This window comes from Haematobia irritans, chromosome 5 (assembly GCF_050003625.1).
Source record: "Haematobia irritans isolate KBUSLIRL chromosome 5, ASM5000362v1, whole genome shotgun sequence".
NCBI lineage: Eukaryota > Metazoa > Arthropoda > Insecta > Diptera > Muscidae > Haematobia > Haematobia irritans.
Genome location: NC_134401.1, coordinates 43,720,223 through 43,864,401, shown reverse-complemented (window position 1 = coordinate 43,864,401; position 144,179 = coordinate 43,720,223). Strand labels below are relative to the sequence as shown.

Genomic DNA, 144,179 nt, shown 5'->3' with positions numbered 1-144,179 from the left:
GCATACCAATCAATTATTGTTGATTTCCCTGGGACAGAGTCCGGAAACTCATCACCAAGCCAAGTTTTTGCTTCCACCGTATTTTTCCCCTTCAGAAAACAGTATTTTATCAAAACACGAAATTCCTTTTTTTTCCATTTTTTTCACAATAACAAAAGTTGTTTCACAAAAGACGCTCTATCTCACAAACTAATTGACTTACAGACGTCAAATTTTGACACGAATCATTTGAAGGTTAGTACTATATAAAAATAATATGCATTTAATACTAGCGATGCCATCTATGTGTCAGACCGGGGACTTATCAGCCAACCTGTTATATTTATGTCATAGAAACAACAATAATAATAACTCTTATAGCTCATTACCATCTGGATTTAGAATTTAAAAATCTACCAGAATCGCAACATACTTCCAAAACAAACCGCTTTAAATATAGATTTTCAAAATACAAATCTTTTTCATTTTTTGCAAATAATTTATCGTAATCATACGCACCCTGGGCCTTTGGCAATTATTATTCATACGTACCCTAGGCCCACTCGAAATGCGATCCGTTTTTCTAAGTCCATAAATTCATATTAATTATATTTCTTTCTAAATTTTGTTAGAATTTATATTTTTATAGCATAGAAATACCGTTAATAATAGCTCCAATTTTCGAAATTCAATATTCGAAACCTACAGTTTCACTGTAGGATAATACGTTCACACTATGCCCGAAATATTCCTTATTCTACGTTCCCACTTAGCACGTAATCTTCTTCAAGAGGATTTTAGTCGAAATTCACATAGATTTCAATACATTTTCAATAGAAGTAGTAGAATTGTTCCAATTAATTGTTTAATTGAAATTACATCAATCACAAAAATGATGAGCATTGATCACATAAGTTATTAGAAATATCAAAAATACACACAAAAAATTTTTTTTTCTGATTCAATCATAAAATTAATTGATCCAATTATTTTTATACCCTCCACCATAGGATGGGGGTATATTAATTTTGTCATTCCGTTTGTAACACATCGAAATATTGCTCCAAGACCCCATAAAGTATATATATTCTGGGTTCTGATGAAATTCTGAGTCGATCTGAGCATGTCCGTCCGTCCGTCTGTTGAAATCACGCTAACTTCCGAACGAAACAAGCTATCGACTTGAAACTTGGCACAAGTAGTTGTTATTGGTGTAGGTCGGATGGTATTAAAAATGGGCCATATAGGTCCACTTTTACGTATAGCCCCCATATAAACGGACCCCCAAATTTGGCTTGCGATTGCTCTAAGAGAAGCAAATTTCAAATTGGTCCACATCGGTCCATAATTATATATAGCCCCCATATAAACCGATCCCCCGATTTGGCTGGCGGAGCCTCTAAGGGAAACAAATTTCATCCGATCCGGCTGAAATTTGGTACATGGTGTTGGTATATGTTCTCTAATGACCATGCAAAAATTGGTCCACATCGACCCATAATTATATATAGACCCCATATAAGCCGATCCCCAGATTTGACCTCCGGAGCCTCTTAGAGGAGCAAAATTCATCCGATCCGGTTGAAATTTAGTACGTGGTGTTAGTATATGGTATCTAACAACCATGCAAGAATTGGTTCATATCGGTCCATAATTATATATAGCTCCCATAAAAATCGATCCCCAGATTTGTCCTCCGGAGCCTCTTGGAGGAGCAAAATCCGATCCGGTTGAAATTTGGAACATGGTGTTAGAATGTGGTCTCTAACAAACACGCAAGAATTGGTCCATATCGGTCCATAATTATATATAGCCCCCATATAAACCGTTCCCCATATTTGATCTCCGAAACTTCTTGGAGTAGCAAAATTCATCCGATCCGGTTGAAATTTGCAACGTGGTGTTAGTATAAGGCCGCTAATAACCATGCCAAAATTGGTCCTTTTCGGTCTATAGTTATATATAGCCGATCCCCAATAACACAAAAATTGGTCCATATCGGTTCATAATCATTGTTGCCACTCGAGCCAAAAATAATCTACCAAAATTTTATTTTTATAGAAAACATTGTCGAAATTTCATTTCTATAGAAAAAATTTGTCAAAATTTTAATTCTATAGAAAATTTTGTCAAAATTTTATTTCTATAGAAAATTTTGTCAAAATTTTATTTCTATAGAAAATGTCAAAATTTTATTTCTATAGAAACTTTAAACTTAATTATATACGTATTTAATCGGCCTTTTTTAGTTTAATATATACCACGTATATTACGGTGTTAGGAAGTTTTAAGATACCTTGCCATCGGCTTCAGTAGAAGTTTCTACGCAATCCATAGTGGAGGGTACATAATCTTCGGCCTGGCCGAACTTACGGCCGTATATACTTGTTTTTAATTGAAATGTCTTGAATCACAGAAGTGATAGTATCAATTCGAAAATGAATTGAAAGTCACTCAAAAAATTAATTGATCATATAATCAAATAATTTGTGATTAATTTTCGTTTCAATTAAAAAAATTGTTGAATCAATTAAATTTTTAATTGAATATGTTTTAAAACTCAATTACGATTTTAATTTTCGTGAACATTTTTTCTGTGTATACTTGCTTAAAAATTAATTGATTTCTTCGAGATTTTCAATTAATTCTTGCAATTTATTTAGTTAAAAATTTAATTGATTTAGACTGATATTTTTAATTATTTCACCTTTTGTTTATTTAATTTTTTTGTAATTTTATAGTAAACATATTTTAATAAAAATTTAATGAACCAGTGAATAGCATATCTATATAAAAAATAATTATTTTCGAGCAAATTTTTTATACTTTTAATTTTAAATATTTTTTTATTTAATTAAAATTTAAATTGATACAATTAATATTAAAATTAAAAACATTAAAACTTTCAATCAATTTCTTAAATGAATTAAATTTTTAATTTGCTTATTACAATGCATTGTATCAGTTATTTTCTTAATACATTTTCAGTTTCAATTTAAGTTGAAAATATTTAATAATATTTTTGATTATAATAAAATTTTATATTTTTTATTTAAATAAAATATATAAAAAAAAATATTATAATAAAATCAAAAAATAGTAAAAATTTTAATCAGTTTTCTTTTTTGGCCATGGATAAAATAATTAATGAAGTAGAGTGTATTCGTTATAAACGATTCTAAAGAAACAATCTTTTACCAAAAAATTTAATCCATATTTGTTATTGTTTAAATAGCAAAATGCAAATTACTATCTTCTAAATATAAATTTGTATCTTCAAAGATAAACTTCTTGCTATCGTTCTTATAAATATTCCAAAAATACCAAAATTTTAATTTAGACAAATTTTGGTAACATTCGCAATAACACTACATCAGTTTCCATTCAGACAAAGATATGTCAAGATTAAGTATTATACTAGTTAGCCTAGTATTTCTAGTTATCATCGATTATGGATCCTCAACATCTGTCTCCGATACGGAATGGCTGAAGTATGTAGTAAGTAATTGATAAAATGGTATTTATTTTTAAAAGGAAACAAAATTTATTTAAGCTATTCAAGTATTTTCTATGAGTGTAAACAAATCGTTATAGACAAATGAGACTATGGCTGCTATAAACCTGGTTTTATATGTCCATAAAGGATTTTATTAAAAAAAAAAAACAACAACAAACTAATTTTTTTATAAATATTTCAATTTTATGTTTAAGGTGTTTTAGGATAAATAAAATCAAATTTATATCCACCAGAATCATGTTTGTCCTTAACGAGTTTACAAGTATCCAAAGAAAATTCCTTAAAAATTCGTTATACGCTGAATGAAGAGTTTTCTTTTCTGAAGAACCAAATTTTAGACAAACGATGGTTTCTTTCGACCCTCAAAATTTTTAAAAGCTAATAAAAAATTTAATTTACAATTCGAGTTTATATTCTCTTAAAGAAACTATTTTATTGAGAAAAAAAGATTTTCATTTGTCTAAAATTTCTTCTTCCATCTAATGGTATATGTTAACATTAGTCTCGTTATAAGAACGACAACATCAGTTGGGGCCACAAAAAATTTCGATACAATTATGACAAGAATTAATGAGAAAACATTTTTCAAAATTCCCTATAGACAAAGAATTGGGCAAATTCGCTATAGACAAAGAGTTTTGACAAAATTTCCGATAGCTAAAAAATTTTGAAAAAATTTCCTATAGACAAGAAATTGTCACAAAATTTCTTATAGACAAGAATTAATGACAAAATTTCCTGTACGAAAGAACTTTTCACAGAATTTCCTATAGTCAAGAAATTTTGACACAATTCCATATAGAAAAAAAGTTTGAAAAAATCCCTATAGACAAGGAATTTTGACAAATATATATAATACATTTTGAGAAAATTTCCTATAGACAAGAATTAATGACAAAATTTCCTGTACTAAAGAAATTTTCACAGATTTTTCTATAGACAAGGAATTTTGAAAAAATTCCCTATGGTCAAGAAACTGCCACAAAATTTCTTAAATTTCTTTTTTTTTAAGTTTTTCTTTTTTTTTAAGTTTTTGTCTACTCCAAGGAGTTGTCAATTTTATTTTTAAATGTTCTCTTTTACATAATGTCTATAAAGATAAAATCTCTAAGCATCAATGTTGTGATTTTCACAGAATTTCCTATCGTCAAGAAATTTTAACAAAACTCCCTATAGACAAGAAATCTTGACACGATTCCTCCCTATAGTCAAGGAATATTGACAAAATTTCCCATAGATAAAAAATTTTGAGAAAATTTCCTATATATAAGAATTAATGACAAAATTTCCTGTACGAAAGAACTTTTCACAGAATTCCCTATAGACAATGAATTTTGAAAAATTTTTCTATAAACAAGAAATTGTCACAAAATTTCTTATAGACAAGAATTAATGACAAAATTTTCGGTACGAAGGAAATTTTCTCAGAATTTCCTATAGTCAAGAAATTTTGATACAATTCCCTATAGACAAAAAATTTTGACAAAATCCCTATAGGCCAGGAATTTTGACAAAATTTCCTATACATAATAAATTTTCAGAAATTTTCCTATAGACAATAATTAATGACAAAATTTCCTGTACGAAAGAAATTTTCACAGAATTCCCTATAGACAAGGAATCTTGAAAAAATTTTCTATAGACAAGAAATTGTCACAAAATTTCTTATAGACAAGAATTAATGACAAAATTTCCGGTACGAAGGAAATTTTCTCAGAATTTCCTATAGTCAAGAAATTTTAACAAAACTCCCTATAGACAAAAAATTTTGACAAAATCCCTATAGACCAGGAATTTTGACAAAATTTCCTATACATAATAAACTTTGGGAAATTTTCCTATAGACAAGAATTAATGACAAAATTTCCTGTACGAAAGAAATTTTTCAGAATTTCCTATAGTCAAGAAATTTTGACAAAACTCCCTATAGACAAAAAAATTTTGACAAAATCCCCTATATTTTGTCATTAATTCTTGTCTATAGGAAAATTTCCCAAAATTTATTATGTATAGGAAATTTTGTCAAAATTCCCTGTAGACAAGAAATTGTCACAAAATTTCCTAAACGAAGGACATTTTCACAGAATTTCCTATAGTCAAGAAATTTTGACAAAACTCCCTGTAGACAAGAAATCTTGACACAATTTCTCCCTATATACAAGAAATTTTGACAAAATTTCCTATAGATAAAAAATGTTGAGAAAATTTCCTTTAGACAAGACTTAATGACAAAATTTCCTGTACGAAAGAACTTTTCACAGAATTTCCTATAGTCAAGAAATTTTGACAAAACTCCCTATAAACAAAAAATTTTGACAAAATCCCTATAGACCAGGAATTTGACAAAATTTCCTATACATAATAAATTTTGGGAAATTTTCCTATAGACAAGAATTAATGACAAAATTTCCTGTACAAAAGAAATTTTCACGGAATTTCCTATAAGCAAATAATTTTGAAGAAATTCTCTATGGACAAGAAATTGTTACAAAATTTCTTATAGATAAGAATTAATGACAAAATTTCCTGTACGAAAGAACTTTTCACAGAATTTCCTATAGACAAGAAATTTTGAAAAAATTCCCTGTAGACAAGAAATTGTCACAAAATTTCCTGTACGAAAGAAATTTTCACAGAATTTCCTATAGTCAAGAAATTTTGACAATACTCCCTATAGACAAGAAATTTGGACACAAAATTTACTTTAAAACAATATTTAAAAGTAGATTTTTAGAAAATTTCCTATAGATAAGAATTAATGACAAAATTTCCTGTACGAAAGAACTTTTCACAGAATTCCCTACACACAAAAAAAAATTTTCTGATTCAATGACGAAATTAGTTGATCCAATTAATTTTTAATTGAAATGTCTTCAATCACAGAAATCATAGTATCAATTAAAAAATTAATTGAAGGTCAATCAAAAAGTTAATTGATCCAATTAAAAAATTAATTGATACTATTATTTTTGTGATTGATTTTTGTTTCAATTAAAAAATTTGTTGAATCAATTAAATTTTTAATTGGATATTTTTTAAAACTCAATTAAAGTTTTAATTGGAAAAATTTTCGTGAAATTTTTTTGTGTGTATAGACAAGGAATCTTGAAAAAATTTTCTATAGACAAGAAATTGTGATAAAATTTTTTATAGACAAGAATTAATGATAAAAATTCAAGATAATGAGTTTTGACAAAAATCCCTATACTGAAAAAAAAATTCTTTTCTACGGAACGAAATTTTTAGACAAACGCAGTTTGCATTTGACTCTAAAAATGTTTGAAAACTTATAAAAAAATGTTAGTGACAATCATTTCAAGGCTTACCAATAATTCGGTTTTATTCGCTCTTAAAGAAAATATTTTATTGAGAAGAAAATTTTCATTTGTCTAAAAGTTTGTTCCAGAGGAAAGATTTCTTTTTTCACGAAATTAATTTAAACTTGAAGAACACACAAAAAAAAATGTTTCTCCGTAAAGAAAATTTGGCTAAAAGAAATATCCATTTGTCATATTTTTTTTTAGTCAGGGTCAACTAATACCAAATTTATGGCTATCAAAGCATAGTCTTTAAATATATTTTATTTGCTCTTAATGAAAATAACTGTGTGGAAATTTTAATTTCTCTCTTTTACATAATGTCTATAAAGATAAAATCTCTAAGCATCAATGTTGTGATTTTCACAGAATTTCCTATCGTCAAGAAATTTTAACAAAACTCCCTATAGACAAGAAATCTTGACACGATTCCTCCCTATAGTCAAGGAATATTGACAAAATTTCCCATAGATAAAAAATTTTGAGAAAATTTCCTATATATAAGAATTAATGACAAAATTTCCTGTACGAAAGAACTTTTCACAGAATTCCCTATAGACAAGGAATTTTGAAAAATTTTTCTATAAACAAGAAATTGTCACAAAATTTCTTATAGACAAGAATTAATGACAAAATTTTCGGTACGAAGGAAATTTTCTCAGAATTTCCTATAGTCAAGAAATTTTGATACAATTCCCTATAGACAAAAAATTTTGACAAAATCCCTATAGGCCAGGAATTTTGACAAAATTTCCTATACATAATAAATTTTCAGAAATTTTCCTATAGACAATAATTAATGACAAAATTTCCTGTACGAAAGAAATTTTCACAGAATTCCCTATAGACAAGGAATCTTGAAAAAATTTTCTATAGACAAGAAATTGTCACAAAATTTCTTATAGACAAGAATTAATGACAAAATTTCCGGTACGAAGGAAATTTTCTCAGAATTTCCTATAGTCAAGAAATTTTAACAAAACTCCCTATAGACAAAAAATTTTGACAAAATCCCTATAGACCAGGAATTTTGACAAAATTTCCTATACATAATAAACTTTGGGAAATTTTCCTATAGACAAGAATTAATGACAAAATTTCCTGTACGAAAGAAATTTTTCAGAATTTCCTATAGTCAAGAAATTTTGACAAAACTCCCTATAGACAAAAAAATTTTGACAAAATCCCCTATATTTTGTCATTAATTCTTGTCTATAGGAAAATTTCCCAAAATTTATTATGTATAGGAAATTTTGTCAAAATTCCCTGTAGACAAGAAATTGTCACAAAATTTCCTAAACGAAGGACATTTTCACAGAATTTCCTATAGTCAAGAAATTTTGACAAAACTCCCTGTAGACAAGAAATCTTGACACAATTTCTCCCTATATACAAGAAATTTTGACAAAATTTCCTATAGATAAAAAATGTTGAGAAAATTTCCTTTAGACAAGACTTAATGACAAAATTTCCTGTACGAAAGAACTTTTCACAGAATTTCCTATAGTCAAGAAATTTTGACAAAACTCCCTATAAACAAAAAATTTTGACAAAATCCCTATAGACCAGGAATTTGACAAAATTTCCTATACATAATAAATTTTGGGAAATTTTCCTATAGACAAGAATTAATGACAAAATTTCCTGTACAAAAGAAATTTTCACGGAATTTCCTATAAGCAAATAATTTTGAAGAAATTCTCTATGGACAAGAAATTGTTACAAAATTTCTTATAGATAAGAATTAATGACAAAATTTCCTGTACGAAAGAACTTTTCACAGAATTTCCTATAGACAAGAAATTTTGAAAAAATTCCCTGTAGACAAGAAATTGTCACAAAATTTCCTGTACGAAAGAAATTTTCACAGAATTTCCTATAGTCAAGAAATTTTGACAATACTCCCTATAGACAAGAAATTTGGACACAAAATTTACTTTAAAACAATATTTAAAAGTAGATTTTTAGAAAATTTCCTATAGATAAGAATTAATGACAAAATTTCCTGTACGAAAGAACTTTTCACAGAATTCCCTACACACAAAAAAAAATTTTCTGATTCAATGACGAAATTAGTTGATCCAATTAATTTTTAATTGAAATGTCTTCAATCACAGAAATCATAGTATCAATTAAAAAATTAATTGAAGGTCAATCAAAAAGTTAATTGATCCAATTAAAAAATTAATTGATACTATTATTTTTGTGATTGATTTTTGTTTCAATTAAAAAATTTGTTGAATCAATTAAATTTTTAATTGGATATTTTTTAAAACTCAATTAAAGTTTTAATTGGAAAAATTTTCGTGAAATTTTTTTGTGTGTATAGACAAGGAATCTTGAAAAAATTTTCTATAGACAAGAAATTGTGATAAAATTTTTTATAGACAAGAATTAATGATAAAAATTCAAGATAATGAGTTTTGACAAAAATCCCTATACTGAAAAAAAAATTCTTTTCTACGGAACGAAATTTTTAGACAAACGCAGTTTGCATTTGACTCTAAAAATGTTTGAAAACTTATAAAAAAATGTTAGTGACAATCATTTCAAGGCTTACCAATAATTCGGTTTTATTCGCTCTTAAAGAAAATATTTTATTGAGAAGAAAATTTTCATTTGTCTAAAAGTTTGTTCCAGAGGAAAGATTTCTTTTTTCACGAAATTAATTTAAACTTGAAGAACACACAAAAAAAAATGTTTCTCCGTAAAGAAAATTTGGCTAAAAGAAATATCCATTTGTCATATTTTTTTTTAGTCAGGGTCAACTAATACCAAATTTATGGCTATCAAAGCATAGTCTTTAAATATATTTTATTTGCTCTTAATGAAAATAACTGTGTGGAAATTTTAATTTCTCTCTTTTACATAATGTCTATAAAGATAAAATCTCTAAGCATCAATGTTGTGATTTTCACAGAATTTCCTATCGTCAAGAAATTTTAACAAAACTCCCTATAGACAAGAAATCTTGACACGATTCCTCCCTATAGTCAAGGAATATTGACAAAATTTCCCATAGATAAAAAATTTTGAGAAAATTTCCTATATATAAGAATTAATGACAAAATTTCCTGTACGAAAGAACTTTTCACAGAATTCCCTATAGACAAGGAATTTTGAAAAATTTTTCTATAAACAAGAAATTGTCACAAAATTTCTTATAGACAAGAATTAATGACAAAATTTTCGGTACGAAGGAAATTTTCTCAGAATTTCCTATAGTCAAGAAATTTTGATACAATTCCCTATAGACAAAAAATTTTGACAAAATCCCTATAGGCCAGGAATTTTGACAAAATTTCCTATACATAATAAATTTTCAGAAATTTTCCTATAGACAATAATTAATGACAAAATTTCCTGTACGAAAGAAATTTTCACAGAATTCCCTATAGACAAGGAATCTTTGAAAAAATTTTCTATAGACAAGAAATTGTCACAAAATTTCTTATAGACAAGAATTAATGACAAAATTTCCGGTACGAAGGAAATTTTCTCAGAATTTCCTATAGTCAAGAAATTTTGACAAAACTCCCTATAGACAAAAAATTTTTACAAAATCCCTATAGACCAGGAATTTTGACAAAATTTCCTATACATAATAAACTTTGGGAAATTTTCCTATAGACAAGAATTAATGACAAAATTTTCTGTACGAAAGAAATTGTTCAGAATTTCCTATAGTCAAGAAATTTTGACAAAACTCCCTATAGACAAAAAATTTTGACAAAATCTCCTATATTTTGTCATTAATTCTTGTCTATAGGAAAATTTCCCAAAATTTATTATGTATAGGAAATTTTGTCAAAATTCCCTGTAGACAAGAAATTGTCACAAAATTTCCTAAACGAAGGACATTTTCACAGAATTTCCTATAGTCAAGAAATTTTGACAAAACTCCCTGTAGACAAGAAATCTTGACACAATTTCTCACTATATACAAGAAATTTTGACAAAATTTCCTATAGATAAAAAATGTTGAGAAAATTTCCTTTAGACAAGACTTAATGACAAAATTTCCTGTACGAAAGAACTTTTCACAGAATTTCCTATAGTCGAGAAATTTTGACAAAACTCCCTATAGACAAGAAATCTTGACAAAATCCCTATAGACCAGGAATTTTGACAAAATTTCCTGTATATAATAAATTTTGAGAAATTTTCCTATAGACAAGAATTAATGACAAAATTTCCTGTACAAAAGAAATTTTCACGGAATTTCCTATAAGCAAATAATTTTGAAGAAATTCTCTATGGACAAGAAATTGTTACAAAATTTCTTATAGATAAGAATTAATGACAAAATTTCCTGTTCGAAAGAACTTTTCACAGAATTTCCTATAGACAAGAAATTTTGAAAAAATTCCCTGTAGACAAGAAATTGTCACAAAATTTCCTGTGCGAAAGAAATTTTCACAGAATTTCCTATAGTCAAGAAATTTTGACAATACTCCCTATAGACAAGAAATTTGGACACAAAATTTACTTTAAAACAATATTTAAAAGTAGATTTTTAGAAAATTTCCTATAGATAAGAATTAATGACAAAATTTCCTGTACGAAAGAACTTTTCACAGAATTCCCTACACACAAAAAAAAAATTTCTGATTCAATCACGAAATTAGTTGATCCAATTAATTTTTAATTGAAATGTCTTCAATCACAGAAATGATAGTATCAATTAAAAAATTAATTGAAGGTCAATAAAAAAGTTAATTGATCCAATTAAAAAATTAATTGATACTATTATTTTTGTGATTGATTTTTGTTTCAATTAAAAAATTTGTTGAATCAATTAAATTTTTAATTGAATATTTTTTAAAACTCAATTAAAATTTTAATTGGAAAAATTTTCGTGAAATTTTTTTGTGTATATAGACAAGGAATCTTGTAAAAATTTTCTATAGACAAGAAATTGTGATAAAATTTTTTATAGACAAGAATTAATGATAAAAATTCAAGATAATGAGTTTTGACAAAAATCCCTATACTGAAAAAAAAATTCTTTTCTGCGGAACGAAATTTTTAGACAAACGCGGTTTGCATTTGACTCTAAAAATGTTTGAAAACTTATAAAAAAATGTTAGTGACAATCATTTCAAGGCTTACCAATAATACGGTTTTATTCGCTTTTAAAGAAAATATTTTATTGAGAAGAAAATTTTCATTTGTCTAAAAGTTTGTTCCAGAGTAAAGATTTCTTTTTTCACGAAATTAATTTAAACTTGAAGAACACACAAAAAAAATGTTTCTCCGTAAAGAAAATTTGGCTAAAAGAAATATCCATTTGTCATATTTTTTTTTAGTCAGGGTCAACTAATACCAAATTTATGGCTATCAAAGCAGAGTCTTTAAATATATTTTATTTGCTCTTAATGAAAATAACTGTGTGGAAATTTTAATTTCGAAGAGCAATTAAAATTTTCAAAATAAAATTAAATTTATTGTTTATCTTTCTTTTTTCTTTAAAATAGGATTTATACAAAAAGACTTACCCTGACAAAACTGCCGAAAATAATGCTCGCTACTATTATGCCTATAATAAAAATATGATTGATACTCATAATGTCAAATATGAAAAGGGTCAAAAGACATTTAAATTGGCAGTTAATCAATTCACCGATATGCGTTTGATACACTTCAATGCCCTATTTCCAGTAACTACACCTCTGCCGGTGTCGCATGCCTCTATTCCACCAACAGTTGCACCAGGAAGTACTCGTTATAATCCCATGATAGATATGGGTTATAAATACAATATAGAAGATCAAGGTACCAAATGCAATAGCGGTTGGGCTTATGCTGCCGTTAAGGCAATTGAAATTTTAAAAGCTAAAGATACAGGGATTTCGAATCCTGCTACACTATCTGCACAAAATATGATCGATTGTGCTGGAAGTTCCAGAGCTTGTATTGATCAGGTACCACAAACCGCCTATGACTACTTAACCCAATATCAAATGAATGTCCATGAAGTTGGTGATTATCCGAATAATAAGGAGTCAATTGAACCGTTTATGTGTTTAGCTCGTGGTACCCTCACCACGAAATTAGTTCACTATTCGGTTTTGAACGATGATGAAATATTGAAAAATTATGTATATGCCGGATTTCCGGTTGTGATTGAAGTTAATCCTGCCTCCTTTGAATTTATGCATTATTCCGAGGGTATATATCAGCCACCAAGCACCACTACCAAAGGATCCCATTACATGACAGTGATTGGCTATGAAGCAGACTATTGGATTGTACAAAATTCCTTTGGTCCACATTGGGGAGAAAATGGTCTGATGCGAATTCAAAAATCGTCAACTATAAAAATAGCCAATAATGCTATATTCCCAACAGAATGGGCCTAATTGGTATTTGTATTTTTGTAAAATTAAAGAAATACATACATACAAAAAAAATGATAACCAAAAAAAAAAAAAAATAGCTTAGTATTATTTTTATACCCTCCATCATAGGATGGGGGTATATTAACTTTGTCATTCCGTTTGTAACACATCGAAATATTGCTCTAAGACCCCATAAAGTATATATATTCTGGGTCGTGGTGAAATTCTGAGTCGATCTAAGCATGTCCGTCCGTCCGTCCGTCTGTTGAAATCACGCTAACTTCCGAACGAAACAAGCTATCGACTTGAAACTTGGCACAAGTAGTTGTTATCGATGTAGGTCGGATGGTATTGAAAATGGGCCATATCGGTCCACTTTTACGTATAGCCCCCATATAAAGGGACCCTCAGATTTGGCTTGTGGAGCCTCTAACAGAAGCATATTTCATCCGATCCGCCTGAAATTTGGTATATGATGTTGGTATATGGTCTCTAACAACCATGCAAAAATTGGTTCACATCGGTCCATAATTATATATAGCCCCTATATAAACCGATCCCCAGATTTGGCTTGCGAAGCCTAAAAGAGAAGCAAATTTCATCCGATCCAGCTGAAATTTGGTACATGGTGTTGGTATATGGTCTCTAACAACCATGCAAAAATTGGTTCACATCGGTCCATAATTATATATAGCCCCCATATAAACCGATCCCCAGATTTGGCTTGCGAAGCCCAAAAGAGAAGCAAATTTCATCCGATCCAGCTGAAATTTGGTACATGGTGTTGGTATATGGTCTCTAACAACCATGCAAAAATTGGTCCATATCGGTCCTTAATTATATATAGCCCCCATATAAACCGATCCCCACATTTGGCTTGTGGAGCCTCTATCAGAAGCATATTTCATCCGATCCGGCTGAAATTTGGTACATGGTGTTGGTATATGGTCTCTCACAATCATGCAAAAATTGGTCCACATCGGTCTATAATTATATATAGCCCCCATATAAACCGATCCCCAGATTTGGCTTGAGGAGCCTCAAAGAGAAGCAAATTTCATCCGATCCGGCTGAAATTTGGTACATGATGTTGGGGTACGGTCTCTAACAACCATGCAAAAATTGGTCCACATCGGTCCATAATTATATATAGCGCCCATATAAACCGATCCCCAGATTTTGGTTGCGGAGCCTCAAAGAGAAGCAAATTTCATTCGATCCGCCTGAAATTTGGTACATGATATTGGTATATGGTCTCTAACAACCATGCAAAAATTGGTCCACATCGGTTCATAATTATATATAGCCCCATATAAACCGATCCCCAGATTTGGCTTGCGAAGTCTCCAAGAGAAGCAAATTTCATCCAATCCGGTTGTAATTTGGAACATGGTGTTAGTATATGATCTTTAACAACCGTGCCAGAATTGGTCCATATCGGTTCATAATTATATATAGCCCCCATATAAAACATTCTCCAGATTTGACCTCCGGAGCCTCTTGGAGGAGCAAAATTCATCCGATCCGGTTGGAATTTTGAACATGATGTTAGAATGTGGTCTCTAACAAACACGCAAGAATTGGTCCATAATTATATATTGCCCCCATATAAAACATTCTCCAGATTTGACCTCCGGAGCCTCTTGGAGGAGCAAAATTCATCCGATCCGGTTCAAATTAGGAACGTGGTGTTAGTATATGGTCGCTAACAACCATACCAAAATTGGTCCAATCACACAAAAATTGGTCCATATCGGTCCAACCATGATGCCACTAGAGCCAAAAATAATCTACCAACATTTTATTTCTATAGAAATTTTATTTCTATAGAAAATTTTGTCAAAATTTTATTTCTATAGAAAATTTTGTTTAAAATTTTATTCGGTTCATAATAAAATTTTCATCATTGTCAAAATTTTATTTCCATAGAAAATTTTGTCAAAATTTTATTTCTATAGAAAATTTTGTCAAAATTTTATTTCTATAGAAAATTTTGTTCAAATTTTATTCGGTTCATAATCATGGTTGCCACTCGAGCCAAAAATAATCTACCAAGATTTTATTTCTAAAGAAAATTTTGTCAAAAGTTTATTTCTATAGAAAATTTTGTTAAAATTTTATTTCTGTAGAAATTTTTGTCAAAATTTTCTTTGTATAGAAAATTTCGTCAAAATTTTTATTTCTACAGAAAATTGTGTGAAAATTTTATTTCTATAGAAAATTTTGTTAAAATTTTATTTCTGTAGAAAATTTTGTCAAAATTTTATGTCTACTTTGTCAAACTGAATTATATACGTATTGGATCGATCTTTTTTGATTTAATATATACCACGTATGGACTTACATACAATTTAGAAGATGGTGTTAGGAGGTTTTAAGATACCTTGCCATCGGCAAGCGTTACCGCAACTTAAGTAATTCGATTGTGGATGGCAGTGTTTAGATGAAGTTTCTACGCAATCCATGATGGAGGGTACATAAGCTTCGGCCTGGCCGAACTTACGGCCGTATATACTTGTTTTTTTTTTTTAATAAATCAAAACCCATATATTCTTCAATCTAATGGCATTAGTAACAATTAGGCTCGTTATAAGAACAGCACATCACTTGGCGGGCTAATGCCCACGCGAAAAAAATAAATCCGCTATCTATGATGGAAACAGAATATCTTTTTAATGCTATCAACTTGAACCTCTAATTGGTATAAAATACCATCAATGAAAACACATACAGACACAATTGCAATGCTTGATTGAAAATCTACGTTTACAGCAACGTTAATGTTGACATTGCACCATTACTTGTTAACAACCTTCCCAAAAAAAAAAAACTGTAAAACCCGTGACGCCACTCATTTAATTTAAATTCGAAATTACAAATCACACCTTTCCTTTCGTTGTTTTGACTTGATAGAAGAAAAATTTTAAATTCTTGGCATCAAAAGAAATTGAAATCTTAGAGAAACTGTTATCCAAATATTTGAGAGTACTCAATGGTAAGTGTTAACAATTGAACAAATATATGAACTACATATAATTTTTGGAAAGAAGTACGCTAAATATTTGGTCATGGGTATATATGTGGTTGAGGTGGTACCCTACGCAAAAATGATTTCACACATATAAAAGAAACAGAAAAGAAATTTTGACAAAATTGGCTATATTTTGTCAAAATTTCTTTTTTAATAAAAATTTTTATAAAAACAAAGCAAAACAAACAAAATTTCCCATAAAAAAATCCTATAAAAAATTTTTCTATAAATAAGAAATTTGGAGAAAATTTTGTAAACAAAAATTTATAATCTAGAAATTTTGACAAAATTTCACATTGAAAAAAATCCTTTAAAAAATTCCTATATTGACACAATTTCCTATAGACAAGAAAATTTGACACAATATCTTATAGACAAGAAATTTTCACAAATTTCCTATAGAGACGAAACTTTTTAAAAACTTTTACAAAATTGCCTATAGTAGTAGTAGTAATAGTAGTATTTATTAATATTTTTCATAAACAGTTACAATGTGTATAAAAAATCCTATAGATATGAAGTTTTGATAAAAAATTCCTATAAGAAGAAAATTTCCTATAGATAAGAAATTTTTATAAAACATTGCTAGACACAAGAAATATTGACAAAATATCCTATGGAAAAGAAAATTTTACAAAATTTCCCATAGAAAAAAACGTTTTTCAAAATTTCCTATAGATATGAAAATTTGACAAAAATTCCTATAGGCTAGAAATTTTAATAAAATTTCTTAAAAACAAGAAATTTGGACAAAATTTCTATGAACAAAAAATTTTGACAGACTTTCTTCTAGACACGAAATGTTGACACAATTCCCTATAGACAAGAAATTTTGACAAAATTTCTATATAGACAACAGAGATTGAAAAAAAATCCCCAAAAGAAGACATTTTGACAAAATTTCCTATAGACAAGATATTTTGATAAAATGGAAATTTTCATAAAATTCCCCAAAAGGCATAAAATTTTGATAAAATTTCCTGAAATTTCGACAAAATTTCCTATAGATAAAAAATTTAGCTAAAAAATTACTAGAGACAAGAAATTTTTACAAAATATCCTATAGAAATGAAAATTTTTCAAAATTTCCTATTGAAATTAAAATTTTACAAAATTTCCTATAGAAAAGAAAATTTTACAAAATTTCCCATAGAAAAGACAATTTTCCAAAATTTCCTATAGATATGCAAATTTGAAAAAATTTTGATAAAATTTTCTATAAACCAGAGTTTTTGACAAAATTCCCTATAGACAAGAAATTTTGACAAAATTTCTATAAACATAAAATTTTGACAAAATTTCTCATAGACAACAGATATTGAAAAAAAATCTTATAAATAAAAAATTTTGACAAAATGTCCTATAGACAAGATATTTTGATAAAAATGGCCTATAGACCTGAAATTTTAACAAAAATTCCTACATATAACAAATTTTGGTAATAATCTCATAAAGACAAGAAAATTTGATAAAATTTCCTATATATAAGAAATTAAAAAAAAAAACCTATAGATAAGACATTTTGACACAATCTTCTATAGAACTGAAATTAAGCATGAAATTTTGAGAAAATTTCCAATTGAAAAATTTTCCTTTAGACAAAGTTTCCTATACAAAAGTCATGTTTGCGAAATTTCCCAAAGACAACAAATTTTAACAAAATTTCCTTTAGACAAGAAATTTTATAAAAATTTCCTATAATCTAGAAATTTTAACAATATTTCCTATAGAGAAGGAATTTGGACAAAATTCCCTATATACAAACAAAAAAATACAAAATTCCCTATATATAAAAAATTTACAACATTTCCTATAGATAAGAAGTTTTGACAAAATTTCCTATAAAAAACATTCCTATAAAAAAATTTCCCATAAATAAGAAATTTTGAGAAAATTTTGTAAAAAAATTTTGTAATCTATAAATTTTGACAAAATTTCCTACAGATGTGATATTTTGAAAAAAATTTCCTATAGATATAAAATTTTGACAAAATTCCTATAAGAAATTTTGACTAAATTACCTGTTGATAAGAAATTTTTATATAATTTCCTATTAAAACGAAATTTGTACAAAATTTGACAAACATTCTTTTTTCTGTTGATTAAGCTACCCTTGTTGTTTAAAATTTCCTATAGATAAGAAATTTTGATAAAATTTCTTATAACAAGAAATGTTCACAAAAATATAAAGAAGAAATATTGACAAAAAGAAAATTTTGACACAATATCCTAGAGATAAGAAATTTCGACATAATTTTCTAAAGACAAAAATATTTGACACAATTTCCTATGATAACGAAATTTTTACAAAATTTCCTATAGAAAAGAAATGTTGACAAAAATTCCCATAGACGAGAAACTTGGACAAAACTTCCTATAGAAACGAAATTTTTACAAATTTCCCTATAGATAAGAAATTTCGATAAGAATTTCCTTAAGACAAGAAATTTTAACAAAATTTCCTATAGATGAAAAATTTTGAAAAAAAAAATCCTATAGGAAACAAATTTTGAAAAAATTCCCTCTAGAAACGAAATTTTAAGAAAATTTCCTCTAAAAATGAAATTTTGAGAAAATTTTCTATAGAAATGAAATTTTGAGAAAATTTCCTATAGAAATGAAATTTTGACAAAAATTTCCTATATACAAGAATTGTTGACAAAAATTCCCATAGGCAAGAAACTTTGACAAAATTTCCTACAGAAACGAAATTTTTACAAAAATCTCTATAGATAAGAAATTTCGATAAGAATTTCCTTAAGACAAGACATTTTAACAAAATTTCCTATAAATAAAAAATGTTGACAAAAAATCCTATAGAAAACAAATTTTGAAAAACTTTCCTCTAGAAACGACATTTTGAGAAAATTTCCTATAGAAATGATATTTTGACAAAAATTTCCTATATACAAGAATTTTTGACAAAATTTCCTTTAGACAAGAAATTTTAAAAAATTCTATAAATAAGAAATTTTGACAAAATTTTCCATAGAGAAGAAACTTGGACAAAATTTCCTATAGAAACGAAATTTTTACAAAATTCCCTATAGATAAGAAATTTCGATAAGAATTTCCTTAAGACAAGAAATTTTAACAAAATTTCCTATAGATGAAAATTTAAAAAAAAAATCCTATAGAAAACAAATTTTGAAAAATTCCCTGTAGACACGAAATTTTCAGAAAATTTCCTATAGAATTGAAATTTTGAGAAAATTTCCTATAGAAATGATATTTTGAGAAAATTTCCTATAGAAATGAAATTTTGACAAAAATTTCCTATATACAAGAATTGTTGACAAAAATTCCCATAGGCAAGAAACTTTGACAAAATTTCCTATAGAAACGAAATTTTGACAAAACTCCCTATAGATAAGAAATTTCGATAAGAATTTCCTTAAGACAAACAACAAAATTTCCTATAAATAAAAATTTTTGACCAAAAAATCCTATAGAAAACAAATTTTGAAATAATTTCCACTAGAAATGAAATTTTGAGAAAATTTCCTATAGAAATGAAATTTTGAGAAAATTTCCTATAGAAATGAAATTTTGACAAAAATTTCCTATATACAAGAATTTTTGACAAAATTTCCTTTAGACAAGAAATTTTAAAAAAATTCTATAAATAAGAAATTTTGACAAAATTTTCTATAAACAAAAAAATTCGACAAAATTTCCTATAAACAAGAAATTTCGACAAAATTTCCTATAAACAAAAAAAAATCCTATATTGACAAAATTTCCTATAGACAAGAAAATTTGACACAATATCCTATAGAAAAAAAATGTTGACAAAAATTTCCTATAGAGACGAAACTTTTTAAAAACTTTTACAAAATTGTAGTAGTAGTAATAGTAGTATAGTAGTAATAGTAGTATTTATTAATATTTTTCATAAACAGTTACAGTTAAAAAAATCCTATAGATATGAAGTTTTGACAAAAAATTCCCATAGACAAGAAATTTTGACAAATTTTCTATAAATAAGAAAATTTCCTATATATAAGAAATTTTTATAAAACATTGCTAGACACAAGAAATTTTGACAAAATATCCTATGGAAAAGAAAATTTTACAAAATTTCCTATAGAAAAGAAAATTTTTCAAAATTTCTTATAGATATGAAAATTTGACAAAAATTCCTATAGGCTAGAAATATTGATAAAATTTCCTAAAAACAAGAAATTTTGAAAAAATTTCTATGAACAAAAAATTTTTAAAGAATTTCTTCTAGAAATTTCCTATAAACAAAAAAAATTGAAAAAATGCCTATAAAAAATTTCCTATATTGACAAAATTTCCTATAGACAAGAAAATTTGACACAATATCCTATAGAAAAGAAATTTTGACAAAATTTCCTATAGAGACGAAAGTTTTTAAAAACTTTTACAAAATTGCCTATAGTAGTAGTAATAGTAGTATTTATTAATATTTTTCATAAACATTGTGTATAAAACAAAATCCTATAGATATGAAGTTTTGACAAAAAATTCCCATAGACAAGAAATTTTAACAAAATTTCTATAAATAAGAAAATTTCCTGTAGATAAGAAATTTTTATAAAACATTGCCAGATGTTTTCCTATTTTACAAAATTTCCTATAGAAAAGAACATTTTTCAAAATTTCCTATAGATATGAAAATTTGACAAAAATTTCTATAGGCTAGAAATTTTAATAAAATTTCGTAAAAACAAGAAATTTGGACAAAATTTCTATGAACAAAAAATTTTGACAGAATTTCTTCTAGACACGAAATGTTGACACAATTCCCTATAGACAAGAAATTTTGACAAAATTTCTATATAGACAACAGATTTTGCAAAAAAAATCCCAAAAAGAAGACATTTTGACAAAATTTCCTATAGACAAGATATTTTGATAAAATGGAAATTTTCATAAAATTCCCTAAAGGCATACAATTTTGATAAAAATTCCTGAATTTTTGACAAAATTTCCTATGGATAGAAAATTTAGCTAAAAAATTACTAGAGACAAGAAATTTTTACAAAGTATCCTATAGAAATGAAAATTTTGCAAAATTTCCTATAGAAATGAAAATTTTACAAAATTTCCTATAGGAAAGAAAATTTTACAAAATTTCCCATAGAAAAGAAAATTTTACAAAATTTCCTATAGATATGCAAATTTGAAAAAATTTTGATAAAATTTTCTATAAACCAGAATTTGTGACAAATTCGCTATAAACAAGAAATTTTGTCAAAATTTTATGTTTATAGAAATTTTGTCAAAATTTCTTGTTTATAGCGAATTTGTCACAAATTCTGGTTTATAGAATTTTCTATAAACCAGAATTTGTGACAAATTCGCTATAAACAAGAAATTTTGACAAAATTTCTATAAACATAAAATTTTGACAAAATTTCCCATAGAAAAAAGATATTGAAAAAAAATCTTAAAAATAAGAAATTTTGACAAAATTTCCTATAGACAAGATATTTTGATAAAATGGCCTATAGACCTGAAATTTTAACAAAAATTCCTACATATAAGGCATATTGATAAAAATCACCTGAAGACAAGACAATTTGATAAAATATCTATACATAAGAAATTTTCAAAAAAAATACCTATAGATAAGAAATTTTGCAACAATCTTCTATAGAACTGAAATTAAGAATGAAATTTTGAGAAAATTTCCTACAGAAAAATTTTCATTTAGACAAAGTTTCCTATACAAAAGTCATGTTTGCGAAATTTCCCATAGACAAGAAATTTGAACAAAATTTCCTTTAGACAAGAAATTTTATAAAAATTTCCTATAATCTAGAAATTTTAAAAATATTTCCCATAGACAAGAAATTTTGCAAAATTTCCTATAGAGAAGGAATTTGGACAAAATTCCCTATATACAAAAAAAAAAATACAAAATTCCCTATATATAAAAAATTTACAAAATTCCCTTATATAAAAAATTTACAAAATTTCCTAAACACAAAAAATTTTGACAAAAATTTCTAAAGACAAAAAATTTTGGCAACATTTTCTAAAGACAAGAAATTTTGACAAAATTACCTATATACCATAAATTTTGAAAAAAATTTCCTAAAGACAAAAAATTTTGGCAAAATTTCGTATAAATAAGAAAATTTGTCAAAATTTCCTATAGGCAAGAAATTTTGACAAAATTCCGTATAAATAAGTAATTTTGACAAAATTTCCTATAGAAATGAAACATTGAAAAAATTTCCTATCGACAGGAAATTTTAACAAAATTTCCTATAGATAAGATATTTTGACAAAATTTCCTATAGACAAGATATTTTGATAAAATTTCCTATAGACAAGATATTTTGATAAAATTACCTATATACCATAAAATTTAAAAAAAAATTTCCTATAGACTTGAAATTTTGATAAAATTTTTTATAGAAATTAAATTTTTACAAAATTTCTTATAGGCAAGAAATTTTGACAAAATTACTTATATACCATAAATTTTGAAAAAAAAAATTCCTATAGACTTGAAATTTTGATAAAATTTTTTTATAGAAATTAAATTTTTACAAAATTTCTTAAAGACAAAAAATTTTGACAAAATTTCCTAAAGACAAAAAATTTTGGCAAAATTTCGTATAAATAAGAAAATTCGTCAAAATTTCCTATAGGCAAGAAATTTTGACAAAATTCAGTATAAATAAGTAATTTTGACAAAATTTCCTATAGAAATGAAACATTGAAAAAATTTCCTATCGACAGGAAATTTTAACAAAATTTCCTAGAGGCAAGATATTTTGATAAAATTTCCTGTAGACAAGATATTTTGATAAAATTTCCTATAAACAAGATATTTTGATAAAATTTTCTATATACCATAAATTTTGAAAAAAATTCCTAAGACTTGAAATTTGGAAAAAATTTTTTTAAAGAAATTAAATTTTTACAAAATTTCCTAAAGATAAGAAATTTTGACAAAATTTTCTAAAGACAAGAAATTTTGACAAAATTTTCTAAAGACAAAAAATTTTGGCAGAATTCCTTATAGACAAGAAATTTTGACAAAATTTCCTATAGACGAGAATCTTTGATAAAATTACATATTGGAATTAAATTTCGAAAAAAAATGTTCTCTTAAAAAAGAAATTAAAAAAAAAGTTCCTAGCGACTAGACAGTTGAGATAGCCCACCAGAACAGTAGGTCCATCTTATTTAGCATTGCAAACATAGGCAAATTTGTGAAAATCAAATTCACAATTAGCAGAGAGCACCAAATCACTTTCAGATGGTTTAGTACCCACCTTAATTACCACCTCTTTACATGGTATAACAACAACAATTCGCAATAATTCTCATCTCATATCCATGGGCCATATAAAAAAAAAGACTTCAATAGATGGTATAAAAGATCTTGAGTAAAAGAAGATATACGTTAATACGAGTCGTACATCATTGGAAAAAAATGAATTACATTTTACACTGGGGAGCAATGCTATTGGTCCTGGCCATAATCTCAAATTGTCTGGCTCTTAATCATGTACCGGTAGATGTTTGGGGTGACTATGTGGTAAGTTTTAGTGTTACAATCAATCAACGAACAAACGAAATAATGACCACAATAATTTATTCCAGTTAAAACACGACAAGGATTATTCGAATAATCAAATTGCCGAGGGTTTGGCTCAATATTATTATGCCTATAATAAACGGCTGATCGACAACCATAATGCCCAATATAGAAGTGGACGAACAAGTTTCGAATTGGGTGTCAATCAATTTAGTGATATGCGCTTAGTTCAATTCAATGCCTTATTCCCAAAGGTAACTTACCCAGGAAAACCAGATGCATGGCCAGCACCTGAACTACCAGAACCGTCTCCTGAGTATATTCCGGAAGAGACCTTTGGTTACATGTTCGAGGTGGAAGATCAAGGCACCAAATGCAATAGTGGTTGGGCTTATGCCACTGCTAAGGCAGTGGAAATTATGCAAGCCCAACAAAATAGTGACATGAATCCCCAACCCTTGTCAGCTCAGAACCTAATTGATTGTGCTGGTGGGGCAAAAGCCTGTAAGAATCAGGTACCTCAAGTTGCCCTAGACTATTTAGCCAAGCATGACATGGACTTATATCCCCAAATAGAATATTATAATAATAAAACACAAAGTGAGCCTGGTATGTGTTTACCTAAAGGAACTATGCCCACAAATTTGGCAGAATATTCCACCATAACGAATGGTGATGATGATGAACTGAGACGTGCTGTTTCTGTGGGCTTCCCGGTTATTGTAGAAGTGAATCCGCATTCATTTGAATTTATGCACTACTCAAAGGGCATATATGAACCACCGGCGAACACAAGGACTACAGGATCTCATTTTATGTTGGTCATTGGCTTTGGTAAAGATAAGACAACCAACCAGGATTATTGGCTTCTACAAAACTCTTTTGGCACCGATTGGGGAGAAAACGGATTGATGCGTATGATACGATCCGATAAAGTCAAACTGGCAAAGAATGCCATTTATCCAACGAAACTTGGTGCCGGTACAGGAGCTGTTGAGGATCCAGGTGCAGGACCAGTTGAAGGTGCACCAGCACGAGGCCGATGGTAATTTTCTCTTTCATAATTCATAAAAGAGTTTAAGTTTATATTAATTTAGATATAATTATTTATATGACAAAATGTAATAAAAGGAAATATCGTTTTTTTTGTTTTTAATTTAAAGCCTTTCTTTTCCTAATTAAAAATTTAATTTGATTAACATTTCCTATACACAATAAATTATGACACAATTTTTTAGAGACAAGAAATTTTGACAAAATTTTGATAATATTTTGCAATAGATATGAAATTTTCATAAAAAAATCCCTGAATTTCCGCTAGAAATGAAATTTTATAAAAATTTCCTATAATCAGTAAATTTTAAGAAAAGTTCCTATCGACAAGAAATGTAGACAAAAATTTTTATAAAAAATGAAATTTTGACTAAATATCCTATAGAAATGCACTTTTGAAAAAATTTCCTATAGATAAGAAATTTTGACCAAATATTCTATGGAAATGAAATTTTGACAAAAATTTGCAATAAGCAAGGAATTTTGAAACAATATCCTATACAAATGAAATTTTGAAAAAAAAAAAACAAGTATATACGGCCGTAAGTTCGGCCAGGCCGGAGCTTATATACCCTCCGCCATGGATTGCGTAAAAACTTCTACTGAAGACTGTCATTTACAATCGAATTACTTGGGTTGCGGTATCACTTGCCGATGGCAAGGTATCTTAAAACATCCTAACACCGTCTTCTAAATTGCAAGGTAGTCAATATGTGGTATATATTAAACTAAAAAAGGCCAATTAAATACGTATATAATCAAGTTTGACAAAATTTTCCATAGCAATAAAATTTTGATAAAAGTTTCTATAGAAATAAAATTTTGATAAAATAAAATTTTGACAACATTTTCTGTAGAAGTAAAATTTGGTGAAAATTTTCTACAGAAATAAAATTTTAACAAAATTTTCTATAGAAATAAAATTTTGTCAAAATTTTCTATAGAAATAAAATTTTGACAAAATTTTCTATAGAAATAAAATTTTTACAAAATAAAATTTTGACAACATTTTCTATAGAAATAACATTTTGACAAAATTTTCTATAGAAATAAAATTTTGACAAAATTTTCCATAAACATAAAATTTTGACAAAATAAAATTTGAACAAAATTTTCAATAGAAGTAAAATTTGGTGAAAATTTTCTATAGAAATAAAATTTTAACAAAATTTTCTATAGAAATAAAATTTTGTCAAAATTCTCTATAGAATTAAAATTTTGACAATATTTTCTATAGAAATAAAATCAAATAAAATTTTGACAAAATTTTCCATAAAAATAAAATTTTATAGTCGGGCGGGGCCGACTATATTATACCCTGCACCACTTTGTAGATCTCAATTTTCGATACCATATCACATCCGTCAAATGTGTTGGGGGCTATATATAAAGGTTTGTCCCAAATACATACATTTAAGTATCACTCGATCTGGACAGAATTTGATAGACTTCTACAAAATTTATAGACTCAAAATTTAAGTCTGCTAATCCACTAGGATGGAACACAATGTTAGTAAAAAAAATATGGGAAACATTTAAATCTGAAGCAATTTTAAGGAAACTTCGCAAAAATTTATTTATGATTTATCACTCGATATATATGTATTAGAAGTTTAGGAAAATTAGAGTCATTTTTACAACTTTTCGACTAAGAAGTGGCGATTTTACAAGGAAAATATTGGTATTTTGACCATTTTTGTCGAAATCAGAAAAACATATATATGGGAACTATATCTAAATCATAACCGATTCCAACCAAATTTGGAACGCATAGCAACAATGCTAATTCTACTCCCTGTGCAAAATTTCAACAAAATCGGAGTTAAAAATTGGCCTCTGTGGTCATATGAGTGTAAATCGGGCGAAAGCTATATATGGGAGCTATATCTAAATCTGAACCGATTTCAACCAAATTTGGAACGCATAGCAACAATGCTAATTCTACTCCCTGTGCAAAATTTCAACAAAATCGGAGTTAAAAATTGGCCTCTGTGGTCATATGAGTGTAAATCGGGCGAAAGCTATATATGGGAGCTATATCTAAATCTGAACCGATTTCAACCAAATTTGGCACGCATAGCAACAATGCTAATTCTACTCCCTGTGCAAAATTTCAACTAAATCGGAGTTAAAAATTGGCCTCTGTGGTCATATGAGTGTAAATCGGGCGAAAGCTATATATGGGAGCTATATCTAAATCTGAACCGATTTCAACCAAATTTGGCACGCATAGCTACAATGCTAATTCTACTCCCTGTGCAAAATTTTAACCAAATTGGGGTAAAACTCTGGCTTCTGGGACCGTATTAGTCCATATCGGGCGAAAGATATATATGGAAGCTATATCTAAATCTGAACCGATTTCAATAAAATTTTGCACATTTGACTATACTACCAATTGTACTCCTAGTGCAAAATTTCAACCAATTTGGGGTAATACTCAGGCTTCTAGGGCCGTATAAGTGCATATCGGGCGAAAGATATATATGGGAGCTATATCTAAATCTGAACCGATTTCTTCCAAAATCAATAGGGTTCTATTTTGACCCAAAACACATACTTGTGCCAAATTCGAAGTCGATTGGGCTTAAATTACTACCTAATCCCTTGGTTACAAAAATGTGTTCACGGACAGACGGACATGGCTATATCGACTCAGGAGCCCACCCTAAGCATTTTTGTCAAAGACACCATATGTCTATCTCGTCTCCTTCTGGTTGTTGCAAACATATGCACTAACTTATAATACCCTGTTCCACAGTGTGGCGCAGGGTATAATAAAGTTTTGACAAAAATTTCTATAGAAATAAAATTTTGGTAGATTATTTTTGGCTCGAGTGGCAACCATGATTATAAACCGATATGGACCAATTTTTGTGTGATTGGGGATCGGCTATATATAACTATAGACCTATATGGACCAATTTTGGCATGGTTATTAGCGACCATATACTAACACCACGTTGCAAATTTCAACCGGATCGGATAAATTTGGCTTCTCCAAGAGGCTCCGGAGATCAAATCTGGGGAACGGTTTATATGGGGGCTATATGTAATTATGAACCCATATGAACCAATTTTTGCATGGTTGTTAGAGCCCATATATTAACACCACGTACCAAATTTCAACCGGATCAGATGAATTTTGCTCCTCTAAGAGGCTCCGGAGGTCAAATCTGAGGATTGGTTTATATGGGGGCTATATGTAATTATGGACCCATATGAACCAATTTTTGCATGGTTGTTAAAGACCATATACTTACACCATGTACCACATTTCAGCCAGATCGGATGAAATATGCTACACTTATAGGCTCCGCAAGCCAAATCTGGGAGTCCGTTTATATGGGGGCTATACGTAAAAGTGGACCGATATTGCCCATTTGCAATACCATCTGACCTACAACTACTTGTGCCAAGTTACAAGTCGATAGCTTGTTTCGTTCAGAAGTTAGCGTGATTTCAACAGACGGACGGACGGACATGCTTAGATCGACTCAGAATTTCACCACAACCCAGAATATATATACTTTATGGGGTCTTAGAGCAATATTTCGATGTGTTACAAACGGAATGACAAAGTTAATATACCCCCCATCCTATGGTGGAGGGTATAAAAATCCGATAGTTAAGAAATTAAGACAAAATTTCCTATAGACAAGACATTTTGACAAAATTTTTTGTAGACAAGAAATTTCCTATAGATAAGAAATTTTGATAAAATTTTCATGAAATATCAAATAGTCATAAAATTTCTGGAAAATTCCCTATAAGCAAGAAGGTTTGAAAAAATTTCCTATAAATACGAAATTGGCGATAAACAAGACATTTTTGGAAAAGTTTCCTTTGGCCAGACATCTCTGACAAACTTTCTTATATGTAAGAAACTCTTACAATATGTCCTATAGAAAAGAAATGTTGATCAATTTCCCTATCGAAATGAAATTTTGACAAAATTTCCTAAATACAAAACAAAGTTCCCTATAGGCAAGAGGTTTTTTCAAAATCTCCTATAGACCAGAAATTTTGATAAAATGTCCTATAGACAAGAAAAAAATTTCCAATAGACAAGACATTTTGACAAAATTTCCTATAGACAAGAAATGTTGACAAAAATTCCTATAGACATGAAATATTGACAAAATTTTTTATAGAAATGAAATTTGGCAAAATCTCCTTAGACTAGAAGAAATTTTGACAAAATTTCCCATAGAAATTAAATTTTGAAAAAATTTGCTATAGAAATGAAATTTGACAAAATATCCTAAAGACAAAGCATTTGGACAAAATATCCAATAGACAAGAATTTTTATAAAAATTTCCTATAGAAAAGAAATTTTGCCAAAATTTCATGTAGAAAAGAAATGTCTATAAAATTTACTTCTGAAACGAAATTTTGAAAAAATTTCAAAAAGTCAAGAAAAAATGGCAAAATTTCTTACAGAAATGAAATTTTATCAACATTTTCCAATATCAAGAAATATTGACAAAATTTCATACAGAAATGAAATTTGACAAAAACTTACTAAAGAAATGTAATTTCCCACAGAAATGGATTTTTGACAAAATTTCCTTTAAAACTAAAATTTTGACAAAATTTCCTATAGGCAAGGAATTGTGACTATATAATAGATAAGATATTATAGACAAAACATTTTGACTAAAATGCACTATCAATAAGAAAATTTTGTAAAATTTGACAAAAATGTCCTATAGACAAGAAAAAAAATTCCAATAGACAAGAAATTTTGACAAAATTTCCTATAGACAAGAAATGTTGACAAAAATTCCTATAGATATGAAATATTGACAAAATTTCTTATAGAAATGAAATTTTGACAAAATCTCCTTAGACTTGAAGAAATTTTGACAAAATTTCCCATAGAAATTAAATTTTGAAAAAATTTCTTATAGAAATGAAATTTGACAAAATATCCTAAAGACAAAGCATTTGGACAAAATTTCCCATAGACATGAATTTTTAGAAAAATTTCCTATAGAAAAGAAATTTTGCCAAAATTTCATGTAGAAAAAAATTTCAAATAATCAAGAAAAAATGACAAAATTTCTTACAGAAATTAAATTTTATCAAAATTTTCCAATAGCATGAAATATTGACAAAATTTCAAATAGAAATTAAAATTTGACAAAAATTTACTAAAGAAATGAAATTTCCCACAGAAATGGAATTTTGACAAAAATTCCTTTAAAAATAAAATTTTGACAAAATTTCCTATAGACAAGAAATTGTGACTACATAATAGATAAGGTATTATAGACAAGAAATTTTGACAAAATGCACTATCAATAAGAAATTTTGTTAAATTTGACAAAAATTTCCTAAAGAAATGAAATTTCCTATAGAAATGGAATTTTGACAAAAATTCATTTAAAAATAAAATTTTGACAAAATTTCCTATAGACGAGAAATTTTGACTACATATAGATAAGACATTATAGATAGATAATAGATAAGATATATAGAAATTTTGACTAAATCTCATATAGACCAGAAATTTTGATAAAATTTCCTATAGACAAGAAAAAAATTTCCAATAGACAAGAAATTTTGACAAAATTTCCTATAGACAAGAAATGTTGACAAAAATTCCTATAGACATGAAATATTGACAAAATTTCTTATAGAAATTAAATTTTCACAAAATCTCCTTAGACTCGAAGAAATTTTGACAAAATTTCCCATAGAAATTAAATTTTGAAAAAATTTGCTATAGAAATGAAATTTGACAAAATATCCTAAAGACAAAGCATTTGGACAAAATTTCCCATAGACAAGAATTTTTATAAAAATTTCCTATAGAAAAGAAATTTTGCCAAAATTTCATGTAGAAAAGAAATATCTACAAAATTTATTTCTGAAACGAAATTTTGAAAAAATTTCAAATAGTCAAGAAAAAATGACAAAATTTCTTACAGAAATGAAATATTGACAAAATTTTATATAGAAATTAAAATTTGAGAAAAATTTCCTAAAGAAATTAAATTTCCTACAGAAATGGAATTTTGACAAAAATTCTTTTAAAAATAAAATTTTGACAAAATTTCCTATAGACAAGGAATTGTGACTATATAATAGATAAGATATTATAGACAAAACATTTTGACAAAATGCACTATCAATAAGAAAATTTTGTAAAATTTGACAAAAATGTCCTAAAGAAATTAAAATTTGACAAAAATTTCCTAAAGAAATGAAATTTCCAATAGAAATGGAATTTTGACAAAAATTCCTTTAAAAATGAAATTTTGACAAAATTTCCTATAGACAAGAAATTGTGACTACATAATAGATAAGATATTATAGATAGATAATAGATAAGATATATAGAAATTTTGACAAAATGCACTATCAATAAGAAATTTTGTTAAATTTGACAAAATTTCCATAAGCAGACAAGAAATTTCCTATAGAATGGAATTTTGAAAACACTTCCAATAAAAATTAAAAAAATTCCTATAGAATGGAATTTTGAAAACACTTACAATGAAAATGAAATTTTGACAAAATTTTCCATAGACAAAAAATTGTGACTTAATTTCCCATAGATAAGATGTTTTGACAAAATTTATTACAAAACAAGAAATTTAGCAAAATTTCCTATAATCAAGAAATTTTTTATCGACAAAAAAAATTGACAAAATTTCTAATAGACAAGAAATATGCCAAAATTTTCTTAGAAATGAAATTTTGACAAAATTTCCTATAGACGAGAAATTGTGACTAAATTTTCCATAGACAATAAATTTTGACAAAATTCCCTATACACCCAGAGAAGGAATATGATCACCTCAAACATGTTTCAAGAGCAAAATGTTATTTTTGAATGGTGACCATTTTTTACCAACATTTTTATCAACAACCATGTTATTTTCTCGAAAAGTATGTATCTGTTTTCGGAAAACATGTTATGTTTGGCGAGAAAACAATATTTTTGCGATAAACATGTTACATGGTCACCATCCAAAAATAACATTTTGCTCTTGGAAAATGTTTGAGGAGATCATATTCCTTCTCTGTGTGTAGACAAGAAATTTTGTGAATTTTTTTTTATAATTAAGAAATTTTAATAAAATTTCCTATAGAAAAAAAATGACAAAATTTCTAATGGGTAAGAAATTTTGACAAATTCTTATAGACAAGAAATTTTAAAATAAAATTTCCTATAGAAATGGAATTTTGACGAGACGAGAAGTTGTGACTAAATTTCACATATATAAGGTACATTGAAAAATTCCCTATAGACAAGTAATTTTGACAAAATTCACTCTAAACAAGAAATTTTGTTAAAAATTTCCTATAATCAAGAAATTTTAACCGACTTTCATATAGAAATGAAATTTTGACGAAATTTTCGATAGACAAGAATATTAAAAGCTAAATTTCCTACACGCAAAGAAAAAAAAACGTTTGGAAAACGTGTACCGAAAACGTTTTTCTTTTGTTATAGTTTTTTGAATTTCTTCGAAAATTTTAAACTTTTATCACCAAAAAATTCGTTTGTTACAAAAATTTTATTTTTTCTATAAAAAAAAATATTTTTGAACCAACAATACAGTCCATTTCGTTTATACCAAGCACTGTTCTTTTTTAAGTTAAGTCTTTAATAAGACACATTTTACAGTTCATAGTAAAAATTTAATAAAGTAATTTGTAATGTTGAAGATCTTTTCGGAATTTTCCGAACATATCTGGAATATATGTAAAAAAAAAAAACAAAAACCAAAAAAGTTCGGTCGAAGCAGGGCTCGAAACCACGACCCTTGGCATGCAAGGCGGACGTAGCAACCACTGCTCCACGGTGCCCAACTAAATGTTTGTTTCTGTTAAATAAAGTTTGTTTAATCGGCTCGTGGGCGCCGCAAGCTATGCTATATTAATATAACTTATATGGATAATTATCTATTGATGACAATAACAGCTACGTAGCTCAGTGACACACCTCTCACACCTTCAAAATGAGGGGTGTTCATGTTTTTTAAATGAAAATTTGAAAGAAATACGTCAAGTTTATATTGACCAAATTTTGACCGTATCACCATTTAGACATGTAATATTGACAAAATTTCTTATAGAAATGAAATTTTGACAAAATCTCCTTAGACTAGAAGAAATTTTGACAAAATTTCCCATAGAAATTAAATTTTAAAAAAAAAATTCTTATAGAAATGAAATTTGACAAAATATCCTAAAGACAAAGCATTTGGACAAAATATGCAATAGACAAGAATTTTTATAAAAATTTCCTATAGAAAACAAATTTTACCAAAATTTCATGTAGAAAAGAAACGTCATAAAAATTTACTTCTGAAACGAAATTTTGAAAAAAATCCTTTAAAAATTAAATTTGGACAAAATTTCCTATAGACAAGAAATTGTGACTACATAATAGACAAGATATTATAGATAGATAATAGATAAGATATATAGAAATTTTGACAAAATGCACTATCAATAAGAAATTTTGTTAAATTTGACAAAATTTCCATAAGCAGATAAGAAATTTCCTATAGAATGGAATTTTGAAAAAACTTACAATAAAAATGAAATTTTGACAAAATTTTCTATAGACAAAAAATTGTGACTTAATTTCCCATAGATAAGATATTTTGACAAAATTTATTACAAAACAAGAAATTTAGCAAAATGTCCTATAATCAAAACATTTTGACAAAATTTCCTATAACCAAGAAATTTTCTATCGACAAAAAAATTTGACAAAATTTCCAATAGACAAGACCAAAATTTTCTTAGAAATGAAATTTTGACAAAATTTCCTATAGACGAGAAATTGTGACTAAATTTTCCATAAACAATAAATTTTCACAAAATTCCCTATAGACAAGAAATTTTGTGATTCTTTTTTTTTATAATTAAGAAATTTTAATAAAATTTCCTATACAAAAAAATGACAAAATTTCTAATAGGTGAGTAATTTTGACAAACTCTTATAGACAAGAAATTTCAAAATAAAATTTCCCATAGAAATGGAATTTTGACGAGACGAGAAGTTGTGACTAAATTTCCCATATATAAGATATGTTGAAAAAAGTCCCTATAGACAAGTAATTTTGACAAAATTCATTCTAAACAAGAAATTTTGTTAAAAATTTCCTATAATCAAGAAATTTTAACAAACTTTCATATAGAAATGAAATTTTGGCGAAATTTTCGATACACAAGAATATTAAACACTGGCTTACTAATTGCATGGTCCGCGGTTCGATTCTCCGTCCAGGCGAAAGGTAAAATTTAAAAAATTTATAAAATCGAATAATTTCTTCTACATTGTTTGTATTACAGAAAAAGGTGCTAAGAACAAAAAACTTCGTGGAAGTGAGAAAAATGTGAGGGAAAATGCAATTAACCAGAAAAGATAGTTTTTTGAGTTAGTCTTTATGAAATTGTTTTTAATCCTGGAAAAGAATAAACGTTTATTACAAAAAGTATATACTTTTCTCCCAAAGAAAAGTATATATGAGAAACGAACTTTGTTTGTCTAAAATTTCGTTTGGGAGGAAAGAATTATTTTTTTGCATGTACAGAAATGAAATTTCACTAAAAAATTAATTTTTTGATTGCATGCTTTCTTACAACATTGGATTGTACAATTATATTTATTGCACCAACCTAATATGTTGAATGATTTTTTTACAGTAGACAAGAAATAAAAAAAAGAAATTGTGATACCGGCAAAAAATTATGACAAAATTTCCTGCAGAAATTAAAATTTTAAAATATTTCCCTTCAAAAACAAATTTTGATTGAATTTCATCGTTCATAGATAAATTGGGCAATCAGAAATTTATGGGCCATGTTCTTGTATTGAATTTTACATTCCAGAGATAATAAAAACAAAAGAGGACGAAACTGTAAAGCGAAACTGAGTCAGTAGGTGGCAGTTATGAGGAAAATTTCTCTAGGTTAGCTTAGGTTAGGTTAGGTTAGACGGCAGCCCGATGTACCAGGCTCACTTAGACTATTCAGTCCATTGTGATACCACATTGGTGAACTTCTCTCTTATCACTGAGTGCTGCCCAACTCGATGTTAAGCTCAATGACAAGGAACCTCATTTTTATAGCCGAGTCCGAACGGCGTTCAACACTGCAGTGAAACCACTTAGAGAAGCTTTGAAATCCTCAGAAATGTCACCAGCATTACTGAGGTGGGATAATCCACCGCTGAAAAACATTTTGGTGTGCGGTCGAAGCAGTAATCGAACCCACGACCTTGTGTATGCAAGGCGGGCATGCTAACCATTGCACCACGGTGACTCCCAATTTCTCTAATATCATGCAGTTTTTGTCGGTGCTTCACTCAAATATCATACAGTTTGGGCAAAGATAATTGAGTATAACAAGATTAAGCATTGTGTTCTTATAAAGAGAAAACAAATGTCAAGGTGTAGAGGGCTATGAGAAAAAAAATTGTTTTATTTGTCAATTTTTTCAAAAGCAGCTCTGCCCAGGAATAAATTCAAAACGGCAATATTCACATAAAACCATAATGAATATTCGCTTTAAAATACACATAAGTTTTATTTTAATTTTCTACAATTGTTTTGGTATAGCTTTTGTGGGTTTTTATTCAGAAATTTATGAAAAACACAAATGTTATGATATTTTCCGACGCAAACGGCAGTACATTTGAGAGACACGTCGACGCAAACTTTATGATATTTTGTTGGCAGAGTCCTCTGGTGCTTCAGTTTTGCTATGACAAGACTGCATCTTCTTCTCAATTATCTTTGGTTTGGGTCGCAGTCAGTGTTGCCAGTATTGGGGATTTTTCCCCAAATTGGGGATATTTTTTCGTGAATGGGAACGAAATTTTTGAGTTGGGGACTTGGGGATTTGGTTGGGAATTTCCATAAATTTTGGGATTTTTGTGGGGATTTTTTTTTTGAGAAATCGGTTTAATCTTTTTTTAAAAAAATTTTATTTCTATAGGAAATTTTGCCAAAATTCTATTTCTATAGACAATTTTGTCAAAACTTTATTTCTATAGAAAGTTTTGTCAAACTTTTTTTTTCTATAGATAATTTTGTCAAAATTTTATTTCTATATAGAAAATTTTTTCAAAATTTTATTTTTATAGACAATTTTATCAAAATTTTTATTCTTATAGAAAATTTTGTCAAATTTTTATTTTTATAGATTTCTTTTTTTCAAAATTTTTTTTCAATAGAAAATTTTGTCAAAATTTTATTTCTATAGACGATTTTGCCAAAATTTTATTTCTATATAAAATTTTGTCCAAATTTTACTTCTATAGAAAATTTTGTCAAAATTTTATTTCTATATAGAAAATGTTGTAAAAATTTTATTTATATATAGAAAATTTTGTGAAAATGTTATTTCTATAGAAAATTTTATTTCTATAGAAAATTTTGCCAAAATTCTATTTCTATAGACAATTTGGTCAAAAGATTATTTCTATAGAAAATTTTGTCAACATTTTATTTCTATAGAAAATTTTGTGAAATTGTTTTTTTTTTAATTTTATTTCTATAGACAATTTTATTAAAATTTTATTTCTATAGAAAATTTTGTCAAACTTTTATTTCTATGGAAAATTTTGTCAAAATTTTATTTTTATGGAAAATTTTGTTAAAATTTTATTTTTATGGAAAATTTTGTTAAAACTTTATTTCTATAGAAAGATTTGTCAAAATTTTATTTCTATAGAAAATTTTGCCAAATTTTTATTTCTATATAGAAAATTTTGTTAACATTTTATTTCTATATAATTTTTTTTTAATTGTCAAACATGTATTGGGGATTTTTGTGAGGAATTTAAATTTAAATTGGGGTTTTTGGGGACGAAAACATCATAATTTGGGGACAAGAGCCAGAAAAATACTGGCAGCACTGGTCGCAGTCACCCAGTTCAGTTCTCTGTCGGCTTTACGAAACGCAAGGAAAATAGTAATAAATGTTCTTTTTACTTTGTAGTAATAAATGTTCTTTTTATACCCTCCACCATAGGATGGGGGTATATTAACTTTGTCATTCCGTTTGTAACACATCGAAATATTGATCTAAGACCCCATAAAGTATATATATTCTGGGTCGTGGTGAAATTCTGAGTCGATCTGAGCATGTCCGTCCGTCCGTCCGTCCGTCTGTTGAAATCACGCTAACTTCCGAACGAAACAAGCTATCGACTGGAAACTTGGCACAAGTAGTTGTTATTGATGTAGTTCGGATGGTATTGAAAATGAGCCATATCGGTCCACTTTTACGTATAGCCCCCATATAAACGGACCCCCAAATTTGGCTTGCGATTGCTCTAAGAGAAGCAAATTTTTATCCGATCCGGCTGAAATTTGGTACATGGTGTTAGTATATGGTCTCTAACAACCATGCAAAAATTGGTCCATATCGGTCCGCTTTTACGTATAGCCCCCATATAAACGGACCCCCAAATTTGGCTTGAGATTGCTCTAAGAGAAGCAAATTTCATCGGATCCGGCTGAAATTTGGTTAATGGTGTTGGTATATGCTCTCTAATGACCATGAAAAAATTGGTCCACATCGGCCCTTAATTATATATAGCCCCCATATAAACCGATCCCCAGATTTTACCTCCGGAGCCTGTTAGAGGAACAAAAGTCATCCGATTCGATTGAAATTTGGTCCGCGGTGTTAGTATATTGTCTCTAACAACCATGCCAAAATTGGTCCATATCTGTCTTTAATTATATATAGCCCCCATATAAACCGATCCCCAGATTTTACCTCCGGAGTCTCTTAGAGGAGCAAAATTCATCCGATCCGATTGAAATTGGGTACGTGGTGTTGGTATATGGTCTCTAACAACCATGAAAGAATTGGTCCATATCGGTCCATAATTATATATAGCCCTCATATAAATCGATCCCCAGATTTTCGGTCTATAATTATATATAGGCGATCCCTAATCACACAAAAATTGGTCCTTATCGGTTCATAATCATGGTTGCCACTCGAGCCAAAAATAATCTACCAAAAATTTTTTTTTTATAGAAAACATTGTCAAAATGTTATTTCTATAGAAAATTTTGTCAAAATTGTATTTCTATAGAAAATTTTGTCAAAATTTTATTTCTATAGAAAATTTTGTCAGAATTTTATTTCTATAGAAAATTTTATCCAAATGTTATTTCTATAGAAAATTTTTTCTAAATTTTACTTCTATAGAAAATGTTGTCAAAATTTTATTTCTATAGAAACTTTAAACTTTATTATATACGTATTTAATCGGCCTTTTTTAGTTTAATATATACCACGTATGAACTATGTGGTATATATTACGGTGTTAGGAAGATTTAAGATACCTTGCCATCGGCAAGTGTTACCGCAACCCAAGTAATTTGATTGTGGAGTCTTCAGTAGATGTTTCTACGCAATCCATGGTGGAGGGTACATAAGCTTCGGCCTGGCCGAACTTACGGCCGTATATACTTGTTTATAAATGGTTTCATGGCATTAAATTTTTTGACAGATGACTTTATAAAGAATTTATACAAAACAGCACTTCGACCCAGTGTTGCCAACTCCCCAAGGCCAAAAAGCACCAAAAAAATATAATTCTAATATAAAATTAAATGCTCCACTAAAAAAAAAAAAAAAAAAAAAAAAAAAAAAAAAAAAAAAAAAAGTGGGTATTAAGATCGAGTTTAGCCGCTAAAATAATCATTTTTTCACAATTACTTTTCTTTAATAAATCATTTTAAGGAATACAAACTTTGTGAAAATTTGCTTTTGGCTATTCCCCATCAAGTTATAATAAACTTTGCAGCAAATATGCATAATTTTATGCCCATTTTTAGTGATATTGTTTTCACTTTAGCGGCAAAACTCAAACTTAGTACTCACCATTATGAACCGCTATTCAAGTATACACCGTGATCAGTTTTAATGCTTTCGTCCAATTCATTTTGATCAGTGATGTTTTTCAACTTTCAAAATATTAATATATGGAAGGAGTCTATTGCTCATTTCAGTTGTGCGTGCTTTTGTGGATTTAATACAAACGTTTTTAATGACATCTTTACCAAATTCAAAAATTCGACACTCATCGCTCGACTTTCCTACAGAATACCCTAAATTACAATATTAATTAAAAAATAATCAATACCAACTTCATAACAATCAAATTCTATATTTGGCACTAAATTTGAGTTTCTTCGACTCTTGAAAGTCTAATCAAAATGTTTGTATCAATTAAATTTAATACTGTTCAAAATAAAAAAAGCACCAAAAGCACTAAATGAAAATGCCAGAAAGCACCAAGTTGGTGCTTTTTTTGAAAAGGCACCAAAAAGGTAATTTGGTGCTTTTTAGAAATCAAAAAGCACTAAATTTGGTGCTAAAAGCACCAAATTGGCAACACTGCTTCGACCGCAACATCTGTAACACCAAAGCTGCAGACATTGTGCGACATCTGTACGGTTGACATTTGTTTTCCTCGCAGAAGAGAACTTTTCGCCCTCTTGTGTTTTCATTCTCTCTGGACATTCAGCTGCAGGGGTTGCCAGACCGATTGATTAGCTTTTATTCAATGGAAATATTTTGTGAAAATTTGCTTTTGAACTTAAAACTCGGGGAAATACCGTTTAATAATGGAATTCTAGGTGAATAAAAATAAGATATAAAATAAGCTACAATTTTTGTTGATATGAATTTTAACGATTCTAATTTTACAATTAATATATTGTGTGAATATTTTTCGCTGAAAATATATTCTACAAAATTAAGATAGTTCCCTGTTACTAGACAAGAGAAACGGTTAAGTAGGGTGTGTACTGCAGCTTGAATGATGCCGACGGAACCGAGAAAATTAATTATGCATATATGTATATACCTTAGTACCAACATAGGTGGCATTGCACCTCATAATAATGTGAAAAAGGGTTAAACAATTTCATTGCATTCAAAACAAACATAGATTACTAAAGCTAATTAGAAGAAAAAACAAACTTAGACTGAAGATTTTGGGTACACTTGAATTTCCATTAGTATAAAAGTTCTTGAGCAGATGTAAAATTACATCAGTTGACTTCGACCTTTACAAGAAGAAATGCATCGGATATTGAAGTGGACAGCAATTCTTTTGGTATTGGCCATAATCCATCATAGTTTGGCCATGAATCATATACCTGAAGAAGAATGGGATAGTTATAAGGTAGCTTCCAAATGGATAATTTCGTAAAACAAAAAAAAAATTCAGTGATTAATTTCCTTTCAGAGACAACACAACAAGGACTATACGAATAATGGAATTTCTGAAGCTCTAGCTCAACATTACTATGCCTACAACAAACGACTGATCGACAATCACAATAGCCAATATAAAAGTGGACGAAAAAGCTTTGAATTGGGTGCTAATCAATTCACCGATATGCGTTTAGTACATTTCGGTGCCCTATTCGCAAAGGTTAGCTATCCAGGAAGACCAAACTCATCTCCAGCTCCTGAACTACAAGAAGCATCTCCCGAATATCTACCGGAAGACAATTTTGGATATGTTTTCAATGTTGAAGATCAAGGTACAAAATGTAACAGCGGTTGGGCTTATGCCACTGCCAAGGCTGTGGAAATTATGCAAGCTCAACAAACCAGTGACCTGGCACCCGCATCCTTATCAGCTCAAAATCTTATTGATTGTGCGGGAGGAGCTAAAGGTTGTAAGAATCAGGTACCCCAAATTGGTCTTGACTATTTAGCTGTTCATGGCATGGACTTGTATCCCGAAAGCGAATATATGAATAATATAACTCAAAGTGAACCCGGAATGTGTGTACCGCGAGGAACTATGCCAACAAATTTGGCAGAATATTCCACAATTCCTGAAGGCGATGATGAACAATTGCGGCGACTTGTTTCTGCAGGATTTCCAGTTATTGTGGAAGTTAATCCGAACTCGTTTGAATTCATGCATTATTCCAAGGGCGTTTTTCAACCACCAGCAAAAACCAAGCATAGAGGATCTCATTTTATGGTGGTTATTGGCTATAGCACGGATGAGATTACCAAAGAGGACTATTGGCTCTTACAGAACTCTTTTGGCATTACTTGGGGAGAAAATGGTTTGATGCGTATGTTGAGATCTCCAAATATCAAATTGGCCAAGAATGCCATATATCCAACGAAGCTGGGTGCAGGAATTCCATGATGAGGTTGGATGGTGTATTTATTTGAAAAGTAGGCTAAGTTCAAAAAACATTTCCATTTGCTTTTACAATAAAACAATAAAAAAAAAAAACAATGAGATGTAAAAAGTTTAATGGTTGGGTTAGGTGAGATCACGTGAAGAGCATATGTTAGGTTAGGTATAGTGGCACCCCGATGTATCAGGCTCACCTAGACTATTCAGTCCATTGTGATACCACAGTGGTGAACTTCTCTCTTATCACTGAGTGCTGTCCGATTCCATGTTAAGCTCAATGATAAGGGATCTCCTTTTTATAGCCGAGTCCGAACGGCGTTCCACATTGCAGTGAAACCACTTAGAGAAGCTTTGAAACCCTCAGAAATGTCAAAATTTTCTATAGAAATAAAACTTTGACAAAATTTTCTATTGAAATAAAATTTTGACAAAATTTTCAATAGAAATACAATTTTGCCACAATTTTCTATAGAAACAAAAATTATGACAAAATTTTTTATAGAAATAAAATTTTAACAAATTTTTTTTATAGAAATAAAATTTTGACAAAATATTCTATAGAAATAAAATTTGGACAAATTTTTCTATAGAAATAAAATTTTGTCAAAATTTCCTATACACATAAAACTTTGACAAAATTTTCTATAGAAATAAAACTTTGACAAAATTTTCTATAGAAATAAAATTTTCAATAAAAATAAAATTTTGACAAAATTTCTTCTACAAAATTTTCAGAAAATGTTCTATTGAAATAAAATTTTCAGAAAATATTCTATTGAAATAAAATTTGGACAAAATTTTCTATAGAAATAAAATTTGGACAAAATTTTCTGTAGAATTAAAAATTTGACAAAAAATTGTATAGAAATATAATTTTTACAAAATTTTATGCAGAATTAAAATTTTGAGAAATTTTTCTATAGAAATAATATATCGACAAAATTTTCTATAGAAATTAAATTTTCTATAGAAATAAAATTTAGATAACATTTTGTGTAGAAAAATAAATATAGAAATTAAATTTTAAGAAAATTTTCTATAGAAATAAATGTTTGAGAAAAATTTCTATAGAAATAAAATTGTGATCATATTTTCTATAGAAACAAAATTTTGATCAAATTTTCTATAGAAATAAATATTTGAGAAAATTTTCTATAGAAATAAAATGTTGATAAAATATTCTATAGACAAAAATTTGGACAAAATTTTTTATAGAAATAAAATTTTGACAACATTTTCTATAGAAATAAATTTGGACAAATTTTTCTATAGAAATAAAATTTTGACAAAAATTTTCTATAGAAATAAAACTTTGACCAAATTTTCAATAGAAATAAAATTTTGACAAAATTTTCTATAGAAATAAAATTTTCAATAAAAATAACATTTTGACAAAATTTCTACAAAATTTTCTACAGAAATAAAATTTAATGAATTTATTTCTGCTTTCAGTTTAGGATTTTTTTTACTGAAGCAAGTAAATTTTATTATTTCACACAATAACACTAGTTTACAAAAAAATAAAATAAAATAAAATAGTGAAAGGCAACTTTCCTTATGTACTTTGATCTGCTGAATTCGAAAAAAAAATTATTTTTTTATGGAACGACATTTTTCGGCCGTTTTTCTTCTAGTTGATCTTATTACTTACGTTAGAGTATCATCTATACGATCATAAACTTCTCTTTCTATAGAAATAAAATGTTGATAAAATATTCTATAGAAAAAAATTGGACAACATTTTTTATAGAAATAAAATTTTGACAAAATTTTCTATAAAAATAAAATTTTGACAAATTTTTCTATAGAAATAAAATTTTGACAAAATTTTCTATAGAAATAAAACTTTGACCAAATTTTCTATAGAAATAAAATTTTGACCAAATTTTCTATAGAAATAAAATTTTGACAAAATTTTCTATAGAAATAAAATTTTGACAAATTTTTCTATAGAAATAAAATGTTTACAAAATGTTCTATAGAAATAAAACTTTGACAAAATTTTCTATAGAAATAAAATTTGGACAAATTTTTCTATAGAAATAAAATTTTGACAAAATTTTCTAAAGAAATAAAACTTTGACAAAATTTTCTATAGAAATAAAATTTTCAATAAAAATAAAATGTTGACAAAATTTCTACACATTTTTCTACAGAAATAAAATTTTCAGAAAATGTTCTATTGAAATAACATTTTCAGAAAATGTTCTATTCAAATAAAATTTGGACAAAATTTTCTATAGAAATAAAATTTGGACAAAATTTTCTATAGAAATAAAATTTGGACAAAATTTTCTATAGAAATAAAATTTAAAAATTTGACAAAAATTTGTATAGAAATAAAACTTTGACAAAATTTTCTGTAGAATTAAAATTTTGAGAAAATTTTCTATAGAAATAAAATTTTGACAAAATTTTCTATAGAAATTAAATTTTCTATAGAAATAAAATTTAGAAAACATTTTGTGTAGAAAAATAAATATAGAAATTAAATTACAAAAATAATCTATAGAAATAAATGTTTGAGAAAAATTAAATTTTTATCAAATTTTCTATAGAAACAAAATTTTGATCAAATTTTCTATGGAAACAAAATTTTGATCAAATTTTCTATAGAAATAATATGTTGATAAAATATTCTATAGAAAAAAAAATTTACAAAATTTTCAATAAAATGTTAACAAAATTTTCTATAGAAATAAAACTTTGACAAAATTTTCAATAGAAATAAAATTTGGACAAAATTTTCTATAGAAATAAAATTTGGACAAATTTTTCTATTGAAATAAAATTTTCACAAAATTTTCTATAGAAATAAAATTTTCACAAAATTTTCTATAGAAATATAATTTTCACAAAATTTTCTATAGAAATAAAATTTTCCGAATTTTTTATATTGAAATAAAATTTGGACAAAGTTTTCTATAGAAAAAAATTGGACAAAAATTAATTAATTAAAACGTGGCACATCGTGACGATCGTGAAAATTTGCACAAAAAAGTAACTGTGTACATTTTTGTCCGAACGGCTTACCCAAATTATTCTCATTTTCAATAAAACGTTTTGAATGGTTTTGTTTTTGTTTTTTGTGTGTTGTTTTTGTGAAAGTTTTAACCTTTTTATTATTTTTCCTTTATTTGATCATTTATTGAGTTCTTCTACAAGCAGAGCTTTACAGACTTACTTACTAATACATAAACAAACTGAATGAAAGTAAAATATGCCGCTTTTCTTTCGGTGTTTTTTGTTTTTGAGTTTATTAGATTTTTTCCTCAATATATATATATTTTGTTTTGTGGGCTTATTGGTTTGTTTTGGTTGTTGTGTCAGCGATGTTATTTTTGTTCTGTGTGTGACATTCAAGGAATGGTGATTTCCGTCTGTATCCGCAAATTGTTGTTATATTTGTTTTTTATTTTTTTGTTATAGTGATGAACTTAGTAAACAGTTACAAGAGAAAAGCTTTCGTTTTTTATGTTTTTTTTTATTTATTTTTTTTTTTGTAGTGGTGAAAGAATTTATGGTGTACATGTCTTTATTAAAAATTTAATGTCATTTGTTTATTGTTTTCTTTTACCAAAAAAAAAATTATAAATATATACGAAATTTTATTGGTTTAGCAGTGTTGTGTTATGTTTGTTTTTTTTTTTTTTTGTATATTTTTAAGGTAGGGGATTTAAAAATAATTTGGTTTATGTCAAAGGTATTCCTTGTTTTGGTTTTGATTATTGCATATCGCTTTTGTCGACCATCTTTATTTCGGACCAAAATTTTTTTTTTACTTTTAAGCAAAGCTCATGATATGGTTTTACGCATTGTGTTTTTCTTTTTTCATTTTTTGTTTGTATTTAGTGGAAAGAAATTTTAAATTAAATATTCTTTTTGAAAAACATTATGCGTAAATATATATGTATATTTTTTTTGGGGGGGTACTAATAATACTTTGACATTTTCAAGGATAGGCGGATTGGGTGAAATGATTCAAGCGTGTCCACTTACACGTATATATAGTTATCAATTTTTTGTTGAAATGATTTCCTTTTTTGTTTTGTTTTGTTATTAATATAATTAATATATTTTTATTTAAACTCATTGCTTTTTAATAGTAATTATTTTTTTTTTCTTGTTCTGGGGGAGAGGGAGGTTTTTTCCTCTTTTGGTTTTTATTTATATTATCTAGTTTGAAAATTATTTTTATATCGATCATTTAAAGTATTATTATTATTTTTAGTTAATATTATTACCATTTCTTCGATTTATTAAAGAACATTGTATTTTTTTTTCTTTTGTATTTTTTCTATCGTTTTAACTTTAATTTTTGTTTGTTTTTATTTTCCTTACATACATTTATAAATATGAGATTTTTGTTTTGTATTTTTTCTTTTATTTCGGCTAGTGTTTAAATTTCATTTTATTTTACTGTTTTTCTTTAATTTTAACATAATTACTTTTGTTCTGTTTGTTATTTATATACTAAAAATTAAATAGATTATCTACAATTTAATGAAGTTGTTGTTCTTGTTATACATAATTAAGGTTCACCCCTTTGTCTTCTTCGATTTATTTTGTTTAGTTTTTTGTTTTTTGGTTGACTTGTTTTTATATTTGTTCTAAATTTGAAATAGATTTTCTTATTTTTTATATTATTTGTTTTTGTTTTACTGGTATTAATATTTAATTTATTTTATTTATTACTTATAAGACAGACCATTAACAAACAATACATAGTTTTTTTCCCAATGAATATTTAATTTTGTGTATTTTGTTTTAAAATTTCTTTATGGGTTTTCATATATGGCAGGGTGTTTATAAAGTGCTGTTTTAATGTTTTATTTCGGTTTTTTAGTTAGCCAAAATTAAAAAACAAAAACAAAAAAACTATATTCAATGGCAGCAATTTTAACATAAATGAAATTTTGAATCAATGTCACCCTGTTATAATATGGAATTAACAGCCAGTTTCTCATATCCGAAACGAATGCTTTCGTTCGACTAGGATGTCCAAAACAGCTGAATTTATAAAGGAAAATCAGCTGTTTTTTGAATTTCAGTCGAACGAAAGCGTTCACTTCGGATATGAGAAAATGGCTGTAAAAGAATTTTTGCGAAAGATTAGGGCCCTTTTAAAGACCCTTGAAAGATTAGCTCCGTTCGAGAACCCGATAATTTTTGATAATTATCACAATTTTTTACTGGAAGTCTTCCGTTTACACCAAAAAGCCAGTAAAAGAGAGCCGGAGAGTGACTACATTTGACAGCTATGAGATAGAGTAATTGCAAGTTTTTGCTAGAGATTTTTTCCCCCAGTAAAATCTTGCAAGCCATAGCATACGTTAGCAGCTGGTTTTTTTGATAAAAAAACAAAGCACCAATACAATGTACATGTTCCGAAATTACAATTGGAAGTTAAACAAGCAGGATTTCGTTTGTTGCTTTTAATGTTTTAGAGGCTGAAATTCTGAATGTGCAAATAGTTACTGGATGTCGTTCGCGTACTTTTCAGCAATTTTAAGCAAAGAGAGTAAAATACACTCTTACTCTCTTGCCAGTTTTTACTGGAAAAGTACGCGAACAGACCTATTATCGTTTTAAAAATATGCAATTAATCCCTATAACTTTGAATTCACTATGTTTTCAAACCTAAACGGTTATATTGAAAAAGTAGGATTAAGTGGCAACACTATGGAAGGAAGAGCCAATAAATTTTGTATTGGCAACGCGTATCATAAAATCCGTTATATTCTGTACCATGTGTATACGTCTTGCGTTAATCATTAAGACAGTGTATAAAATTAAATTTGGAGAAATTTCACAACATCCCTCGAGTGATTGATGAAATCGTATGTCTCATATCCGAAACAAATACTGTCGTTGACCAAATCAGCTGAATTTATAAAACAAAAAAATATAATATAGAATTAAAAGAATTTTTGTGAAAGATTGAGGCCCTTTTGAAGAACTTTTACTGAATTGAAACATTGTCGTTGTAAAATATCTGCAATAAATCCCGATACCTTTAGGCATTATTTGAATTCAATTTGTTTTCAAATCTGAATGGTAAATTTTCAAATCTGAATGGTATCCCATAACCTTCAAAATTCTATAGCAGATTTTTAGAGTGCAAACACTAGTTTGGCTTGAGGCAATCACTTTGGTTGTACTTACAATAAAATTTGGGATTAGGATTAGGAGAAAATCCGTCGTTGACCAAAGCAGCTGAATTTATAAAACAAAACAAAAAATTATAATATAGAATTAAAAGAATTTTTGTGAAAGATTGGGGCCCTTTTGAAGACCTTTTACTAAATTGAAACATTGTTGTTGTAAAATATCTGCAATAAATCCCGATACCTTTAGGCATTATTTGAATTCAATGTGTTTTCAAATTTGAATGATAATATTAAGAAAGTAGGATTAAGTGGCAACGCGTATGCCATAATCTTCAAAATCCTATAGCAGAGTTTTAGAGTGCAAACACGAGTTTGGCTTGAGGCAATCACTTTGGTTGTACTTACAATAAAATTTGGGATTAGGATTAGGAGAAAATCCTAATCCCAAATAAATTTTAATTTGGCAATGCGTCGTTCAAAATCTGCAATATTCTGTAGCAGAGTTTTAGAGCGCAAACATGTGTTCGCCTTACGGCAATCACTATTGTTGTATTTAAAGTTAATTTTGAGTAGTCAATCACATTTTCCATATACTAAACGATTACTTTCGTTCGACTAGGATGTCCAAAACATCTGAATTTTTAATGAAAAATCAGTTTTTGGCTTTTCCGTCGAAAGCTTATAAATGTTAATTTGGCAACGCGTCTACAATATTCTGTAGCAGAGTGTTAGATCGCAAACAAGAGTTCAATGTTAGCATTTAAGGTCTCTCTCTCTTGTTTCTAAACCAAAAAAATAATTTTGTCTAAAATTCTTTACAAATTCAATGCACCCCATTGTGCTGACACAAAAACACTCCCCGCCTATTATAGATGACCCCATTTGAAGGCAATTATTTCCAAATTCTTTTGTGTACGTCAATGTCTATAAAAAAGACTCATTTTTTCAATTCCACGTATACGATAAAACCCATAGAATTAATTACCTATAAAGATATCCTGTATAAGTTTGCGTTATTGAGGAAAATTTATAAATTAATCTGTCGCCACACGCAAGTCTCGCCTACCATAAAAAAGGCAATTGTTTATGAGGTAACCAAGGGTAAAACTATAGCACTCAATAGACAATCCCTCAATGGCTTCATTAACATATTTAAGGTCAAAAAAATTTTGGCATATTAATAGTTATTTAGATAGATATTTATAAAGAGCAGGGGAGTTCAAGCTGAGAAATTTTTATAGTAAATATTTATATTAAATTCCATATTCGAAATATAATGTTAAAGTAATAATAGCACAATGTGCTATATTTTAAGAAAAACGTTTTACAAATGTTAGACACGCCAAAACCTATTCAAATCAGACTTGATTTGGCAACACTGATTTGCCGTTATAATTAATGTAGGTTCTCCATTATATTGGCAACACCCAATTGTATACACATGTAGTAGATGAGGTACATATATTAGGGTTGCCATCATTTTACACGATATTCACCATAGATCGTTGAATACGGATCCATAATGATTCGTTTAAATTGACTACTTATAGTAAAATTTGTTGAGAAATTTGACATGTGCAAATAATGTAGTATTCGGAGATCAACAGGATACAATTTATTGTTAGAAATTTATGACGTAATTTAATTAAATTTAATTAAATTCTATTTTTTCAATATTCCCCATATGGAGAAGAATTTTTTAAAGCTTTTGTTTTATCATTTATGCCATAAATTAAACCATATTATAATATTAAATCAAGGACAATATTTCAATATACTTTCTAACATAATACACATTCTTCATATAGAATATTTATGAAAATAATTTCTTTGGGATATTCTTTGGTTTATTTTTATCGGGGATAACAACAATAATATTATTGATTATTAGGAAATACTGATCAATTTTGAGAATTTTAAAATATTTCAATTATTATAATTACTTTTCGTATTTGTTGTTGTTTTTTTTTCTTCTAATAAATTTTAACTAAATGCAACTAAAATATAATATTTTTAATAAAATTTATAAGAAATAAAAACACAATAATTAAATCCTAATGTTAACTTAAATTTAAAAATACTTTTCATATATATAATTGCACTTATAAATTTTCAAGAAAACATTTAACTATTCTTTTTTTTCATTTTCTTCTTCTTCTTTTCTTCCTCTTCTCTTGCTTTTTTTATGTAATAGAGACATATGTAATAAAATACGAATAGGGTGGCTAAGACATGAGGCTTGATGTTACAAAAAAAAAAACAAAAGAATTAAATATATATTTATTTGAGATTTCTATTTTTATTTTAATCAACTAAATCCTTGGTCTAATATAAATTATGTATGTATATGTAACTATGACATTTAACATAGATGTATGTATATTTTTGTGGTTCAGTATTTTTTTGGGTGGTGTGGTATATGGTAGGAAGATATTTTATTTTATATATATAATTTTTATATCCATTTTTATAAGAATGATACATTTTTTCTTTGTCTTGTTTTATTGTATTCATCTATTTATACGAATGTATGTATGTATGTATATAAATTTGTATTAGTTGTTTAGTTATTTGTATTTTTTGGTATTTCATAGAAATTTTGAATTCGATGGTTTAAGAAAATTATTAAAACTACAATGAATTAGAAAAATATAAAATGAAATAAGGACATTAGTTATTATTGTTATGGATAACGGCCTAGTTTACTATGTAAAATTACTGAAATATTAAAAACAGCTGATTTTATTTTTATACAAATATCAGCTGTTTTTTTAACTTCAGTGGAACGAGAAAAATCTGTACGGACATAGAGAAATCGGGGGTAAAAGGAATGATATTGAGTAGAGATCTACTAAATCTTGAATTATTAAAATGATTGCGATTTTTATATTCTCTATTTTTTTATTATTTTCAAGGTTTGGAGAAAACCGGATTTTATTGAAAATTATGAGTTACTGAATTTTATTTAATTATGTCTTAGAAAGTTTTGTACTAAATATACATTTAGTTTATAAATTAAATATCATTATATGCATTACAAGTACAGTTTTTTTAGGGGTTTATCTTTCATTTTCTTCTGGGAAGGTTTTGGTTTTCTTCCAAATTGGATTTTTGTATTTTTAACAAAAAAAAAATATTATTTTCATGTTGCTAAGTTTAATTACCTATACCCTCCCTTTCTTGTATTATAATATTTACTTTAAGTCCCCTAGTTCTAGAGTATATGGCTTTCGGGGATTCATATAATTTGGAACTTTAGTACAATATATATTTTTCTATTTTCTATTTCAGATGTTTTTCCTATAGTCATAGAAACACAGGTATATTAGGATGCATGTATGTGCAACTGGGTAAAGTTTGTTGGTTGCTTGGTACACAGTAAAATCATATAAATTTCTTCGCAATTATTATAACCCACAATTTTAAATTATAAAAAAACTGTATTTTCACCCAGAGAAGGAGTATGATCTCACCCCAAACATGTTTCAATAGAATAATGTTACTTTTTCGAGGAGAACATGGAAAATTTTTGTTGCAAAATTAATATTTTCTCGCCTAACATAACATGCTTGGTGAAATCAGATATAGAATTTCCGTGAGAATAAAATGGTTGCCACAAATATGTTACATGATCCCCAAGAGAAAGTAACATTATGCTCTTGATACATGCTTGGGGTCATCATATTCCTTTTTTGCATGTTTATATTCAACTTTGTCTCTGGCTGTTGTTCATAAGCAAGCCTAATAAAATATGAAAAATAGACTTAAAAGTAAAAAAAAATTGTTTGCTCTCTAAACCTCAACATTTTTATTCTCTCAGGAAGTAATTGCAATTTTTTTAAAGAAATTTGGTCAAATGAAGCAGATGTTTGGTTTTGAGTTGATTTAGCAGTAGGTTGCCCTTTTCAGTTGTTACAAAAATTGCACACATTCCAGTAAACTTGTGGAATTCCTGTATTAACTATTCTAATATTCCATTACTTTATGTTTTAGAAAAAAAATACAAAAATTCACAATTATTTATATTAATGGCAGAGTTTTTACTACTATGAGTATAGTTAATATTTTTTCTAAACGACAACAATATTCCTTATGTCTTTTCTGTACGAAAAACATTTTACAAATGTTAGACACGCCAAAACCTATTCAAATCAGACTTGATTTGGCAACACTGATTTGCCGTTATAGTTAATGTAGGTTCTCCATTATATTGGCAACACCCAATTGTATACACATGTAGTAGAAGAGGTACATATATTAGGGTTGCCATCACTTTACACGATATTCACCATAGATCGTTGAATACGGATCCATAATGATTCGTTTAAATTGACAACTTATAGTAAAGTTTTTGGACAAATTTGGCATGTGCAAACAATGTAGTATTCGGAAATCAACAGGATACAATTTATTGTTAGAAATTTATGACGTAATTTAATAAAATTCTATTCATGAATATTCTGAACGAAAAAATCATCTTTGATGATATTTCTCAGAGAAAACATAATCATTAATCACTTTACCCTAAATAAGATCAAATGTTGGAAATTTATTTGAATTCATTCAGATTTCTAATTGGTTGCTAACGTCTACAGAGTATTAAAATCATTGTTTATAATGCCGTTACATCACGTCACAGCGTTGCCATCACTATTTTCGGTTATAAGAGAGACACTTCATGGTTTATAACGAACTACACATACATTACGAGCAAAATAAGACCAATGCTAATACCGTTATATTCACAGGGTTGCCATCACTGTTTTAATTCAAATAGAGCCACTTCATCGATTATAACGGCAAAATATCTACAATACCAGAAAAATAAAGTTATTTTACTGTGTAACCGAACCAACCAACTCTAATATTTTATCAATGGCGATGTGAAGTTGATTTTTAACGAAATTTCCATATGAAAAGATTACATAAATTACTCATTTGAGTTTCTTCGATCTAAAAAAAACAGAGAGAAAGGAATGTATAACCATACATATAAAATTCTTTCAGATATCCAACGAAAGCTGCTCATAACTTCTTATAATAATACTTAATTTACAAATGATAAATATATGTAATAAAATTAATAATAACATACATATACATACAAATAAGTATTATTTAAGATAATTTTTATATTTTATCATTTAAATGTCAGGCAGTTTTGCTATTGTATGTTTTTTTGTTATGGAAAGAAAACTACTCTTTGGTTGTTCGAACACATACACACACTCCCGCACTCACACACACACACACACACATATACACTTAATCATCATAATAGAAAGCTAAATGAAATAGCTGTAACACCCACTGAACGATTTGACAATTGATTAAACAAGTCTCATCTTAACTGATTCCTCCAATATCGATCAATGTCGGGCAAGTGACCTTTAAATAGAAAGACCAATCACTGAACTGAAATTATAACTCAACTCAATCCGGTATCAAGCAATGACTGACCAACTGTGAACTGTGAAACATAAATGCCAATAACTGAAATCTTAAAATTAACTAAATATCCCCAGAGAAAGAAATTTTCTTTTTATAATGAACTAATTATGGTAAGATTTTTAAAATAAAAAAAATTAAAAGTCCTATGTAATTCGTTTAGATTTTCCGTTTTCTTTAGTTTTTTCTTTTTTTGTATTTTAGTTTTGTGATTTGTTTTATATCCTCTTTCAGATAATCAATATCCTATTATATTCTTATCTTTGGTTTTTTGCAATTTATTTTCTTTTACTTTTCCTCTTCCTAGCTCTTTTCATGTCATTGAATGTTTATTTATTTATTTCATTATATTCTGTTTATCGTCAAGCGTAAGTTTTCTCTTATGGTTTTGGTTTTTATTAGCTGTGTTTTTTTATTTTAGTTTTTTTTGTTTTTATCGATTTAATGTTTACCTCTTATTTGTTTGCCCCTCATTCGTGACGACTTTCATTAGCATAAACTATTTGGTAACTTCCTTTTCTGATGGACTTCTCTTCGTTTTCTTTTCGGGTTTTACTGCTTGCAGAGTTGTTGTTAGTGTTTTCTTTCTATATTTATGATGAAGAAGAGGAGAGAATTTGAAGATTGATACGTTTACATGAGAACATTATGAAGAGGGCAGCTAGTGTATAGGGCATTAGGTGTATCAAATAGTTGTTGTTGTTCAGTGAAGAGGTGGCATGATTGCACAAATCTGTGGTGCAAGCACAATAGATTGCCTGAACATCATGAGTACCCGAACGTTTTAGGCATTGACCATCATCGGTACTATTATCGCGTATGTAACCGCAACCGCGTACTATGCGAACTTTACCATAAACTGTAAGAGAAAATTTGAGAAAATACATATTAGAGACGAAAAAGAAGTAAATATTTTTTAGAGAATAACGATTAGAAAGGTGGGTGTCTTCGCATTATCGATTTTTAAGATTACTTTTAGTACAAAATCAAGGAGAATGTTTTAATCGAGGATTTGGTTGCCAAAATTGGTAGAATTCTCCCAAAAATGGTCGATTTTTTACTGTTTGGTAGAATTCTCCCATAAATGGTAGATTTTTTACTGTTTGGGAAATTGGTAGAATTCTTGATGTTTTGGTAGATTTTGCAAAATATTCCACTCCAACTACGAGGTACTTCACAAACTTTTATAGAAATAAAATTTGACACAATTTTTGACAAAATTTTCTATAGAATAAAATTTTGATAAAATTTTCCATAGAAATAAAATTTTGACAAAATTTTCTATAGAAATAAAATATTGACAAAATTTTTGTAGAACAAAAATTCTATAGAAATAAATATTGACAAAATTTTTGTAATTTTTGACATAATTTTCTATAGATATAAACTTTTGACAAAATTTTCTATAGAAAAAAAAATTTCGACAAAATTTTCTATAGAAATAAAATTTTGACAAAATTTTCTGTGGAAATAAAATGTTGACAAAATTTTGTATGGAAAAAAAATTGACAAAATTTTCTACAGATATAAAATTTTGAGAAAATTTACTACAGAAATAAAATTTTCTATAGAAACAAAATTTTGACATAACTTTCTATAGAAATAAAATTTTGACAAAATTTTCTATAGACATAAAATTTTGACAAAATTTTCTATAGACATAAAATTTTGACAAAATTTTCTATAAAAAAAATTTTTGACAAAATTTTTATATAGAAATAGAATTTTGTCAAAATTTTCTATAGAAATAAAATTTTGACAAAATTTTCTATAGAAATAACATTTCAGCTTAAAATCATACATTGACTAAACTACAAGTGTAGCTTAACCAACAGAGGAAAAGAATGTTTGTCAAATTTATTTGGGCAAAGCCCTATAGACTGCAAGATGATTGGATGGACGCACGTTTCGGAATTACCACATTCGTCATCAGCATCCTCTACTTGCAGCAAAACTATCAAACAATTATCAGAATAAATTCAGGCAGTTCACCACACTGAAATAATAAAATTTTAACAAAATTTTCTATAAAAATAAAATTTTGACAAAATTTTCTATAGAAATAAAATTTTGACAAAGTTCTCTATAGAAATAAAATTTTGACAAAATTTTCTAAAGAAATAAAATTTTGACAAAATTTTCTATAGAAATAAAATTTTGCAAAAATTTTTTATGGAAATCAAATGTTGACAAAAGTTTCTATAGAAAAAAAAATTAATAAAATTTTCTACAGAAATAAAATTTTGAGAAAATTTACTACAGCAATAAAATTTTGACAAAATTTTTTAGAGAAATGAAGTTTTGCCAAATTTTCTATAGAAATGAAGTTTAGACGAAATTTTCAATAGAAATAATATGTTGACAACATTTTTATATAAACAAAATTTTGACAAATTTTCTAAAGAAATAAAATTTTGACAAAATTTTCAATAAAAATAAAATGTTGACAAAATTTTCTATAGAAATAAAACTTTGACAAAATTTTCTATAGAAATAAAATTTCGACAAAATTTTCTATAAAAATAAAATTTCGATAAAATTTTCTATAAAAATAAAATTTTGACAAAATTTTCTATAGAAATAAAATTTTGACAACATTTTCTATAGAAATAAAATTTTGACAAAATTTTCTATAAAAATACAATTTTGACAAAATTTTCCATAGAAATAAAATTTTGACAAAATTTTCTAAAGAAATAAAATTTTGACAAAATGTTCTATAGAAATAAAATTTTGGCAACATTTTCTATAGAAATAAAATTTTGACAAAATTTTCTATAAAAATAAAATTTTGACAAAATTTTCAATAGAAATAAAATTTCGACAAAATTTTCCAAAGAAATAAAATTTTGACAAAACTTTTTATAAAAATACAATTTTGACAATATTTTCTATAGAAATAAAATTTTGACAAAATTTTCTAATGAAATAAAATTTTCACAAAATTTTTTATAAAAAAAAAAATTTTGACAAAATTTTCTATAGAAATAAAATTTTGACAAAATTTTCTATAGAAATACAATTATGACAAAATTTTCCATAGAAATAAAATTGTGACAAAATTTTCCATAGAAATAAAATTGTGACAAAATTTTCTATAAAAATAAAATTTTGACAAAATTTTCTATAAAAATAAAATTTAGACAAAATTTTCTATTAAAATAAAATTTTGACAAAATTTTCAATAGAAATTAAATTTCGACAAAATTTTCCAAAGAAATAAAATTTTGACAAAACTTTTTATAAAAATACAATTTTGACAATATTTTCTATAGAAATAAAATTTTGACAAAATTTTCTAATGAAATAAAATTTTCACAAAATTTTCTATAAAAATAAAATTTTGACAAAATTTTCTATAGAAATAAAATTTTGACAAAATTTTCTATAGAAATACAATTATGACAAAATTTTCCATAGAAATAAAATTGTGACAAAATTTTCCATAGAAATAAAATTGTGACAAAATTTTCTATAAAAATAAAATTTTGACAAAATTTTCTATAAAAATAAAATTTAGACAAAATTTTCTATTAAAATAAAATTTTGACAAAATTTTCTATAGAAATAAAATTTTGACAAAATTGTCTATAGAAATAAAATTTTGACAAAATTTTCCATAGAAATAAAATTTTGATAAAAATTTCTATAGAAATAAAATGTTGACAAAATTTTCTATAGAAATAAAATTTTGACAAAACTTTCTATAGAAATAACATTTTGACAAGGTTTTCTATAGGAATAAAATTTTGACAAAATCTTCTATAGAAATAAAATTTTGACAACATTTTCTATAGAAAAAAAATTGTCAATATTTTCTATAAAAATAAGATTTTTTTATTTGGTAGTTTTTTGGTGAAATATTCTCCAAATTTTTGTAGATTATTTTTGGCAAACGTGGTTGGATGCCCACATTATTGTACTAACATACTATTCTTGCAAATTCTATTATAAAATATAGTAAACTTACCCTTTTGGACGGTTTTACGGCATAAAACTGGTACCTTATCCTTAAGATGTTCACGTGGTTCTTGTTTACTGCAATTTACTTCACCTATCGAATAAGGATCGAAGGGATCACCGCATCGACGATCATATTCACTGTTGCAATCATAGCACATAAGAGCCGTTGAAACTGAAATAGAAAACAAACAAAATTTATTAAAATTCATTATCAGAATAGTCTCATTATAAGGAAGGGTTAAGCCGATAGCCTTTGTAGCTAGTGCTTTAATGTTTATTATAGTTTTTAGAGTTACGGTGCGGTCACACTGGGCAAATATTTGACAGAATTAAAAACAGAATTCGTCATCATAGTCACACCAGCAAACATTTTTAGCTTATTTTTGATATATAACATAATATCACGATACGAGTGTTTTTCAAAAAAAAAATATCCATATAATTCGAAAATACTCCTGGAAAAAAGTTTGACATTTATTTTGGTTAAATATTTACGTAGTCTGACCATAAATAAAAATCACTTTATCTTTTATTTATGTGTGATTCTCTCGACCAAATTCATTTGCTGTTATTGGTAGTATTGTTTGTGTGTATGCGTACAGGGTGTTAGGGAGGTATTAGAGACAGAGTTCTGATGGAACAAAAAAATTTAAATCAACTAACTTTATGCTTTTAATTTATAAAAAAAAATGTACCCTGATTGGTTATGGTTCGATTTCAAAAAAATCTATTCGTATTTCTACCCGCAAATAATATATAATATATATTTTTTTACTTTACTTGATTCTGGGGACTCTCTTGCAATCTCTCTGTGGTCTTATTCGCTTAGTTCGGATTGTAGAAGAGCATCATCTAAGAGCATTTCTCTCTTCACAATTCTCTTGGAAACACATTCGCATGGCTCGTTGATTTAAGAACAAATTAGCATATGATGAGAATCCTGTACCTTAGTTATAAGACCTCCCAGCAAAAAATAAAGCTTTCATAAAATAAGTTTAGATCACAAACTTGTGATCCAGAGGTAGTGCAAATTTGGATCAGCTCCAATGAATTTTACATGAGGTTATGATAAAAGGGATTTCGGATCCTTGTATCGTTTAAGAAGTTGTGCCTTGGAAGTTCATATGAAAAACTTCTTTTGGCCATATCTCCTAAACTAAACGTCCTAGAACGAAAAGGACTTTAATTTGTGACCACCCCCAACAAATTGAAAAATCCAAGCAAATCCTAAAAAAATTGAAATTTTTATATGAAATACTTATTTAGGTCATATCTCCTTAAATATGCGACCTAGAAGGAAAAGGACTTTAATTTGTGACCATCCCCAAAAAATCGAAAAATCCACCCAAATCCTAAAAAAAATTAAATTTTTATATGAAAATCTTCTTTTGGTCATATCTCCTTAAATATGCGTCCTAGAGCGAAAAAAAATTAAAATCCACCCATGGCCATATCTCCTAAACTATGTATCCTCCTGATTCCACAGCTGTACACTGGTTAACTATTCAACACTGGTATGAACTTGGCAGGGACCGATATGTAACAAGGGATTTAGATTTATCAAAGAACATTTAGAAAAACTGCCAGCCTTATGCTATGCCAATGCAGAGAGAATAAAAACACAAAAGAACGAAACTGTGAGGCGAAACTGCGTCAATAGGTGGAAGTCATGAGGAACATTTCTCTAATATCATGCAGGAGCCACCGTGGTGCAATGGTTAGCATGCCCGCCTTGCATACGCAAGGTCGTGGGTTCGATTCCTGCTTCGACCGAACACCAAAAAGTTTTTCAGCGGTGGATTATCCCACCTCAGTAATGCTAGGGATATTTCTGAGGGTTTCAAAACTTCTCTAAGTGGTTTCACTACAATGGAATGAAAACATTTATAAAAGACAATTTTGAAACTATAACTGCCGATGACTATATAAAGAATTTATGAAAACAGCGCATCGACCTCAACGTCGGTAATGCGAAAGTTGCAGGCATTGTGCGACATCTATACGGTTGACATTTGTTGTTTTTGTAGAAGAGAAATTTTCGTCTTTTTGTGTTTTTATTCTCTCTGCCCAATGAGCAAACAAATGGCAAGGTATAGAGGGCTATGAATAGAACTTGTTTGTTTATCAACTTTTTTCCATGGCAGCTATGTCCAGAAAAAAGGTAAAACGACAATATGCTCAAAAAGCCACAATAAATGTTGACTTTCACACATAGGTACAAACTTTCTATTAAAATTTTGTCATCCTTTTTGGTATTTGTCTTTTTTTGGAGGGATTTTAATTCAGAAATTTTCCAAGCATACGAATGTTATTGATACCAGAGGCAAGACATTTGAGAGCCACATCGACGCAAATGTCATAACATCTAGTGCTTCGGTTTTACAATTGCAAAGCTGCCTCTCAATACTAAATACTCTTTGAATATACTATAAAACTTCCGGAAATAAGTATTCTCACCTCATCCAGGGTTGCCAACTTGTTATTGCTTTATACTAATGGCCAGTTTCTCATCGTCCGGATTAATACTTTAAGGTGGGTATTAAGTTCGAGTTTAGCCGCTAAAATCGTCATTTGTTCGCGATTACTTTTCTTTAAAATTCCATTTTAAGGAATACAAACTTTGTGAAAATTTGCTTTGGGCTATTCCCCATCAAGTTATAATAAAATTTGCAAAACATATGCATAATTTTATGCCTTTTTTTTGCTGATTTAGTTTTCACTTTAGCTGCTAAACTCACCCTTAACGGAGGATATACCACCAGTTAGTAATATTTTTGTATGGAATTAGCTGTTTTAATGACACGATAAATAATAACAAGACATTAAGCAACCGATTCAAGAGCGATTTATGTTATGGCCGGTTTCTCATTATTTTATTATTATTTATCGTATCGATAGAATAGCTGATAACATACAAAAATTTCATTAATCGGTGGTTCATCCTCCGGTAAAGTACTTAAATGACAACTCAGCCCTTAATGCATGTAATCTATACCTCCAGAAAACATTGTGTACGCAACACCCCTTTAGAAAAAAACATCTAAAGGGGTGGAGCCTACACGATTCTATTGGTACCATATCATAGGTGCCAGTTCAATGTTTGATTGTAAACTGATCCTTTGTTCTACTATCAGGTAAATAGGTTGAATGTTGGAAATCATTTGATTAGCTATTTAACCTCTTTGATGTCACAGCAATATAGATGTCAGTGGCACACATTTCAAGTGGGTCAATTGATGTCAATAAAATAGAAGTGTTTTTCCTATGCAAATGTGTATGTGAGTTTAATAATAGGACCCTTAAGAAAACGATAAAGCCAACAGAGTTGTAATGTAAATACAAGAACATATTTCTATGTTATGTCGTTGTATATGAAAGCAATAGATTTATTAGGGTGGTTCGTCATCAACGTAGTCATAGGATGGAATTTTTTCCAATGGAAAAACAAAACATTAATCAAACATTAATTCTTTTTTATACTTTTTTAAGGTCTTTTGCATACATTTTACTCTAGGGGGAAATTGGTTTACTTAAGCAATTTATGAATTACAGAATTCTTTTGGTAAATATCCCAAATAAAACCATGATAACCTTTATGGAAAGCGACCATGCTAGTCATTTTATCATGTCGGATCTCATTTACAAGCAAAAAGGAATGGGCATTTACCAAATTAAAAAAATACCTTTTGTGGTACTGATTCAATACAATTTCAAGAATGTTATTTATCATCCCTGGACCATACATTGATAATACAAGAGAGAGAGAGAGAGAGAGAGAGAGAGAAAGAGTAGTGTCAGTTCGACAAAAACAACACACAATTTTTTTTTTCTAATTCAATCACGAAATTAATTGAACAAATTAATTTTTTAATTGATATGTCTTCAATCACGAAAATGATAGTATCAATCATGTTGATTGCAAAACTCAATTAATATTTTAATTAAAAAAGATAACTATTTTCAATTACTTTCTGAATTGCCTTAGAGTTTTTGTTTGGATTAACAATTGATTGTTTGAAATACATTTTTAATTAAAAATTTAAAAAAAAATGTTCATCACTTTTTATACCCTCCACCATAGGATCGGGGGGGGGGGGGGGGGGGGGTATATTAACTTTGTCATTCCGTTTGTAACACATCGAAATATTGCTCTAAGACCCCATAAAGTATATATATTCTGGGTCGTGGTGAAATTCTGAGTCGATTTAAGCATGTCCGTCCGTCCGTCTGTTGCAATCACGCAAACTTCCGAACGAAACAAGCTATCGACTTGAAACTTGACGCCAGTAGTTGTTATTGTTGTAGGTCGGATGGTATTGCAAATGTATCATATCGGACGTATAGCCCCCATACAAACGGACCCCCAGATTTGGCTTGCGGAGCCTCTGAGAGAAGCATATTTCATCCGATTTGGCTGAAATTTGGTAGGTGGTGTTAGTATATGGTCTCTAATAACCACGCACAAATTGGTCCATATCGGTCTATAATTATATAGCTCCCATATACACCGATCCCCAGATTTGGCTTGCGGATCCTCTAAGAGAAGCAAATTTCTGAAAAGCTGAAATTTGGTACATGGTGTTAGTATATGGTCTTAACAATCATGTAAAAATTGGTCTACATCGGTCCATAATTATACATAGCCCCCATATAACCCGATCCCCAGATTTGACCTCCAGAGCCACTTGGAAGAGCAAAATTCATCCGATTCGGTTGAAATTTGGTATGTGGTGTTGGTATATGTTCTCTAATGACCATGCAAAAATTGGTCCACATCGGCCCATAATTATATATAGCCCACATATAAACCGATCCCCAGATTTGACCTCCGGAGCGTCTTAGAGGAGCAAAATTCATCCGATCCGGTTGAAATTTGGTACGTGGTGTTAGTATATGGTCTCTAACAACCACGCAAGAATTGGTCCATATCGGTCCATAATTATATATAGCCCCCATATAAATCGATCCCCAGATTTGTCCTCCGGAGCCTCTTGGAGGAGCAAAATTCATCCGATCCGGTTGAAATTTGGAACATGGTGTTAGAATGTGGTCTCTAAAAAACGCGCAAGAATTGGTCCATATCGGTCCATAATTATATATAGCCCCCATATAAACCGATCCCCAGATTTGAGCTCCGGAGCCTTTGGGAAATTTGGCTGAAATTTGGTACATGGTGTAAGTATATGGTCTCTAACAACCATGCAAAAATTGGTCCACAGCGGTCCATAATTATATATAGCCCCCATATAAACCGATCCCCAGATTTGACCTCCGGAGCCTCTTGGAAGAGCAAAATTCATCCGATTCGGTTGAAATTTGGTACGTGGTGTTATGGTCTCTAACAACCACGCACAAATTTATCCCTATCGGTCTATAATTATACTCGTATAACCTTAAAATACTAAAAGGCTTTTAAAAAATTTGTTATCACCTGTTTCAGAGATACCACCTTGTTATTAAGTTATTAGTTTATACAAATGTGAGCATAAGACAATACAGTCTGACATCTTTGAAACAGCTGAGTATTATGCAAAAATTTTTATTATGCCAAAAAATTATTGCATTAAACATGTATAATAACAATTATTAAATAAGAAAAATTCTGTGATAACTTTTAACAAAGTATACATTTTTTTTTGTATTCGCGGTGCAAACTGAAGTAAAATTGGTGATAAATCGATAATAAAATAAAAAATATTGAATTTATTGAGCTGCCACTACACCGAAAAAGTTTGCAGGGACTAAACTAATGTTAAATCTAACTTATTTTTATTGAAAACAAAATTAATTGTTGGCACATAAATTTTATTATTTTTATTTTTAATTTTCCACATCCTAATGGAATTTTCCTTTTCTTAAGAATGTCTCAAACATTTTATGAACTAAACGAGGGTATACAGTTCAATTACCGTACACATAACTTCAATATTAACTAAAGCAAAACGAAAATTTTCGTACGATTCCCTGTATGAATGAACTACTGTATGGTTAAAATGTTCAAGATTTGGCGCCAATGATTTTCTTCTTTACTTCTAGTTCATATTTTCTTCTTTTATGAGAGGGTGTAATTTCGTGAGTTGTAGTTAAAAAGTACACCAGGGCATTACAGGAAAATGTAATGCCCTTTGCTCTTCCAAGAGGCTCAACAACGCTTTGTGGAAAACTCAAAATGTAGAGCATAATTTAGTTAAATTCTCGCACGACTTAGTTCATTCTTCCTACACAGAAAAAAATTTCACCAAAATTTTTCCAATTGAAGTCTTAATTGAGTTTTAAACAAGTATATACGGCCGTAAGTTCGGCCAGGCCGAATCTTGTGTACCCTCCACCATGGATTGCGTAGAAACTTCTACGAAAGACTGTCATCCACAATCGAATTAATTGGGTTGTGGTATCTTAAAACTTCTTAACATCGTTTTCTAAATTGTGAGTTAGTCCATACGTGGTATATATTAGACAAAAAACGTATGTATACACGGATGAAAAAGACTGTTTTTCATATGTTTGGCTATAAACATTATATGTTTGGAACACAAATTTTTAAACACAATATTTTTGAGTGCAAGCATATAATGTTCATAAACTAGCATAACATGTTTGGGACATATATGTTAGAACATATTATGTTTGGGACATAAAATGTTTGTAAATATAATATGCTTGGATGCAAACATATATTAATTTAGAAATAGCCTATAAACATATATGTGTTTAGTAGCTTGGAGCGCTATTTAACAGGGAGCGATATTGAATTAAGTTGGTGGTTGTTCCTTGTTATTACAAAATTAACATTTTATTTTTCCTTGGGCAATTGATCAGCTACTTCTTTGATCCTTACAAACTGTGTGGTCCGCTGTTCGAATCCCCGTCCGGCAAAAGGTAAAATTAAAATAAGATAAAAATTATAAAATTGAATAATTTCTTCTACAATGTTTGTATTACAGAAAAAGGTGCTAAGAACTAAAAAATCTCGTGGAAGTGAGAAAGATGTGGGGGAATATACAATTAGGCAGAAACAAAATTTTGAGCATTCAGGTCGAAAACCTATGTTGTTAGCACCTATATTACCTGTTTATTTTCATAATTCATTATGATTGTAAATATATAAATAAATAAATAAAATTTTGAGCACAATATTGTTTGGGAGAATTTTTTTAAGTATATAATATTTTTGGGTGCAAAATGCTTCCAAACATATTATATGTTCACATAATAACATATTGTTTTTTAGAAGACAACATTATTGAATTTGGATGCAAAAATACAACATGTTTGGAACTTAGACTACCCAAACATATATTGTTTATACCAATATGCTTTCAAACATATTATATATTGGAAGAGATCAAACATATAAATGTTTGGGCAATACCCAAAAATGTATATGCTTGAAGCAAAATATGTTTGGGAGTATATGTTACAGAAGCGATTTTTTGTGAGGGTGTAGGAAAGTCTACAAATAATTACGAATCGATATGGACTTTTGCATGGTACGTAGAGAGCCAGAATTGAAATATGGGGGTCGCTTATATGGGGGCTATATAGAATTATGAACTTGATATGGACCAATTTTTCTCTGATTGCACCCTCAAAAAAAAATCGCTTCTTTAACATATGTTCCAAACATATTTTGCAGGAAGCACATATATTATGGGATACTGCCGAAACGTTAATATGTTTGTTTTATGTGAACATATTATATGTTTGGAAGCATTTTGAGCCCAAAAAATAACATTTGTATTTATACTTAAATTTTTATAATGAAACTTCGAAATGTGGGTTATTAAAGATTTATAGTCAATAACAGTGCTTGATATAAACGAAATTGACTGATTTTTGGATAAAATATTATTTTTTTGTTTTTTGCAAAAATAACAATTTTGTAACAAAAAACTGGCGTGAACAGTTTTTTACTAGCATTTAACACCATCGCTCTAAAATGCCTTTTATTTTTCTTTAATAATTAATTTTAAAGAAAATATACTTTTTAAATTGTTTTAGCTGCAAAACTCGAACTTAATGCCCGCTTTTATATTTGAAGGTGTCCGTCAACTCCTCGTGGACTACTTATTAATAAAGAGGAACTAAACTTTGTTTTTATACATTTTACTGTGTAATTTTTCACTATTTCCTCCTTATTTCATTTTACTGTCCCAACTCTAAAAAGAGTATAGTGCCCTTACGTTATTTTTATGAAGACCCCTGATTTATTTTAACGAACCAAGAAAAAAATTGTGTCTATAATGCCAAAATGATAAACAAAACACATGTCCACACATACATAAAATGCTGCTCTCAAGGCGAAAACATATGCTGTTTGTTTTTCAAATGTCTATTCTCTTGGTTCCGAATGTCTATTCTCTTTATTCAAATTAAATAATATTTAGACTTAAGCATATCAAATTTTTGGCCTTATCATAAAACAGTTTTCCAAAACAACATACAAGCGGTTTCACAGAAATTGTTCTCTTTTGATTCTTTCGCTGTGTTATGTTGATATCTTTCGTCAACTCTCCCGGTTTCCATCTCTATTTCTTTCTCTATACTCTCTCTGACGCTTTGAATAAAATATCACAACATATGTATGTTTAATTGAAATTTGTAAATTTATATATGTTTGCATTCACACATATGTTTTTTATGAAACATTCATGCCCCAAACATAATATATTCTAACATATTAATATAGATGTCCCAAACATTTAGTGTTAGTTTAGGAACATTACATGTTTGCACTTAAATATATTGTGTTTTAAAATTGTGCGCGAAACACATTTTGTTTATATCGGAACATATGAAAAACATATTTTTCTAACAGTGTGGGGATCGATTTATCTGAGGGATATATATAGTTAGGCATGGTTGTTAACGGCCATATACTAGCACAATGTACCAAATTTCACCTGACTCGGATGAAATTTGCTCCTCCAAGAGGTTCCAAAACTAAATCTCGGGATCGGTTTTATATGGGGGCTATATATTATTATGGACTGATATGGACCACGTACCAAATTTCAACCAGATCGGATGAATTTTGCTTCTCCAAAAGGCACCGGAGGTCAAATATGGGGATCAGTTTATATGGGGGCTATATATAATTATGGACTGATATGAACCAATTCCTGCATGGTTGTTGGATACCATATACTAACATCACGTACCAAATTTCAACTGACTCGGATGAAATTTGCTCCTCCAAGTGGCTCCAAAACCAAATCTCGGGATCGGTTTATATGGGGGCTATATATGATTATAGACTGATATGGACAACTTTTGGCATGGTTGTTAAATATCATGTACTAACATCACATACCAAATTTCAACCAAGTCGGATGAATTTTGCTCTTCCAAGGGGCTCCGGAGGTTAAATCTGTGGATCGGTTTATATGGGGGCTATATATAATCATAGACCGATTTCGACCAACTTTTGCATGGGTGTTTGAGGCCATATATTAACACCTCATACCAAATTTCAAACAAATCGGTTGAATTTTGCTCTTGCAAGAGGCTCCGGAGGTCAAATCTGGGGATCGGTTTATATGGGGGCTATATATAATTATGGACCTATGTGGACCAATTTTTGCATGGTTGTTAGAGACCATATACAAAAACCATGTACCAAATTTCAGCCGAATCGGATGAAATTTGCTTCTCTTAGAGGCTCCGCAAGCCAAATCGGGGGATCGGTTTATATGGGGGCTATATATAATTATGGACCGATGTGCACCAATTTTTGCATGGTTGTTTGAGACCATATACTTACACCATGTACCAAATTTCAGCCGGATCGGATGAAATATGCTTCTGTTAGAGGCTCCGCAAGCCAAATCTGAGGGTCCGTTTATATGGGGGCTATACGTAAAAGTGGACCGATATGGCCCATTTGCAATACCATCCGACCTATATCAATAATAACTACTTGTGCCAAGTTTCAAGTCGATAGCTTGTTTCGTTCGGAAATTAGCGTGATTTCAACAGACGGACGGACGGACATGCTTAGATCGACTCAGAATTTCACCACGACCCAGAATAACATATATATACTTTATGGGGTCTTAGAGCAATATTTCGATGTGTTACAAACGGAATGACTATGGTGGAGGGTATAAAAATTCTGTGATAAATTTCAATAAAATATACAAAATATTTTGTATTCGTGTTGCAAACTGAGGATAAATCGAGAATAAAATAAAAATATTGAATTTATTGAACTGCCACTACACCGAAAAAAGTTTGCAGTAGCTAAACTAACGTTAAATTTAACTTATTTTTATTGAAAAAAAAATTAATTGTTGGCAGTTAAATTTTATTATTATTATTTTTTTAATTTTCCACAGCCCAATGAAATTTTCCTATTCTTAAGAATGTCTCAAACATTTTATGAACTAAACGAGGGTATACAATTCAATTACCGTACACATAACTTCAATTTGAACTACGATTCCCTGTATGAATGAACTACTGTATGGTTAAAATGGTCAAGATTTGGCGCCAATGATTTTCTTCTTTACTTCTAGTTCATATTTTCTTCTATGAGAGGGTGTAATTTCGTGAGTTGTAGTTAAAAAGTATACCAGGGCATTACATTTTCTTGGCTTTTAACAACGCTTTGTGGAAAACTCAAAATGTAGAGCATAATTTAGGTCAATTCTCGCATGACCTAGTTCATTCTTCCTTCACAGAAAAAAATTTCACGAAAAATTTTCCAATTAAAGTCTTAATTGAGTTTTATAAAATATTCAAATAAAGATTTAGTTGATTCAACAAATTTTTTAATTGCAATAAAAATCAATCACAAAAATTAATAGTATCAATTAATATTTTAATTGAATCAATTAATTTTTTGAATTTTTAATTGATTGAAGACATTTCAAATAAATAATTAATTGGATCAATTAATTTCATGATTGAATCAGAAAACAAGTATGTACGGCCGTAAGTTCGGTCAGGCCGAAGCTTATGTACCCTCCATCATGGATTGCGTAGAGACTTCTTCTAAACACTGCCATCCACAATCGAATTACTTGAGTTGCGGTAACGCTTGCCGATGGCAAGGTATCTTAAAACCTCCTAACACCGTCTTCTAAATTGTATGTAAGTCCATACGTGGTATCTATTAAATAAAAAAAAAGATCGATCCAATACGTATATAATTCATTTTGACAAAGTAGACATAAAATTTTGACAAAATTTTCTACAGAAATAAAATTTTAACAAAATTTTCTATAGAAATAAAATTTTCACAAAATTTTCTATAGAAATAAAAATTTTCACAAAATTTTCTATAGAAAGAAAATTTTGACAAAAATATCTACAGAAATAAAATTTTAACAAAATTTTCTATAGAAATAAACTTTTGACAAATTTTTCTATAAAAATAAAATCTTGGTAGATTATTTTTGGCTCGAGTGGCAACCATAATTATGAACCGAATAAAATTTGAACAAAATTTTCTATAGAAATAAAATTTTGACAATGATGAAAATTTTATTATGAACCGAATAAAATTTTAACAAAATTTTCTCTAGAAATAAAATTTTGACAAATTTTTCTATAGAAATAAAATTTTGGTAGATTATTTTTGGCTCAGTGGCAAACATGATTATGAACCGATATGGACCAATTTTTGTGTGATTGGACCAATTTTGGTATGTTTGTTAGCGACCATATACTAACACCACGTTCCTAATTTGAACCGGATCGAATGAATTGTGCTCCTCCAAGAGGCTCCGGAGGTCAAATCTGGAGAACGTTTTATATGGGGGCTATATATAATTATGGACCGATATGGACCAATTTTTGCACGGTTGCTAGAGACCATATACCAATACCATGTACCAAATTTCAGCCGGATCGGATGAAATTTGCTTCTCTTAGAGGCTCCGCAACCCAAATCTGGGGATCGGTTTATATGTGCGCTATATATAATTATGGACCGATGTGGACCAATTTTTGCACGGTTGCTAGAGACCATATACCAATACCATGTACCAAATTTCAGCCGGATCGGATGCAATTTGCTTCTCTTTGAGGCTTCGCAAGCCAAATGTGGAGATCGGTTTATATAGGGGCTATATATAATTATTGACCGATGTGGACCACTTTTTGCATGATTGTTAGAGACCATATACCAACACCATGTACCAAATTTCAGCCGGATCGGATGACATATGCTTCTCTTAGAGGCTCCACAAGCCAAATCTGGGGATCGGTTTATATGGGGGCTATATATAATTAAGGACCGATATGGACCAATTTTTGCATGGTTGTTAGAGACCATATACCAACACCATGTAGCAAATTTCAGCCGGATCGGATGAAATATGCTTCTCTTAGAGGCTCCACAAGCCAAATCTGGGGATCGGTTTATATGGGGGCTATATATAATTATGGACCGATGTGGACCAATTTTTGCATGGTTGTTAGAGACCATATACCAACATCATGTACCAAATTTCAGCCGGATCGGATGAAATTTGCTTCTCTTTGAGGCTACGCAAGCCAAATCTGGGGATCGGTTTATATGGGGGCTATATATAATTATGGACCGATGTCGACCAATTTTTGCATGATTGTTAGAGACCATATACCAACACCATGTACCAAATTTCAGCCGGATCGGATGAAATATGCTTCTCTTAGAGGCTCCACAAGCCAAATCTGGGGATCGGTTTATATGGGGGCTATATATAATTATGGACCGATGCGGACCAATTTTTGCATGATTGTTAGAGACCATATACCAACACCACGTACCAAATTTCAGCCGGATCGGATGAAATATGCTTCTGTTAGAGGCTCCACAAGCCAAATCTGAGGGTCCCTTTATATGGGGGCTATACGTAAAAGTGGACCGATATGGCCCATTTTCAATACCATCCGACCTACATCGATAACAACTACTTGTGCCAAGTTTCAAGTCGATAGCTTGTTTCGTTCGGAAGTTAGCGTGATTTCAACAGACGGACGGACGGACGGACGGACGGACGGACATGCTTAGATCGACTCAGAATTTCACCACGACCCAGAATATATATACTTTATGGGGTCTTAGAGCAATATTTCGATGTGTTACAAACGGAATGACAAAGTTAACATACCCCCATCCTATGATGGAGGGTATAAAAAATGTTGTGTGTATAAAACAGTTTACTTTTTTCTGTGTACACCTCTTAAGGGTTGTGTTTCGACACTATAAGGGCGTTTTCGTTTCGCAAAAAATATGTTGCCTTGGTGTTGCACTACTTTTTCCATCATTATATTTTCGCCCAAATGATAGTGCCAATCCAAAGTTATTGTTAATTCATAATATTGTGAGGGATACCGGATCCAAAATCGATGACAATGTCCTTCATATTTTGCAATCAATTTCGAGAATGTTGCACCTTTTTCCCCAATCGAAATCGCCATAAATTACATATGAAACACCCTAATTAATGTTCATACAAACGTGAACATAAATCAATACATGAACATACCTAATGGAAATGCTTCAAAACATATTGGATAACATCATGTTATACACTTCTCTTTTCTCCTCTGTTTTTAGAACTGTAATGGCCTAAGGAACACTCAAACCACCCATCCAGTTTTGTGCAGGTGCATAAATAGAAAAAATGCCACCACCATAATTCGCTTTTTGCCCTAAAGCTTGTGTCAGCAGTCAGTCGAAGAGGATAAATGAATTAAATGTTAAAATATATTTAGCCGCAAATAAAAAGGTCAAATGGTCTGTTGCAGCAAAAAAAAATCAAACAAGAAATGCTGAAGAAACAAATTGTCGTGTATTTATATTTATATTGCACGAGCAATTGAATGGCAAAATAAAAAATGTATGTTTTTTTTTTAAATTCACTAAAGAATGTAACTTCAATTCCCAGTGAAATTCCCAGTGAAATTCCCAATATGATGAAATGACGAAACAGATAGTTGTGCACGGTTTTCCGCAAGAATTTTCCCAAACATAAACTTAAAATTGTGCACAAAGGGAATACTATAACACACCAATTTTAAAAGTTGTCGCCAACCTGCCGTTTATGTTTACCATGATCAGCTCTTGGTCTTACCGTAGAGTAAGAGCACATTCAATTGTTGAAACATTATATCTCAGTCAATTTTTCCACCAATTTTATTGTTACTCTCTTTTATTATTTTGTTTCCATTGTACCCTTTTTACTTCAGGACCTTAGTAATTTTAGCAAACTCCCCAATTATTTCAAATTCTTATTTCCAACATGGGCTGAATTCCGAATCAACTCTTTCCCGATAGGTTGCAAAGAAGTTTCAGGTTGCCCAGTCCCATGTCGGCTGACGTACATCTTAGCCAGTATTCAGCTTGTTGTGATCTCCAACTTCTTCTTTCCATCGTACCCTTCTCTTATTTCAGGAACCCTGTGTTTAGAATTCCCTAATTTTTTTCCAAGTTGGGCCAGGTCCCGAATTACCTCTTCAACGATGTGATTAATTTTTTTGCTTAATAATGATAGGACAATGACAAAGGTAGTGTTCCAAGGTCTCATCATCCTCAAAACACTTGCATCGTCCTCTACTGCTCCTTTTCGGCAATTCTAGGTACACGCAAAGAAAAAAAACGTTTGGAAAAGGTGTACCGAAAACGTTTTTCTTTTGTTAGAGTTTTTTGAATTGCTTCGAAAATTTTAAACTTTTATCACCAAAAAAATTCGTTTGTTACAAAATTTTTATTTTTTCAATAAAAAAAGTTATTTTTGAAACAACAACACAGTCCATTTCGTTTATATCAAACACTGTTCTTTTCTGACTTTTAGTCTTTAATAAGACACATTTTACAGTTCAAAATTTAATATACTACAATGTAATAATGAACATTTTTTCGGAATCTTCCGAACATATCTGGAATATATGTAAAAAAAAAAAAAACAAAAAACAAAAAAAAAACTTTGGTCGCAGCAGGGATCGAACCCACGACCCTTGGCATGCAAGTCGGATGTAGCAACCACTGCTCCACGGTGCCAAACTAAATGTTTGTTTCTGTTAAATAAACTTTGTTTATTTGATTCGTGGGCGCCGCAAGCTATGCTATATAAATATAACTTATATGGATATTTATCTATTGATGACCATAACAGGTACATAGCTCAGTGGTTAGTGTGTTGGCTTACAAAGTGCATGGTCCGCGGTTCGATTCTCCGTCCAGGCGAAAGGTAAAAAAATTTTAAAAATTTATAAAATCGCATAATTTCTTCTACATTGTTGGTATTACAGGAAAAGGTGTTAAGAACTAAAAAACCTCGTGGATGTGAGAAAGATGTGAGGGAAAATGCAATTAGCAAGAAAACAATGTTTTTTTTTTTTTGAGTTTGTCTTTATGAAATCCTGGAAAAGAATAAACGTTTATCACAAAAAGTATATACTTTTCTTCCAAATACACTTCCTTACAGCGAAAAGCAAATGAGAAACGAACTTTGTTTGTCTAAAATTTCGTTTGGGAGGAAAGAATTATTTTTTTGCGTGTATGTGCTTATTATTCCTACGGCCCTCTTGACTGTCATCCAGCCTAATCTTGGTCAGCCCATAGAAATTTCGTCGCTCTTCCGACCGTAGCATGGGTCCCATTCATCCAACTCCACCGGGTTTGCCTCTATTGGTTTTGTTTCTCTACATTCTCTTCCGACATGGTAGGCTCCATATATTGTGAAGGAAGAACAGCGATAGGTTGTGCTCCCCGGTTTTTGCATTCATTCCAATATATTCAATGGCGTGAAGAATCAGCCATCCTTTTACTTCAGGAAATCCGTGATTTTTCTCTAATTTTTTTCGCCGATAGAAATTTCGTCGCTCTTCCGACCGTAGCATGGGTCCACATCGCTTTATGTGTTTTCCGTGTCCATTCATCCAACTCCACCGGGTTTGCCTCTATTGGTTTTGTTTCTCTACATTCTCTTCCGACATGGTAGGCTCCACATATTGTGAAGGAAGAACAGCGATAGGTTGTGCTCCCCGGTTTTTGCATTCATTCAAATATATTCAATGGCGTGAAGAATCAGCCATCCTTTTACTTCAGGAAATCCGTGATTTTTCTCTAATTTTTTTCGCCGAGATCGCCTGGATCTCGAATCAATTCTTCGATATGGTAGGCTGAATGTGCCGTGAATGCAAGACAATCATAGGTAGTGTTCCCAGGTCTCCGCCTTCTCACAACACACCCTACGTATAAAAACATCCGGAACTCAGTGATTTTAATAAGTCCACTATTTTTTCTCAATTCCTAGTTTGTTTCCAGGTCTCCGCCTTCTCACAACACACCCTACGTACAAAAACATCCGGGACTCAGTGATTTTAATAAGTCCACTAATTTTTTTTTTCAATTCCTATTTGGGTTGAAAAGACAATCCAGGTTTCCACATAACATTCACGTATGCCATCATTGCGCTTATTGTGCGTTCTAACCTTTTTTATACTTCGGGATCTCTGTAAATTTACCGAATTACACTATTTTCCCAACACCTGTTCCCAAACTGCGCGGGGTTCAAAATAACCTCTTCCCCAAAATGGGTAGCTCTATATATCTTGAAAGCAGATTTCCGCCTCCTCACAACACAACCTTCAAACAAAAACATCCGCTACTCATTTTTGGTACGGATATGTCCTCTACTCTAGGTGTGCGGTCCTGATTATCGTGGGTTTCGTGACTATCGTTTTACTTTCCTTCAGGACTTCTCCATTAGTTTTCTTATTTGGTTCAGTCCCCTAGTAATTTCGTTGCCCTTCTGAATTACATTGTTCCACATGGTTTTATGTGTTTCCAGTGCCCATGCATCCATCTCCGCCCGCGTAGCCTTTTCGTTCTCTAAGTTCACTTAACTTTGTGTCCTAGCACTTATCGCCAGGTCATTTGCCCTTATGTTTTCCCTTATAATGCAGGTGCTGCCCTTTATCAAGAATGGTTGATAATTCGTTTGCATTTCAATACGTTTCGTTATCGCACCCCTGTATCCTCTGGTTATCCGTCCTACATTCTCTGAGAACTTCTCCATTCTGTAACTTAATTGGTCCATCACTAAAAATATTTACTGGTCCATGGTCGGTACATACTCCGTTTCCTCTTAATTAGGCATGCCCATGCATCCATGTTATGTAGATTGTTTCTATCCAAGTAATGGTTAATTATTATTTTGCATCCCAATGTGATTCATGATCGAACCGTTGTGTCCTCCGGCTAACCATCCTAATTTCCTTTATTTCGCTTTATGTGCCCGCGTAGTCTCTACGGCTTTGCGTTCCCTTAGTTCACTTCACTTAGCCTAGCCTATTCCAATAAGGTTCGCGATCTCAGAGGCTCATGTAATTTCTGAACCATTTAACATATTCTCTAAACCCCTGTACTTCCGTCTGTAGGAGACTGAGCTATGGTCCGGCATTCGCAATAAGATCACGATCCCTTGAAAGTACATACCTAGATCTGTCTTTGAAGGATTTACTCCTAAATCATTCTCCGTCGCCCATTCTCCAGAGATCTGAAGCACTCTGGGAATTTTGCCCATAACAGCACCATTTTTATATTTTTTTAAGAAGATCAGACGATAGTTTATAACAAGATTCCAATGTAAAAGGTGGTTAAATTGTAAGGGCCGATGTTGAATGTGAACCACACCTAATCGCCAAGTTTTTTTCCTAATTTTATTTGACATTTCTCTATTTCAGACTTATTCAATTTGAACCATGGAGAGATACACAATCCAACAACGTGTTAAATGGTTCCAAGAAATGGCAACAGTGGATGATCAATTTTCGAAGAAAATCATCTTCAGTGATGAGGCACATTTTCACCTCAGTGGATTCGTCAATAAACAGAATTGCCGCATTTGGGCGAATGAGAATCCAAGAGTGATTGTCGAAAAACCAATGCACCCACAAAGAGTGACTGTTTGGTGCGGTATCATCGGACCGTATTTTTTCCAAAATGGCGGCATCATCGGGCCGTATTTTTTCCAAAATGAGGCCGGTCAGGCAGTTACTGTGAATGGTGTTCGCTATCGTGAGATGATAACGAACTTTTTATGGCCCGAATTGGAAGATATGGATGTGGACGATATGTGGTTTCAGCTGGACGGTGCCACTTGCCACACAGCTAACGAAACAATGGCTCTTTTGCGCAACAAATTCAATGGCCGTGTTATCTCACGTAATGGCAATGTTAATTGGCCGCCATAATCATGTCATTTGACACCGTTGGACTTTTTTCTTTGGGGTTATTTGAAAGAAAAGGTGTACATCGATAAGCCAGCAACAATTCAAGAGCTAAAGGATGAGATAATTCGGCATATTAACGGCATAGAACCTCCATTATGCCTCAGCGTCATCGAAAATTTGGACCATCGGATGAAGGTGTGCCACCGAGGTCGCGGCACCCATTTGGCCGATATTTTGTTCCATACATAATTGAGTAATACCAATATATCATAATAAAATAAAATTACAATAATTTCCTAAATAGTTTGTGTTTTATTCAAAATCAACATCGGCCCTTGAAATTTTAACCACCCTTTAAAAGTAATAGGACTTTTCGTTGAAGAGTGACCCATACCATTGAATGTTTACTTGCTCTGGAGTAGCTGAAATTCGAATAAGTGTTAGGAGTTATTCTATTAAAAGGAGCTAATCCGTTGACCAACAATTAAAAAAGTCACAATTAGGTATTCACAGAGAGATTGTAATGCATGTTGGGATTTTTTCTTTAATAGAAAAAAAAAATGTTGTGGCATCTCTACATTTTTTTTCTCAATCGATACATAGGGAAAAAACGTAAAGCAATGGTTAGGATGCCCTCCTTACACACAAAGGGTCATTGGTTCGCTAAAAAGTTGATACGCGTTGGTTTATCCTCTCTCAGTAAGGTGAAACATAGTTCGAACTCGCCTATAAAAAAGGTCACTTGTCATGGAATTAGGAAGAAATCATACAACCTGAGATAATGGACTGTCTAACCTAACCTATGGAGAAGGATTTAGCATTTAAATCTAGGTTATACGAATCATGTGTGCTATTTAAACATAATCTAAAGCGTACTCTTCTTCTAGTTTATTATTAATTATCACTTGACTTTTTCTCTAATGACATTTACCAACTTTTACCACAGCCAATAAGGGTGATAAGTTTGTTTATACTACAGCCTCTTCTCTCGAGTGACAGATATTACAATCAACACTAATCACAAATCTCTTGATGTGTGCTTCACATCATCACAAATCAAATAGTAACACTACAAATAACACACATTCACTCATACAGTTAAATACATAAGGAAGAGAGTAAATATTTGTTCGATTGTTATATGAGGTATTCGAGTAGGAGTTGTACTCACCATGCAGGCATGCCAAGAAGGCTACCAAAAGTAATGTTCTTTCCATAAATGGTGACATTGTTAACTAATTGTTTTGTGGCTTTTAGTTGGTGCTTTTGTTTTCTTGTTGTTGTTTTTTTTCTATTACCACAGTTTTAGCAGATTTTGTTGTTGTTGCGGTTTTGGATTATGCAAAAGGGGGAAGATAACGCCAATACCAGCTACTCCACTTTGCACACTCGTCGATGACGAATCGATGAACCAAGCAGCTAACCGCGAACGAAGAACAATAAAACGAACACAATTCAATTCTCCACACACTAAGGCCTTCTTGATATCTGTGTGTGTGTATGGGTGTGTGCGTCGCGGTGCTGTGTGTGCGTGTGTCTTTCTTGCTCTCTTGAATAAATCCAGATATCTGTAGATGAATAGTTAGTCTAGGACGTATCAACCAGCAACAATTAAATCGATACACAACACAAAGACACGCAAAGATATCCTACGTTCCGTCGTTTCGTCGGTTTTCGTTATATGTTCCGTGTTTTTTTTTATTTATTTACTTATTTTTCGTTTTGTATTTCGATTGCCACAAAAAACGAAAGAAACCCAAACTGTTAATGTCGAATGTTAAATCAACAACAACAACATATCGCACAGCCGCTAATATATAGAACTGTAAAGGAAAAAAAGAGTAATCGTGAGTAAGAGAGATAGATAAACTAGAAAAGAGAATTTGTTCCCAGTTATGTGATAAACCAAGTAAATTGTTTCATAATACACTTTCGGATAATAATAATCTGCAATAAGTACATATTTCAATAAAAACAAAAAATATCTAATTTAATTTTGAAATTACACTTTTAAATGTAGCCCTACTCATTGAGATTAAAAATTAAAATTCCTTGCAAGAAAATTTAATGCAACCCGGAAACAGTATGTTTCAAATAACTGTCATAGGAATACCTTTTCGACCTGGCATATAGTATAGAAAGTTTAAGCTCCCCTAATAAGTATTTCTTAAAGCTTTTATTCTATAGAAAAAATATATTTTAATCTGCTTCATAACTACAAGAAATCATTAATTAAGAACAGATATTTAATAAAATTCTCCTAATTTTTATTATTATGCTTTTTTACTTTATTATCTTCTTTCATTTCTAATATTTTTCTCATCATGACTTATTCACTCATTCAAGTCAAGGTTCCTACGGGGAAGAAACAATGGTATTACAATGGACAAGATTATCTTCGTATGACTACAAAAACAAAGCACAACCGCGATATTAGAAATACAAAAGTCGAAAAACGACTCTTTGACTAAGAAAAAAGTTGGGAGTCTAATGTTAGTCATTTCCAAAATCGACTAATGGGCATATACACGGTTTGAAAATCTAATCAAATCGATTAACTCAAAATCCAAAAAATTATCTTTGCCAAATTTGGAAAGTTGAAAAATTGACTTTTCCCCCACATTTTCAAATTTTGAAAATCGATTAACTAAAAAGTCAAAATCGACTTTGTATATTGGCCAAAATCGACTAATCGAACTTTAACGAAAAAGTTGAAAAGTCGAATTAGATTTAAAGGGAATTTTATGTTGCTCTTTTTATGTTGAAAATCCACAAAAAAATCAAAATCCAAAAAATTATCTTTGGAAAGTTGAAAAATTGACTTTTCCCCCACATTTTCAAATTTTGAAAAATATGAAAGGTGGTCATTTTCAAATTTTGAAAAAGTCGACTTTTGGCTTTGTTGATTATTGAAAATTTGAATCGCGACTCTCAACATTTTGGTGAATTTTCAGCATAAAAAGAGCAACATAACATCCCTTTTCACATTTAATTCTCATTACAATCCCTAAACGATATCTAACCTGAACAAATCAATGCCCCTCAAAAATACCTAATATAGCCCTCTAAGGTAGACAACCATTCAGAGATATGTGCTGTAACTACAAAAAGTCTACCTCAACGTTGAAGTTTTCATTGTGGCGTTTTAAGATTGAAATGCAGTTTTTCAAAAAAAAAGGTAGACATATTACGGCGATAGAATCAAATCGTAGAAATTGAACTTGTATCTCAATTATAGCTCCCAAAATTATATGAGAAGTTCAATTTATTTACCTCAGTGTTGTCACTATTTGTCTAGCTCTTGTCGCCAAATTGGAACGCTTTCATCCCCCAAAAATCCCCAACTTAAAGTAAAATTCCTCACAAAAATCCCCAAAACATTTGGACCTAATCTCATATACTCTCTTTCTAAAAATTCTTAAAAATTTACAAATTGTACAAAAAGTACAAATTCTTCGTCATGCCAATTTCGGAACAGAAAACCATGAGTCCAAACAGTCATCACAAAATTAATTTCTACTTCGTAGCACAGGCAAATCAACTTTTTTATTTATTTAGTTATATGGGATATATGGTCTGGATAACATTTATGGGATATATGGTCTGGATAGCATTTAAAGCCGAATCCCCTCAGAAATGATTTCACAATAGTAGCAACATGTCTTGGCCAAGCAAAGTATAGTGTAAATCAGCAATTGGGCCCCTGCATTAATTTCTACTTTACTTGCTCCATTTGCAATTCTCTGGGACCCACTTCAATAAAAAATCTCCACGAAAAGTCCCAAATTTCTAGAAATTTTTATTTTTAATTTATAATTTAGTTAAAGTTTTTTAATATTAACCTAAATTTTCCTTCCTGGTTCACTTTAGTGTAATATGGAAATCTTGCAAAAGAGATTAGGAAACTAAATATGCCTACAAAGTTTTGATATGCTTCCAGGATCCTACAAATCGTGGTAGTATGATATTGATATGAATGGAAGTCCTTCCTGTAAGGCTTTAATATTTATTTTGGTCTAATTACTGAAATCCGTTTCTTCAGTATGGCTATGAATGTGAATTTCTCAACATTGGATTTATTTTTCTCAATCTTTTATTTACAACATCCCATATGAGGCAACGAACCAAAATACCATGTGAACGATGTATCATTTTCACAACATTTAAATTTTATTGCTAAAATACCAATTACATTTTTTTTAGTATATTGGAATGAACCGGATCCCTAAAAGAATAGACCCACCATAATAAGTTTCTTCGGAAAAAATCAAAATATTTTAAAAAGGCATTCACTATTAATGTTTTTCGCCATATTTCGGGATTCCATGTGATAATTGTTTATATTAACGCTCAAAGTATCATTCTTCTTGGCAAGAGTTATAAAATTTCGTCAATATTAGCTTTGACTTTATATTACTTTCGATTGAAAATATATTTCACACATACACATAAACATATAAACATACACACAAAAACAACAAAAATATCAATCACAGGCCTGCATATGTACTACTCCCGTTATATGCAGATATGTATGTACAATTTATCTATGCCAGTTATCCAGTTGCGTATACATATTATTTAGAATTGCATTACGTATACGTCACACATTCACAAGAAACATTTTATTTTTTGTGGACAATGCTTTTTGTATTTTGCGGTTATGTATTTCAAGCATTGTGCATGTCCTTATTTTCCATGTCACTTTGAGTTATATATGATACAATTTGTATACGGATTTACATTTTGCCAAAACGGGGAGCCTCTCACTTTATCTTCCTCTCTCAATCTCTGTTCTCGACCTATTGAGTGGTGGTAGCTCTTTGGGTTCTTGGCTCTAGTTCTGATAGTCTTTACTGGTTTTGTCCGTTGTTAATTCTTAGTAGTTTTAGTTTTTCTTTCATTTTAAATTTCTATTTCTTTTGGTTTTTTTTCTCAACTTTGATATTTTTTATGTTGTGTTCTTTTTATTGGTGTAGTAGTGTAGTAGTTTTCTTTTTCAACTCAACTCACTCGATACAATGATGACGATATAAACGACCTAATTACATACAACAACAGCAGCAGCAGCGGCGGCAAATACAATAATAGCAGCAGAACAAAATACTGAATGTACGAACTAACGAATGACAATAACAACAATAGAAGAGCAAAACGAATGTTGGTTACAAAAGGAATGGTCTTAAGAATCATGTAAAATTGTACTGTTGAGAGCATATAAGCGCACACAGGCATAACCATACACTTATACGCGCCCATACCAGAGTCTCGTTGCAGTGTTGCCACTATATCATTATTGTTATGTTACCGTTATTGGCGACCTATATTATAGTTATTATATATATAAAGTTATTTGTGTAGATTATAAAATACAGAGAATATATGATTATTGTTTATCATGTAGGACCAAATCCAGTACTTTTTGAAGAATATAACACTTATTCATCCATAATACAGACAACCCTATTTGGACAATATAATTTTTGATTGCTGAAAATAAATTCCCGCCAAGTTTTTCAGGTACACAGTTAAACAGCATACCTTATAAACACATTATGGAAGGAATTTATATTGGGAAAGTAGGTTTACAGTTTGATTGAAATTGTTTGAATACACTGAAAGAAGAGTTTTTTTTCTGACAAATTTTAGATAAACAACTTTTTGACGCTAAAAATTTCTTAAAAGCAAATGGAAAACATTAATGCAATCGTTCCAATGCTTACCATAAATTCGTGTTACTTTGCTCTCATAGAAAATAGAAAGGGGGATTTTCGTTTGTCGAAACTTTAATTCCGCGGAGAAGTATTTTTTCTTAGGGTATTTTTGGACTATCTTACGGTCCGGTTTTCTATGTATTTAGCTTCAAATGTTTTCTATAGAATTGTTATGCAGTTTACTTAAAAAAATTAGAAAATAGTATTATTTTTCCTATATACTAATTTGCATCACTATCAATGTTGCCAGAATTTTTTCACCAAAAACCGCTACAAAAGCCAAGTTGGGAAAGTTGATTACTATCAACACCGAGTGATATCGATGTGAGCAACTACATTATTAATTTTTGTTTCTGAACAAAAGAAAAATGTTTATAGCGAATATTTATATAAATTGACACAACATTTTACCACATTAGGCTTGAAGTACTTTTATTCATACATAGTTCGGAATACATAGAATTTTAAATTGGCATTTACAAAATTTTTTATTGGCTGAGACGTTGCTGCTGAACATTCAAACTTTGTACTAGCTGTTGCCAACAAAAATAGCTCGGCAATAAACGCATTTTACATAAAATATCTAAACTGTTGTTCATTTCCTTTTTTTTATAAAATATATAAGTAAGTGAAAAAGTGATCGTCGCTATTAATTGTTTGATTTATTGAATTGGTTCAATATTATTGTACCTTATCATATTTATGTTGAAGTTTATCTATAATTAAAACCGAAATAGTGGCAACTCTACTTAACACCCTCTCAATTCACAAGTGAATTGGTTGAGTGGGTTCTTTTCGTTTTGACAGTTGTGTCTTGTCAGCAGAAATCCTATTCTACAGACCTGGCGATGGCACTACTTGGTGTTATTGTGGTGTTGGTGCTGCTTATGATGGCCGTAGGAAAAGAACAATTTAATTGGATTGGAATGTTAGCATTTTTACTACACTTGCAATGTTCCCACACCATATAGAAATACATATATGAATATGTTGATTTTCAAATGTAATGTATGTATTCGGTATATCACATTTAAAGACACATGTTCACAAAACCTCTCAAAACATACCAGATTTTTTGAGGATGTTCGAATGTATGTATGTATGTTCAACTTTCACCTCCTTTCTAATGTCCCCTTGTCAACCGCTAACTAGGTTGGTCGGTTGACTTTTTTATCAAGCATGGTAACGTGTGTTTATGTGTTATACATTAAATGTAGCTTTAGAATAAAGGAGAAAGATATGCAGAGAGAGAGAGAGCGAAATATAAAAGAGAGTGTGTGAAAATTGGTTTTTGAGGAATGAAAAGTAATCACACCAAGAAAGGTATGAAAAACATTGATTTTTTCATACTTCTTTTTTCATTTTTTCATACATCAAAAACTTTAACGAAGAAAAGCGGCAGTATCAGCAATGACATAATTATTTTCTTTTATTTCTTGTGATATATGAAATGATAAAAATCTTTTCCATTTCCTTATATCAGTTAATAGATATTCTATACCTTCTTTCAATTTTATTGCGGAAATATTTGCTTAATATACTGTTTTATTATAACTATCCCGTTTTTAGCAAATAACTTTTAGGTTTTTTCTTCCTTATAGCGAAAGCTTTGTAGTATGCTCTTTCCTCTTTGCAAAGGATTGATTTTTTCCTCGTTTGCTCGAAAGCTTGCTCTTTCCATTCGGTTTTACACTGGTCATCCCTTTCTAGGGATTCTCTTCTCCAGAGATAAAACTCCTTTTTCTTTGACATAGCTTCAATTTTGCACTCTGCTATTTCATATTTTACCGTTGCCATTTCAATTAGAGGAAATTCGGTGAGAGAGGGCCGAAAAGAGAAAAAGAGAATACTTTGGAAAGTATATCTCTAAAACACCATAGAGTTGATTATTTTTGAGTTGAGAAGAGTTGCAGTTGTTGTGATTATTGAAAATTCAATAACTGACCTAGATAAGTCAATTTAAAGAAACATGACTGTTCTGATATTACACATTATAATCTTGTTCTTCCTTTTTAGCACTCGTTTTCAGGGAAAATCAATTGAAAAAATGTTTGTCACTTTATTTCTTCGTTGTTGTGGTTTGTGACATAAATCTTTCATAACTAATTTTGGAATAGCAACCAAAAGAAAAACTCTTCTGTTTTTTTTTACATTCGTAACCAACACACACATACATTCAAACACTCTCACTACTACCGATTTAATATTTCCATTCCAAGAAACCCTTATGTAATCATTAGTCAGTCATGATTTTTTAGGTTCTTTGCTTCACATATAATATGTTGTTTTCTTTTTTTTTTGTTAAGATTTTATTAAATTTCTTTTATATAACAAAAGTTTTAATCACTCTTTCCATGAAAATTCTTTAAAATTTTTCAAAGTCTTTTTTCTTTCTATACAATTTAGTACTTGCATTCCCCAATTTGGTTTTGTAACAAAGTGTCAATTTCTTTTGCAAAAAGTTCTTTCTTAATCATTATTTCCTATAGATATTTACGTAAGAGTTGCCTATGACAAAAATTTTCTCGTACCCGGGCAATGTTAGAGTAGAAAAATTTTCAGTTCTTTTCTTTTTTCCAGAGATACGATGACAACAGCCTAACGTTAAAACACCGTTTTTTTCTTATATCTTTTTTTCGCAATGAATAACAAAACTGAGAAAAATCCAGCAAGGACGTCTATAGCTGACTGATGGCGCTGTTAACACACAAAACAATGAAAGTCTGGCTCACTACTCGAGTATCCGTTGAAGAAAGATGATATTGTAGTTGTCTCTTTCGCATGAGCCGCGCAATCAATAAAAGGAAACAACCGTTATGTTTTGTACTAATTTCCTGCAGGGTTGCTTTGATAAAGGTAGTGCTAAACAACCATAACGAAAAAGGTTATTCATGTAAGCAAACTGTGTAACGGTTATCAATTGAAAAATAAAGTAGAAAAATGGGAATTACGTTTTTTAATGTAAATATCTCTTTAAAAGCAGATAGAAAGATTTTATACATCGAAAAAAATCCGTAGTTAAACTTTTACTCCGAATCACCCGGTTGTATCGCTGATAACTTTTGATTAACAATTAAACTTATCGTTTACTTATAAATTTTATTCGTTCAGCAGTCCATTGGGAAGGATAGTGTATTTATATTCAATTTCAAAACTTGCTTGTCCGTTAAGAAAATATTATATTTACTCTGAATCACCCGGTGTATCGTCGATAACTTTTGATTAACAATTAAACTTATCGTTTACTTATAAATTTTATTCCTTCAGCCGTCCATTGGGAAGGATGGTGTACCATAGATAATTAATTCATTCAATAAAATCATTTATTTATTGCCTATGGTATACATAATATATGTATGTTAATATATCTTATTTCTCGATAACAAACCGGTTCTACTTCATCAAGTAATAATACAAGTTAATAAACTGGTCATAAAGATATTTAAAGTAAATTTACCATGCGTCTATTTTGAAAACCAATAAACTCCTTTCAAATGTAAAAAATAAAACTTCATAAAATATTGATTTTAGATTTGTAAATTGATTGTTTTTCAATTGGCTCAAACTGTCACCGATCCCTATCGCTATAAAACGAACACAGCTATTTTCCTAGTGTCATTTTAAAGTCTATGGTAGTGATGGGGATAGAATGAAATTCTGGCGGGGAATGAATCTCAATTTGAGGATTAGCTTGAGCAATTGTTGCTATTTTTATACCCTAAACCACATAGTGGTCAGGGTATAATAACTTTGATCTGCCAAAAAAATGTTCCTACTAGAAATATTGATTTTAGATCCCATAAAATATATATCGATCGACTCAGAATCACCTCCTAAGTCGATCTAGCGCTTGGTGTCCGTCCGTCTATCCATGTATTTGTTATTAATTATAGCTCCCATATATAATTATAGCTCCCATATATATCAGGTTGGCTGATAAGTCCCCGGTCTAACAAAGAAAACACATTTTTGTCAAAATTCGTTTTTATTATTCAACATAAGGGCTGTTTTCTTTTTGCACTGGATGCAACATTTGTATGGGCTATCCAGAACATCGTTGCACTGGTGTTCTATCCAGAACATCTCATCAGTGCAAGTCGCGCCGATGTTGCCAGATTGTATTTGGATAAAGTGACGCTTCTTCGATTCACAACAGCAATTTATTGTGGCTATTTTATCGAAAAACATTAAATTCAAAGTGATACAGTGTCATAAATAATAGCAGCAGTAAATATTTATTACTAATTGGAGCATTTCATACATTAAAAATGCAAGATTTCACTTCTTTTCTGTGATTGTTTTTAAACATCTGATAACTGTGTTGCATATTTTTGGAGATGTCCTGGATAAACGAGTACTCTGTTTTCTTTTAGTCCTTAACGACTTAGCATATCCAGTGCTAAAAGAAAACAGCCCTATAGTTCCCTTCAAGAGCGATACAACGATTATAACGACCTTAAATTTTTTTGATACCATTTTGGTAGTACTCCTTCGGATTTGCCTCAAAATAGGCCTCAGTTTCGGCGATCACCTCTTCATGTAGATAAATTTGAGAAAATCGGGTAATATATTTATGTAAGAGCTGCATGTAAGTCTCAGTACGCTGGGCAAAAAATTGAATTTGAGTAACAATGGTTAGTGAATAAGTGTGCCCAAATTTGGGAAAATCGAGCGATCCATATATATGAGAGCTATATCTAAATCTGAACCAAGCTGTATATTATTTGGCAGGTTTGGTTGATAACACAGAAGGTTACCTTGTACAATATTTGTGTATGATCGGTTAATAAATGAGACCACTATGGTCGCAAAAAAAGGTTATTAGAGGAAATTTTTCAAAATCGGGCTCTACATGTATATGGGAGATACATCTAAATATATGGGAGCTATATTTAAATGAACCGATTTCCATAATTTTTTGCTCATATAGTAAGTATTATAGAAGAATAGAGCACGATCAGTGGATAAATAATGGGTTTATGGCCAAAATTTGGAAATATAGGGCGATACATATATACGGGAGCTATAGCTAAATCTGGACCGATTTCGATGATTTTTAGTGCATATAGTAAGTACTATAGAAAATTACATTTGGCCAACTTTAAGTAAGATCCATTGATAAATAAGGGACTTGTGGCCAAATTTTCCAAAATCGGGCGATACATATATATGTGGGAGCTATATCTAAATCTGAGCCGATTTCGATGAAATTTGCACACTTAAAATGTGATAAATTAGATTACTTTGTGGTAAATTTTACGCTGATCGGTTAGTATATAAGCGCAATGGGAGCTATATCTAACTTTGATCCGATTTTTTTCCAAATTCAATAGCGATCGTCCCTGTGCCAAAAGAACTCTATATACCAAATTTTTCAAAATCGGTTAATAATTGCGACCGGAATCCTGCGAACAACAAATACATGGACGGACGGACACCACATTGGAAAAATGTATGAAAGTATGTTGATTACAAGCATTTCTCCAATGCTTGTTTATTGGGGTTGAGATAAAAAAAGATACGAAAACGTACTAAACTACTAATATTATTATCATCCCTGGTACGCAATGAAGGAAAATACCAACATTTATCATCTCTCTCTCTATACACGCCGCCAAATTTTGTCACTCGGCTTTTATTTCTTGTTTACGTAAACGCCGTGATTACACGCAGTTGGTAGATTAAAAGCGCTCCAATCACACAATCTACACCCCCCCTTCAACCAGTGTTGCCAATTTGGTGCTTTTAGCACCAAATTTAGTGCTTTTTGATTTCTAAAAAGCACCAAATTGCCTTTTTGGTGCCTTTTCAAAACAAGCACCAACTTGGTGCTTTCTGGCATTTTCATTTAGTGCTTTTGGTGCTTTTTTATTTTGAACAGTATTAAGTTTAATTGATACAAAAATTTTGATTAGACTTTCAAGAGCCGAAGAAACTCAAATTTATTGCCAAATATAGAATTTGATTGTTATGAAGTTGGTATTGATTATTTTTTAATTAATATTGTTATTTAGGGTATTCTGTAGGAAAGTCGAACGATGAGTGCCGAATTTTTGAATTTGGTAAAGATGTCATTAAAAACGTTGTATTAAATTCACAAAAGCACGCAGAATTGGAATAAGCAATAGACTTCTTCCATATATTAATATTTTGAAAGTTGAAAAACATGACTGATCAAAATGAATTGGACGAAAGCATTAAAACTGATCAAAGTGTATACTTAAATAGCGGTTCATAATGGTGAGTACTAAGTTCGAGTTTTGCCGCTAAAGTGAAAACTATATCAGTAAAAACGGTATAAAATTATGCATATTTGCTGCAAATTTTATTATAATGGGGAATAGCCACAAAGTTTGTATTCCTTAAAATGAATTATTAAAGAAAAGTAATTGTTGAAAAAATGACTATTTTAGCAGCTAAACTCGATCTTAATACCCACCTTAACTTCTTAAAATTCAATTCATAATTCATCTTCGGAACTTTTTTTTTTTTTAGTAGAGCATTTAATTTTCGATTTTGTGGTGGAAGGTGGTATGTTAGAATTTATAAAATATTTTTGGTGCTTTTTGGCCTTGGGGAGTTGGCAACACTGCCTTCAACACATCTTTCTAGACGAATTCATGATGCGGAGAGGTGGTCGATGGAACGATTTTGAATTAGGATAGGTTTGATAGTACAGAGGTTTCTTTTTCAATGCATTAAACCAAACATTTATTCTTGATTTTATTTTCAAGACTGCAAGTAAACGATCACAGGGCGTGAAAAGAATAAGCCATAAAAGTGTATATAAATTACGTGTGAAATTGAAATATTAACTGAAATTGTGCAATTGTTTTATTAAAAAATTTAAGTATTCTGAAAGGTAAGCTTGCTGTTGTGTCCTATATGAAACAAACATTAAAATATTAGTCTCTAATAATTTGCTGATATTGTAATGGGACAATAATATTGTTTTTCTCCTGTCTTTGTTCAAGTTGTTGCTTCTTTTATTGCGTGTTTCCATTTATTATCTGCTTATTTGTTTAGCTTATGAGTGGTAGGGGGGGGCTGATGTCGTTATTTGTTTTTGCCTCGAAGTGCATAGAATGCAATGAAAGAATAAGGGTCGAAAAAACAAACAAGCATTATGTCTTCAAAATTCCCCCCAATCTAGAAATTTCTAACCGTACTTGAATATGCATTTTTGTTTTTATTTACCGTTAACTTCCCTATAGCAAGAGTTGCCAATAAGGAAGATATTTTGTATTTTCCAAGGGAAAATAAATGGAAGGTCATTGTATTCTAATTTCCTTCTATGTACTTATGTAGATTTATTGAAGTATAATCTTATTTATTTATTCTGTCCAGGTTGTGCCCGCTTTGTTTATTTCTAACTCTTTGTCTGTCTGGATTTAGTACAGAGGTTTTTTTCTGCTTTGTTTTTAACAGAAATATTTAGTACTACATAGATAACGAATGGCGATATTCTCTCATCAAACGGCAAGTCATGACAGACGGAGAGAATGAGGAGTCAAGTGAAATAAACAAAATTAACGTCTAATATAAAATTTTAGCAATATGTTTTTTTGTTGTTGTTGCAGTAAACCAGTTTTTTTGCGATGCTTTCACCTATATTTCAGTGGAAATTTTGTCATAATATGTGTGTTTTTTGTCTTGTTGTTTTTTTTTTTTTGCTTTTATTATCGTCGGATTGTTTTTGTTATTTCTTATCATTTATTCATTCTATGTCTTATGCATTGTTTCATAAAGGAAAATGTTTATTAATGCGTACATTGCAATAGATTCAAGTTAGTTGTCTGTGTTTTTTGAAAGCAGTGATTTCCGTAACAAACACGTCATTGACTTTGAAGATATTTGCGTTATGACCTATCTCACTGATTTCAAATTTGCCATACAAACCTTTGGAAATCGTCTATTATTACAAGGCCGGCGACCGGTACTAAAGCTGTATTAAGGCCAGTGTACTGAGTCCTCTCGTCGTGGGTATTTCTGAAAAAATATCCCAAGCATGAGATTTTTTTTAACCGACACACAAATGGGATGGTTTTACACATTTTTTCTTGTTTGAACCAAAGCCCAATAGACCTCCGCTATTGGCAAATTTTATTACGAAAGTAGATGCGCAAAAATTATGGAATATTGTAGAGTAGCAATTATTGAAAAAAACCCCTTTAAAAATATTTCGACTTTAGCCGCTAAAATGAAAAATAAATCAGTAAACACAAGTATAAAGTTATACCCCTTTGAAGCAAAATTTTTTTTTTAGAACTTGATGGGGAATAGCCCAAAGAAACTTTTCATGAAGGTTATATTCTTTAAAATGAATTTTTAAAGAAAAGTAATCGTAAAAATAGCTTTTTTAACGGCTAAACACGAACTTAATACCCACCTTTAGTTTTGATTTTAGAGGCTAAACTCGCACTTAATACCTACCTTTATTTTACAGTTTTACTTTAGATTTCCACCAGTAACACAAGAATTTGGTACTAGACTCTAGATAGAAAATGGCCAATAATTATCCTTTCATCGGCTTCGCAATCGAACAAACGATTCTTGATTTCAGGCTGGTATCAAGTTTGCATTATCGCAAAAATATTATCAAGGTTATTGTTTTTCAAAACGTCATTTTAAAGAAAATAAACTTTTCAAATTGTTTTATTGAATCTTTTCGCGTCGATGTTATAAAAAACAAAATGCAAAACAATAAAAATGTAAAATAATAAAAATATATTCTGCAGATTTATTTTTGATTTCATAGAAAATCAAAGAAAAATCTACTATTAATACGAAAACAAAAATCTTAAATTTCCACGTTCATCAACTATCCAATGATCACTGTCGATGCAAACAAATCAGCACTGCATAAGTTTGACAATGAAAGTTCTAAAGAGAACGGCAATCATCAGGAATTTTTTCTTCAGTATAGATTTTCTGAGAGGAAAAACACCAGCGGAACTTTCCTTTGGAAGAAAATTACGTACTTAAATAAAAAAAATATTTAAGCCATCTCAGCCTTTTACACCAGAGAACACAAATTATGCTAAGGAAAGACAATACAAAACAAGTATAGACGGCCGTAAGTTCCGCCAGGCCGAATCTTGTACCCTCCACCATGGATTGCGTAGAAACTTCTACTAAAGACAATTGAATTACTTGAGTTGCGGCCGATGGCAATGCAGCTTAAAAATTCTTAACATCATCTTCTAAATTGTAAGTTAGTCCATGCGGGATATATATTAGACAGAAAGGTCGATTAAATACGTATATATTCAGTTCTTGACCGGTAAGAAATAATTACGAACCGATATGAACTTTTGTGCGGTAATTATAGAGCCAGAATTAAAATATGGGGGTCGCTATATATGGGGGCTATATACAATTATGAACACGAGTCTACCAAAAATGGCAAATTTTTTACTGTTTGGTAGATTGGTAGAATTCTTGATGTTTTGGAAGATTTTGCAAAATATTCCTCTCCAACCAAGAGGCGCTTCATAAATTTTCTATAGACATAACATTTTGACAAAATTTTCTACAGAAATAAATTTCCGACAAACATTTTTATAGAAATAAAATTTTGACAAATTTTTCTATAGAAATAAAATTTTGACAAAATTTTCCATAGAAATAAAATTATTATTATTATTTATTTATTTAATCAAACTGAGCCCCCATGGGCCATATGTTGATAGATATGTGACAAAATTTTCTATAAAAATAAAATTTTGACAAAATTTTCTATAAAAATACAATTTTGACAAAATTTTCTATAGAAATATAAAATTTTGACAAAATCTTCTATGGCAATAAAATTTTGGTAGATTTTTTTTTGGCTCGAGTAGCAATCGTGATTTTTATGTGATAGCGGATCGGTTTATCTGGGGACTATATATAACTATAGGTTGATACGGACCAATTTTGGTATGGTTGTTATCGGCCATATACTAACGCAATGTACCAAATTTCAACCGGATCGGATGAATTTTGCTACTCCAAAACGCTCCGGCGGTCAAATCTGGGGAACGGTTTATATGGGGGCTATATAAAATTATGGACCGATATGGACCAATTGCATGGCATGGTTGTTAGAGACCATATACTAACACCATGTACCAAATATCAACCGGATCGGCTTATTGGCTACGCAAGCCAAATCGGGATCGGTTTATATGGGGGCTATATATAATTATGAACCGATATGGACCAATTTATGTATGTACCAAATGTACCAAATTTCAACCGGATCGGATGAATTTTGCTACTCCAAAAGGCTCCGGCGGTCAAATCTGGGGAACGGTTTATATGGGGGCTATATAAAATTATGGACCGATATGGACCAATTGCATGGCATGGTAGTTAGAGACCATATACTAACACCATGTACCAAATTTAAACCGAATCGGATGAATTTTCCTCTTCCACGAGGCTCCGGAGGTAAAATCTGGGGATCGGTTTATGTGAAGGCTTTACGTAAATGTGGTCCGATATGGCCCATTTGCAATACCATCTGACCTACATCAATAACAACTAAATACTTGTGCCAAGTTTCAAGTCGATAGCTTGTTTCGTTCGGAAGTTAGCGTGATTTCAACAGACGGACCGGCATGCTTAGATTGACTCAGAATTTCGCCCAGAATATATATACTTTATGTGGTCTTAGAGCTATATTTCGATGTGTTACAAACTGAATGACAAAGTTAATGTACCCCCATCCTACGGTGGAGGGTATAAAAAAACAAAGATCAAGACACCAAATCAAGTCACTTTTAATGTTGACCACGATGTACTTTTTCAGTTTAATCTCATTCTGCATTTCTTGTTGTTCTCCCAAATCAAAGTTCAAACACAAAATTGGATTTTCAATGTCTACGATTTCTTGAAATCGGATTCTGATTACACTCCTTACTTTGGAACAAAAAAAAAACATTAAATAAATTTTGAAACCGGTTTTTTGTTTCTTGAAGCCAGGTCAATGACTATTCGTTATTTTAAACAATTTCATTATCGGTTGGTTGTCCCCACAATAATGATGGTTCTATATCACAAAAATCCCTATTCTCTGCGACACCATATATAAAAATTCACACATTCGTAATTTTATGTATATTTGAGTTTTAACTAAGATTGCTATAAACTTGTGGGTATTAACAAATTAAACATTATTCGATAGGAATGTAGCATACATGGAAGATATATAACAAAACCTATTGCATTTACCTTTTTATATTTAGATCCCGGAACACAAATTATAAATGCCTATAACTTTCTCAGCCCCAAAAAAAATCCCACATTCTTATGCGCATTTTCAAAACCAATATTTCCAAGACAATATTCGAAATAAAATAACATTTATGTTGTCTCTATATTGACCGTTTACTTTAAAGTCAAAAATATGAACAATTACATACAGTTATAATCCCCTTCAGGCTTACGAATTCCCAAAACGTTTTGAATGATTTCCTTTCTTGTAGGAATAATGACCTAATTCACATTACATGTCCAATTTATCTATCTTAAATAGATTTCAACAGTCATTTGATTTATAGAAAAAAGTATTTGAAATCCACTTTTAGTAGATTTCGAGGCTAATGTGAGTGAGCTATAACTTTTTTTTTTTAATTATATGGAGAAATGAAAATTTACGAAATTCGTAAACCATGGGGTATAGTTTTATAAATTTCAATAAATATACATTGGAAAGTAACTAATACTTAATTTTTTATCTCTATTAAAAATGTGATATGTTAAACAATATATTTTCAATGTTATTGCGCTTGCAACTAATATTTAAAATAATAACATACAAAAATTTTAATTTTTATATCATTTGGCGCCTTTGCTTCTTTAAAACATGAGTTTGGAAAATAATTAAAATTGCCATATCTTGTTTAGGAAGAGTTTGCTGATAACGAGACGTTATTGGGTATATGCACAATTTAACATAGAGTGCTTAGTTTTGGGAGTTTCATTTTATTTATCTTTCACCACACCATCATCTAAAGCCAGTCTAACACTAATTTTCTTATCAGACTATGTCAATATCTCTTCCGTATACACCCCTTTTCACATGGTCAACATATCAATATTTATTAAAATATAAACAAATCGTATTAGGCATTCTCAGTACACCAGAATAATGAAGAATAAACATCTGGTTTCAAATTTCAATTTATTAAAAAACGCCCTACATTTGAAAATGTGGGGCTTATTTATCTACAAATATTTATGAAGAAGTAGATTTATCATATTTTGGCCCCCACTTTTTTTCATCTGTTTTGTTTTTAATTATAAAATTTTTTAATTCTTTGGAATTTAATTTACTTGTGTAGCCTTTCAAACATTTGTTTGTTTTCATCCTTTCCCCTGTAAAGAAGAAACTTTTTTCTTTTCGCTGGGATTTATTGTTTAATACAAAATCATTTTTTTCCTTTTCAGCCCCCATATTTTCATCATGCGTACCGCATTAGCCTTACTGGCTTTAGTGGCTTTCGTCCAAGCCGTATCTTTCTCCGATATCATCAAAGAAGAATGGCATGCATTTAAGGTAAGTTAATTTTTTTTTTGTAATTTAATATGCTACCATACCAACTTGCTATAGGTTAGGTTAGGTTAGGTGGCAGCCCGATGTATCAGGCTCATATAGACTATTCGGTCCATTGTGATACCACATTGGTGAACTTCTATCTTATCACTGAATGCCGCCCGATTCCATGTTAAGCTCAATGACAAGGGACCTCCTTTTTATAGGCGAGTCCGAACGGCGTTCCACATTGCAGTGAAACCACTTAGAGAAGTTTTGAGACCTTCAGAAATGTCACCAGCATTACTGAGGTGGGATAATCCACCGCTGAAAAAAATTTTTTGGTGTTCGGTCGAAGCAGGAATCGAACCCACGACCTTGTGTATGCAAGGCAGGCATGCTAACCATTGCACCACGGTGGCTCCGTAGTGCAATGGTTATGCTATATGGGCTTAAACCACAAAAAAAAACAGATATACAGCAATCCCTCGATTTACGTCGCCTCGGTTTACGTTGTTTCGATTTACGTCCTCAAATTTTTTGTTCCATCCCAACTTCGATTTACGTCGTCGATTTTTTTTGCCAACATTATCAGAAACGCCTTCCATAAGTAAAATAAGTACCACCGATGATGACATCGAAACATTTATTTTTGAAATTCTTACTGAAAATTCGTCAAATTCTGATTGATATTGCATATATAACGCAATTGTCGAAGTGGCGATGTTTTTTATATGTATACAACGTAACGGGACTTCATTTGTTTAGGAATTTAATTTTAACATACATACATAATTAAATTGGCTTAGGAGTAAATATGAGCAATTTTTAATTCGGTTTATGTCGTTTCGATTAACGTCGTCAAATTCCGGAACCAATCACGACGTAAATCGAGGGATTACTGTACAAAGTTTGTAGCAATTCATTTATTTTTTAGATATTTTTCGTTTAATTCTCATAAAAAAACACAAAAACTCTATATTGGCCGTCATGCAATGGAAAAAGGGATTTTGTGTAAAACTTTTTAATTGATTTGACCATGGAAAATAAAAAAAAAATGATTTAAATTTTTCGAAAAAATTGTATTGTTTACAGAATCAAAAAGTCGCCATTTCAACTTTTTCTACATTTGGTAAATTCAACTGTTCTAGTTTTTGAAAGTCTATATTGGCTGTCATGCAATGGAAAAAGGGATTTTGTCTAAAACTTTTTGATTGATTTGACCATGAAAAATAAAAACAAATGATTTAAAATTTTCGAAAAAGTTGTATTGTTTACAGAATCAAAAAGTCGCCATTTCAACTTTTTCTACATTTGGTAAATTCAACTGTTCTAGTTTTTGAAATTTATACAAAAAAATCAACTTTTCGAGACGGGGACTTTTTGAAAATTTGGAAATGTTAATTTTTTTTTTTAAGATTTCGGCTTTTTGAAAAATTTTGAAAAATCGACTTTTTTACAATGTTGAGCTGCGGTTAAAGCTGAACAACATATCAATATTTATTAAAATATAACAACATATCAATATTTATTAAAATATAAACAAATCGGATTAGGCATTCTCGGTACGCCAGAATAATGAAGAATAAACATCTGGTTTAAAATTTCAATTTATAAAAAAACGCCCTACATTTGAAAATGTGGGGCTTATATATCTACAAATATTTATGAAGAAGTAGATTTATCATATTTTGGCCCCCGCTGTTTTTCATCTGTTTTGTTTTTAATTAAAGCTGAATACTACGTTCAGTTTTCAAGCTGAAAATCAACTTGTTTTCACGGTTACTTTTTTTCATTAATTAATTTAGAAGTATAAAATTATTTGCAATCAATTCCTTTGATCTTTTCCATCTATTGCTTGGCAAAATATAATCGTCTTCATAAAAGTTCAATTAATATAAAATTCGGGAAAAATATTCAGTTAGGCTTTCGCTTTTCCAAATCCGAATTGCCAGGCCTCACGCTTGACACCTGCCATCAGATTTTGTACAGCCACCTTGTCCACCTTCTTCGCCGCAGAAAACCAGTTTGCCTTGAACTGCTGCTCGTCCTTAGCAGTTTTTTGGTCTTCTTTAGGTTCCGCTTGACAATAGCCCAGTATTTGTCAATTAGGCGGAGCTCTGGCGTGTTGGGAGGGTTCTTGTCCTTGGGAACCACCTGCACGTTGTTGGCGGCGTACCACTCCATGGCCTTTTTACCGTAATGGCAAGATGCCAAATCAAAACAGTACGGAACAACCGTGTTTCTTCAGGAAAGGCAGCAGACGTTTATTCAAACACTCTTTCACGTAAATTTCATGGTTGACAGTCCCGGAAGCTATGAAAATGCTGTTTTTCAAGCACAGGTACAGATGGCTTGCTAAACCAGATATTTCTTTGCGAACTTTGACAGTTTTATGTGCTTGAAAATATCTGCTACTTTTCCCCTTCCTTTTGCCGTATAAAACTCCTGTCCCGGGAGCTGCTTGTAGTCGTCTTTGACGTAGGTTTCGTCGTCCATTACCACGCAGTCAAACTTCGTCAGCATCGTCGTGTACAGCCTCCGGGATCGCGCTTTGGCCGTCGTATTTTGTTTATCATCGCGATTTGGAGTCACTACCTTCTTGTAAGTCGATAGTCCGGCTCGTTTTTTGGCTCGATGCACGGTTGTAGACGATACACCCAGCTTATTTGCGGCATCTCGGAGAGAGAGGTTAGGGTTTCGCTTGAAACTACCGGCAACTCTCTTTGTCGTCTCAGCGGCTTCCGGTTTTCGATTTCCCCCCGATCCAGACTTCCTGGCTGTCGGCAAACGTTCCCCAAACACTTTAATTACATTTGTAACGGTTGATTTGGCAACTTCTAGCGATTTTGCCAGCTTTGCGTGCGAGTAGCTCGGATTTTCGCGATGCGCGAAAAAAAATTGAAAAGTGAATTCCAAATCAAAATAGGAGCAACATTCTACACATACACACCTTCAAAATGAGGGGTGTTCAGGTTTTTTAAACGCAAAATTGAAAGAAATACGTCAAGTTTATATTGACCAAATTTTGACCGTATCACCCTTTACTGGGAGCCAGCGTGGTGCAATGGTTGGCATGCCCGCCTTGCATACACAAGGTCGTGGGTTCGATTCGACCGAATACCAAAAATTTTTCCCACCTCAGTAATGCTGGTGATATTTCTGAGGTTTCAAAGCTTCTCTAAGTGGTTTGACTGCAATGTGGAACGCCGTTCGGACTCGGCTATAAAAAGGAGGTCCCTTGTCATTGAGCTTAACATGGAATCGGGCAGCACTCAGTGATAAGAGAGAAGTTCACCAATGTGGTATCACAATGGTCTGAATAGTCTAAGTGAGCCTGATACATCGGGCTGCCACCTTACCTAACCTAACCTAACCTACTTATGAGAAGTTAAATTTTATGTAATGATATTCAAATGTCTCATGGACATGATCAATTTTTGGGAGATATCCGCTATATAGCGGAAACCCATTTTGGGAGGTTTCAACGTAATTTTAAATTGTCAATTTCAGAAAAAAATGATCTCAAAATCCTAAGTGTTTCTACAAAGAATTTTTTTATGAGACAAAAAAAAGTATTCTGAAAAATAAAAGACAGTAAATGTTTGCTGAAATGTCAAACATTCGCAGAAAAAATATATTATTGGAACATGGAAAATTAATTATCTTCTGAACCCTTAGTTTTTGTAATAGGGAACTGGAACAAAAAAAAAAAAAACAACAACAACATTTACAACATTTCTGAGTGGACAAGGACATATTTCGTACCCTATTTCTATGTTAATCGTATACCATATTCAAATACCACAATTCGAATTTCATTGTTGATGCCCTCCAAAAGTATTGTAGATATTTGAAACTTCAATTTCTTATTGTTTATTGAGTTTGGCATAAACAAAATTGGTATCCCTTTTTTATGTGTTTTTAAAGGGGTTTAAAGATTCTGAGACATGAATGAAAACTGATATCATGTTTTTTTCTGTTTAATACAAAAAATAAACAATGCAAAACTAAGTAAATTCTTTTAGTATGTATAATGATAATCCCCTTTGTGCTATTTCCCACAGCCAATACATACTTCATTGTTTAATTGCCATCACAGTAGAAACGCGTTTGCAATATCAAACCATTCAAAGCTGAACAATTTGATGTCAATTTATTGCTAATAACAAAGAACACAACAAAGAGGAGAATGAAAGAGTAGTAAACTACTCTGAAGTTTACACACTTCTTAAATTATATTTGTTTATAAATGATTCATCCATGGACAAAGCTTTATTTTCCTAAATCAAATTCGTGTTTATACTAACTCGGCTGTACTTAGTTTTTGTTTTTTAAGCTCTAATTAAGTTTTGATTTATAGAAAATGGACCAGTGACTTATTCAATTTCAATATTTTATTTAAAAAAATACATATTTTATATTTCATTATAACGAAAATATTTTATTTTATTTATTTTATTTTATTTTCATATGTAACTAAGCCTTACAAAGGCCTTATACAGTTACTTAAATCAACATTTTAAATACTACTCAAAACAATTCTCTTATTTCTAACATTAATATACTAACAATAATACAACAACAGGATACTACTCTATTATAATGTATAATAAAATTAAAATTATAAATATACATTATAATAGAGTATATATATCCAAAATAATTTATTGACAGTTTCGGTAGAATTACATATCATGCGTTCAATACGTACAATGCGTCCGATGATTGAAGAGTTGAAATTTCTCTTTGAAATTAAAACCCGGAGAGTCTGCCGCAAATAGAAAATATCAACCCTTCCATCAAAGCACGGATTGACGCATGGTGTGTAATTCAACCTTTTATCAAGGGAATTTCTATGGTAAAAGTAGGCTTGGAAGTTTTCTATAACTTTTTTGTATATGGTGATAGTATTTAAGGAAAGTGATAAAAGAAATTTTATAAAAATCATTTTATTTATTTTTTTGTTGTTATAACTTGGATTGTGTTTCTTACCATTATCATATGATTCTATAGAATTAGTCACATCACGTGTCAATAAAAATAAGCTTATTCTTCTCTTCTCATCACAATAAGCTCACAATCATATGTCCTATTATCTGTAAATATTTTTTTTTATTATTATTTACACATTCCTTTCAAATCATCAAGAGTCACAAGATTTAAATGCAATACAATTGCATTATCAAAAAAAAAAAAAAAGAATTGTTGTGTTTAAGAAAAAATATATGGATTACAAATTTTATACCGATGGACTCTTTTTTTTTTTGCTTTCTTGGCGATAAGGAAGGGAATATTAACTCTTGGCCAAAGGTTAATATCACCATTTGGATTAAGAATAACTCAAAGAAGCTATAGTTCTCAGTTGAATGACTTGTAAATCTTTTTTTCTTTCTTTGTCTTGGACTGGGAAAATATTTGATTACTCTATTTTTTTTAAATTCCTTTTGCAACAAATATCGCTATCGCTTAAAAAATGCGCCTTTAATTTGTTTTTGTCACTTTTCGGTCAATTCAATACTTATTGTATTTGAACATTATGTGGGTCATTATACTTTGTTTTTCTTTCCCATTTGATAACATTTTGCAATTCTTATCTGTTGTTTGTGGCGATCAATTTTATAGCAGATTATGTAGTATAAGTTAAGGCGCATGAAAAAATTCTTAACAGATAACGAGATACATATACGTATTAGCATTTCAATAATTGTGGCATCTGAGTTATATGTTAAATTAAAAATGTTAATGCTGATCTTTAAAATTCAACTCTTTGCCATAGCAAGGGTAAGAAATTACTAGAACTTGTTATATTATTAAGATTTTCTTTGAAGACCCTGGATTTAGTCCTCTTGTCGTGAATCATCGTTATGCATTGGATGGGAAAAATATTTAAAATTGTTAGCACTGTCGTTAACCCCTTAAAAATGAGAGACAGTTTGCTTCAACAAAATTTTTACATTTTACATTTTTATTTATTTATTTATTTATTTTATTCATTCACATACTACAAGATATACAAAATCTTTTAAATTACAGTATGTGATTGATGTTGGTACTATTTACAATTTCGAATCATTTAAAGTTACAATTACAAATCAACAATTATTATTACAAATCACAGCAAATATAGAAATATTTTATCATAATCATTACAAACAAAAAAAAAAATGAAAACAAAAATGCAGCAAAAGCGACAGATAGTATAATGAAAATAGTGTGTATAGGTTAGTATTAGTGTTAGGCAGAAAAGTGTCCATATAAGGCATTCTTGAATGTATTAGCATTGCCAATAAATTGAATCGATGCAGGTAAAGAGTTCCATAGGCGAACGGCATTGAATAAGAAGTGCCATTCAGATACTAGTAGCTGATGTTGTTGTGGAATAATTAAAATTCTTCTGGTGGATCTCCCAAAGCGTAATTTATCATAAAGATATTTTGGTTCTTTGGTATAGATAATCTTTTGCAGCAAAATTAACATTCTGATGTTTAATAGTTGCGCAAATTCTACACCATAAAGACATTTAGTGTAAGCAGCACAACTATCAAAGCGTTTGATACCGTACACATATCTAACGATTGCATTGTATGCTGTTTCAAGGCGACGTTTACTAAAAGCATCAGCACTACCAAACAGTTCGCTGCCATAAAGGATTATTGGCATTAAATACGTTTTCGCAAGCAGTATGCGGATGTGCAGTGGTGTGAAATATTGTGTTTGATAAAGAGTACGGAGCATACCAAAAATTGTGGTGCAAACATGATCTTTCCAAGTTAATGAGGAATTAAAAATGATTCCCAGATTCTTTGACTTATTAACTCTCTCGATGGTTTCATTACCAACTTTAACAGGTAGATCAGACGAAACGACGTTTGTACGATTGCTCATGATTAATAGTTTTGATTTATTTGGATTAATATGTAGACTGTTTTCTGTAGCCCATTCATGTATGTTCAGTAGATCCAAATTTAATTTGTCGATTCCATCTGTTAACTCAGATTTTTTACAACTCAAGATTTGCACATCATCAGCATATATATGAATTTTTGAAAACTTTAGACAGCTCGGAAGATCATTTATATAAAGGCAAAAAAGGAGAGGGCCCAATATCGATCCTTGAGGTACACCCTTAGTAACAGTTAAAGGTCTGGAGATTGTACCATTAATTTCCACAGCCTGTGTTCGTTGCCGCAAATAGGATGAAATTAGTGAGCTGTTGAAAAATTAAAGAAGTATTTCAGTTTCGTACACAGTATCTCGTGGCTCACACAGTCGAATGCTTTAGAGTGGTCCAATAACGTGAGACAGCTGACAAGTCCATCATCTATTGAACAACAAATATCATCCGCAACATCAACCAACGCTGTGACACAACTGTGTTTTGGCCTGAAGCCCGATTGTTTGTTATATAGTAAGTTATGGTTTTGTATGTGCTCAGAGGTCTGAATGTGTATAATTCTTTCAAATGCCTTTGAAAGATAAGGCAGTATAGATATGGGACGATGTTCTGTACCTTCAACATTCTTAGGGATAGGAAGAATCTTAGCGTGTTTCCAGCAGTTCGGAAACTCGCTTGTTGTTATTATGGTATTAAATATGTGCGTTATATGGTTTACTAAAAGTGGCAGACAGATCTTAATAAATTTCGGATGGCAACAGTTTATACTAAAGGTCTGCACAAGTATGCTTGAAAGCGATTTCAAATGGCTTGAATTTTTATAGAACATTCAAAACATCAGCGCTTCGCAAAACAAACCGAACAAATACATCGTTCGACGGCAGCATGGCTTGAAAACACAAGCACAATAAAAGGCAATCGAAACCAAAGCAAGCATAACAAATATCAAATACATGTTGCATAGAACATGTTGCTACTTGGGTTATAAATGTTTTGCGTGGGTTATGCATGTTCTACAGAACCTCAAGCAGCACAGCACATTGGTGTGATTTTTTGTTTATTTCTAGAGTCGAACTTTTAGGATTAAAAATGAAAATAAATTACATTGACTTTCAATTTTAATTTATTTTATATATAAACAGGCGGTACTATGCTTCTGTTTCACAAAACCACAAATAAAACTGCAAAAATAATATAAACTTACGAACTTATTTGGAAAATCTAATATAGCTTGAAAGAAAATGGCATCACAAAATAAATGGTAAACTTAGTACCGCCTTTAATGAAAAAAAACTTACGTTCGGGGAATCCATGGCTTGCAAAATTTTCCTTGCACACACACACAGTTCAATGACTACGCACCAACTGTCCCAGCATTTTATTTTTTGCTTTCAGCTCTTTTAGAAGATGTTTCAAGCATAACAAAATGTTGCAAACACTTCAGAACATGCATACAGGTTCTATAATGCTTGCAACTTTGATGCTTGGTTTCGAATAGAACCTTCAAAACATCGTTCGTTTGCAACCAAATATGGGTAGGTTATGTTCTGATCAAAAACAATGGAAGATGAAGATGGGAAAATGGCAGCAGAGGGTATCAAACCATTGACGGCGTTCGATGCAAACGTGTCGTTTATGATTTTTTGTTCCACAAATTAAACTAAGAATAAAAAGAAATTTATATCAGGGAATGACGTAGAACAATCGGTCAAAAGTTTCTCATTATTATTTACACAAAATTTAACATCATTTGTGAGTTTTTAACAAAAAATATTGCAAATTAAAAATGAACGAACGTGTATGTATCGAACACCGTAAATGCAACTTTTGGTATGACGTCGCCCATTCTCCCGTCTTCATCATCCATTGTTTTTGGTTCTGATATTTGTTTTATTTGATGTTTGAATGTTTTGCTTATAGCTATGTTTTGAAAGTTCTATTCATGTTGCAGAACATTTTGAAATTTGAAAATTCAAATATGCTTGTGCAGACCTTTAGTTTATACCAACGGCTTCGGATTTTATTGACATACAACTAGCGAATACGTCAGACGGCCGAATGCAAGCAAACTCAAAATCGGAAAAAGGAGGAAAAACACGTCTATTTACAGATGTGGGCGTGTAGTTTGATGAGTTTTTTGTTATCGGCAAGTTTAAAAATTGTTCATTCAGTTCATTAGGATCTGCATCAATGTGTGATTGTTTGGTTGTACCGATTCCAATCTCTCGAATGGTTCTCCATCTCTTGCGCGAGTCTAAGGCAGAACCAAAACGTTGTTTGTTATTTCATTTTTTTTTTTTTTTTTGATGCAATTGCAGATACAAAATATTGTTTTATACCATGGCTATTTATTTTTTTTATCTATAAATGGTTTTGAAAGTAGCAATATTAAATGTTGTCATTTACATAGCATGCCTTAAGGCGATATATGTAAATTATTTCATATTTGGAAGAAATTCCTATGTGTGGTAGAGTAGAGGTTTTTTTAGTCCAAGAAACGTTCATGTTTCGTGTGCATTCAATAAAAATGTATGTATTCCATACAGAAAATGCGAATTTATAATAAAAAGTAGATATAAGAAAAATATAAAATGTAGATATAATAAAATGTATTTCAAACGAAAGAAAACTGATTTTGGTTTGTCTATTTCGAAAGTTTTTTCGATATACGGAAACAGGGCATAAATTTCCACCTAAGAATCCGTTTAAAAATTGTCTAATTCGTATAAATTAATTAATAAAAAATACAAAAATAACATTAGGACATTTTGTAGGTAGGCCTTTCCTAAGTTACTTTCGAATGCTTATACTTTTTCGGAAAAATTTTTTGTATGGCCTGGAAATTAGAGAGTTAAGTATACACAGTAGAGCTCGACCGAAGCATCGGCTTCGGCATTCGGCCAAAAATCGATAATTGGCAACGAATCGGTCTTCGGCGTCAAGAGGCAGATTTGCCGAAACTTTGAATAATTTATTTGATATTGAATTGTCCAAGTGTTGAATTTGTCTCAGTCAAAACACCCAATACAAATAATACGTAGAAAAAATTATAAAAAAAATCTTGTTTTGTCACTATAATATCAAATGAATTACCTTTTATTGTTGTATTTATGTGTTTGTTAAAAAAAAATATATATTCTAATATTGAACTAAAAAACACCAAATTTCTTTTATTACAAACTTGAGGAAAATAATCGGCTTCGGCCGTTATTGCTTTTTGCCAAACAACGGCTTCGGCCAAAAACCCCCGCTTCGGTCGAGCTCTAACACGTAGTCATGTTGTTCAAAAATTTACCACTTATGTGCAATCTTATTTATTTCCTGTGAATGGATTTTAAAAAAATACTAAACTAACGTTAGGACTTTTTGTAGGCATGCCTTTCGTAAGTTCCTTACTAATGCAACTTATTTGATATTTCGATTCGCAGCTTTTTTGTTTAATATAAGATCGCATGCTTTTTGGAATCTGTAAGGATTTATCTTGAGCTCGATTTACACGGGATACTTTTTAAATATTTAGCCATTCTATTGCAAGTCGAACCATTTCAGATGTTGCATTCTTTCTAATACTGCCGGCGAGTTTAGCAACGCTAGCAACGAGATTTTATGAGAGAATTTATGGTTCCATGACAAAATATTTTGTTCACATTGTTCATTTCATTTTTCTTACAAATGCTAGGAAATTCACCACTTTGCACAGAAAAAAATATTTATTGTCTTCAATAACGAAATTAAATGCTGCCATTAATTTTAAATTAAAATCACAGAAATGGGAATATCAATCACCAAAGTCAATTAAAAAATTAATTGATCTAAATAAAAAATAAATTGATACAATTAATTTTTGTGATCGATTTTTTTTTAATTAAAAAAATTGTTAAATCAATCACATTTTCATTTGAGTATTTTTTAAAATTCATTTGAGATTTTACTTGGAAAATTTTTCGTGATATTTTTCTGTACACAGAAAAAAATTTCACGAAAAATTTTCCAATTAAAATCTTAATTGAGTTCTAAAAGATATTCAATTAAAAATTTAATTGAATCAACAAATTTTTTAATTGAAATAAAAATCAATCACACAAACTAATAGCATCAATTAATTTTTTAATTGGACAATTAATTTTTTAATTGAGTGTCAATTAAATTTTTAATTCATACTATCATTTCCGTGATTGAAGACATTTCAATTAAAAAATTAATTGGATCAATGAATTTCGTGATTGAATCAAAAAAGTATTTTTCTGTGTGTATGTAGAATTGTTAATTTTTGCGGTTATTATGACAATAAAAAGGTTTCTTCGAAATGATTTATTATATTATTTTAGAAGTTTATTTATTATTTTATGATCACTTCTAATATTTTTAGCTTGCACAAACGCGGGGAAAATTTATACTTCTAAAAAAGGGAGAACTTATCCTTAATCGGTAAAGTTATTGACTTAATATTGACTTTATAGAAAATTTTGTTTTTATAGAAAATTTTGTCAAAATTTTATTCCTAGAGAAAATCTTGTCCAAATTTTATACCTATAGATAATTTTGCCAAAATGTTATTCCTAGAGAAAATTCTGTCCAAATTTTATTCCCCGAGAGACAATTTTGTCAAAATTTTATTTCTATAGAAAACGTTGTTCAAATTTTATTTCTATAGAAAATTTCTGAAGTACCTCTTAGGTGGAGAGAGATTTTATATTGTAAAATCTACCAAAACATCAAGGAGTCTACCAATCTAACAAGCAGTACAAAATCTACCATTTTTGATTGAATTCTATCAACTGTGGCAATCGTGGTTTCAACCTATCCATTTATGAGATATTTAGTCATTTCGGTTATTCACCGATTCATTTCAGATGTAAAACGGTAAAACCCGGATTCTTTGAGAATATTCAATGAAACAATGATGTTTTGTCGCATGGCATTTCTTCGATACTGGATCCATGCTAGCATGGTTTTCGTAAGGGCCTATCGACTACTACGAACTTGATGGAATTTACTTCTCATGTTATTAATCAGTTTGTTGTTGGGAATCAGACTCATGTTATTTATACGGATTTTAGTAAGGCTTTTGACCGGGTGAATCATAAGCTCTTGTTATATAAGCTGGATAGGATTGGATTGACCAGTGCCCTTTTGGCTTGGATTTCGTCGTATCTTGATTGCCGTACGCAGATTGCGTTTTTTGGTGTTTCCTATTCAAGGTGCTTTGATGTCGCATCAGGTGTGCCTCAGGGTAGTCATTTGGGGCCTGTCTTATTTTTGTTATTTATAAACGATTTACCTCAGTCCGTGGTTAACTCTAGGATTTTGATGTATGCTGATGACGTCATGTTATTCTCCTCGTTTGATAATTCTGATCAGGTGCCTTTATTACAAGGTGATTTGGATAGCTTTGATGATTGGTGTAGGGTAAATCTGATGGATTTGAACTTGAGGAAATGCAAGTTTATGCGATTCTTTAGGTCTAGGCCTATTGATGTTCGGTATAGTATACGGGGCTCGTTATTGGAAGAGGTTGATTCTTTTGTTGATCTTGGCATTGTTGTGGATAATTTTAATGCTCATATTGATTCGATGGTGAGTTAGGCATATGGGGTTCTAGGGTTCATAAAGCGTTGGGCGAAGGAGTTTTCGGACCCTTATGTTAAACTCAAAGATGAGGTTATTGATAGCAATGGGAATTTAGAGGAATTTATGGAAATTATTGCTTCCCAATTGGGTATATTACTAGGAGCTGTTACCGATACATCTTCAACGACCATAGCAAATGTCCTATTGGAAGTGGCCAAACATCCAGATATCCAGGATAGATTGCGTAAAGAGATTCTAGAGTATGGTTCTATCGTGTGGGATCCTCAGTATGAAGTTTATATTGATAGGATAGAATCGGTTCAGAAGCAGTTCTCGTTGTTCGCTCTGAGACATCTTGATTGGAACAGTGACTTTGTTCTTCCTTCATACACTTCTAGATTGAGGCTGATTAATTTGCCTACACACAAAAAATTATTTTTCTGATTCAATCACGAAATTAATTGATCCAATTAATTTTTTAATTGAAATGTCTTCAATCACAGAAATGATAGTATCAATTAAAAAATTAATTGACAGTCAATTAAAAAATTAATTGATACTATTAATTTGTGTGATTGATTTTTATTTCAATAAAAAAATTTGTTGATTCAATTAAATTTTTAATTAATATATATTAATATTTTTTAAAACTCAATTAAGATTTTAATTGGAAAAATTTTCGTGAAATTTTTTCTGTGTACTCTTAGGAGCCGACGGACGATGTTGAGCTCCATGATAATGTATAGGTTAGTTAGTGGGGATATTCCATGTTCGGAATTGATATCTAGGATTAGGATAAATGTTCCTTTTAGGGCATCTAGGAATTACCAGTTTCTTTACATTGATTTTCAACGTTCGAATTATGCTTCTGTGGAGCCTATTCGTAGGATGTGTATTATTTTTAATTCAATCTATCATCTAGTTGACACTAACCTTAGTATTGATATGATGAAGTCTAGAATTTTAGCATATTTTGATAACTAATACATTAGTTTTATTGAATAATCTAATATTTGATCTTGTGTTTTAATATACCCGGCTGATGAGTCCTTCTCTGTAGCTGGTCAAATCCCTCTGCCTCCACCCCGCCATGGTCCGGATCATGGTGTGTACGCTGTCCCTACGTCATGGGGACGAGGCCCTCAAAAAAAAAAAAAAAAACTCCAATGGGTCACTGTTGAGCGAGCTAAAAAAAAAAATAAATTTCCTCATTAAAAACTTCAACTTTTTGACTCCAAACAAAAAAAATCATATATCCCAGCCGAAAGTACTCGATGAGAAGAGAAAATCAATTTCTGGATTTTGCTGGATTGGTTGCCGTTCGTCTTTTATGAGCCTCTAAAATTTTGTCGCCAAATTCTATTTTGAGCATTTTTTTTTTACAATTTTCATATGGCCATATCTCGAAAAATGCTGTGAATATGTTTTTGATTCTTTTAGCAAAGTTGTAGCTCTTGACATGGCCAACAAAAAAGCTGAATGCATTACCCAGCAAAAACTAGGTAACCACATCTCATTACAATTGGCATTACCAGGAGTAAAGCTGTCATTACACGTTGCATTACATTGCGGTGAGTTATAATGACTAACTTGTAATGACAAAAATAAATATAATGCCTAATAATTTTCGAATTGTTATTCTCAGTTTTTTAGGCAGTTGGCTTAATAAAATAGAATTGAAAGGATTGAATACTTCTTAGTACGAATGAACTGAAATATTTTTTGCTATGCTAAGTGTTATTCGTATGTATGATAAGCTTTCTATAATAAAGAAAGTCAGAGTTATCATTTTATAAGAAATTTTACTAAATTTGGTTTTAGTTTTTGTTCGGTGTGTTTTGTTCAGTGAATAAAATTTTCTTGTTCAGTAGTAAATTCGTATACCCCGCGAAGAAAACAGTATTAGTAAAATGCCATGCCTTATTCTAGTTAATGAACTATTCCTAACTGCTTTCAGTTTAGGATTTTTTTACTGAAGCAAGTAAATTTTATTATTTCACATAATAACACTAGTTTACAAAAAAATAAATAATGAATGTACACTTAATGAAAGGCAACTTTTCTTATGTATTTTGATCTGCTGATTTCGAAAAAAAAATAATTTTTTTTTATGGAACGACTTTTATCGGTCGTTTTTCTTCTAATTGATCTTATTACTTACGTTAGAGTATCACCTATACGATCATGAACTTCTCTTCCAGACGTTTTTTCGATGGTGTATACTTTTCTGGCGGAAAAGGTCCTTCGTAAATTTTTTGAAAATTTGGCTTTTCGCATCGAAAATTTTTGAACCACTTAACTTATCACAGATCCGATTATACACGATTATTCGTCATCTTAATACCTTTCATTTAAGTACCAACGATATAATCGGACATTTTTAACTCGAGATATAATTTGTTTAGAGAGAAAAAAGCGAAAAAATAAAAATAACAGGATATCTCAAAAACTGTTCCATAGAAAATTTTTAAACATTTTTTTCGAATTCAGCAGATCAAAATACATAAAAAAGTCGACTCTCATCAAGTGTACATTTTCAGTGTAAACTATTGTAATTTAACTTAATGCAAATAAAATGGCTAATCTAAATTGATGAATATTTTTTCCTTTAGTTTCGAAGGCACTTTTTTGTGGGTGTAGTGCTCCTATTACAGCATTACACGCCATATTTTGATACATTGTAATCGGTGATAGAAATCAATATTTTCGAATTTGATTGCCTGAGACAATAAGTGGATATTTTACAAGCTTTGGTGTATCTACGAATAAGTGATTACATATTAGGTTATTATATGCTTTAAAAGCACTACTTATTTCATGGCCGAAAGTATGCCTGGGGAGAAGTACTTTCCTCCTAGGACATGCGTATGTAAATGTAATCCGCAGCGATGCCAATTAATAAGTGGTTATTATTTTTTAAAACGGCTTACCCACAAGATTACCGGGTAATGAGAGTTTTTGCTGGGTTAGTTCGGAAAATGTTAATCTTCATGCTCAAAAACGCAAAAATGTCGAAAAATTCCCACTTTTATCACCGATTTTTTTTTCGTTTTTCGACTACAGCTCTAGAACTATTGAAAATTTTACCAAACAGTCGAGGGAATAAAGGTAGTCTATAAAATTGTGAACAACTTTGTATTTTTATCAGAAAGCAGTTTGCATATCGTTAAGCCTTAATTTGAGAATTTCAAATTCAAAATTTTTAAGCAAATACAAGACATATTCTAATTGTATTCCATTTATTGTATAACAATCGCTCCTAGTTTACCTTTTTCCAAAAAAGAAATTTAAAAAAAATTGTTTGCTATTTCAGCAAACAGTAGCTGATTTTCCCTTTTTCAGCAAACTTTTTGTTAGTTTAGCTTAGAATTTTCTGTTATGCCAACTAACAAATTTCTTTGGGTGTAGGTCAATAAATATGATCTCTATTAGTTAGAGTAGGTAACTATTTTTCCAAGGTTAAGGACAATGGTTTATTTATAGCTCTATATATATAAAATGCGAATATAAAATTTCCAGCTGATGAATTTTAATGTGTGTGTGTGTGTGTATGTTTTGCACATTTGCTTACTTTTGAATATTGCTACGTGAGTTTTTCTCAGAATTCTATCTTCAAATTGTAGAATTGTAAGTTTTAATATTTTGTTATTATTTTCTTTGTGCCATTTTTTTTTTGTGTTGTTTTGCTTTAAACAAAAGGCCTTTTAATAAACCACAACCTTGCATGGGCTCTCTCGTATAAAAGTACCAGCTTTTTTGTATTTGGAGTTGACTTGACAAAAAAAATATGTCATAAATATAGTGGGTTATCACAACCATAAATCGAATTATAATATGCGTCATTATAGCCCTCGACATTGTATTAATGGCGATTACAATGCAATGATGGACTGTTTAGGTTTTAGGGTTGTTGGTATCAGTGTTCAATTTAGGCTTGTCTTTCAATTTCAAATTGGTTCTTTGCCTGTTCCTCTTTTTCTTTTTATTGTATGCAACACAAAATCTCGTCTTATTGGGAGAACAAAATCTTACAAAAGGATCCATTTTTTTATGAAAAACCGGCTATGAAAGAACCCACAGCTATATACGCCAGCCAGCCAGACACCAAGCCAACATCATAAACTAAAGCTAAATTATTAGCTATAGCTTCCTTTTGTATATCTCCACACACGCATTTACATTTTTTTCCATAGGATTTTGGAAATATCTTCCTCAAAATCATATGATTTTTCTTGGTTCTCTGGATTGAAAAGACGGCAAAGCATAAACTACACTGATGATATTCATCCATACATATGCATGAGCATATCAAAGAAGAAATGCCCTCACACTGGTTGTGGTGGTTTTTTTGGATTTTGTTTTTCTTTTTTTCGTGTTATTTTCTTTGCTGCCGCTTGTCGATTGCCTGCCTTGCGTACTGTTCTCTGTGTGTGCTGGCTGGCTGGCTGGCTGGCTGGCTGGTGGTTCTCGGCTGCTTGCCTGCCTATTGTTAGTATTTATGATAGTCCAACCCTCAGTAGTATTAGAGACATATACAAGTTTGGTTGGTCGTCGTTTCGCGTGGTTTTTGTTTTCGTGATTGGAAGATTTTGTTTTTTTGGAAATAGTGGTGGCATACAATATTTAATATGGTTATGGGACAAAATTAAAATTGAATAAATAATTAAAAAAAAAAAAGACCAAAACGTCATAAAGTTATACAAAGAAAAATTTTAAAAGCAACCAAATATAAAAAAAAACAAGAAGATTTAAAGCAGAGCATCCATTGAAATTATAAAACTATCAAAAAAATCGAATCGAAAATGTCCAAGGAAATCCAACCAATTGATATGGTGACAGATGTTTATGTGCCGGCCGCTATTATTGTTCTGCTATTTGTCATAAATGGAATTATTCTCTTTTTGATATTCCAAAAGCGAAAATATGTAGTCTATGAGGATATAGTCGATGATGCCCCCAACTCATCAAACACACAACAACATGGCGAGGATACAAGCACCATAGAACTTGGATCACTTTGAGACCTGAAAAAATCCTGTCCCTGTTGCTGTTGTGGGACAGGAGAAGATGCAAAGGGAAACTTCATACATAAATTATGTTATAGCTTTAGATGGACAAAGCATTTTCATTTGTATTAAACGAAAGAAAAAACAAAAACTCCATGTATACTAGGAAATTACTTCTCCTGGAAAGAATTTCCCATCTTTTCTTTTTTTTTAATTGTAATGTTAAGTTTTTTTTATGAGTAAATGATGCAAAAAATAATGTCTATTTTAATATATTGTGTGTATGGCTGTTATAATAGGTTTTATACGAGGTTTTATCACATGTGTTTCCTTGTACAATGCTTTTTTTTTAGGAAATAAAAGAAAAACTAAAAGAGTGTAAAACTAAAAAAATGTTTTATTTATATAAAAGGGAATTGAGAAAAATCAATAATCTGAATGAATTTGCCATAGCAAAAATTGCTTAGTAATCACAAAAACAAAGGCTTAGAAAACTGCAAGAAAATAAAAATCAGTAAAAATTTTATACTCCAGCCACAGCAAACCCATATAGTTTTCATATAATTGTCTGTAATTAGTGATTTCCTTTGCCAAATTGAAATGGGAAAAATTTAACTAAGCATGGGGTGCTGCTACAATGTTTCCTGTGTATGTGTCTTCTCTTGTTTTTGTGCAAACTTGACACTTGTCTGACAAGTCGTCTATGTTAGCTAGCGACCTGCATGTATGCATCCATCCATGCACATTCATTGTGCTCCAACATTTGCATTTATCACATGTGTTTTTTTTTTATTATTTTACATTGCTTCTTGAGTCCACCAGTAATATTCCTTTTATGTTAGAGGCTAAAGAGTTTCCATTTCCTCTTTGGATATCGAGGTGACATGTAAAAAAAATGAAACATTCATAGGTTAAGGTGGGTATTAAGTTAGAGTTTAGCCGCTAAAATCGAAAATAAATATGTAAAAGCAGAAATAAAACTATAATTTTTTTTTGGAAAAATTTATTTTAATTTGATGGGGAAGGTTAGGTTAGTGATAGCCCGTTTCTATAGAAAATTTTGTCAAAATTTTATTTCTATAGAAAATTTTGTCAAAATTTTATTTCTATAGAAAATTTTGTCAAAATTTTATTTCTATAGAAAATTTTGTCAAAATTTTATTTCTATAGAAAATTTTGTCAAAATTTTATTTCTATAGAAAATTTTGTCAAAATTTTATTTCTATAGAAATTTTAGTCAAAATTTTATTTCTATAGAAAATTTTAGCAAAATTTTATTTCTATAGAAAATTTTAGCAAAATTTTATTTCTATAGAAAAATTTGTCCAAATTTTATTTCTATAGAAAATTTTTTCAGAATTTTATTTGTATAGAAAATTTTGTCAAAATTTTATTTCTATAGAAAATTTAGTCACAATTTTATGTCTATAGAAAATTTTGTCAAAATTTTGTTTCTATAGAAAATTTTGTCAAAATTTTATTTCTATAGAAAAGTTTGTCAAAATTGTATTTCTATAGAAAGTTTTGTCAAAATTTTATTGCTATAGAAAATTTTGTCAAAATTTTGTTTCTATAAAAAATTTTGTCGAAATTTTATTTCTATAGAAAATTTTGACAAAATTTTATTTCTATAGAAAATTTTGTACAAATTTTATTTGTATAGAAAATTTTATCAAAATTTTATTTCTATAGAAAATTTTATTTCTATAGAAAATTTTGTCAATATTTTATATGTATTGAAAATTTTGTCAAAATTTAATTCCTATTGAAAATTTTGATTTCTATAGAAAATTTTGTCAAAATTTTATTTCTATAGAAAATTTTGTCAAAATTTTATTTCTATAGAAAATTTTGTCAAAATTTTATTTCTACAAAAAATTTTGTAAAAATTTTATTTCTATAGAAAATTTTGTCAAAATTTTGTTTCTATAGAAAATTTTGTCAAAATTTTATTACTATAGAAAATTTTGTCAAAATTTTATTTCGATAGAAAATTTTGTCAAAATTTTATTTCTATAGAAAATGTCAAAATTTTATTTCTATAGAAAATTTTGTCAGAATTTTATTTGTATTGAAAATTTATCCAAAATTTTACACTATTGAAAATTTTGTCAAAATTTTATTTCTATAGAAAATTTTGTCAAAATTTTATTTCTATAGAAAATTTTGACAAAATTTCACTTCTATAGAAAATTTTGTCAAAATTTTATTTCTATAGACAATTTTGTCAAAATTTTATTACTATAGAAAATTTTGTCAAAATTTTATTTCTATAGAAAATTTTGTCAAAATTTTATTTCTATAGAAATTTTTGTCAAAATTTTATTTCTATAGAAATTTTTGTAAAAAATTTATTTCTATAGAAAATTTTGTCAAATTTTTTTTTCTTTAGAAAATTTTGTCAACAATTTATTTCTATAGAAATTGTTGTCAAAATTTTATTTCTATAGAAATTTTTGTCAAAATTTTATTTCTATAGAAAATTTTAGCAAAATTTTATTTCTATAGAAAATTTTGTCAAAATTTTATTTTTATAGAAAATTTTATCAAATTTTTTTCTATAGAGAATTTTGCCAAAATTTTATTTCTACCGAAAATTTTGTGAAAATTTTATTTCTATAGAAATTTTTGTGAAAATTTTATTTCTATAGAAAATTTTAGCAAAATTTTATTTCTATAGAAAATTTTTTACAAATTTTATTTCTATAAAAAATTTTGTCAAAATTTTATTTCTATAGAAAATTTTGTCAAAATTTTATTTCTATAGAAATTTTTGTAAAAAATTTATTTCTATAGAAAATTTTGTCAAATTTTTTTTTCTTTAGAAAATTTTGTCAACATTTTATTTCTATAGAAATTGTTGTCAAAATTTTATTTCTATAGAAATTTTTGTCAAAATTTTATTTCTATAGAAAATTTTAGCAAAATTTTATTTCTATAGAAAATTTTGTCAAAATTTTATTTTTATAGAAAATTTTATCAAATTTTTTTCTATAGAGAGTTTTGCCAAAATTTTATTTCTACCGAAAATTTTGTGAAAATTTTATTTCTATAGAAATTTTTGTCAAAATTTTATTTCTATAGAAAATTTTAGCAAAATTTTATTTCTATTGAAAATTTATCCAAAATTTTATACTATTGAAAATTTTGTCAAAATTTTATTTCTATAGAAAATTTTGTCAAAATTTTATTTCTATAGAAAATATTGTCAAAATTTTATTTCTATAGGAAATTTTGACAAAATTTCACTTCTATAGAAAATTTTGTCAAAATTTTATTTTTATAGAAAAATTGTCAAAATTTTATTTCTATAGAAAATTTTGTCAAAATTTTATTTCTATAGAAAATTTTGACAAAATTTCACTTCTATAGAAAATTTTGTCAAAATTTTATTTCTATAGACAATTTTGTCAAAATTTTATTACTATAGAAAATTTTGTCAAAATTTTATTTCTATAGAAAATTTTGTCAAAATTTTATTTCTATAGAAATTTTTGTCAAAATTTTATTTCTATAGAAATTTTTGTAAAAATTTTATTTCTATAGAAAATTTTAGCAAAATTTTATTTCTGTAGAAAAAAATTTTTAAAAATTACCGAAAATTACGACGAAAATGGACCACAATCAACCAAATTCGGTTTCGTCCGTCCATCGGACCAAATTTAAAATTTAATAATTTTTTTTGGACCAATTTTGGTCCGATCGGGCCAAAGTGGCAACCCTGATTGTGATACCACATTAACTAAAAGTACCTATTACATATGGGCACTTCTAGTTTTAACCACTATACCTTATCGATTTTTTTTTGTTGAACCATCCAGATTGTTCCAAAAACATTAGCAGACTAACGTTTTCCAGGTCAGCCAGTAGTCTAAAGCTATATGCCCCTAAAATGTTTGTACTGCTCAGCCATCTAGTTGAGAGATTTGCGACAATCGACAGAGTCTAAGGATTTTATTACAGATTGACTGTCTGATTATATGTATATTAATGCCAACATTTGTTGGAACATTACTTCTCTTGATGGGGAAAGATCCAAAGCAAAAAAAGGTTATTTCCTTTAAAATGAATTTTAGCGTGATAATGCGATCTTAAATACTAGCCTTTTATGCTATAAAGCATTTAAAAGTTATTTTTCTTGTATTTTTTTAGTAGGGATCAGCATGCTGTTGAAAACATTTGAATGATCTATAAAGAATTTTTTAAAAGAAAACAAAATCCATGCCAAGAGATTTTGTTGTTATTGTTATTTTTGTGATTTTGCTTTTTTATCGATGCCACCTACCATCAATCAACACCACCCCCTCTACATGGTCTTTTATTTTTGGTTTAAAGGTATCATCCGACATTCTTAGGAAATTTCATAGTAATTTGAATTAATTTAAAATCATCTTTTGATTTAATTTATAAAATGAAATTGGCAGCCGCCAAGCCTGTTTATAATTTAAAAAGGCTACACCTTAAGTGGATTTGGGTCAGATCAAAATCAACATTTTCGATGACAAAACTAAGATAAACAAGATTTGGCCAAGTTCCAATAATAGAAATTTGGAAAAAATTAAATAATTTGATGGCATTATGTGATATTTTTTTTTTTTTTTTTTTGGGAGGAGAAGGAGGTGTGAATAAAGAAGCAATAATAATGATCTAATGCTTTTAGAAATACAGAAGAACCTCGCAACCCTAGACACTCTGAAATGCTAACATCTTTTAAAAGTTAACAAGTTTAGTTTGTTATCAAGTTAAAATGTGGACACAATTTAGGAAACCGGTGGGTCTCCACTTCTAGGAGTTTTTATTGTAATAACTACCCTACGGGAAATTGGTGCAAATTGCCACAGACGGTCATATCACAGGACTGATTCCGGTGCTCCAGTTTGTCGCAATTTTTAAATAGTCATAATTTATTGATTTCCATACTCGCTTGAAATTAATCGTATTTTACATTTAGTTCATGAGTACCTGTCTATGAGGTGCTCCTACTAAATTGTCCCAGGACGTGTCCTTTTGAATGAGTCCAAGACGTGTCGTAAAGTGTAAATTTACCCCGTCAATGACAAACCCATGTTAAAGTTACCGGTTCCCTCCATACGTTTTGACCAGAACTGGAACTGGTCCATACACACCAGGGACTAGTCCAGTACCGGTCCTGTGGATGATCCATTTTCCGTAGGATATGAAAAAAACAAGGCAAATTTAAAGAGCAAACGCCGTTCAATGCTTAGCAGAAGAATAAAAAATCCCAAAATGGATGTTTACTGAAAAAGTCGATGTATACTTTTGGTCGACATATCCACTTTTGATTTTTCTGAAAAATTGACTAGATGTTGGCTTAAGAGATCATCGAAAATTCGACTATGAATTGAATGGAGGATAAGCGGTAAATCTTTTTTTATATCTTTGAAAGTATGTGTAGAGGATAATTTCTATTTGAAAGCTTATCTTAATATGTCATTTCATATAGAAGAGGTTATTATTATTTTAGAGCTAAACCGCATGATCAGCTTCGGCATTTGGCCAAAAATCAGGTGACTGGCCATATATCAGACTTCGGCGTCTTAGGAATTTTCTTAGTGATTTTGAATTAAATTAAAATGATCGTGATTTAATTTATAAAATGAAAGTGACAGCTGCCAAGCCTGTTCCTCATAATTTAAAAGTCTACACCTTAAATGGATTTGGGTCAGATCAACAATATCTAGTGTAGAGGGGGAGAACATTAATATATTCGATGACAAAAGTAATAAAGAGAAAATCTAAGATAATCAAGATTTGGCAAAGTTCCAATAATAGAAATTTGGAAAAAAAATTAAATAATTTTATTTGATGCTATTATGTGATATATTTTTTTTTTTTTTTGAGGGAGAAGGAGGTGGGAATAAAGACACAACAATAATTAGCCATAGTTTTTAGAAATACAGTGGAAACTCTCAACCGTCGACATTGTAAAATGCTAACATCTTTCAATAGTTAACAATTTTTGTTTGTTATATTATCAAGTTAAAATTATCTCTCATAGGTGGACATCTTCAAATGTGGACACAATTTAGGAAATTTCCAAAATAGATGTTTTCTGACAAATTCGACATCTACTTTTGGAGGACATATCCACGTTTGGTTTTTCTAGATTGTTGGCTAAGATGTAGAGATCTTTGAGAGTTCCTGAAGAGGATATCTTTTATTTGAAAAATTATCTTAATCAATCATCATTTAGAAGGGCTTACTAGAGTTGAACTCGACCGAAGAATAAGCTTCGGCATTTGACCAAAAATCAGGTCATTGGACATGTATCGGATTTTGGAGTGATGAGACAGGCTAATCGAAACCGAAGTTTTTTTATTTTTTAATTTTTTTTTATATATTTAAAGTCGGTTTGTTTGTCTGGGAGATTAAGTGTGCCTTTCTCTTAGTTGATAATGCTGCATTTACTTCGCAAGAAATTCCTTCCAATGCACATCTAAAAATCTACTTTCATAAAAAAAACAAACAAGGAAAGTCTAAAGTCGGGCGGGGCCGACTATATTATACCCTGCACCACTTTGTAGATCTAAATTTTCGATACCATATCGCATCCGTCAAATGTGTTGGGGGCTATATATAAAGGTTTGTCCCAAATACATACATTTAAATATCACTCGATCTGGACAGAATTTGATAGACTTCTACAAAATCTATAGACTCAAAATTTAAGTTGGCTAATGCACTAGGGTGGAACACAATTTTAGTAAAAAAATATGGGAAACATTTAAATCTGAAGCAATTTTAAGAAAACTTCGCAAAAATTTATTTATGATTTATCGCTCGATATATATGTATTAGAAGTTTAGGAAAATAAGAGTCATTTTTACAACTTTTCGACTAAGCAGAGGCGATTTTAAAAGGAAAATGTTGGTATTTTCGCCATTTTTGTCGAAATCAGAAAAACATATATATGGGAGCTACATCTAAATCTGAACCGATTTCAATAAAATTTGGCACACTTGACTACACTACTCACTGTACTCCTAGTGCAAAATTCAACTAAATTGGGGTAAAACTCTGGCTTCTGGGATCATATTAGTCTATATCGGGCGAAAGATATATATGGGAGCTATATCTAAATCTGAACCGATGTCAACCAAATTTGGCACGCATATCTACAATGCTAATTCTACTCCCTGTGCAAAATTTCAACTAAATCGGAGTTAAAAATCGGCCTCTGTGGTCATATGAGTGTAAATCGGGCGAAAGTTATATATGGGAGATATATCCAAATCTGAACCGATTTCAACCAAATTTGGCACGCATAGTTACAATGCTAATTCTTCTCCCTATGCAAAATTTCAACTAAATCGGAGCAAAAAATTGGCCTCTGTGGGCAAATGAGTGTAAATCGGGCGAAAGCTATATATGGGAGCTATATCTAAATCTGAACCGATTTTTTCCAAAATCAATAGGGATCGTCTTTGAGCCAAAACAGGACCCTATACCAAATTTTAGGACAATCGGACTAAAACTGCGAGCTGTACTTTGTACACAAAAATACACCAACAGACAGACGGACATCGCTAAATCGACTCAGAATTTAATTCTAAGCCGATCCGTATACTAAAAGGTTGGTCTATGATTACTCCTTCTTGGCGTTACATACAAATGCACAAACTTATTATACCCTGTACCACAGTAGTAGTGAAAGGTATAATAAAGCATTCATTTTGAACATGAAGCATCGAAACGTCAATTTAAATGTTTGTATTATGATCGTAATACGACACTAAGGCATAACATTGTAACTACACGCCCACAAAAAATCGCTTCTGTAACATATACTCCCAAACATATTTTGCTTCAAGCATATATATTTTTGGGTATTGCCCAAACATTTATATGTTTGATCTCTTCCAGTATATAATATGTTTGAAAGCATATTGGTCTAAACAATATATGTTTGGGTAGTCTAAGTTCCAAACATTTTGTATTTTTGCATCCAAATTCAATAATGTTGTCTTCCAAAAAACAATATGTTATTATGTGAACATATAATATGTTTGGAAGCATTTTGCACCCAAAAATATTATATGCTCAAAAAAAATTCTCCCAAACAATATTGTGCTCAAAATTTTATTTATTTATTTATATATTTACAATCATAAAGAATTATGAAAATAACCAGGTAATATAGGTGCTAACAACATAGGTTTTCGACCTGAATGCTCAAAATTTTGTTTCTGACCAATTGTATATTCCCCGACATCTTTATCACTTCCACGAGATTTTTTAGTTCTTAGCACCTTTTTCTGTAATACAAACATTGTAGAAGAAATTATTCAATTGTATGATTTTTTTTCGAACGGGGATTCGAACAGCGGACCACACAGTTTGTAAGGACCAAAGAAGTAGCTGATCAATTGCCCAAGGAAAAATAAAATGTTAATTTTGTAATAAGAAGCAACAACCACCAACTTAATTCAATATCGCTCCCTGTTAAATAGCGCTCCAAGCTACTAAACACATATATGTTTATAGGCTATTTCTAAATTAATATATGTTTGCATCCAAGCATATTATATTTACAAACATTTTATGTCCCAAACATAATATGTTCTAACATATTAACATATATGTCCCAAACATGTTATGCTAGTTTATGAACATTATTTGCTTGCACTCAAAAATATTGTGTTTAAAAATTTGTGTTCCAAACATATAATGTTTATAGCCAAACATATGAAAAACAGTCTTTTTCATCCGTGTACTTCTCGAGATGTTATTTATTTTTGTGTATAAAAAATGAAGAACGCGGTTTCAAAGCAGTTAATTTTTTTTTTATCAAAAGACATGTTTGTGGAACAACTTCCAATTTTTTCCTGGGTGGGCATACAACAGCATCACCCAGCCAATTTCCAACTGGACTCCCCGCGATGGATTAAAAATCGTATTTCTATCAGTTTTGGTCGAAATTTGGAGGATGTTTGGAGGGTCTTTAAGAACTCTAATAGCTCAATATTTTAATATAATCTCATGTGTAGACTTCATGATTTTACTTCCTGATTTCATAGAAGTTGATTGTTTATTCCATTTGACGGTACAAAATCATATATTGAAGATGATAGTAGATATTAATTGAATATAGCTTCTAAAATAAAATTTGTTGATGGGATTTGTTCTAGATCCAGTTGAACTGGGGGATTTTACATAGCATTCAGAAAAATTTTAGAGTTGAGTTATAAGAGCTTCATCCCTTCCACTTATACGATAACGATATAGTGAATATAGTCATCATTAAATAAAATTATTTTATAAATTATTTTTTAAATAAAATTATTTTATAATATTTGCTCTAGATTTAGTTGAACTATGGATCAATCAACTAACGGATATATGGATCGACCAACTAACGGATATAAGAGCTACCATCCACTTATACGATAGCGATATCATATAATTTTTTTGTTGTTTCATTTATTATTTTTGTTTCGTTTATACATAAATGGTGGTATTTGATCAATACAATTAATTTTCATTTTATTTATATACGTAGGTTTCAATAGTGATGTGAACACCAATTTCCCCTTGCAAATACATCATTTATTTCACTCGAAATCCAAATCTAAAAATCAATTTGGCCTTTAGTAGATTTAATCGATTTAGACACGCATCATTAAAAGAGCATCAGAACTATATCGAAGACAAATTTTCTATTTTGTATTGACGGAGGCGACAATTTCTAAAAATAAAAAAGGCGCCCGCAAGTTCGTACGTTGAACTTTTCCTGCTACAACCCTCGTGGAAATACCACATGCTATTAGAAAAACAAACAAATTATTCCCACATGTGAATTGCATTTGAATGTTGTTGTTGCTGTATTTACTGCATTAAACAAACAAAGTATAATATTCATGCATATTATTATTTGGGCTTATGAAAATTGTCTTTTTCAGCAATTTATTTTAATTAAAAATAATACACAAAGCCTTCACCGCCTCGAAAATGATATGCACATACACACACACATAAACACTCCCCAAAATCAACCAGCATTTTTTCCATACTTGTTCCCATGGATTCACACCACCCTTCATCCCCTTAGACAAATTAATAGGAGGGAATCATATTCGGTGACCTCTCTTTTATCATAATTTAATGTAATTTTTTTGTTGTTTATTTGTTTATCGATATATATTTGTGGTATGTTTGACATGCCTTGTAGCGTGCTGCGGAGCCAAGTTCATAAAACTTTATATAGTTCTTTAAACATTAAATTTTGTTTATCAATGAGATAGTTGCATGTCTTGGATAGGGAAAAACAAAGTGTTTACTTTTGTAACACATAGTATTGTGGTATATTTGTTTATTACCCTACTGGGAGAGAAATATTGAAAATGGAATTTTGTAGATTAAAGTTGAGGATATTTTCATTTGAAAATTCGTCAATTTCGTTTCAAAGAACAAAATATGTCGGTCCATTGATTGTTACACTAATTTTTCCCCCATTGTATTTTCGCAATGATTTCAAAATGTTACTTTGTTAAAATTTTATAGAAAATTTAGTCAAAATTTTATTTCTATAGAAAATTTTGTCAAAAATTTTATTTCTATAGAAAATTTTGTCATCATTTTATTTCTATAGAAAATTTTGTCAAAAATTTATTTCTCTAGAAAATTTGTCAAAATTTTATTTCTATAGAAAATTTTGTCAAAAATTTTATTTCTATAGAAAATTTTGTCAAAAAATTTATTTCTATAGGAAATTTTGTCAAAATCTTATTTCTATAGAAAATTTTGTCAAAATCTTATTTCTATAGAAAATTTTGTCAAAACTTTATTTAAATAGAGAAATTTGTCAAAATTTTATAGAACATTTTGTCAAAATTTTATTTCTATAGAAAATTTTGTCAAAATTTTATTTCTATAGAAAATTTTGTCAAAATTTTATTTCTATAGAAAATTTTGTCAAAATTTTATTTCTATAGAAAATTTTGTCAAAATTTTATTTCTATAGAAAATTTTGTCAAAATTTTATTTCTATAGAAAATTTTGTCAAAATTTTATTTCTATAGAAAATTTTGTCAAAATTTTATTTCTATAGAAAATTTTGTCAAAATTTTATTTCTATAGAAAATTTTGTCAAAAAATTTATTTCTATAGAAAATTTTGTCAAAATCTTATTTCTATAGAAAATTTTGTCAAAAATTGATTTCTATAGAACATTTTGTCAAAACTTTATTTAAATAGAGAAATTTGTCAAAATTTTATAGAACATTTTGCCAAAATTTTATTTCTATAGAATTTTGTCAAAAATTTTATTTCTATAGAAAATTTTGTCAAAATTTTATTCCTATAGAAAATATTGTCAAAATTTTATTTCTATAGATAATTTTGTCAAAATTTTATTTCTATAGCAAATTTTGTCAAAATTTTATTTCTATAGAAAATTTTGTCCAAATTTTATTGCTATAGAAAATTTTGTCAAAATTTTATTTCTATAGAAAATTTTTTCAAAATTTTATTTCTATAGGAAATTTTGTCAAACATTTTATTTCTATAGAAAATTTTGTCAAAACTTTATTTCTATAGAAAATTTTGTCAAAACTTTATTTCTATAGAAAATTTTGTCAAAATTTTATTTTTATGGAAAATTTTGTCAAAATTTTATTTCTCTAGAAAATGTCAAAAAATTTTATTTCTATAGAAAATTTTGTAAAAATTTTATTTCTATCGAAAATTTTGTCAAAAATGTTATTTCTATAGAACATTTTGTCAAAATTTTATTTCTATAGAAAATTTTATTTCTATAGAAGATTTTGCCAAAATTTTATTTCTATAGAAAATTTTGTCAAAATTTTATTTCTATGGAAAATTTTGTCAAAATTTTATTTCTATAGAAAAATTAGTCAAAATTTTATTTCTCTAGAAAATTTTGTCAAAAATTTATTTCTCTAGAAAATTTGTCAAAAACTTTATCTCTATAGAAAATTTTGTTGAGGAAATTTCCATTGATTGTTACACTACTTTTTCCCTCATTGCATTTTCGCAATGTTTTCAAAATTTTATTTTGTTAAAATTCTATTTCTATAGAAAATTTTGTCAAAATTTTATTTCTATAGAAAAGTTTGTCAAAATTTTATTTCTATAGAAAATGTTGTCAAAATTTTATTTCTATAGACAATGTTGTCAAAATTTTATTTCTATAGAAAATTTTGTCCAAAATGTCTTCTGGATAATAGAAATGTTGTTTTCTATTATCCAATAGCAGTAAAATGTATACACGAGTCTTTTGAAGATTAGAGCTAAATAAAATTAAATGAATTTATTTCTAATAGTTATTTACCATATGTGTCTGACGGGGAACTTTGAAATTGACCTGTTAAAATTAATTGATGGTAATTATGGACTATAACTGAGTAGGTTACAAATCCAAATGTTTAATGATTAATTTATGAAGCCGAAAATTCCAATATTTACTCTGCAAACAAAATTCAATCTAAACAAATAACAAAACACAATGATTTATGATTTTATAGTTTGAGGCGATCTTCAATATTTGCTCAAAAAATTCACTAGTTGATAAATGCCGAATTAAAAAGAAGATGAGAATAGTTTGTTACTTCAGGACCCCACCACCACCTTTTGAAATATGTTTGTTTTCTTTTTTTATTCGACATTTTTTAGTGAACCTCCTCAACAAAATACTCTTATCATTCTTTGAATTTTCCTTTATATAGTCACTGGCAATTCATATCGTGTATTATTGAGTTCTACTCAATCATTTTGAAAGATATTGATTTCTTAGTTTTTTTTTTTTTTACATACCACAACACATTTTTATTGCTTTTTGATAATGGTTTCCCCCTATCACAGCCATAGATTAGGATATTTGATTTATGTTTTAATTTAAAACATTTATAGTCAATATAGCCAAGATTAAAGCAAGCAAAACCTATAGAAGTAGAATGAGAAATACCATAATTGCCTCCGAATTTCGAATTCTTTTTTGTCATTTAATGAAAATAAACTATAAACTATATATACATATACCTAATTATTTATATTGTTAATAAATTACCCAGAACTATTGAATGAACAAATTCACTTTCAATGTATGATCTATTGCCCTTCTATGATGTATACAACACCCCACAACTTTTGTTTTGATAAGAAAAACAATGAAATGTGACACAAAAAATCAAAGCAGAGCCTTTTTGAACTGTGTTATCAGCAATATATATTTTTTTACATATGTGTATTTGCTATTTTTCTACTGCATTTGATTGTTTTGTTTAAAACAGTGCAATTCATATTTCTTTAAGAAAAACGAAACGACAACCAATTGCAAATGTTGTTAATTCGTTTGTTTGTTGGTCAGGAGAAGAGGCACAATGAAGAAAAAATAAAATGTTAACTAATTTTTTGTCCAGACTATTTTAAACAAAAGATAAAAAAATAAAAAAAAATAAATTAACAAAAAAACACATTTAATTAATAACATTTTCCCAACATTTTTATTTCTATGGAAAATTTTGTCAAAATTCTATTTCTATAGAAATTTTTGTCAAAATTCTATTTCTACAGAAAATATTATCAAAATTTTATTTCTATAGAAAATTTTGTCAAAATTTTATTTATTTTATTCCTACATACAATTTTGTCAAAATGTTATTCCTACAAAAAAATGTGTAATTTTTTTTTCCTACATACAATTTTGTCAAAATTTTATTCCTACATACAAATTTGTCAAAATTTTATTCCTACATACAATTTTGTCAAAATGTTATTCCTACATACAATTTTACCAAAATTTTATTCCTAGAGAAAATTTTGTCAAAATTTTATTTCTATAGAAAATTTTGTCAAATTTTATTTCTAGAGAAAATTTTGTCAAAATTTTATTTCTAGAGAAAATTTTGCCAAAAATTTTATTTCCATAGAAAAATTTGTCAACATTTTACTTCTATAGAAAAGTTTGTCAACTTCTTATTTCTATAGACAATTTTGTCAAAATTTTACTTCTACAGAAAATTTTGTCAAAATTAGATTTCTATAGAAAATTTTGTCAAAATTATATTTCTATAGAAAATGTTTTCAAAATTTTATTTCTATAGAAAATTTTTTCAAAATTTTATTTCTGAAGAAAATTTTGTCAAAATTTTATTACTATAGTAAATTTTGTCAAAATTGTATTTCTATAGAAAATTTTGTCAAAATTTTATTTCTATAGAAAATTTTGTCAAAATTTTATTACCCATTTGTTTTGTTTTGTTATTGTTGGTTTTGTTCTTTAAGCATTGTTGTTGTTTTTTATTTCCGCTTAAAAGCTTCAGGTTTTAAGCTGAAATAAAAAACAACAAAATTTTATTACTATAAAAAATTTTGTCAAAATTTTATTTCTATGGAAAATTTTACAAATTTTTTTGGTTTGCCAAAATTTATTCCTACATACCATTTTGTCAAAATTTTATTTCTATAGAAAATTTTGTCAAAATTTTTTTTCTATAGAAAATTTTGTATAAATTTTATTTCTATAGAAAATTTTGTCTAAATTTTATATCTATAGAAAATTTTGTCAAAATTTTATTTTTTTTTGGGAAATTTTGTCAAAATTCATTTCTATAAAAAACTTTATTTCTATTGAAAATTTTGTCAAAATTTGATTACTATAGACAATTTTGTCAAAAATTTTATTACTATAGAAAATTTTGTGAAAATTTTATTTCTATAGAAAATTTTGTCAAAATTTTATTTCTAAAGAAAATTTTGTCAAAATTTTATTTCTAAAGAAAATTGTTTCAAAATTTTATTTCTATAGAAAATTTTGTAACATTTTATTTATATAGAAAATTTTGTCAAAATTTTATTTTTATGGGAAATTTCATCAAAATTTATTTCTATAAAAAATTTTGTTAAAATTTTATTTCATCCGTTTTGTTTTGTTATTGTTGGTTATGTTCTTTAAGCATTGTTGTTGTTAGAGGATGCTGATGAGGAGTGTGGTAATTCCGAAACGTGCGTCCATCCAACCATCTTTCAGTCTATAGGGCTTTGCCCAAATAAATTTGACAAACATTCTTTTCCTCTGTTGGTTAAGCTACAATTATAGTTTAGTCAATGCATGGTTTTAAACTGAAATAAAAAACAACAACAATGCTTAAAGAACAAAACCAACAATAACAAAACAAAACGGATGAAAAAAAGAGGAAGCACGCTCAAAATAAACCCAGCCAACTGCACTCAAATCGATGATTTGACAGTGGCATAGGAAACGAGATATGTTTGTACGAATTTATTTCGGCATAAGCCGGCTATCATGCGAAACCTTTTTCGGAAGGTTCAAGTGTGGTTCATTGTTGGGTTTAATGAACTGCCTGAATTTATTCTGATAATTGACTGATAGTTTTGCTGCAAGCAGAGGATGCTGATGAGGAATGTGGTAATTCCGAAACGTGCGTCCATCAAACCATCTTGCAGTCTATAGGGCTTTGCCCAAATAAATTTGACAAAAATTTTTTTTCCTCTGTTGGTTAAGCTACACTTGAAGTTTAGTTAATTCATGCTTTTAAGCTGAACTCAAAAAACAACAAAAATTTTATTTCTATAGAAAATTTTTTCAAAATTTTATATCTATAGAAAATTTTGTCAAAATTTTATTCCTAGAAAAAATTTTGTCAACATTTTTAGAAAATTTTGTCGACATTTTTAGAAAATTTTATTTCTATAGAAAATTTTGTCAAAATTTTATTTCTATATAAAATTTTGTCAAAATATTATTTCTATATAAAATTTTGTCAAAATTTTATTACTATAGAAAATTGTGTCAAAATTGTATTTCTATAGAAAATTTTGTCAAAATTTTATTTCTATAGACAATTTTGTCAAAATTTTATTACTATAGAAAATTTTGTCAAAATTGTATTTCTATAGAAAATTTTGTCAAAATTGTATTTCTATAGAAAATTTTGTCAAAATTTTATTACTATAAAAAATTTTGTCAAAATTTTATTTCTATGGAAAATTTTACCAATTTTTTTTTTTGTTTGTCAAAATTTTATTCCTACATACCATTTTGTCAAAATTTAATTTCTATAGAAAATTTTCTCAAAATTTTAATTCTATAGAAAATTTTCTCAAAATTTTAATTCTATAGAAAATGTTCTCAAAATTTTAATTCTATAGGAAATTTTCTCAACATTTAATTTCTATAGAAAGTTTTTCTAAAAATTTTATTTCTATAGAAAATTTTTTAAAAAATTTTATTTCTATAGAAAAATTTTTAAACATTTTATTTCTATAGAAAATTTTCTCAACATTTTATTTCTATAGAAAATTTTATTTCTATAGAAAATTTTATTTTCATAGAAAATTTGTGGAGTACCTCTTAGGCGGAGAGGAATATTTTGCATAATATATCAAAACATCAGTAAAAAACCTTCCCTTTTTTGGAAAAATTCACCATATATGGCAACCGCGATTGTAAGTCTACCAATATATAAAATATGTCGCCGGGAACCGGTTCGGGTATCTTCATCATGCTAGACTATCGTATTTTCACTGTGTATGGTATTGAAGGCAACATTAAAAAAAGATTTTCATATCGATATTTAATGCCTTTTAGCATTTGAGTGATATTGCGAATTATATAGTAGTAAATTATTAAATAAAAAACAAATATTTTGATTGGTCGAAAATTAAATGAATTGTGTGTATTTTTTTACTTTTAGCTGGAACATCGTAAAATGTATGGCAGTGATACCGAAGAACGTTTCCGTTTGAAAATCTTTGGAGAGAATCGTCACAAAATCGCCAAACATAATCAACTATATGCTGCTGGTAAAAAATCATTTAAGCTGGGCTTGAATAAATATGCCGATATGCTGCCACATGAATTCAGAGAGACAATGAACGGTTATAATAATACATTGCGTAAGGCTTTACGGTAAGTTTTTTGAGAAAAAGCAGGAAAAAAATGCAAGGCAATTATGTAATTACTATAAACATTTCCCCAGATTCTCTATGACGAATAGAATAATGAAAATCGGTGGGATAAAACCGGCGAACCGGCTTATCTTTACCTACATCGCTTGTCGGTTTTCATGAAAATACCATTTTCGGTGGACCGGTAGAACCTGTGTTTTCAAGGCCTCAACAACCGGATTTCGGTTTTTATATTTTCATTGTAAATTTGTAGATTTAATGCCAAATTTATGCGAATACATCTGGTTATTTTCAAAAACTGCAATGAAAACATTTCCAAATAGGTGCAATATACATTGAAATAAAAAAAGTCCAACTTTTTATAAAAGAACGATTTAGTTTTTTTCGTTGCTTTTTTGTGGCAATAAAACCATATTCTCCTTTCAAACTTCAAAAGTGTTTTTATGGAAACTGTTTGAACCGGTTACGCCGGTTATTTGTTTCAAACAAACACCGTCCACCGGTTTTGGAAAAAAGTTCGATATTTTAAACACGAAAAACCCGACATTCAAATAATCCGGTTTTTTTACCACTAATGACGAATCAAAACGGTTCGTTCGATACAAATGCACTGATTATAAATTGAGATGTTTTTAGCATTTCAGTTGAAAGGTTTGTGCGACTTTGTAAAACATGACAACTGCCATAGAAAGATTTCGAAAAATCCTCATAAAAAGAACGAACATTTCTGCAAATTTCTCATGAAATCTCACAAAAAACATCGCCAATTGGTGAAAAATACCCAATGCTGCCAACACTGGCTTGATCAAGAATTACAAATATATAACAGCGACAGCAATTTTTTTTTTTTGGTTTTGCGTAATTTTTTCTATGAGTGTAGTACGTATTTTATAAGACATTAAAAGAAAAAAAACTTATTTCATTCCTGAAATTAGAAATAATTGTTTGGTTGATGCAGCAGGAACAAGATTGAAATTTTAACAATCGCGTATGTTTTCCCCTTTCAACAGACAAAATTGATGAAATAAATACTATTTTTGCTTTTGTTTTGATTGTAGAATTGCTAATGGAAAATTTTAGATTTAAAACTTTTTTTAATTATCTACAAATTTAATTTTAATAATTTCCCCTAATTTTCTATATTTTTCACAGGCAACAAGGTTTAGTCGGCATGACCTATATACCGCCAGCCCATGTTACTGTACCCAAAACTGTTGACTGGCGCGAAAAGGGTGCTGTCACACCAGTAAAAGATCAAGGACATTGTGGTTCCTGTTGGTCATTCTCCAGCACTGGTGCTTTAGAAGGACAACATTTCCGTAAAACTGGTGTTCTTGTGTCATTGAGTGAGCAAAACTTGGTCGATTGTTCTACTAAATATGGTAACAATGGTTGCAATGGAGGTTTAATGGACAATGCTTTCCGTTATATTAAAGATAATGGTGGTATTGATACCGAAAAGTCTTATCCTTATGAGGGTATTGACGATTCATGCCACTTTGATAAGCTTTCCGTTGGTGCAACCGATACTGGTTTTATGGATATTCCAGAAGGTGATGAAGAGAAAATGATGAAGGCTGTGGCTACTATCGGACCCATTTCAGTAGCTATTGATGCTTCACATGAATCCTTCCAATTCTACAGTGAAGGTGTTTATGATGAACCAGAGTGTGACTCACAAAATTTGGATCATGGTGTTTTGGTTGTTGGTTATGGCACCGATGAAAATGGTCAAGACTATTGGCTGGTGAAGAATTCTTGGGGCACAACATGGGGTGATAAGGGTTTCATTAAGATGGCAAGAAATAAGGAAAATCAATGCGGCATTGCCTCCGCCTCCAGTTATCCCACAGTTTAAACCAACTTCATTGCGCATTCTATGCCTTATTCATTTATGTTTTCCTATTAATTATTTCATTTTGAGTTTCTTAGTCTATGTTTATTATTTTTTCAATATTCAGCTTTTTTATTTCTTTCTTTCGTTTGTCATGAAAACTATAGGGACCTACTATTTTATCTCATTTATGTGAAGAACAAAAAATGTAGGAAAGCTTTAAATTTCTTTAAACAAAATTTGATTACCTCGAAAAAATCACTCTTATTTCAATATCATACAGAGAGTGATTTTTGATTATATGTAGTATGAAATTTCAGTTAAATGTCACATATGTATGCCATGTCATCTATATATATAATTTAAAATAAAGTAAATATATATGTATATGTATTTAAACAAATGTATCGAGTTTTGCATTTTTATTGTTGTTATCAGGTTATATAGGTTATATATTGGATGCAAATGTTCAGTGGAACCATATCGTACATAAGTATTTTCAACTGACCTCGAGGCGATATTCGATAATGCTTGGAGAGAGTCATGTGTGTGAAGATAAATTCGTATTTAAGCTACTGGTTCGTGTCTTGTCTCGGGGAATTTGACAAACAAATTTTCTTTAAGAATATAATTTTGACAAGATTTTCTATAGAAAAAATATTTTTACAATTTTCTATATAAATAAAATTTTGACAAAATTTTCTATATAAATAAAATTTTGACAAAATTTTCTATATAAATAAAACTTTGACAAAATTTTCTATATAAATAAAAATTTTGACAAAATTTTCTATATAAATAAAATTTTGACAAAATTTTCTATATAAATAAAATTTTGACAAAATTTTCTATATAAATAAAATTTTGACAAAATTTTCTATATAAATAAAATTTTGACAAAATTTTCTATATAAATAAAATTTTGACAAAATGTTCTATATAAATAAAATTTTGACAAAATTTTCTATATAAATAAAATTTTGACAAAATTTTCTATATAAATAAAATGTTGACAAATTTTCTATATAAATAAAATTTTGACAAAATTTTCTATATAAATAAAATTTTGACAAAATTTTCTATATAAATAAAATTTTGACAAAATTTTCTATATAAATAAATTTTTGACAAAATTTTCTATATAAATAAAATTTTGACAAAATTCTCTATAGAAATAAAAGTTTGACAAAAGTTCCTAAAGAAATAAAATTTTGACAAAATTTCCTATGGAAACGAAATTTTGACACAATTTTCTAAAGAAATAAAATTTTGACAAAATTTTCTACAGGAATAAAGTTTTGACAAAATTTTCTATAGAAATAAAATTTTGATAAAATTTCCTATAGAAATGAAATTTTGAAACAAAAAAATAAATAAAATTACTAAAAAAATTGCATTTTGAGAAAATTTGCTGTAGAAATAAAATTTTGAGAAAATTTTCTATAGAAATAAAATTTTGACAAAATTTTCGGTAGGAATCAAATTTTGACAAAATTTTCTATAGAAATAAAATTTGACAAAATTTTCTATAGGAATAAAATTTTTACAAAATTTTCTATTAGAAATTTTGATTTTATTCGATCTTTTTTCCAATAGAAAATAATAATCTCAAGCTTGATTAATTATTTTCTATTTGAAAATTTTCTATAGGAATAAAATTTGACAAAATTTTCTATAGAAATAAAATTTTGACAAAATTTCCTATAGAAATGAAATTTTTAAACAAAAAAATAAATAAAATTACTAAAGAAATTGAATTTTGAGAACATTTGCTGTAGAAATAAAATTTTGAGAAAATTTTCTATAGAGATAAAAATTTGACAATATATTTTATAGGAATAAAATTTTGAGAAAATTTTCTATAGAAATAAAATTTTGATAAAATTCCTATGGAAACGAAATATAGAAATTAAATTTTGACAAAATTTACTATTGAAATTAAATTTTGACAAAATTTGCTACTGAAATAAAATTTTGACAAAATTTTCTATAGAAATAAAATTTTGACAAAATTTTCTATAGAAATAAAATTTTGACAAAATTTACTATTGAAATTAAATTTTGACAAAATTTACTATTGAAATTAAATTTTGACAAAATTTACTATTGAAATAAAATTTTGACAACATTTTCTATAGAAATAAAATTTTGACAAAATTTTCTATAGAAATAAAGTTTTGACAAAATTTTCTATACAAATAATTTTGCCGAAAGTTCCTATAGAAATTAAGTTTGCCAAAATTTCCTATAGAAATGAAATTCTGACAACATTTCCTATATAAATATTTTCTATAGAAATATAATTTTGATAAAATTTTCTATAGAAATAAAATTTTTTGGAATACTGAAAAAATATCTAAAATAAAATATATCTTTCGAAGGTATCATACTAACCGCAAAAATTTAATCAATATGTTCAAAATAAGAATTGTTAAAATTTTGTAGATTTTTAGTAAAATTTTATTCATGTAACCTTAGCATAGATTGCGTATTGACTTCTATATTGTATGTTAGGTTAGGTTAGGTGGCAGCCCGATGTATCTGGCTCACTTAGAATTTTCAATCCATTGTGATACCACAGTGGTGGACTTCTCTCTATATTATATAAAAAAGCAAAATAAATAGCTATATAAGACTCTTTAGTTCTTGCTCGGTTCATCGTTAATTAAAGGGCAATATTTCAACCGGAAGGGATGAAATTTTACTCTGGGGATCGGTTTATATGAGGGCAATATATAATTATGGACCCATAGTGATAAATTTTTGCATGGTTGTTAGATGGCATATACTAAAATCGCGTACCAAATTTCAACCGAATCAAATTAAGTTTGCACCTCCATCAGGCTTTTAAAAGTGATCCGAACTGGCTCATTTACAATATCATCTGACCTACATCAATAGCAACTACTTGTATAAAGTTTCAACTCGATCGGAAGTGAGCGTGATTTCTACAGACGGACGGACGGACATCGCTAGATAGACTCAGAATTTCACCACGACCCAGAATATATACATATACTTTATGGGATCTGAGACCAAGCATGTCTGTTCAGGATCTTACCGCAGACATTCTTCACATCTCTCAGAATGTTAGTTACTCTACTCACTCTTTTTTTCAGACTTCTGATCGAAAAAATTTAAAAATCAGTTTTTTTCTGCAATGCATTTTATTTGCTGACAGAAACTATAATCTAACCCTATTTTGCCGGTAAGATTAAATTACATAAAAGATAAAAATAATTTTCCAGAAGACATTTTTGTTCAAATTTTAGATGTTTTTCTAAAAACGTATTTCGTGAAAAATGCTAGTGATTTTGTTCAATAAAATGTTCAAAATATATAGGAAAATCATTCAAGTTTTCTTTTTTATTTGTGCTAGAAGTTTTAAAACAAAATGGAGGCCTTGGAAACATACAAAAAAGTATTATTTGTTCTTGAAAATTTTTCGGTTAACATTTCAACGAGTTCGAAGTAGCCCGTCTAAAAATGTTGAGTCCTATGCCATATGTGCATCATTTCATTCACAAATATGAGTTGCTAAAGCTCTGTGAAAACGATAACAAACAAGTCAATGAATTGGGCATCGAATTGCTACATTTTCCAAAGGACTCTCGAATTCGGGCCCCTAAAGTTAATATTCAACTTTTCTCTGATCTCAAAAGAATACTCACTGGGAAAAACTTTTTGTCGAAATAAGAGTCGAAACTGAAGTTGTTGAATCAAAAAAAAAAAAAACAATTCAAATTTTTATACTCGTCTTTTGATGATTAGATCTCACTAGAAATCATATGGATTTAATTTTAGTAGAGCTATATATCAGGTCTTCAACAAATCCCTTCAGTTATTTACAAAAGCAAAACCACCATTTTCAGTTTGTCCTTCTATGGAAATTTATTTACATACATTGGCAATTTTGTACAAGCATATGAATAATGTTCTCATTTACATTAAAAGTAAATGCTAATAAAAAAAATTATTGTAAAAATAAAGAATATTATATCTAGTTAAATTTTAACTAAAGCTAAAAACATAGCACTTCAAATGATAAGAATGGATGAGAGATTTCTGATTAAGAAACATAAAAGAATACAATTAACAGTCTTTTTTTCTTCTTCAATGTATAAAAAACCCAATCAATCAACAATATTTTGTTTAATGAATATAATTTGGTAGTAGGAATAAAGACTTATCTTTGCTTTGGCTGGCTTTCATAAAACCTAATTAACGTATGAATACCCGTTTCCCATTTTCAGTTTACGTCCAAGGAAAATTATTGCTGAACATTGTTGTTCCCAACAGCGTGTAGGATGCAAACCAAAGAAATATTAAACCCGCCTTTGAACGAAACTGAAATTTGTCCAATGACTTTGGCATATGGTCCGATGCAAACCAGTATACCACTGGTGTTGCGGAACATAGTAATCTGGTAGATATCTGTATGTGAACAAAAAATATACAGAAGAGTGTCAACGCCAATGCATGCAATATAAAGGGTAAAGATTTGTATTCCTTTATCAATTGCATCAATGGGTAATTGGGTAATAAATTCTTATGGAAATTATATAGGTATTTCACACAATGCCAAAAGACAAATATGAGTATAGGTAAGGCGAGTATGAAATTTGGTATTTGTTTAAATTCATAATACTTGAGGAAACCCACTTTCCAATAGTGTGATTGTATATACGAATAGGGAAATGGAAAACGTTCATCGCACCAAGGCGATTGTTCAGCATAGCGGTAACCAGAGAGTACAAATTTCTTTTGTCTTCCGTAATCTATAATAGCTTCTGTGTGATTCGTGGCTTTATCGGGCACACAAAATAATTGAAAAGCATAGAAATTGAAAAATGTCAATGGTATCAATGAAAGGACTAGGCATAGAACCATTTTCAACAATGATGACAACAAGGAAGATCGTTTCAAAACGAATTTGCGTACTATGAAGTATAAGGGAAATCCCATGTTAACCAAACCATTTGAACGGGCAGCAATATTTAAGGCCAAAGCAAAGGTTGAACGAACCGCCCGAATCTGAGTCGAACATTCCAGCATAACATACAGGGATAACAAACAAAACAACGTCTCAGAATAGGCAGCCGTAAAGAATATAGAGGCGGGGTTGAAGCAAAAGAGCAAAGCAACATTCCAACTTTTGTTTAAATCGTTAAAAATACGTTGAGTCAGCGAATATAAAATGTTAGCAGCTTTGCAAAATAACGCAACATTTAATACCACACCCACCAAAAGGCAACATGATCGCATGTTCATGAAGTCACTCATCAAGGTGTGTAATACAACGGCTCCAGATTTTACCACCATGGGATATAGGGGATAGAACGCCAACGTATTCTCATAGGTATAGCCATGCTCTGCAATGTGCAGAAAATATTCTGCATCCCAATGACGGAATCCATTCAAACAAAAACTAATCGCCTTGTCCAACCATGTGACTTTGTTGGCTGGATTAAATGGTGCCCGAAAAACATCTGTCTGGTGATCGGGAAGTAATTTATTAGCGAGCAGTTGAAGTACCAGCACAATGATTCGGCTAGCGAAAGCCAATTTTGTCACTTTACCGGCCATGCCAACGCACACTTTTGTAAATTTAGCCTCTAAAATTACAATGGTTACAATCAGCTGATGGCAAAATTACATCATTGAAATGCACTGCTTACCTTTGTGTGCTTAATTTGAACTATTTCCTCGTACTGCAAAGATACGTAAAACCTAGAACTTATTCGTGTTGTCAGAAGCAAACAAATTGTTACCGGTATGTCAAGGGGCTCAGGGGCAATCGGGCAATAATTCATAACAAGAAAACAAAAGTGTTGCCATATCAATTCGCATGTTAATAGTAACAGGTATTGTTCTGAAAACATCTGATTGCATTGTTTTTCGAAAGGCCAGTACTCTGTTCGGTTTTCGTGTTGAAACTCCATTCATAACCAAAAAATGCGAAAAACTAGCGAATTTTTTTCCATTTGTGATACTTTGTTTTTTTCGTGTTGAAAAACTGTCGTATATCGATCAATCGGCATTTTCATAACATGACGCCATGTGCATTGTGAATTAAGAAATAACAGCCTATTTCTGCTATCCGAATTCTAGTCTTCGTTCGCATACAAAACGAAAAACAGCTGGTTTAGGTTTCTCTAAGGGGTATCTAAACGAAAATCGAAACGAAAGTCAATGCGAACGAAGACGTAACGTAAGCTCTAAAATTGGGTTTCTCTAAAGGCCTGGTTATGCATCCAAAAACGGAACGTAAGCGTAGCGTGGCGTGTCAGCTGTTTGTTTTTGCTATACGACAGCCCATACAAACGATTACCCAACTTTTCCACAACATAGACGTGTCGTATGATTCAGAAAAAACAAAAGTTGACGTGTCGTTGTCGTATCAGCTGATCGAAAAAAACTAGCGTCATCAATTGAAAGAAGAGGGGAAAAGTTATTTAATGAAAATAAAGTTAATTAAAACATAAAACTGGGCTGTGTTCGTTTAAAATGGATGAAGAGAAGTTTATATTATGCGTGCAATCGCATGAATGTATTTATAATAAATTCTGTGCAGAATACCGACTTCCCGAAAAAAAGCAACAGCCTGGAAAAGAATTATTTTTTCTATATAGTCTCCACAAGTTTAAAAGACTTAGATTCACTTCTATATCACTCCAGTTCATTTTGAATTTTAAGAAAATCAACCTTTTGCGCCTCTTTTTGATAGTTTATTTATAAGCTATCTGATCATATGCTACGTTTTTTTCAATTAGGCTAATCGCCAAAAAATCATACGTTGCCATTACGCTACGGCTACGCTACATTTTTAGATGCATAACCAGGCCTTAACTCGATTCGTCCGCATTTTGACGAGCTGAAATGTCAAAACCACTCACATTTCGTTTTGTGGAAAAAGAGCATTTATAAATAGAAAAAACTTAATAATTGATAAATTGATTAAAGCTTTTATTGTTAATATGTGATAAAAGTTAATTATATCGATCTATTTTTTTTTCTTTGTAACTGCCATAGAGACCGTTTAAGGGAAAGTCTAGCACAAGCAAACACATACATTTCGAATGAAATACTCATTAAATGGTCAACTGAACTGTAATTATTGTAGAAATATGGAAATAAAAATCCTTATCTCTCTACGCGGGCTAATTTGTTAAAAAAAATTATTGAGCTAAACCAAATATCAAAAGCGGGAAATGTTTACCAAATGAACGGCGATGCCAGATTGAATTTTATGGAAAATCATTTTTAAAATGTATGGGCCTTTTTTAGGATATTGAAATAATTGAGATCTGGTAATACAAGCATTTGACAGTAACGTAAGCCATGCGAACGAACGAAAGGAAGTTAGAGAAACCCAAATCTAGACGAAAGTGAGTGACTGCCGTTCGTTCGCAATTGCTTTCGTTCGGATATCAGAAATAGGCTGTGAATTTTGAATTTTATGGAAAAAAATAATGCGCTTTATAGACTATCAGTTATTCCGGACGGAATGTTAGTGTTTGTAAAGAATCTTACAGTGTGTCGGATCGATACGACTTGTCGGCGATGACTAAATAATCGGTAAATGTGTTATCGATCCCATAAACGATTATGCCTTCGGACTTAACTTATAATGTGCACAATATATGGGATATGTTCGACACGAGCACTGTCGTCCGGAATAACTGATAGTCTATAAAGCGAATAATACAATCAGATGTTTTCAGAACAATACCTGCTACTTTTAGAATACGATTGTGAAAATACCCCTTTTACCTAGAATCGAATGGATGTGGCAACTATTTATTGTTATGAATTAGTTACCCATATGTCGTTGACAATTAATTAAATAAGGTAACATCATATAATCAGCTGTTTCGTTCTGTGTTTTGATTGATTGGGACATTCGTAATAATGTTGATAAATTTACGAGTTTTTACTCAACCAAAATTAGTAAAAGGATCTAGCACTTTACTTCTCGCACATAATATTCTAAAATCAACACCGGTAAGATGTTTTAGTTCGTCGAGGTGTCACCATGCCACAAACACAAATGCTGCAGAACAAAGTCGAGTGGAAATAAATGGATCTTCATTTGTCGCCGACAACTGGACAAATATTACCCCTAAAATTGTCTCATATCTGGGTATGAACAAACATTTGCAGTCCAACCATCCTCTTTCAATAATTAGACAACGAATTGTTAATTATTTCTATAAAACTTATAAAACGTCTCGCGGTAATCCACTATTTTCCGTGTACGACAAACTGAATCCCATCGTAACGGTCCAGCAAAATTTCGATAATTTACTTATTCCCTTGGACCATGTGAGTCGCAATAAGTCTGATTGTTATTATATAAATAAAAACTACTTGCTTCGAGCTCACACTACAGCTCACCAGGTGGATTTAATTTCAAGTGGCTTGGACAATTTTCTGGTGGTGGGAGAAGTCTATCGTCGCGATGAGATTGATAGTACACACTATCCAGTTTTCCATCAGTTGGATGCAGTGCGCTTGATGACAAAAGATAAACTTTTTGAACGAAATCCAGATTTGGAGATATTCGAAAAAGGCTGGCGCGAAAGCCAGGGAAACAAATCGCAAGTTATTCACTCATCGTCAAAATGTTTGGATCAATCGAAACAACCTTGCCATACTCTGGAGGCTGTAAAACTTGTAGAGCATGAACTAAAAAATGTGCTTTTGGGATTGGCAAAAGATCTGTTTGGTTCGAATATAAAATACAGATGGGTTGATACATATTTCCCCTTTACTCAACCTAGTTGGGAATTGGAGATATTCTATAAGGATAATTGGTTGGAAGTTCTGGGATGCGGTGTTATGAGGCATGAAATTCTTCATCAATCGGGGGCAAACAATTCAATTGGTTATGCTTTTGGCTTGGGTTTGGAACGTTTAGCCATGGTCTTGTTCGATATACCGGATATACGACTGTTTTGGTCGGACGATACTGGATTTCTTTCACAATTCAATGAAAAGGATATATATAAATTATCAAAGTATAAGCCGGTGTCGATTTATCCGCAATGTACAAACGACTTGTCGTTTTGGCTGCCACAGGGAGTAGACGTAGATGCCGGTTTTGTACCGAATGATTTTTATGATCTAGTCCGTTCGCAAGCAGGCGATGTAGTTGAACAGGTAAGAATCAAAGATGCATTTAAAATCACATTTAAATTAAAAAAATCTTTTTTTTTTTAGATTAGTTTGGTTGACAAATTCAAACATCCGAAAAAGGGCTTGACCAGCGTTTGTTTTCGAATTATTTACCGTCATATGGAACGAACATTAACCCAGGCTGAAGTTAATGATATTCACAAGGGCATAGCCGATGCCTGTGTTAGGAATTTTAATGTTGAAATACGTTGAAGTTGCAAATGTTTTTCCTCCATCTCGTTACAATAAATTATGTTACAAATAAATTATTACCATTGTAGGATATGTATTTTCTATTTAGTATATTATTCTAGATCCATATGAAGAGGATTGGGCATAAACGCAGATTCAACAATGTCTGTTGATACATACTCAATCGCACGTCTTCTGGTTTACGAATTTGCAAAACGCAAAATTTTGTACAGTCAAAAATAGTAAATACGTTCATTTGTTTCTTTAAATTATTTTTACGCAATAAATAAATAAAAAAAAAATCCAATTTTTAGGCCGTCGGAAAAGCACCTCAAAATTTCGACTTTGTGATTCGGATATTAGATCAGGGATTGCATTCTTTTATTGTAATGAGTTTTGGGGACAATTTCCGGCGTATTGGTAGTAAGAACCACTACATATTTATCTACCGTGTGAAAATAAAGTCTATCTAAATTAAAGGCTCGTACTTACATTCTATATCCTAAATTCATTAATTCAAAACAGTAACCGTGAAAACTAGCTGGTTTTCATACAAAACTCAAGCACAAGATGTCTCTGCCGACATAATGTCATGAAATTTGCATTGATGTGGTGCTCAAATATTTTGGCGTTCGACAAATCTCTGAATTAAAAACAGAGAAATCACTACAAAAACTAATATTCTTGAGGATATTACCTTTGATGTTTTTTCTGAAAAGAACGGCTAAACGAAATTTCTTCTCATAACCAATGCTCTCTTACTGGTTCGCTTCTTGGCAAAGCACAAGGCTGCCTCTTATAACTAACTACTCTTTGACAAAAGCAAATAAAACTAATGTTGCCAGAGGTGTCAGAAATCCAGTAGAACATTTAAGCAATCATATGGTTCGTACGTCCCATTATTTTAACCATTCGAACATGGCAACACTGATCATTGCAGTTATGATGGTTTTGCATTTTCATTCATTATTGTTGGTGGAGTGTGTTGGGTGTCAACAACATTGTCGGCGAAGAGGAATGGAATAGGGAAAAAAAGAAAGAAAAAAAAGCATAAAACATACCATACAACAATTTCAATAAATCTAATTAAACTCAAAAGTGTCGCAGCTCGTCTTGGACGATCAATTTAACAACGGAACAAGTAGCAACAAAGACACGTAAGTGCTCAAGAAAATCTCTGTAGAACTAATATTTTAATTTGCTAAATGGCATTCGGGCAAATATAAAAAGTATATTTATCTATTTAGGTTAACATTGCTGCGGTATATGTATATATATGTAGGAGATATTCAAACATGCACTCTATTATTTTCCTGCTTGTAGTTAAACTTTTATTTATCCTCATCCCATCATTCTCTCTGTCATAAATGGAATCACAAAAATATATGTATGTATACAGTGGCGGATAAAATTATTCACAAGCACGAATTTTTTAATAAAAACAAAAAAAATCCAGGCACAACAAAGACATATACTTCTTATTAAATTATCTGGTGTTCTGGAGGCCAAAAATTTCTTGTTCCAATTGGTTAACCAAAAAAAGTTCAAACTTGTAACTTGTGGGGACTAATTCGTGGTATCCATAATCCATATATTCGCATATCCACTACTGCTAGGTCAATGTGAACCAAATCTACTCCGAATATTCAACATATTTCGTGAAATTAATTCACTGGCATAAGTCGAGGTGCAAAATTAAATATGGGCTTAAATCTACTTTAGTACAAGTGGCCCGATTGGCCCAATTTTTGGCCAGCGTGTATACTTTTCGATTCTAAACACAAAATGTAATATACCACTTTTTGGCGGAAAGACCTATTTTCGGAGTTACGGGCCCCTACATTTTCATTGCCACGTATATGGGATTTAGTATCCATCGCACATAATCATAATTATCCTAAAAGTAATATATTTAGAATAACATGGACCCGGAGAGGTCCTGGGTCCGCGTTAGCCCACTTTGGATTCTGTCCATAGGAGAAAGTCTCAAACCCCGGCTAAAGGCCGGCTACCTATCCTCTTTGGGTTCGCGTTAGCCCACTTTGGACTCTGTCAATAGAAGAAAGTCTCAAACCCCTGCCTAAGGCCGGCTATTTATCCTCTTTGGGTTCGCGTTAGCCCACTTTGGACCCTGTCCATAGGAGAAAGTGTCAAATCCCGGCCAAAGGCCGGCCACCTATATCCAATTTTTAAGGGTCGGTATTTCGAAAACTACGCTCTTCCGACAAAATTTTTACTTAATATTTTCTGCTTAAAATGTACTATTTTTACCAAATACGCAAAAAAAAAAACGGAATTTTGTTCATTTCATGAAAAATTGCTGTCAGAATTAAGAAAAGTATAAAGGAAAATACCGATTTTCAGATGTCGATCTCGAAAACTAGGCTTTTCGCCAAATTTTTTACTTTACATATTTGATTTGAAATCCCTTCTCCTACACTCAAAAAAAATGTTTAATTTTAACAACTTGTGATAAAGTAGATTTGTTCCAGACCCTGGAATTCTGGACACCGCAGTTTAAGCGTTGACAAATTCTTTATTAAGGCCGGTATGCACCTCTAGCGAAAAATTTCATTCCCATAAGAAATGCATTGCTATTTATGCTAACGAAATTTTCGGTAGCGTTCAATTTCGTAAGCTGGTACGCACCTCTAATGAAAATAACAGGGTTGTCAAAAGCATATTTTGGCAGCAAACATTTAATTTATTACAATCATTGTGTGCGTAAAAGTTTTAAAAGGTCTGTAAATAATAAACAATTTATTTGAGGAATATTTGGAACATATATTAACAATTTTTAAAAGCGATTAGCTGGTTTAAAATTTGTGTACACAGCCCTGTTTTTTTGTTGTAGACTTATAGGCTCTACACATTACACTCAAAATCCACATTTTTGAGATTTCAAATCTACTTTTTATAAGGCAAATGACAGTTGAAATCTAGTCAAAGTGGATTTTGGAAGTGTAATGTGAATGAGGTATTAAATAAATGTTTGCTACCGAAAATTTCGCTAGAGGTGCATACCGGCCTTTAGCAGTGAATAAAACCTTCATCGAAAAAATAAAACATAAAAGTGACTCACCTTTGAGGTGAGTACTATGTTCGGTTTTTTCACCACAACACTAAATTAAAAGTACAAATATAATTATGAAGTCGATTATATTTTGATCGAGTCTTGCCAAATAATGGATGGAAAATATTCAAGGAATTGATTGCAAATAATTTTATATTTCTAAACTAGTTAATTAAAAAAAAAGTAACCGTGAAAACAAGCTGATTTTCAGCTTGAAAACTGAACATAGTACTCAGCTTAATGAAGCAAATGAAGTGTTAATAAAGCAAAGTAAATTAGCAATTCCATCAAAACGCAAACACATTCGCTGACCACGAAGACTTAATTCTAAAGGGGAGACAGAAATCATCAGGAATATTAAAATTACTTTTAAATTTAGGTCGAAGCTCAACGGAGCTTTGATAAAGGGGGAGAGGGAATAAGGAAATTAATCTCTAAAACAAATCGAAGTATGCCGAATCGTTCTGAACAGTGTTGCCAGAATTTTCCGAGCTCATGTCTCCAAAATGGAACGCTTTCATCCCCAAAAATCCCCAATTTAATTTAAAAATCCCCCAATACATTTTTAGTAAGTTTATTGAAAAAAGTAAAGGAATAGAAAATCCGTAAAAAATGTGCGAGTTACTTAAAATATCATCCGATACAATCCCTCATCAGAGTTAATTATTGGTATAAAGAGTCATCGAATTTTTTTTTATGCAAATCATCTTCTAAATGTTCGAGAAATAAAAATGGGAGTTCGGTCAACATGTGTTTATGAATCAAAACTTAGTTCTAAATAGTCAAGAAATAAAATTGGTTTATCGATAAAAAGGCGTTGTTGTCCCGATATGAACTCTATTCTATATTTATGGGATATATTTTCCAAATCAGTGATGTACGCGGACGAGTCTTTACGAAATAATTTCACAATAGTAAACAAGTTCTTAGGAAACCGTGTAAATTGTAAAGTAGCTCTTGGGTCCCCAAATAAATGCCGTGGAATACAGAAGAGGAAATTCTCTGTACTTCTTTAAACCTTTTTTAAGCATGTAGACGTAAAGAATTTCATATAAACCATAATTCTTAATTTAATTTATTATACTGTATAAATTTCGAAAATTCCCCACAAAAATCCCCAAATTTGTGGAAATTCCCCACCAAATCCCCAAGTCTCCAATTCAAACATTTTGTCCCCATCCACGAGGAAAAACCCCAATACTGACAACACTGGTTCTGAATACAATGTTAGAGAGTAGCCAGAAATGATGTGAATTGGAACAAATTCAAATTTGTGCTTAAGTCAAAAACGAAACTGAAGAGTTTTGGGTACACCACCCTAACAATTTGGCATCACATTTCTAAATAATTAATCTTTCTTTTGCATGAAATTAGCTATTCTATTTACAAAATTCCCTTTGTGTGAATAATTTTGTCCATCATTGTATCTATCAATTGCTCACTTTGTCGTAGGGTACAAAGTCTGTTATGTACGGTACATGCATGATTTCTTCTTTCATTTGTTAAACAAAATATAGTATATTTGTGTAATTATTTAAATATAGACTAGCCACTAGTATGTACGTATGAATGATGTCTATGAAGTGTGTGCGTGTGTTTTTTTTTGGGTATTAATTCTTTAACGTGAATGGCTAATGTCAAGAGCCCATGTGCTATTATCCAAGACAGACATTTTGCCAAACAAAATTATGTTTTTACTATTGTAATGTGTAAATGATAATATAAGGAAATGAGGAGAAGGCTATAATTAGGCTCACACATATGCCTTTCATATAGTTAGAAACAATTATGGAATATATTCCGGGGCAATAACACACTACTGAGCCGTCACCTATTAATATTTTCCATTAATACAAAATTCCTTCCACCCTTTGTCCTTTAGTTAGTTTTATGGTTAACAAGCTATTGCTATTCAAATATACAAAACAAAACAAAACAAAAAAATCAAATTTAAACATGAGCTAATTTTCTTACGTTTTCAGCTAAATGATGGCTTCAATATCCCGCACTGTCCTAAATTCGTCACTCTTACGTTTGAGTTTAGTTAGGACATCTACATCATATACGTCTGTAGCATTTAACAGCAACATCAAGGCAAATAACAAGGCCATCCAAAATCAATATTTTCCAGTGGCATTAACGGGTAAATTGGTTTTACCAAAAAAAAAAAAAAAACCTAAATACTATCGTTGATTTGTGAGAAGTTCAAGTCATTCTAAAAAATGCTCAACATTTAGGTTTTGCAGTTAAACCTCTCAATAAACTTTTTCAGAACTCTTGCAAATTAACGACATTACATTAGTTATGTAAAAGAATAATATGTGTATGTGTGAGAAAGTGTGCATGTGAAGATACTCGATTAAAACGTTTAGTTGGCACTAACCTGTCGAGAATTTTATTCTACAATGTTACGACGCTATCTTTTTTATGAAAGTTGAGAATATACAGGGAGCGTTATAATAAAGTTTCAAAATAAATTTTGTTTCAGTTTCTTAAATTTACAAATTTCTTAAACATGATTTGGTTTATTAAGGGAGAATTTCAATCACTATATAAACCTAAACAGTAAAAAAAAGTTAAAATTATTTAAAACAAAAAACTTTGTATACTTTATTTTGACGCTCGCTCTATACCTTGAAGAAAGTTGATTGGCATTAGT

General features: G+C 29.9%; 8 protein-coding genes across 12 annotated transcripts in view; 6 read left to right on the top strand and 2 right to left on the bottom strand.

The window, feature by feature from the left end:
• Nucleotides 1-3,375: 3,375 nt before the first annotated feature.
• On the top strand, nt 3,376-13,249 carry LOC142239657 (crustapain-like). Its single transcript, XM_075311446.1, has 2 exons — nt 3,376-3,477; nt 12,291-13,249. Exons 1-2 carry the CDS (start codon nt 3,376-3,378, stop codon nt 13,173-13,175), a joined length of 987 nt encoding a protein of 328 aa, XP_075167561.1. The 3' UTR covers nt 13,176-13,249.
• Nucleotides 13,250-23,605: 10,356 nt separating this feature from the next.
• On the top strand, nt 23,606-24,759 carry LOC142239656 (cathepsin L-like). Its single transcript, XM_075311445.1, has 2 exons — nt 23,606-23,710; nt 23,776-24,759. The coding sequence occupies exons 1-2, from the start codon at nt 23,606-23,608 to the stop codon at nt 24,757-24,759; spliced, it is 1,089 nt and encodes a 362-aa protein (XP_075167560.1).
• Nucleotides 24,760-39,679: 14,920 nt separating this feature from the next.
• Nucleotides 39,680-41,034, top strand: LOC142241090 (cathepsin L-like). Its single transcript, XM_075312831.1, has 2 exons — nt 39,680-39,951; nt 40,015-41,034. The coding sequence occupies exons 1-2, from the start codon at nt 39,847-39,849 to the stop codon at nt 40,939-40,941; spliced, it is 1,032 nt and encodes a 343-aa protein (XP_075168946.1). The 5' UTR covers nt 39,680-39,846; the 3' UTR covers nt 40,942-41,034.
• A 2,972-nt stretch (nt 41,035-44,006) lies between these two features.
• LOC142241093 (UPAR/Ly6 domain-containing protein crok) lies at nt 44,007-83,053 on the bottom strand. Of its 3 annotated transcripts, none has more exons than XM_075312834.1 (4): nt 82,839-83,053; nt 75,799-76,450; nt 56,464-56,628; nt 44,007-53,352 (listed from the first exon to the last, which is right to left on the bottom strand). In XM_075312834.1, the coding sequence occupies exons 2-4, from the start codon at nt 75,854-75,856 to the stop codon at nt 53,087-53,089; spliced, it is 489 nt and encodes a 162-aa protein (XP_075168949.1). In that variant the 5' UTR covers nt 75,857-76,450; nt 82,839-83,053; the 3' UTR covers nt 44,007-53,086. The 3 variants fall into 3 exon arrangements, with proteins under 3 accessions (XP_075168949.1, XP_075168948.1, XP_075168950.1); XM_075312833.1 differs by having other exon boundaries at nt 82,873-83,053; XM_075312835.1 differs by lacking the exon at nt 82,839-83,053 and adding an exon at nt 79,371-79,427.
• Nucleotides 83,054-87,013: 3,960 nt separating this feature from the next.
• On the top strand, nt 87,014-129,481 carry CtsL1 (cathepsin L). The gene is made up of 4 exons (XM_075312832.1): nt 87,014-87,203; nt 92,777-92,885; nt 127,031-127,245; nt 128,397-129,481. Exons 2-4 carry the CDS (start codon nt 92,793-92,795, stop codon nt 129,100-129,102), a joined length of 1,014 nt encoding a protein of 337 aa, XP_075168947.1. The 5' UTR covers nt 87,014-87,203; nt 92,777-92,792; the 3' UTR covers nt 129,103-129,481.
• Nucleotides 129,482-132,943: 3,462 nt separating this feature from the next.
• Nucleotides 132,944-134,890, bottom strand: PIG-V (phosphatidylinositol glycan anchor biosynthesis class V). Its single transcript, XM_075310758.1, has 2 exons — nt 134,757-134,890; nt 132,944-134,693 (listed from the first exon to the last, which is right to left on the bottom strand). Exon 2 carries the CDS (start codon nt 134,662-134,664, stop codon nt 133,333-133,335), a length of 1,332 nt encoding a protein of 443 aa, XP_075166873.1. The 5' UTR covers nt 134,665-134,693; nt 134,757-134,890; the 3' UTR covers nt 132,944-133,332.
• A 2,041-nt stretch (nt 134,891-136,931) lies between these two features.
• PheRS-m (Phenylalanyl-tRNA synthetase, mitochondrial) lies at nt 136,932-138,535 on the top strand. The gene is made up of 2 exons (XM_075312826.1): nt 136,932-138,240; nt 138,301-138,535. Exons 1-2 carry the CDS (start codon nt 136,990-136,992, stop codon nt 138,466-138,468), a joined length of 1,419 nt encoding a protein of 472 aa, XP_075168941.1. The 5' UTR covers nt 136,932-136,989; the 3' UTR covers nt 138,469-138,535.
• Nucleotides 138,536-139,401: 866 nt separating this feature from the next.
• l(2)k09913 (transmembrane protein 53-like lethal (2) k09913) overlaps nt 139,402-144,179 on the top strand; it is a 21,870-nt gene continuing 17,092 nt past the window's right edge. For 2 of the 3 annotated variants that reach the window (XM_075312830.1, XM_075312829.1), the window contains exon 1: nt 139,402-139,604. Coding sequence is in view for 1 of the 3 variants with exons in the window: in XM_075312827.1 (XP_075168942.1) it covers nt 143,507-143,663 (157 nt within the window). In the remaining 2 variants the exon portion in view is untranslated. Of the gene's footprint in view, nt 139,605-143,502; nt 143,664-144,179 lie in introns of all 3 variants that reach the window. The other variant, XM_075312827.1, reaches the window with a different exon arrangement.

Coding starts and splice junctions, on each gene's coding strand:
- LOC142239656 (XM_075311445.1), top strand. CDS start 23,606: ATGAATTACATTTTACACTGGGGAGCAATGCTATTGGTCCTGGCCATA. Junction 23,711..23,775: donor ATGTTTGGGGTGACTATGTG/GTAAGTTTTAGT, acceptor AATTTATTCCAG/TTAAAACACGACAAGGATTA.
- PheRS-m (XM_075312826.1), top strand. CDS start 136,990: ATGTTGATAAATTTACGAGTTTTTACTCAACCAAAATTAGTAAAAGGA. Junction 138,241..138,300: donor CAGGCGATGTAGTTGAACAG/GTAAGAATCAAA, acceptor TTTTTTTTTTAG/ATTAGTTTGGTTGACAAATT.
- LOC142241093 (XM_075312834.1), bottom strand. CDS start 75,856: ATGTCACCATTTATGGAAAGAACATTACTTTTGGTAGCCTTCTTGGCA. Junction 56,629..75,798: donor CTTCTTGGCATGCCTGCATG/GTGAGTACAACT, acceptor TTTCTATTTCAG/TTTCAACGGCTCTTATGTGC. Junction 53,353..56,463: donor CCGTAAAACCGTCCAAAAGG/GTAAGTTTACTA, acceptor TTTCTCTTACAG/TTTATGGTAAAGTTCGCATA.
- LOC142239657 (XM_075311446.1), top strand. CDS start 3,376: ATGTCAAGATTAAGTATTATACTAGTTAGCCTAGTATTTCTAGTTATC. Junction 3,478..12,290: donor CGGAATGGCTGAAGTATGTA/GTAAGTAATTGA, acceptor TCTTTAAAATAG/GATTTATACAAAAAGACTTA.
- LOC142241090 (XM_075312831.1), top strand. CDS start 39,847: ATGCATCGGATATTGAAGTGGACAGCAATTCTTTTGGTATTGGCCATA. Junction 39,952..40,014: donor AAGAATGGGATAGTTATAAG/GTAGCTTCCAAA, acceptor ATTTCCTTTCAG/AGACAACACAACAAGGACTA.
- PIG-V (XM_075310758.1), bottom strand. CDS start 134,664: ATGGCCGGTAAAGTGACAAAATTGGCTTTCGCTAGCCGAATCATTGTG.
- CtsL1 (XM_075312832.1), top strand. CDS start 92,793: ATGCGTACCGCATTAGCCTTACTGGCTTTAGTGGCTTTCGTCCAAGCC. Junction 92,886..127,030: donor AAGAATGGCATGCATTTAAG/GTAAGTTAATTT, acceptor TTTTACTTTTAG/CTGGAACATCGTAAAATGTA. Junction 127,246..128,396: donor ACATTGCGTAAGGCTTTACG/GTAAGTTTTTTG, acceptor TATTTTTCACAG/GCAACAAGGTTTAGTCGGCA.